The sequence below is a fragment of the Arachis stenosperma genome, chromosome 2 (assembly GCF_014773155.1).
Source record: "Arachis stenosperma cultivar V10309 chromosome 2, arast.V10309.gnm1.PFL2, whole genome shotgun sequence".
Lineage (NCBI taxonomy): Eukaryota > Viridiplantae > Streptophyta > Magnoliopsida > Fabales > Fabaceae > Arachis > Arachis stenosperma.
The window spans coordinates 114992030-115136208 of NC_080378.1; the positions used below are offsets into that span (position 1 = coordinate 114992030).

The 144179-nt window shown below is 32.7% G+C and overlaps 15 protein-coding genes and 1 long non-coding RNA gene across 18 annotated transcripts; 12 read left to right on the forward strand and 4 right to left on the reverse strand.

Moving 5' to 3' along the window:
- The first annotated feature begins 4668 nt into the window (after positions 1-4668).
- On the forward strand, positions 4669-15795 carry LOC130961018 (uncharacterized). 2 transcript variants are annotated; one of them, XM_057886625.1, is made up of 11 exons: positions 4669-5584; positions 13290-13410; positions 13536-13594; positions 13695-13735; positions 13943-13974; positions 14080-14108; positions 14437-14473; positions 14653-14709; positions 15043-15119; positions 15230-15303; positions 15387-15795. In XM_057886625.1, the coding sequence occupies exons 1-11, from the start codon at positions 5526-5528 to the stop codon at positions 15404-15406; spliced, it is 606 nt and encodes a 201-aa protein (XP_057742608.1). In that variant the 5' UTR covers positions 4669-5525; the 3' UTR covers positions 15407-15795. The 2 variants fall into 2 exon arrangements, with proteins under 2 accessions (XP_057742608.1, XP_057742609.1); XM_057886626.1 differs by lacking the exon at positions 4669-5584 and adding an exon at positions 12540-13019.
- Positions 8858-12342, reverse strand: LOC130961019 (uncharacterized). The gene is made up of 3 exons (XR_009079337.1): positions 12005-12342; positions 10180-11183; positions 8858-10030 (listed from the first exon to the last, which is right to left on the reverse strand). It is a non-coding gene; the product is annotated as an uncharacterized LOC130961019 (long non-coding RNA).
- A 319-nt stretch (positions 15796-16114) lies between the features above and the next one.
- On the reverse strand, positions 16115-19465 carry LOC130960578 (transcription initiation factor TFIID subunit 10). Of its 2 annotated transcripts, none has more exons than XM_057886006.1 (8): positions 19344-19465; positions 19038-19172; positions 18881-18945; positions 18047-18109; positions 17470-17527; positions 17337-17387; positions 16722-16818; positions 16115-16503 (listed from the first exon to the last, which is right to left on the reverse strand). In XM_057886006.1, the coding sequence occupies exons 2-7, from the start codon at positions 19137-19139 to the stop codon at positions 16738-16740; spliced, it is 420 nt and encodes a 139-aa protein (XP_057741989.1). In that variant the 5' UTR covers positions 19140-19172; positions 19344-19465; the 3' UTR covers positions 16115-16503; positions 16722-16737. The 2 variants fall into 2 exon arrangements, with proteins under 2 accessions (XP_057741989.1, XP_057741988.1); XM_057886005.1 differs by having other exon boundaries at positions 16699-16818.
- A 172-nt stretch (positions 19466-19637) lies between these two features.
- On the forward strand, positions 19638-22694 carry LOC130958408 (uncharacterized). The gene is made up of 7 exons (XM_057885213.1): positions 19638-19942; positions 20077-20147; positions 20822-20930; positions 21136-21218; positions 21608-21766; positions 21907-22008; positions 22289-22694. The coding sequence occupies exons 1-7, from the start codon at positions 19882-19884 to the stop codon at positions 22442-22444; spliced, it is 741 nt and encodes a 246-aa protein (XP_057741196.1). The 5' UTR covers positions 19638-19881; the 3' UTR covers positions 22445-22694.
- Positions 22695-27509: 4815 nt separating this feature from the next.
- Positions 27510-30332, forward strand: LOC130958392 (uncharacterized). The gene is made up of 6 exons (XM_057885212.1): positions 27510-27591; positions 27668-27877; positions 29063-29362; positions 29813-29974; positions 30064-30147; positions 30225-30332. The coding sequence occupies exons 1-6, from the start codon at positions 27562-27564 to the stop codon at positions 30330-30332; spliced, it is 894 nt and encodes a 297-aa protein (XP_057741195.1). The 5' UTR covers positions 27510-27561.
- Positions 30333-40835: 10503 nt separating this feature from the next.
- Positions 40836-44273, forward strand: LOC130960335 (uncharacterized). The gene is made up of 6 exons (XM_057885716.1): positions 40836-41030; positions 41104-41298; positions 42702-43004; positions 43163-43327; positions 43831-43914; positions 44019-44273. The coding sequence occupies exons 1-6, from the start codon at positions 41001-41003 to the stop codon at positions 44124-44126; spliced, it is 885 nt and encodes a 294-aa protein (XP_057741699.1). The 5' UTR covers positions 40836-41000; the 3' UTR covers positions 44127-44273.
- Positions 44274-46304: 2031 nt separating this feature from the next.
- Positions 46305-48753, forward strand: LOC130962284 (uncharacterized). The gene is made up of 6 exons (XM_057888480.1): positions 46305-46538; positions 46630-46845; positions 47399-47698; positions 47838-47999; positions 48237-48320; positions 48408-48753. The coding sequence occupies exons 1-6, from the start codon at positions 46509-46511 to the stop codon at positions 48513-48515; spliced, it is 900 nt and encodes a 299-aa protein (XP_057744463.1). The 5' UTR covers positions 46305-46508; the 3' UTR covers positions 48516-48753.
- A 3097-nt stretch (positions 48754-51850) lies between these two features.
- Positions 51851-53407, forward strand: LOC130963508 (probable aspartic proteinase GIP1). Its single transcript, XM_057889615.1, has one exon. The coding sequence runs from the start codon at positions 51851-51853 to the stop codon at positions 53219-53221; it is 1371 nt and encodes a 456-aa protein (XP_057745598.1). The 3' UTR covers positions 53222-53407.
- Positions 53408-54286: 879 nt separating this feature from the next.
- LOC130961690 (probable aspartic proteinase GIP1) lies at positions 54287-55817 on the forward strand. Its single transcript, XM_057887674.1, has one exon. The coding sequence runs from the start codon at positions 54342-54344 to the stop codon at positions 55719-55721; it is 1380 nt and encodes a 459-aa protein (XP_057743657.1). The 5' UTR covers positions 54287-54341; the 3' UTR covers positions 55722-55817.
- Positions 55818-56700: 883 nt separating this feature from the next.
- LOC130963509 (probable aspartic proteinase GIP1) lies at positions 56701-58101 on the forward strand. The gene has a single exon (XM_057889616.1). It carries the CDS (start codon positions 56701-56703, stop codon positions 58099-58101), a length of 1401 nt encoding a protein of 466 aa, XP_057745599.1.
- A 12651-nt stretch (positions 58102-70752) lies between these two features.
- On the forward strand, positions 70753-72153 carry LOC130963511 (probable aspartic proteinase GIP1). The gene has a single exon (XM_057889617.1). The coding sequence runs from the start codon at positions 70753-70755 to the stop codon at positions 72151-72153; it is 1401 nt and encodes a 466-aa protein (XP_057745600.1).
- A 4149-nt stretch (positions 72154-76302) lies between these two features.
- Positions 76303-77694, forward strand: LOC130963512 (probable aspartic proteinase GIP1). The gene has a single exon (XM_057889618.1). It carries the CDS (start codon positions 76303-76305, stop codon positions 77692-77694), a length of 1392 nt encoding a protein of 463 aa, XP_057745601.1.
- A 1826-nt stretch (positions 77695-79520) lies between these two features.
- LOC130963513 (probable aspartic proteinase GIP1) lies at positions 79521-80897 on the forward strand. Its single transcript, XM_057889619.1, has one exon. It carries the CDS (start codon positions 79521-79523, stop codon positions 80895-80897), a length of 1377 nt encoding a protein of 458 aa, XP_057745602.1.
- A 10376-nt stretch (positions 80898-91273) lies between these two features.
- LOC130961790 (F-box protein At2g27310-like) lies at positions 91274-94888 on the forward strand. The gene is made up of 2 exons (XM_057887799.1): positions 91274-91554; positions 93723-94888. The coding sequence occupies exon 2, from the start codon at positions 93739-93741 to the stop codon at positions 94861-94863; it is 1125 nt and encodes a 374-aa protein (XP_057743782.1). The 5' UTR covers positions 91274-91554; positions 93723-93738; the 3' UTR covers positions 94864-94888.
- A 598-nt stretch (positions 94889-95486) lies between these two features.
- Positions 95487-95936, reverse strand: LOC130963514 (antifungal protein ginkbilobin-like protein). The gene has a single exon (XM_057889620.1). The coding sequence runs from the start codon at positions 95934-95936 to the stop codon at positions 95487-95489; it is 450 nt and encodes a 149-aa protein (XP_057745603.1).
- Positions 95937-97647: 1711 nt separating this feature from the next.
- LOC130961905 (aluminum-activated malate transporter 14-like) lies at positions 97648-117292 on the reverse strand. Its single transcript, XM_057887942.1, has 6 exons — positions 116920-117292; positions 116214-116354; positions 109917-110192; positions 98869-98981; positions 98618-98761; positions 97648-98171 (listed from the first exon to the last, which is right to left on the reverse strand). Exons 1-6 carry the CDS (start codon positions 117263-117265, stop codon positions 97764-97766), a joined length of 1428 nt encoding a protein of 475 aa, XP_057743925.1. The 5' UTR covers positions 117266-117292; the 3' UTR covers positions 97648-97763.
- Positions 117293-144179: the final 26887 nt, after the last annotated feature.

Here is a 144179-nt window from a genome sequence, read left to right on the forward strand (position 1 = left end):
TCATTTCTTCATGAGTTCTCCAACTTTTCATGCTTCTTTCTTCATTCCCTTGATCCAATCTTTGCCTCCTAAACCTTAAATCACTTAACAAACATATCAAGGCATCTAATGGAATCAAGGAGAATTAGATTTAGCTATTTTAAGACCTAAAAAGCATGTTTTCACTCTTAAGCACAATTAAAGGAGAATATACAAAACCATGCTATTTCAATGGATAAATGTGGGTAAAAGGTTATAAAATCTCCTAAAATCAATACAAGATAAACCGTCAAAACGGGGTTTGTCAAGTAACGAAGACAAATATCTTGGAGGGATATGAAGTAGCAAAGTTCCTTTGGTAGACTTTTAATTTTTTACATAAAATACAAAGTCTTTAGTTTCCTGGATGACATTGAAAATTCCTTCAAGTTTGAACAAAAATTAGCACAGAAATTCTCAAGAGAACATATACCCTATAAGACTTGCGACATAATCTAATTGATTACTTTGTTGACGATGAAATGCTTCATCCTGGAGATGAAATTTCAATCATACTCTTTCGTGCAATTGAGCATTCATACATTTCATTGGTAATTTTTTTGGAACACTATTCTTCTATAAAAAAGTCATTGGAGGAGCTTTTGAAGATTATTGAGTGCATTAATATGTTAGTTGAATTATATCAATGAATGTGGCACAATATATTATATTTTTACGAGGAATTAATACACAACAATATATAATCTCGAATTAGTGCACAACCCGTGCGATACTAGTGCACATCCCGTGCAATACAATAGTTTATATAATGATCACATCCTATATCACTATAATTTGGTGTTCTACCTGGACCATCTTCCATCTCTTAAGTCTATCAATACTAAATGTGAATGAGAGATTTTGGCTGCAAGTGCTGTCATCATCATCACTGTCTTTGTAGCTTTTAATCTTCTTTAATGTGTTCGTTACAAGATGGATAAGTCCAAATTAAAATGTTATCCGAGCTCCACCTTCTTGCACGATAAAAATCGATCACTTTACATAAACATGTGACCTTTTGCACATCTTTAGAGTGGCTGTATCCACGCCTAGTTTTACTAATGTAATCAGGAGGTAACTTGGGAGAAATAACACAGCAAAACATGAAACCCAGTAAATGAGTGTAAGGTTGATCAAGTTCAGCTGTTATTGATGCTTCTTGTGTCTGAAATTTAAATCATTCCGGAACTTTGTGTCCTGGATAACACACACTACCATACTTTTCAATAGTGGAGAATCGATCAGCTGACAACAAGAAGACATTTCTGAATATTGTGAGATGAGCATCTTTTATGATTTCATTCAGTGTCTCCTTCTCCAAGATCATGCAATTCGTAAATGTAAGCTTTCTCCTCTTTAAACTAAACACCCCCTTCAAATTGAATATTTATTTCAGTGATGTGCAATTAGAAGCATCTAACTCTTCAATAGATGGTGGAAGCTCTGGTATAAATTGAAGACTACTACAACCACTTATGTCAAGAATCCTTAACTTTGATAAGATTTTGAGGTTGTGTGGGAGCTCAATTAGCTCTCTGCAGTCATGAAGACAAATATCTTGGAGGGATATGAAGCAGCGAAGTTCCTTTGGTAGACTCTTAACTTTTTACATAGACAAATACAAAGTCTTTAGTTCCCCGGACAACATTGAAAATTCCTTCAAGTTTGAATAAAAATTAGCACAGAAATTTTCAAGAGAACATTGATGTGGTATTTTACAACCACACTAACTAACCGGCAAGTGCACCGGATCGTACCAAGTAATACCTTACGTGAGTAAGGGTCGATCCCACGAGGATTGATGGATCAAGCAACAATAGCGTTGATAGGATTAGTTAGGCAAGTAAAAAATAGTGTTGGAAGTTCAAAAGCATTAAACAGTAATGTTAGAATTTCAGAAAGCAAGCAGCAATGAGTTGGGAATAAAATATGTAGAAGATAGTTAAGGTTTCAGAGTTATCTATTTTTCTGGATTTATTTTTATTATTAATTAATTTAATCATGCAATATTTAAATTCATGGCAACCTATATGTGACTAGACCCTAATTCCTTAGACCTTCTTAGTCTCCTCTAAAATTCATTAATTGCCAATTCCTTAGTCAATTAATTCCAATTAGAAGGTGAAGTTCAATTCTAGTTTATATGCCAAAAGAATCCTAATTATCCACAGATAAAGGGATTATATGTCACGTATCCCGTTAAATATAAACAATTAAAAATTCAGTATAATATGTTTTCAAGCTGTTGTTCAAGTAAAGAGCTTTTCCAAGTTTTACAAGAACTCAATTAGAACATGGGTCATACTTCCGTTCCACCCAATATTCATAAAATAAAGAGCGAAAACAATTATTGAAATATAAATCAAACATGGATTGAATTAGAAAGATCAAACGAATAAATCCATACAAATAAACAAAGCTCCTAACCTTAACAATTGAGGATTAGTTGCTCATGGTTCAGAGTAGAAGATAAGGATTGTGGTAAAAATTGTGTCTTTGTCTAAATGTACAGAGTTACTATTTATAACCAATCCTAATAAATTTAAAATCTAATTATTTAAAATTTAAAAATAATATCTTTTCCTAAAAGATAAGATTTGAATTTAAATTCGAATTAATTAACAGATCTTCAGTTGATGGGTGGGGACCACTTGATTTGTCCATTCTGCAGCTTCTAATCTATGTTTTCTGGGCTGGAAACTGGGCCAAAACAGCCCAGAAATTGCCCCCAGCGTTTTCTGTATTACTGCAGATCGCACATGTGACACGTCTGTGTCGTCCATGCGCTCACGTCATTTGTGCAGATTCCAGTCCACGCGTTCGTGTCAGGCACGCGATCGCGTCATTGCGATTTTTCCATTCCGCGCGGTCGCGTGAGCCATGCGTCCGCGTCGGTCTTCGCTGGTCATCTCTTTGGTTTCTTTTTTTCTCTGCAGAAACTTCATCAAATCCCTCCGAATGCTACCTAAAATAAATAAAATTGCACAAAACTCAAAATAGCATCCATAGTGGCTAAAATATAATTAATTCTTAATTAAACTCAACAAATTAGATGCACTAGGAAAAGATAGATAAGATGCTCACGCATCAAACATATACCCTATAAGATTTGCGACATAATCTAATTGATTACTTTGTTGACGATGAAAAGCTTCATCTTGGAGATGAAATTTCAATCATACTCTTTCGTGCAATTGAGCATTCATACATTTCATTGGTCGTTTTTTTGAAACACTATTCTTCCATGAGAAGATCATTGGAGGAGCTTTTGAAGATTATTGAGTGCATTAATATATTAGTTAAATTATATCAATGAATGTGGCACAATATATTATATTTTTACCAGGAATCAATACACAACAATATATAATCTCGAATTAGTGTACAACCCATGCGATATTAGTGCACATCCCGTGCAATACAATAGTTTATAGAATGATCACATCCTATATCACTATAATTTGGTGTTCTTCCTGGACTATCTTCCATCTCTTAAGTCTTTCAATACTAAATGTGAATGAGAGATTTTGGCTGCAAGTGTTGTCATCATCATTACTGTCTTTGCAACTTTTAATCTTCTTCAATGTGTTCGTTACAAGATGGATAAGTCCAAATTAAAATGTTATCCGAGTTCCACCTTCTTGCACGATAAAAATCGATCACTTTACATACAAATGTGACCTTTTGCACATCTTTAGAGTGACTGTATCCACGCCTAATTTTACTAATGTAATCAGGAGGTAACTTGGGAGAAATAACACTACAAAACATGAAACTCAGTAACTGATTGTAAGGTTGATCAAGTTCAACTGTTATTGATGCTTCTTGTGTCTGAAATTTAAACCATTCCAGAACTTTGTGTCCGGGATAACACACACTACCAAACTTTTCAATAGTGGAGAATCGATCGGCTGACAACAAGAAGACATTTTTGAATATTGTGAGATGAGCATCTTCTATGATATCATTCAGTGTCTCTTTCTCCAAACTCATGCAATTGGTAAATGTGAGCTTTCTCTTCTTTAAACTAAACACCCCCTTCAAATTGAATATTTATTTCAGTGATGTGCAATTAGAAGCATCTAACTCTTCAATAGATGATGGAAGCTCTGGTATAAATTGAAGACCACTACAACCGCTTATGTTAAGAATCCTTAACTTTGATAAGATTTTGAGGTTGTGTGGAGCTCAATTAGCGCTCTGCAGTCACGATGATAAATATCTTGGAGGGATATGAAGCAGCGTAGTTCCTTTGGTAGACTCTTTATTTTTTACATAGACAAATACAAAGTTTTTAGTTCCCCGGACGACATTGAAAATTCCTTCAAGTTTGAACAAAAATTAGCACAGAAATTTTCAAGAGAACATATACCCTATAAGACTTGCGACATAATCTAATTGATTACTTTGTTGACGATGAAATGCTTCATCCTGGAGATGAAATTTCAATCATACTCTTTCGTGTAATTGAGCATTTAAACATTTCATTGGTCATTTTTTTGGAACACTATTCTTCTATAAGAAGGTCATTAGAGAAGCTTTTGAAGATTATTGAGTGCATTAATATGTTAGTTGAATTATATCAATGAATGTGGCACAATATATTAAATTTTTACCAGGAATCAATACACAACAATATATAATCTCGAATTAGTGCACAACTCGTGCGATATTAGTGCACATCCCGTGCAATACAATAGTTTATATAATGATCACATCCTATATCATTATAATTTGGTGTTCTACATGGACCATCTTCTATCTCTTAAGCCTAACAATACTAAATGTGAATGAGAGATTTTGGCTGCAAGTGCTGTTATCATTATCACTGTCTCTGCAGCTTTTAATCTTCTTTAATGTGTTCGTTACCAGATGGATAAGTCCAAATTAAAATGTTATCCGAGTTCCACCCTCTTGCACGATAAAAATCGATCACTTTACATACAAATGTGACCTTTTGCACATCTTTAGAGTGGCTGTATCCACGCCTAATTTTACTAATGTAATCAGGAGGTAACTTGGGAGAAATAACACAGCAAAACATGAAACCCAGTAATTGATTGTAAGGTTGATCGAGTTCAACTGTTATTGATGCTTCTTGTGTCTGAAATTTAAACCATTCCGGAACTTTGTGTCCTGGATAACACATACTACCAAACTTTTCAATAGTGGAGAATCGATCGGCTGACAACAAGAAGACATTTCTGAATATTGTGAGATGAGCATCTTCTATGATATCATTCAGTGTCTCTTTCTCCAAGCTCATGCAATTGGTAAATGTGAGCTTTCTCCTCTTTAAACTAAACACCCCCTTCAAATTGAATATTTATTTCAGTGATGTGCAATTAGAAGCATCTAACTCTTCAATAGATGGTGGAAGTTCTGGTATAAATTGAAGACCACTACAACCACTTATGTCAAGAATCCTTAACTTTGATAAGATTTTGAGGTTGTGTGGATGCTCAATTAGCTCTCTGCAGTAACGAAGACAAATATCTTGGAGGGATATGAAGCAGCAAAGTTCCTTTGGTAGACTTTGTATCTGCCAAATTTGTGGAACAACCAGGTAAGTTTATCCCTCTGCTCACTAATTTTTGTTGCTAAAATTTGTTGAGTGATGGTTGGTGGAAATATTAAAGCAATGAGTTGTTGATTCCATTCATTATTTTCACATATAGTATCCTTTCTTTAGATATTTTTGGCTTAAATTTAAATCTGATATCATCCCCTAAGTAAACAGTATAAGGGAAATTCCGCTTTTTGAAAAAAGTACTCATTGTAAATATATTGGTCTTTCTGCAAATTAGAATATGTATGTTAAATAAGGAATGACTTGCAACAACTGGTGAATACTAATTCAATAATATTGTATATGCACCTTCCTTTTATATCTTCTTTAACCAAAATATTGACCTTTAAACAGATCAAGGTACCAAAGCTGCAGATTTTGGAGCAACACATTCCCAGTAAAAACACCACATTTTAAAATAAATAAGTTTTGAGATCAGTTTGCTTTCAAACTAAGAAACCTATATGATCTGTAATGATTTCCATGCAGAATTGATAACAGAATGCACAAAAGACTATACTTTTTTTTTTTTTAAATGTAATCTCATTTGATGAAAGAGTGATTATATGAGGGTGTAACGACCAAGCAAGCAAGAAGAGATATTTAAAGCTAGGACATGTAATTTAAAGACCAAAATAGCTGAAAGAAAGCTAGTGCATCTAATTTGAGGGAAAAACTTAAAAAAGTATGAAATTACAAGAAAACAGAATCTAAACCAGTGAACTCTCAATCCGCATCCTCCAGGTGATTTCATATAATCATATGCCCCTTAGATCAGCCTTATCAGTTTTCACATAGTACTTTCTTGCATTTTCTCTTTGGTTAATTTTGAAGACTAGCTCTTGTCACATATCACCTTAGTTTCTGCATTATTGATATTTATAGGCCCATGCATTTCTATAATAGTTTACAAATTGCTATTTTTTTTTGCATTATAATTTGCAGTGGTAATTTATGCATATTATACTATACTAAGATGTGATTTCTATTTGTTACTATTTGACAATTTCTCCCTTTATTTTAACTTTCATAACCTTTCATTTTATGAAGAAACACTAGGAAATATTAGTCATGTCAAACTCGGTAATTATTTTTATTCAAAGTCTTATTTGATGCAACTAGGGTTCGTCTTGCTTAATGTCATTCATTATTTATATTTATTACTTCAATGTTATGCGAGTCTATTATTATAAGTTTATAACTAGTGTATTTAGGCTTAGTTTAGTAAAGCTTTTGCTTTTTAAAAGTAGCTTATGAAAGCTGTCTTTTAAAAGACAGCTTTTTAAAAACTGCAGCACTTACGTTTGGTAAAATCAAATTAAAAATGATTTTTAATAAGTACAAGCACCATAATTGTGTTTGGTAAAACAGCTTTTAAAAGTTGAAAAAATTATAATAAATATGTTTATAACAAAAAAATAATTTTTTTTTTCAAATTCTTTAAAATTTTATATAATATTTTAAAATAAAATAATGTTAAAATAAAAAATTCATAATAAACATAAATATAATAAATAAATTCTTCTATTTTTTAACTTTAAAATTTTATATAAGTATCATAAAATTTGTATGTAATCCAATGTTAGTATTGGGTATATCCATTACCCACCTATGTATATTGGCTCACCTTTACAGATCATAAAAAATGGGACACATATCTCAAATAAACTACTCTTATGATTATATATCTATATTTACATATGTATATACATGTTGTTATTATAATTTGGACTAATGCTCATGCAAAAAAAATTTTATGATTGGTTTTCATCAACCTCTTCCCGTTTCAAAGAACAGAAAAAAACAAACAAAGATAATAGATCTACTGAAAAAATACAAAATTAACGCAAAAAAAATAATATAAATAGATAGAAGTTCATACCTAATATGTGATAGAGATGTATTTGTATTGAAATTTGTGAAGATTAGGTTGAAAAATAAAAAATATATGAAGATTGTGTTAGATTTTATGAAGGTTAGGAAGAGAAGTTAGAAATATATGAAGATTTTAATGGCAATATAATAGCGGAAAATATGTGCGGGAAAATGAAAAAAATTTGGTAAGCATAAGCCAGCTTTGAAAAGCTCCCTCCTAGGTGCTTTCAAAAGCACCCCTAACTTTTAAAAGCCGCAAGCACAAGCATTTGAGCTTTTCAATTTACCAAACGCAAAATGACGTGCTTGTGCTTTTTAAAAGCACAAACACCTCCTGAAAAAGCTTTACCAAACCCAGCCTTAATCCACCCTCTTATTTATTTATTCTGTGTAATAATAATAAACACAATATTAGTTTAGATGGTTAGCTCTTTTTATTTTTAACTAAGAGATTTTATATTTAAATTATATATATATATATATATATTGAAAATTCTGTATACCAAACCTCTTTCAATCTTTATATAGTAGATAAGTATATTGTTAGTAATGAAAATCATTAAAATAATAATCTTCCAATATATCATGGCATATCTTTTGTTTGGATATTAATTTTTTCATCCTTGTGTTTCAAACTTTAAAATTTTTTACAACTTAAATGAAATGTTATATAAATTTTGCTATTTAAAATGTATTTTTTAAAACTTGTTGAATTGACAATTTGGCAAGGTTTATAACAGAGGGGGAGTGAGAACTGATCTCCACTAACTTGAAGAATTGAAGCAGGACTATGTTGTGCATAGAATTTTATGTTAAAATGACATGCATGTTTTAATCAGTAAAAATAATTATCTGAATTAACATCTTGTGTTAAAATTAGCACCAAAGTATATTTTGATATACAAGTGCAAACCTAACATGTGTAATTTTTTTTCTGAGGCATTGATAGATAAATTTTCAAAAATAATATGTATGTGGCGACGATTTGTACTTATTAAAAAGCCACGAAATTAAAGAAAGAAAATCAAAATTCTGTTGTTAAGATATTTGAGTTGCATACATGTGACATTAATTTTACAGTTAACTGAACAAAATATATATACAAGATCAATATTTAGGTGAAACAAATCTAAGTAATCAAACACGAATAAAACTTAAAAACAAGGTTGTTTACAACAGATAGTGATTAACCAACCACAAATTAAAAAAGATTGTTAATTACTTTTATACCAAAAATATTAAGATATAGATATGTTTCTTTCTTCTATTATAAATAATTAATTAAACTTGTTATATTTTAGTTTGCCATCTATTAATAAAACAAACAAATATATATATAGTCTTTTTTATTAAAAAAGACACGAAAAACAGAGTAAATATTTTTTATTACTCAAACCAACCAATATCCTTTTCCTTTTAACGTTTACACGTTTTCCTTTATTTTATTCATTTTATCTAAAATAGTTGTTTAGAATCAATCTCAAAGATAACCTAAAGTGTTTGGCAGACTTTCAGTTGCAGAAGGCATTTGTTTGGCAGCATTGGTAATATTAGACTAACAATTGGTTTCCACCAATTTTTTTCTGCTAGTATCTTAAAACAAGCTAGCCTACTACAATTCAATAAATTCCAAAAAGAACAGGCTTTTCTTTCAATAAGGAGCACAAAATTCTTTGAAACATAGTCACCGGTAGCTGAGGTGAAAGGGTAACATATGCCTTTGAAAGCAACCAAAATCCATGACATGTATGTTAGTTATATTGATTGCGGTCTAACCAATTAGCAAATCCAGCAAATGAAACAAGCAATAGTATCTCAACCCAACAAGTACAAATCACAAATCAAACAGAAAATACCAACATCCAAATTTTCTTTTAGATAGTTCATAGATAACTCAACCCAAATTTGGGGAGTAAGACATTACATCATTCAACTCCAGGGACATATAAGTATACTTACTAACCAAAATTTAATTATTCAACTTTAGCATTAACAGGGATTAAAATAGCTTGGACAAACTTTTACTTTAGAGGAGCAAAATCCTAGACTATACATTAATTTGACCCTAATAGTTAACTGAGATCTCTTGCAACCAAGCTCAAATCCTCTTCTAGTTCTCCTTCTCCCAAGTTATTCAAGCTAGCTATCTATTTAACACAGTAAGCTTTGCAATGCAATATACAACATCTGTCGTTGCAGCACAGATATGCATTTCAACTTCAACATAGATAGAACAGACGTTGAGGCCTATAATTATTGTGTTCACAGATTTAATATTTGATAAAGGAATGGGAAAATATTCTAAATTCACCTACAAACAATAACAAATATCAGGAAGCACGAATGAGGCCATGAAGGTACTGAGTAGCGAGTACCAAATCTACCTACAAGACACTGCTGCAAACCAGTGACATCATCCACTACTACATTCACAATTCATAAATTTACCGGAAGAGCCTCAACATTGGTCTTTTAAATATTCTTCCTTCAAGCTTTAATCGTCTATATGCTTCTCTCAAGTGACATGGACGAATTGGTCCTGATTCCTCTCTTGCATGACTATTCTAGCTGCAAAAAAGTAGTAGTTTTTATCAACAGGAACTTTTGGAATCAGAATATTTGCCTTCTTAGGACCAAGAACTGCGATATTTTGACCTTAAAAACATCGTGCACGAACCATCTCATGCTTGTAAGCTATAAATGGAAACTTCCCATACCTGTTTCAACAACTTCACCAACAAACATTTTTGCGATCCCCGGTACTTTCTGCGTCCCAGTGATGCTTGCTAATAATTGTTTGAATATCATCAAAGAGAAGAAAGAAGAGGCAACTTGTAAACAATCTCATCTTACTATAATATAAACTACAGTGCAAATTACAATGCAAAAATAGCAATTTGTAAACTACTATACAAATGCATAAGCCCATAAGTATCAATAATTCAGAACCAAGGTGATATGCAACAAAAACCAATCTTGAAGATTAACCAAGGAGAAAATGCAAACAAGGTTTCAAGTGTCTAAGTATTGGGAAAAAAGAATCCTTTTTAGCAAATCAATTTGGGAAACTATTGTATTTTGCCAAATACACTACGTTTTCCTTTCAGCAGCTGAAAGGAACCCCAGTCAATGAGTCACCCACAGCAAGGTTCTAAAAACCGAATCGGTCATCAAACTACTTGAGTTATTGGTTCATCGGTTTAAAGGTTCAACCGTAATTCAACCGAAATAATCGAATCATAATAAAATAACATATTAAATTTTAAATAAATATACAAAAATATAAATATATTCTGATATAAATCTTAAATATAGACAAATTAAAAGTATAATTCCAATTAAAATCTCATCATAATCACATTTAAATACAATACATGAGTCAAATATAAAAAAATATCAAAAGTCAAATTTTATATACATATAAAATTTATAATATTATATGAAATTTAAGATAATCACAAAAAAAAAAATTATTGAATTAACCAAATCAATCATAAATATTCAATCATCCACTTATTTAGTTAATTCAATTCATCTATTTTTTCGTTAAAAACAAAGACGAAAAAATTATTTTTTCTATAACAAAAGATTGGTCATAATCAAGGTCCATATTCATGTGTGAACTTGTGTACCGCTATCATTTCACTTTATCAAAGCATGCCAAACATCTCTCCTCATTTCACCTTCCAAATCAATGAATTTCAGTATCCAGCTATTTGACCTAAATATGAAATAAAGTAGAAGTATCAATTATTATTAGACAATGATATTAAAAATTTAAAATGTAGCATCCGATGCTCGATGGAACAAAGCATACTTATTGTGAGACAGAAGAAATGGAAACGGCAGAGTCAAAAAGTGCAGACCCTAAAGGCCTAACCGTTGCATTCTCTACCTTTAATCCTTGTTGTGTAAGATCCATTCTCATGACTCTCTTCTCTCCCAATAAGTCAACTACTTGAACGTGTACTTGAAGTTATCAATAGAAAAAGATAATGATCCATTTCTCCTTGCAGAAGAACTATTCTAAACCCCTCCTTCTACTCATAATGAACAAATAGAAATTCTAACAAACTTTTAACAAAATTTTCAACATAATTTCAATAAAGATTAACAAGATTTTCAGCTAATCACAATTTTAGCAAAATTTCAGCACAATTTTAACAAAGATTAAACATCTTTTTTCAAAAATTAACCAAAAGGAAAAAAATACAATAACAATACAATATCACAACAATCCAATAGCCTTAGGTGTTTCTTAGTTGATACTCTCGTCCATACCTAAAAATCACCAGCAATCCAATAATAATACAATCCAATTACAATATCACAGTAACCCACAGTAACTCACTCCAACCCAGTAATCTCAAGTCTCAAAAGTCAAAATTATTCAACAATCATTCAATTCAGTAATAAGTCCACAGATTAACTAACAACAATTATTCAGCAATTATTCAACCTAGTAACAACAGCAAGGTTCACAGACTAACTAACAAGTAACAACAATTATTCAACAATTATAGTTTAAAAAAAAATTAATACCTAGAACTAAATGCTAGAACAGAGCAGAGCAGATCAGTAGCAAGAAAGGAACAGGGCACGACCGAAGGGCTGACGCGATGGAACAGAACTGGCGCCGGCGAGACAGTGGCTGCGTGACGGAGGCAGGAGGCGAGGCCGGTGAAGGTGGGTTTGAAGCTCAAGCGTGGCTGCACGATGGAGGAGAACGACGTTGCGACAGTGGCTTCAAAGCTCCTAGTTGCAACGGCGGCGGTTGCTTGCCGGTGGCGGGACAGAAGTGAAGGAGGAGCTCAATGACGATAAGAGGAAGGTGATGGCCTGATGGGAGTGATGCGCGTGTTTGCCGTTTTGGAGAGACTGGGTTGGGAGTGGGACGTTGGGTAATGGTTAGGGAGTTCCTCAATCCAAACGGCAGCGTTTTGGAGAAATTTAGAAAACCGGCCGGGTCACGGTTCGGTTCGACCGGACGATTTCCGGCCGGTTCGACGGTCCAATAGCGATTTCTCATATCCCCGGTTTTAGCATCTATCCGAACCGCTTTCTCGTATCCCACAGACCCACTCACCCCTCTGGCCCTCTCCCTCTCCCTCTCCCTCTCCCTCTCCTCTCGAGCCTCCAGCGCTCCACTCTCACCTCTTGCTCTCAGTTCTCACGTCTCCAATTTCCACATCGGGCTTTTGGCAGAGAAGAGAACTCGAACGCAGCTTGGAGGAAGCACCCAATCAACCCTCCATCTCGTCACTGTTCTTCAACGTCCAGCCACCGCTGCCGTCCTCATTGCTACAGCTTTTGCACAACGTCGCCCTTGTTCGCCGCGCGGCCGCCTCCTTTTTGTTCAATCTTCTGCCTCTGTTTTTTGGCCAATCCTTGCTCTGCCCTTGCTCTGCCCTTGCTCGAGCTGCTTAACCCTTTCTGTTCAGCCGCCTTTCAGCCACCGTTCCGCCATTGTTCAGCCTCCCTTCAGCCATTTTCGTCGCATTTTAAAGCTCCTCCCTCTCCCTATACTGTTTGAATTTCAGAACTGCTTCATCCTAGGGTGATTTTTTTTCCTTCTTCTTGTTCTTTCTTGTATTAATTATTCAGTTATTGTTTTATTTGATTGTTGTTTCCATGATTAGTATGTTTTTCTAGTTCTTGTTTTGTTGTTGGTTTGCTATAGTTTAAAATTTTAATTATTCTTGTTATTTTGATTTTCAGTTTTAATTGATCTTATCAATTTGTTAATTTGATGAATTATTATTTTGATGTTGTTTTTGACCTTTTGATTGTTATATTGTGTTTTGCTGTTGTTGATTTAATGAATCAGTGAAACTGAAACTGAAATGGAGAACAACAACAACAACAACAATAACAACGCTATGATTCGTGAATGGTTCGACAGAGTTGACTCTCACAAAACTGGAACCATAACTGCTCCCCAACTCAAGGTCCTTTTTTTTATTATTATTTTTTATTATTGTTATTTTTCCATTTAAACTTTGAATTCAATTGATATTGTTTTGTGATTTAATTAAAAAAAACTTTTTTTTCCCCTTGTTGGTTGAATCATCAGAGTGCTTTAGCGGTTGGAAACCTGGAATTTCCACTCTCAGTTGTTGAGCAGATGATCAAGTTCATATATCCAATTTCTGTGTTTCAAATGCTATTATGTTTCAATTTTCTCCATTCATAATCTAATTCCTTTCCTTTTTTTGTTCTCATAATTGTGTAGGATGTATGATTTTGATAGGAATGGTACTATGAGCTTTGAAGGTATATGCCAATCCCATTGCACTCTATGCTTAACCCACTATGCTCTAAAAAGAAGCTGAGATTTACATCAATAATCAAATACTATCTTGAAATTAGGAAAGTAGTGTTCTTTCATATATGGGACTTTATTTGTTGGAGTTTGTTTATAGTAGAATTTTGAAACATGTTCTAGCTCACTCTAACTTACTCGTAAATGGTTTGCTCTAGAATTTGTTGCACTCAACAAGTTCCTTATTAAGGTTAGTGTTTCTCTATTATGCATTTGATATGTGAGGTTAATGTCATTAACCTATATTTGATATTAAGTACGTTGGTTCTAATAACCACTATAAATGGCTCTTCAGGTTCAACATGCATTTTCTGATCTTGAGAGGTGATTGGTTTATTTATATGCTTTTGTTCCATTCTGTTTATTTGTTTTCAGAACTTTATCTTGCATGTAGTTTCGAGTGATATTATTGTAGGCAATTACATTGTGAATGATCTTATAGGAAAGAAACTAATGACATGAAAGGTTTATAATCAATTTGTTCATGCTTATTTTGGATCGATATTACTGTGGCCTATAGCTTATGTCTAAACTCTAGCTTGTCAGTATAATTCTGTGGTCATACCGGAACAAGTTTAGTTTTAAAGATCCACTGCTTGGCTGATCACTTGGTTCTGCAGTATAACACTTCTTGTTCGGTTCATTGATGCAGGGGTCGTGGCTTTCTTGTCCTTGATGACGTTTTTGAGGTATATTTTAAGAATGATTTCAAAGATGTTCTGTTTATCGTGTCACTGGTTTTGCTTAGCCAGACGAGCTTATGGTTCTTATTAGTACTTCCCAAGCTGTATGAACAAAATGTTGAGTTCCTTAATTTATGTGTAATGTTGGATGCAACTCTAAATAACTTTGCCGAATCTGTTTCCAGGCATTGGTAAAGATTGGCTTCACGCTGGATTCTCCTGCATTTTACTCTGCCTGTGCGGTAAGACATCTTCATAGTTTAATTTGTAATAAATCATCCTGGAGAAGTTGCACATCACATTGACGACCTGTGGTTAAGCCAAAACTATCTCAATTCTCAATGTTTGTTTACACTACTATTATCCATGCCTTAATTTCTGTATGCTCCTTTCTTGGGATAATAAGTTGAAAATGCTTTATTAGTCAGATGGAGAAAGAAATAATGCAATGTGTTTAGCATGTAAATTTATTTAGTCCTTGTTTGATTGCTTACAACTGCATAGTAGGCCTCTCATCTATGCAACATTGCCATTTAGAAGGCCATGCTCAAATGTTTCTCTTTGATTATTCTCAGAGCTTTGATCAAAGTAAAAGTGGGAAGTTTAGACTGGATGTCTTCATATCACTTTGTATATTCTTACAATCAGCAAGGTATATATATTCAGAGAAAAGCCAGAAAGCAATATTTTCCACACAATTTTTATTTGACCTAGTGTTGAACTTTCATTTCACTGATAAGGACCTTCTATTATGTCTTTCAGGAATCTGTTTAATTCATTTGATACTGCAAAACAAGGAAGAATTACTCTTGATCTGAACCAGTTTGTATATTGTAGTAAGTACACACTTTGATCGGACGGTGTACTTTATTTTGATTCTGGCTTTCTCGCTCTTAGATATGTTCTACTTCCTTTTCAGCTTCCAATTGTAGAATATGATTCAACTCTGAGAGGACGTATTCAGAAGATGATTCATGTATGCTGCACTTTGTAAAATTTCTCAAATGCATTTCTATAGCCAAGTTAACTTTGTCCTGCATACGCTGAGATAATCATTTTTGAGGTTTAGATATTTCTCCCATTTACATGGAAATTGCTGTAAAATTTTTAATTTTCTTTCTAATGTTATAATCTTAGTTTTACATGATGTCTTGTGAGATGGTCCGGAGGTTGATGACGTAGAATGTACTATACCAAATGCATTTTCAATCAGTTAACTTGTGTTATGAGCTAAAAAGGGAATTGACCCAAGTATATGCTTTCAAATATTTGGTTATGTAATTGATTCTCAGAGTCCCATTTCGGTGAGGTGATGCATTACTTTTCAACCAGATGTATGTAAATAATATTTGATTATATTTACTTTGTTATTTAAGCTTTTAAATAATTGCTACTCTAATTCCATCCTAAACTTCGTCATTTTATTTTTGTACACAAATTAGTTACCAAATCAAATATAGTATTAAATATATATTGGAATACAAAATAGTAAAAAAAAAATACAAAATATATATTAAACGTGTATTAAGCAACGCATGCATTTTTTTATAAGTCGGAGCAGTGTCTTCAGGGTCCAGACAGAATGGTTGTTGCTAAATGGGTGTAAATATAACAATCCAACTTATAATTTACACAATAGTCAAGGACTATGATAAATTGAGATCTTGCATTAGGTGAAATTTTACATACACCGATTATTAGGATGAGCGGTTAATAGTGAACTTAATGAACTCCTGAGATGTTGAACTTGATGAATTTTTAGGTACAACAATTATTAGGAAGAGAAGCATATTCATTTCAGCTGTGACTAAAGATTAATTCCAAGGAAAGAAAAAGGGCAAGGGGAAATGATACAATAAAGTTACTTTTTTTTTCTTAAAAAAAGAGGGTAGGAAAGTTCATTGCTAATCTAGTTCACAATTGATTACATGCACTGTGATGTCAGTAGCGAATAATTGCAGTATTTTTGGTGTTTCCATGGAAATGTTATAGGCTTGTGTTTCATAAAATTCATTCCACCAGCAATTTTGCCATTCCTGCATAATCACACTATCATTAGTTATAACCATGGGATGATACACATGTTCAACAGACAGCAACATTTATCCAATGTAATATTAAACAAAATGGGCTTAATGGAACATGACCTTAGGTATATAATACAAATCTAGAAACCAAGAGCATATAAATGGAATAGACTCAACTCCACAAACTCATATGGAATTACTTACTATGAGAATCTAGAAACCTAAACCTGATTAAACATGGAGTCATTCGTCTCGAGTAGCAGGATCCATTCCAGTAGAAGGGCTGTCAGCAAAATATTCTTGGTGCCTCACATTCACCCCATACTGTTCATACAAGATATCATACCGATTAAATGCAAGGAAATATTACTGTATCTGCATTTAGTAAAATTGATTAAGATGAAAGATGTTTTAATCGTCAAATACCCTAGCTCAGATGTACAGTTTAATATTCCCTGAAGAAGCTTATAAACAATGTTCATATTGTTTAATTTCGAGATCATGCATATATGAGCCAATCTAGCTTGACCTCAACCTGTGTCTTCTCCTCCTCTACCAGTTTTCTAAGCAAATCTCGTTAAGTTTAGACACAAATTATTCCCATCATGTTACTAATACTAATATCTATGAACTTGGACACAAATATGCTCCAATGCATATAACTTGCTACGTCAATTGGAAGACTTAACCTCTCCCATACTCAACATACAACCTGAGTGGATATCCAAAATGACTGAAGATTTGTGTAAAGCTTAAAAAATATGGATAACAGATTGTATGTATTATGACATATTAATGAGGAAAACTTGACAGTCAATTTAAATATACAGAACAATTCTTACATCGTGCAGTGCCTTTGTTAGGTCTTCCATCGTCAAAACAAGGCGCTTATCCTGTTAAAAAAAAATGTAAGTGCTAAAGACAAGACGAGTGTATGTAGAATATAAACAAAACCAGAATAAAAGCTTCCAGAACCTTCTGCTGCCTGTCCCTTTTATCTTTTGGAATTGTTGCTTGTCTTGCTTTGCAGTGCCTACAGTTAAACTCTAGTCACAATGTCATGCCAATATAGTAATGCAAAAGATATGTAGAATAAGAAACTAAAGATGAAGCACATTGTCATATCTCATAACCATTAAACTAAGAAAACCAACAAACATTGACAAAGATACAAGCATTCAAATACAAAGCCACCTACAAGTACACCTAGAAGTGAGGACCAGCAGAGTTCTAGAGAGTAATAGTCAACAACATAATTTATATTGAATTTCGGATTTACATTCTTCTTATCATGATGTGCCCTCATTCTAGTGTGTATATATCTATGGACCACAACAGAAAAGGAGATGAAAGCACAGGCTCTTTTCCCATGTGTTATCCTATAAACTACCTTGAATACACATTTATTAAGAGAGAAAAATAGTATCCATCATGTACTGACCAACATCACTCACATGCATGAACAACTTATATCCAATGGTTTATGGGTAATTATAAACAGATTATGACAAAAAAAAAAAAAAACAAGAAAAAAGAAAAAGAAGAAACATACTGAAGTGCATCACCCGCAACTTCTGCAACAAACTTCTGAGTGGCAACAGCAACCAATCTAGTCCTGAAATAGTGATCCACATTTGCAATCAAACAACAAATACAGGGGGCTAAGAATCCAGCTTTTGTAGGAATAAATATCAACAATAATTTAAAAAGAAAAAAAAAGGAAGAAAATGTTGAATCCACTACGGATTCGGAAGGATAAATTTAGCTATATTATAAGTTCACAACAAACCAATAAAGATTTCTGCAAGCATGGCATGGTTTGGGATACTGCATACAAGTTGAGGACAAGCGAAGCAACGCAATCTGCTATTGCCCATTCCTTATATATTCTGACACAGGCTTCTACTAACTCATATAATTAACATTGGTGCTGAAAATACTTACTACAAGTATTATATGCTTATGCGTGGTCACTATCATCTCGAACGAAGCCTAGTCCATAAGTATTGAAAATAAAGGATAATTAAGTAAAAGACTTCAATTTTAATGGTCACAACCAAATATGGTTGATTCTTATGCTTATCACTTGAATGATCATACAAATATATGACTTTAAACCATTTATATTTTAATCTCCTCTAAAATTTCCTCTAACCTTTTCTTAGGCCTACCTCTACCTCTAGCTATAGGACAATCCTACATCTGATTCACTATCCTAACTTGAGCCTATAACCAAAGATTAAATTGGACCATTATTCTCTATAATCAGCTCTAATATGGCGATTCCTAATCCTATATAGATTAGTTGACAATGTCAAAACATCAAAGCTAAACTCACACATAAACAAAAAAGGAACAAATCTGTAACAAGGGAGGAGGCACTAACAGTCGAAGATCGGGAGACTGAAATCCGCTCTTGGCTAAGTAATGCTCCACCAACTCATCAGGTATCTGAGAAGAAGACGAAACGGTTGGTTCAAATGTTCAATCAAATTTATGAAACAATTCCAATGAAAGAGCTCAAGCATAGATATGAAACAAACCGTAGGAGTATAATCCATTAACGAAGCAAGAAACTCGGTGAGTGCAGCATCGTCATCATGCCTCCCTCCATCGCTTGATTGTGGATTATGGTTAGGGTTCATCTCCTCCTCACTCTATCTATACAATAACCTACCCTGCGAATTTATCAATTTTCTTAGAATTTACTTCAAACTCATATACACGAGTCATTCGAATTATGCAAAGTTTGTAAATTAAGAATTAAAAGGATCAAGAGCAAAATTTTTTGTTCGCAAAAATATCAATTTTTTCGAGGAAACAAAAAGTTTTTTTGTTGCGCCCCGTACCTTGCTGGTGGTTGCCGGAGAAAAGGAGAGACTGGTTGCTGCCGTGAAATCCCCGCCGTACACCGCTGTCGTAGGAGAACGGAGAATGAAACTTGAAACTTTTTTCAGGTGCCTCTGCCGATAGTGTTTGTTTTGTAGTGTAGCCACTGAAACTTTCTTATTACTGGCCCAATAATCTGTACAGTAGGCCCAATAAAGCCCAATAATATTATTAATGGGCTTGGATCGGCCCATTACTCACCCTTGAAGAAGAGAACACCCGACACCGTCGTCACTGAGGAAAAGAATTAAGAATCTAAGAAGAAAAGACACAAATCCAAAAGAATATTCTTTCCCTTTTTCATATCAACACAATTTGTATCTCTGATTTGTGATCTTTCTTCTTCTTCTTCTTCTTCTTCTTCTTGTGTGTTGTTGAAAGTTTCAATTTTTACAATTAGTATTTAAATACTTATCCTTCTCCCAAAAAAGTTCACACAATCCAATCCAATTCAATTGCTTCCAAAAATTTGATTAATTAGATCTTCTAGTTCTAGCCATGGTTCTTCACCGAGAACAAGAGCTTCTTCTCTCTTCTCCTTTCATTGACCCTTCTAAAGGTACCCCTTTTATCCTTTTTCATTTAATTCAGCTCAAGCTTATCCTCAAAGTTTTAAGCTTTTTCTAAAAGAGGAAAAAGATTGATTTTTTTTTTCAGATGGATTTTGAATTTGTTCTATTTTGTTATGAACAGGAGATGGTGGAAAATCTGGTGGGATGTCAATTGAGAAGAAGATTGAGTTCCTTGAGAGCTTGACCGGAAAGGTTGTTCGTTTATGCACAGAACTCATTGATGATTATAATTTGAGTGTTGTTACTGCTTTTACAACTCTAATGCTTATTATGTTTGTGAAAATACAATTCTTAATTTTCTTAAATGGCCTTATTTCTTTTAAACAAATATTGTTATATTACTTATACTGTATGGTGTGAAACAAGATGCATTGGTGTTTCAATTTCATTGGTATTTTTCTATGCAATGCATTTTATGAATGCAGCTGAGAAGCTTATTAATGCTATCCACTTTTTGTCTATGTTTATGGTTGGACTGAAGAAAATTCATCACCCCCGTTTGAATATAAATTTGCAATATGGTGTTTTCTATGACTGAGTGGTTTAAATGAAAAAAGTCGGTATTACAGATTGGTTTATAAATTGAATTTGTCACTTAGAATGTGTCTTGGTATCATTTGTTTTAACTGATTCTTCTAAGACTTTAGGTACTTCAACAATTTCCCTTTTTTAGATATATTGGTGCAATGTGCATTTGCTATGTTTACAATTGTTGATATGAATTTTGCAAACTTGGTTATGTCATTATGTGAACTGAATACTTTTGGCTGTTATAACTAATAACAATTACAAGCAGCAAGTTCTCTATTCTATTAATTAGATTTTTAATCAACCTGAGAGGCTGAGACTAGTCTTACCTGTTTCAGGTTACAAATCGAAGATCCCGTAGGTGGTTAAACGATCGTCTCCTGATGGAACTGGTTCCACGATTAAATGCGGAGGAAATCAGAGGCTTGTTTGCTCCACCACCATGGGGTAAATTATCTGAGGCATCTTTTATTCCTGAAACTTTGGTTGCTTAGTTTTGTTGCATGCTTCCTGTGATACCCCAAACCCGCCCAAAAAGAAAAAGTCATTACCTAAGAGCGTTTTAATTTTTGAACTTTCAATCTTTCTTTAGTATAAGTAATGACTGGATTAATTTTCATTTTAAAAAATGACGATCGGGTTCATTTCACAGGTGAAGAAGTTCCACCTTCAACATTTTCCATGACTAATGTGGAAGAGTGGGACAGATTCAGGAATATAGACATGGATAAAGAGGTTATATTTGCTTCTCTTATTTTTAAACTCCTTGAAACGTTTTTACTGTTTAAGAAGATAATTCCATGCACCTATAATTGAATTCAAGAAGCTTTACAGTGAATTATTGCTTTTGATACTAAATATATCCTTTTAGAAGTTATTCTGTGATCTAGGTATCTTTTACAATTTTTAGTATCGTAGAGTTTATATCTGCAACAAATGTGCTTACATGGTGTGTTTTAGTGTTTATGTTCTGCTATGTGTGCGCATGAGCCATGAGAATTGAAGTTAGTTTAGAGTGCCAATTGCTAACTATTGGTTGGCGCTTGAGTTTGTTTAGTTATGTTGGAATGTAATGTAGAGACAGCCAACAAACATCTCACTATAGGTTTCATTTGTTTCGGTAGGTCAATATGATCCATGCTTTCGAAAACTCTCTAGAAAAGAGGAAAGGCTGTGTTGATTCTGACAAGTTGGCAGTATTGAATGGTTGGCATAGAGTTGATTGTCGAACAAGAGAGGCACTTCGACGCAGCTCTGTTTCCGAACTCATAGAGGGTTATGAGGTACATATTTGATTATTAATTACCCCCTTCTAACCTGTAAATCACCATTGTGCACAAGAAAAGGGATGAACTTTTATATAAAAAATATATCTTGCAATTTACATAGAAACATATTTTTTATTCTTTTCTATCTTCTTAAGGAATGTATACGGACGTTTATAACGAAAAGCTCGGATGGAGATGTTCTTGAGCTGCAAATTCAGGATCCTTTTAGGAGATTGTTACTGCATGGTGTTTGTGAGGTAATATCAGATATGCTGCTCTCCATGTTATTGTTGAAATTTCAATTCGCCTTCTGTGCTTGAAAATTTGGGAAGTGTTTCATAAAAATGACAAAAGAAGCATTAGTGATACTAATCATGGTTTTTTGCATCCTTATTATATTGTTATCTAAATCTTTTTCTCATTATATATATGCATTATATTTGCTGCCGTTTCTAAAATTTTTTGGATCTGTCGCTGCTCGTGAAACCATTTGTACTCTTGTAAGTGGCTTATAATCTTAATTTTTGTTGGTGGTAGTTCTACAACTTGGCCTCAGATACAGTGACAGATATGAATGGTGGTGTGGAGTCATCAAAGATGACAAAGATAAAGAAGAAGAAAAGGGGTTCTCCTCAGCTTGCAAATATCACTCTCTGCCACTTTCTGAAGATGTCCAAGGAAGGAAGTTGGTAATTTGATTCAGGCAGAAATGTTGTAATTCCTTATTATTATGATAAAAGACCTGTCTTTAGTCAATTATGTACAATGTAAAATTAATTTAGTTGTTTATTATTGCACAATAATTTCACTGTAAATTAGTCTTTAGAACTGTCTATTCAATTGGTTGATACTTGATACCATTAGTCAACATAACAAGTTGATTGCTGGCTTAATTTACAATGTTATGGTTGTTTAATTCAAGAATAAACACTTAATTTGGTTCCATAATGTGATTTTTTTTTTTAAAAAATAGAATATGATTTCTGATTTTATTATTTTTATTTTTGGTTCTCTGTTAAAGCGTTCATCAAATATAAACAAAAATTAATTTAGTAGTAGTTTTATTTGTAATTCGTAGAAGTTTCAAATCGGGCACAATTAATTTTAGATTTTTTTTTTAGTACAATACACAGAGTTTGTTTTTTTTTGTGACTTACACAGGGATTGTTTGGATGTTATTAAATTATTAAAAAATATTTTTTGATTTGTTTAATATGTTTGATAAAATTTTAATAATAAAAATAAAATTATTAAAAAATAAAAAATATTTTTTTTAAAAAATTATAATTTAAATTTTTGAAAATAATTTTTTATTTAAAAAAATATTTTTAACATAATAAATAAATAAAAAATATTTTTATTTTATTGTATTTAAATATATTGTTAGATAAAAAAATATTTTTATATAAAATATTTAAATATAATTTTTTTTAAAAAAATTATTTGATAAAAAAGATCATTTCATAAAAATTTACTTAAACAAGCTCAAAAACTCTTTGAGTTTTTTTACTTTTTGTTATATATTCTACGTTTTTTTAATTAATTTTAGTATAGAAGTAATTTTTCATATAATTGAGATATAATTAGCTTATTTTAAAATTAATTTTAAACTGGAGTATATACTATATAATAAAAAAAACCCGATTGTGTTTAGGGATTTAGTTTTACTAAACACATCTTTACTTTAATAAATATGATACTCGTGTGATTTTTTTTGTTAACGGAAAAATAACAAAAGAACAAATAAAAAAAGAAAATAAATAATAAACAACTGCTTAAGAATAGGACAATCCTATTAAATGTTATTCCTGAATTCTTTTCAGGATAATGAAAGATTTATTTGATGAGTATGAGTTATTATCGTCATTTTTGTCATGATATTTATTACGATGTTTATATTTTTTAAAATCAACTGAAGATCAACACATCAATTTTAAAATATAATGTTTTGAATTTTCAGCACTAAAAGATCAATAAAATTAGAATTATCCTAAAAATTATTGATAAGAGTAAAAGTATTCACACAATCTGTTATATAAATAATATCTCTTTATCGGTTTATCTCAAGTCTCAAACTAGTAGATATATCTTTTAAATAATAAACAACTCTTCTTAAAGAATATTACAACTCTCAATCGTTTCCAAACAATCTTGTTGTCAATTTCTATTCCAATCTCTGATAATATAGACAAAACTAACACGATTATCAGTATCAGGATAACTTGCATCATAGTTAATCTTAAAAATATCCACCGAGAGAAAAATCTATGAGCCACTAATTATAGAGAGTAAAAACTCATTACAACTCAAAAACATTCAAAATTCTTTTTAAGGACAAAGCCATACTAATCACTTTATTTAAGGACCAAGATTCATGCAGATGAAAGATCTTATTATTCCTGAAATGGCAAATCTACCATAGACCAGAAAAGAATATTAAAAAATTCTCTTTACTATGAAGCAAGAACTAATTCATCAAATCCAAAGGTTGATTAGAAATCTTCAAAATTTGCCAAATTAGTTTGACTTTCAGACAATTTTGAATACAATAAACAATCAATTTCTGGTCAGAAAATATCATGAACAGTTGTCTATTGGTAAAATACCCCTCCAAAATTAAAAAGCAGTCATGGATAGAATTTTCTTAAGACAAAGTCAGTTCAAGAATTTATATTTTTTCGGAATAAGTTGACAACAAAGGCAAAACCAATTCTCCTTGTCATCCTAACTAAACTTTTTCTTGAGCCACAAGTAACCACTACGAAAATTATAAATCTTTGACATCGTATCAAACTAAAACCATCCTATCACTAAACCTGCTTGCATATTCAAATTATAGAAAAGAATGTTACTTAAAACAAAAAGTTGGTTTTGTGTACTAAAACAAATGAAAATCACTAGACATTTATAGAAATTATTTTTAATATGAAAATAAAAATAATATTTTAATTAAATATTGATATTTAAAGTGTATTACAGTATTGTAGATATACAAAAAATATGTTCAATACATATTTTGTGTGTTAATCAAAATATTGACACGTGTACAATACACATCTTACGTGTTACCAGAATGATAACATGTATCTAATATGCATTCTGTATATTGACATTCTATCTTTAAAATTCACCCACGTACTTATAATTACACCAAATAATTCTATTTTCAAAAAAAAATACAAATAATTTTTTCGTATAAAAAAAAAATTAGCCAAACATTTACATCTACCTTTTCCTTTGTTGTTTGTCTCCATTGACCATTCATTTACTTGTTTCTTACTTGCTTTAATTAGACACCTCATCATGCCACTAATATAACTTCTTTCTAGGAAAAAGTACAATCACGATTGAGTACAGCTGGAACGTGATCAACGTGTTAGATTTTTCAAAAAAAAATTAAAATTATTCTCATTTTCTTTTTCAATTATGCTTAATTATTAAGATAATTAATTTTATTGAAACTGTAATATTTTTGTACCTAAACATGTACTATATATTTAAATTATTTATTCTAGTCACACCTTTAAAGTTGGAGAAAATTATTTTATTTTTCAAGTAAGTATCTAAAATAATTCCAAAAAATTTTAAATCGAATATTTTATTTTCAAACAAATTTTTTCTCGAAGATTTTAAAATAATAAAAATTTATGAAAAAAATATATATATATATTTAGATATTGTTTTAATAATTTATAATAGCTGTGTTTAATATGATTCAACATATCATTTATTTATAGGTGATTAATAAATCAGAAAATAATCAAATAATAAATAAATAATATCTTATTATTAATAAAAATATCAATTATTATCAATCTAATTAATAGACAAATAATATAATATTCTATAATAACATCCAATTTAAAATTTATTAAAATTTTATTTAACTATTTTTTTTTTACCTTAAATGTGCTTAGAGGGCTATTGCCTTTAACGTGGGAACTTCCGATTAGGATGGCATTAACTTTAAGATCAATTTTTTTAAATCAATTTCTTTTTATTGTAAATTTATTAATTATTGTATGTTGGCTTTAATTATAAATTATTCAAAGTTTAAAACTGTATCATTTTAATACTCAGTTCTATACTTCTGGTAACAGATAGGTCAACTGGGTCAACAGACTCGTTTCTAGATTATTGATTTCTAGAAGTTTCTCTGATTTAGACATTACTTTTGCACTTCAAGGAATGCTAGTGGCCTCGCCCTCCTGAGTAACAACACAAACATGGCGATGAGAAATTATTTATGCTACTTATTAAGTGACTTATAATTTATTTTTTATTTAATATAGGAAAATTTTAAAAAATATTTTTAAAATATTAAATCTTACTCATGGAATAAAAAGTTTGAAAAAATTTATGTGCATTTATTTTTATATAAATTATTAATTTAAAACTATTAAATAAATTAATTATATTTAATTAAATTATTAAATAACAATTTTTAACTAATAACTTTATATAAAAATAACTGTAAATAAATTTCTATCAAAAAGCTTTGCTGACATTGAAAAAAGAAAACCATGATAAAGAACTGGTTTAACTGCCAGGGGAAATTAAATTGATTAAATATTATATTTTGATAATTGATTAATAAAAATGTGTTGTTACAAGAATAAAAAAGCTTTGATCTGGCACAGGAGAAGGTGACCCATTAATACAATTGGCATTATTATACTATGCACAACGTGTAACATATTTCATGCAATCTAGCTTCAATTATTTTAGGGACTATTATAAATTTTAGAGAGTAATTTTAGAAATAAATTTAAGTAATTATTAATTTTAAAAATTATTTTAAAATTTAAGTATAAGTTCAGAAACTATTTTAAAATTTAATTCTATAAAAATCAATGCTAATTGACATTTAATATAAATTATAAAGTTAAATAATAAGAGTTTGAGTGTTAATTGAAAACCACATTAAAAAATAAAAGCTATAATGTAAATATCGATGCAGTACAAAATTACAACGAATATATAAATTTTTATATAAATGTTTTTTGGAAATTTGTTTTTTAAAAATATTATGTGCACTTAAAACTAGTTATCAGATTAGTCAGTATTTTTATATACAAATATATATTATTTTATTATAATAATATTATATGACCAATAAATATTATTATTATATTTAGTCTATACTTAATTAGTAATAATTTATAATAATATTTATTAAAATTTTATACATAAAAAATATATAATTTATATTTATATTTATCAAAATTTATAACATAAACTAATACAGTTTGTATTCATATTTTTTAAAATTTGTACACATAAATTAATAAAATTTATTTATTAAAAATAATTTAATATTTATATTAGTTAAATTATGACTAAAAATAGTAAAATTATTAATTTCTAAAAGTTTTTTGTTTATTATTTATAATTTATATTTTATTATGTATTTATAAAATATAATAATTAATTTAATAAATAACTTTTTTTTTGTTTATTTTACAAGTAACGTAGTTATTGTTTTTTATTTCCATCATGCCATTCCTCAAACAAATACGTTGGTAATTGTGTCCATAGTGGTAACTCCACTCAAGAAAATTTAGTAAATTCAATAGAATCTATGGCTCTGTCAAGAACATTAGCTAATAGAAAAAGGCTGCCCCAACTACTATAAAGTATAAAGTACTCAGATAACAGTAAAGTCTTGTAATAAGAAGTAATTATAATAATAGAAAAAAAAGTGTGGACTAGTTACATTGCAATATATAGAACAATATATATTTCATAGTTGAGTTCAGATAACTAAAAGTTAAAGAAAGTGTTCTTTATCTTTGTTGTTGTGTGTGTCTATGGCAAAGAAACCTGTCAAATATTCAGTGGTAAGTTGTTATTCTATGATGAAATGTGTCAAACATTTTAATGTATGTTTTTTCTTAGGGTGTGTTTGGTATGCAGGTGAATGCATTCACTGATTCAGCATTCAAAGGGAACCCTGCAGCTGTGTGTTTCTTAGAAGAAGAGAAGGAACAAAAGTGGTTGCAATCTGTGGCTGCTGAGTTCAATGTCCCTGTCACATGTTACTTAACAAGAATTTTTTCACATTCCAACGGAACCTTTCATCACTTTCCTCGTTTTAATCTCAGATGGTTCACTCATGTTACTGAGGTAAGAATTTCTGTAACAATGCTGCATGGTTTGATTTATAGTGATTTTTTGGTAAGCAGTGAAATTGATTCTTCAAATTTTATCTGTTAGTTAAATCAATATTTTATATATTTATTCAATCCAATAAGTACATTATGTTTTTCAACATCATCAATCATGTTTGTTTCTACTCGATTTTCCTTCTCCATTAGTTCTACAAACTAGGAAGAGGTTTTTTTCTAAGTTGTGACGGTTTTAAACACCCACTAAATATTTTTGTAGTTTAAAATTTTGATTTATTTGTTGGTATTTGTTTGTTTCTTCGTTACTCTTCTTGTTATCATTTTTCCCACCATTCATACTCGCTTTAGAAGAGACTGAACAACCTATTTTTTTTTTCTTATTACATGGCATTGATTTATTTTTTCATTTTTATTTTTGTTTGATTAGAGTGTGGTGGTTTTAAAAACTACATTTTGAAAAATTGAAGCAATGTAATTTTGTGAGGGTTTTAAATTTCTTCTAAAATCGAATTGCAGATTTGTGGGAGTTTAAAATCCAAGAATAGATTTTTAAGATATAACCTTATCAGGTAAGGATAGACGTGATTCACATTGAAAAATTTAGAAAATTAAATTTGAAAAACTAATTTGATTAATGTTAATACTTATGTAATGTTGAATTTATATGAAGTTAATAACTAATCGTTATTAGATAATAATTTAATTAAATATATTAAATTATTACTAATAATTTTTAACTATTAATTTTATATAAAAATAATTACACGGTTTTTATTTTTAACTAAATAGTAAAATTTGAAGGACTATTTTGGGTTTTCATCTATTTGTCTGACTCCCATAAATTAATTAGCAGTAAGTAGATGGAGCTGAGTTCGGACAGGACAGTGTTACGTTTCATAAGTGTCAGGGTACTATTATATACTAGTTTATATTAAAAATAATTTAATTATAAAATTAAAAATAGTATAAAGATCTAATTTAAAAAAAAATATAAAAATTTAATTATAAATTTGATAAAATTATAAAAATTAATAAAATAATTAAATTAAATAAAAAATAATATATTCTAAATTTATAAAAAACTGTTTAAATTGGATTCTAATAATCATTCCACAACAGTATTGTGTGTGTGTGTTTTTTTTTCACCAAATTTGTAATATGGAGTTTATATAACTAAATGCAGGTTAATATTTGTGCCCATGCAACATTAGCAGCAGCACACACACTATTTTCATCTGGTTTGGTTGATTGCAATAATGTCATTGAATTTGTTACACACTCTGGAATATTAAGTGCCAAAAGGATCCAAGCCACGTTGCAAAATAGTTCAAAGAAAGACAATGGATTTTTTATTGAATTGGATTTTCCTGCTTACCCTATTACAGAGCCAAACCTTGACGAGACTTCACAGATTTATGAAGCATTGAATTATTGTGCCTCCATAATTGATATAAAGAGGACACAAATTACTGATGACTTACTTGTAAGTTGTAATTATTCCTCAATATAATGTTGGTTTAATTATTCTATTAGTTTTTTTTAGTTTTATTAAATTTTTTAATTAGGTCTCTATATTTTTTTTAGTTGGATCTCTAAATTATTTTTAATTTTATAATTAGGTTCTTTTCATATAAAAAAACATTAAAATTAACAGAATATTTTTTAAAAAATACAGATTTTCAATTATGAATACCTTCAATTTGCAAAAAAAATATTCAGAACTCTAATATTTTTTACACTAAAAATACCCTAATTATAAAATTAAAAACAATATAAATACTCAATTAAAAGAAAAAAATATAAAAACCTAATTAAAAATTTAAAAAACTATAGAAATCAACAGAATAATTAAACCTACAATGTTATAATTTGTCTATTAAACATAAGACACCATATTGAAGGAAACTTGTAGCTTATGATTTGTTTGTGTTAGGTTGTAGTGTCATCAGGAGAAGCTGTAAGAAAAGTTGAACCGAAATTCGATGCAATATCCAAAATTCCTGGAAGGGGAGTAATTGTTTCAGGGATAGCTCCTCCAAGTTCCGGATTCGATTTTTACAGTCGATTTTTCTGTCCGAAAGATGGAGTCAATGAGGTAAAGATACTATGACTGCATTGTTTGTCTAATTCAGAAACATAACATAATAGTAAATGATTATTAGTAGTATTTGGTATTTAATTAAGGATCCTGTATGTGGAACTGCACATTGTGGGTTGGCATCATATTGGAGCAAGAAGCTAGGCAAGTGTGATTTCAATGCTTATCAGGTACTACTATTCTCTAATTTGATCTTATTAATTGTTAGAACAATAGAAGATGCTTTTGAAAGTGTTGATTTGAGCAGGCATCAGAAAGAGGAGGAATTCTCAACATTCATATTGATGCCAAGAATCAAAGAGTGCTTTTGCGTGGAAAAGCTGTCACTGTTATGGAAGGCTGTCTTCTTGTCTAGTCTTGTTCCTACTTCCTAGCTGCAACTGCTTCATGTTTTGTATCAATATATATATATCCATGAAAAAATGGTTACAATTAATTTTAAATTAGGTTTAGAATTTTATTTATCATTTTATTATGGTTGAGTTGTCTTTTTATGACTTTAAAGTCACAGGTTCTAGCTACTGATGTAATTATCAAGTTAAGTTGCGTATATTATATTCCTTGGATGCAGTCCTTTCTTGAATCCTATTTTAACGCGGAATATTTGTGTACTAGACTGCTTCATCCTTTTTATTATGTAATCATGATGAAATTTGAGGGATGAGAGTGAGTAGTGTTTGAGAAGAAGAATAACACAATATAGCTATAGCAAGTTTAACTTTAAGTTAGTGCTCTACTCAGCTAATTCCTTTTCAACATTGGCCTCACTTGTAAATTTCATACTCATTCTATTGAAATCAGTTATAATTATTACAAGTAAATGTTTAAAATGGCCTCTGAATTTTAAATTATTATCCAATTTAATCTCCCATTTTAATAAATAACCAATCAAATTCTTAAAATTTCAAAAAATATATCTTCACTGGTCCTTTAGAAAAGTATCTTCTAAAAGTTGATGACATGAAACGTGAAATGCCAAGTGAACATTGGATGAAACGACAGTTGTTGAGGAAGGAACACCCTAAACATGTGAAGACGAAGTCATTTTAAGATCTTCTCCTTTTCGAATAAATTATTCGTATTGGTCTTTCCCATTATCAACGTTTTTCTACCTTCTTCCGCTACAACGCCAAGGTGGAGGATCTGCCATAGTAGTGTGCCAGTAAAGTTGGCTGGTATAGGTAAAAACCTTCAAGATTTTACTCTGGTGAATTTTAGCCCGTGCCTGTCCCATTGAGACTAATGGAACACCTCGTACAATCTGACACACTCTAACTTGGGTTTTCAGGTTTATTAGAATTGTATTTGACTCCTAAAAGATTCAGGTTTTGAAAAAGGCATACCATAGGATTTAATAAATTGCTGGACTCTACCCCAGACATATGCAACCCGAATTGTTTTATTGAGCTGAATACGTATATTTTACATGAGGGCAGGCCCAATTCGTGGTTTGGCAAGAATGTTTCTTAAACTTTTTTTTTAATTCATGACCATACAAAAAACAAAAAAAGAGAACTCCATGAATGAGAAAAAATGAAAAAAAACAAGTGAAAAATGGAAAATAAAAATATCTAATGGATGGTAATCTTTAAGAAAATTTCATCGGTAAGAAAAGAAGGGAAAATGAAAAAGAAAAATCTTTAATAATATGTAAAATAAAAAAGAGAAAATGAAAAACGAAATTCATTCATAGTTCATACTATTGATTAAAAAAAAAAGCCGGCAAGAGGGATTTTTAATATGCCAACATCTTAAGGTCAGATTCAGAAAGAGCTGTAGTTATGCATTCAGTCTGGGATGCTGGTGACAGCCATAGAAACATAGACAAGCGAACCTACACTTTGAAGCATAAACATTTTGAAGACTTTCAACACATCTGTATTCTTTAAGATCAAGTGTTGATGGTAGGTACATTTTATTTCTGTTCTGCATTCTTTGCTATTTTGTTATGTTTGTAGAATTACTAGTACATAAATTTGTAAAAAAAAATTATACATATATAATAAAGTAATGTGATTCTAGTCATTTTACAAACATTTCATGATGAGTAAAAATTTCTAAGAGTAAAACTAAAAAAAATATTTAGAATCAAAGTAATGTAATTAAGTGTAATTTACTTAAATGTGATTAAAAAATAATTGAATAACTATATACAGTAAAAGATTGATATTAGTGAAGGATAAAATTAAAATTTATTTTTATGTATTGTTTTTGTCTTCAACGTTTTCGTCCTATTTAAGTCCCGAACGTTTCAAAATCGTCTCAATTTTATCCTGTCGTCAATTCCGTTAACATATTCCTAACGGCAAAATAACATTGAGTCAATTTTAAAACGTTGGAAACTTAAATAGAACGATTCAAACGTTAGGGATAATTTTAAAACTTATTATAAATGTTGAGGACAAAAACAATACTTTACTCTTATATTATATATACTATGTACATTATTTTACTAATAATATAAATCAATTTATAGGAAAAAAGAAATGTTTACAAACGTCCAAAATAAGGTCCCCTGCTAAAGACCTAAAACTTTAGGTTTTGTTCTAATTTAGTGAACTTTTTTTAAAACAAACCCCACATTAGACTTCAATTTTACGGATTTGGATCTTCTAATGTTTGAATTTCACTTTAGAGAGTAGAGTGTGATCTTCTATCTTTGAATAGTTTCTCTTTCATATTTAGAGGATCCGAATCCCAATTTTACTTGCCCCAGATCTGTTAGTGTTTTTGTTCGTTCATTTGCCAAAACAAAAATTATTCTCACATGCAGCAAACAAAGAAAATATTTCTCCTGGCCCAACTTAGAGGCCCACAGTATATCCACAAAATTATTTTAAAAGGTACTCTATCCTATGAGAGTAGATCCTCTCCAGTAAAAAAAAAAATTGGATGGTGTCCAGTGGAGATCTCACCTTTCATTATTCTCTCTCTCCTATTTAATTTTGATCCCACTTATAAAATTAAAAGTGAAAGATCACACTTTATTCTCTCAAATATTAAAAAAATGGAGAAGATCCATTTCCAACATATGTATATTATATATTCATCCCACTGGAAATAGGCCAAAATGAAAATTCGAAAAGAACATCTTCTACCGGATTTCAGGTTAAAAGCAAATCCTCGATGACTGAGCCACTGAATTTTAGAAACACATTTCTAAATTTTTCATTGTCACGATGGTAGGACAGTATAGGCGTCTCAAACACCTCATTTAATGAGGCGCTTCCTAAATTTAAGACTCACCTTTTATTCTCTCTATATTTTTTTCCACACTTATTCATCTGATTAGTCTTACATAATTGTACCCGCAACCAAACAATAAAAGCTAACAACTAAAAAATTAATTATTAATCATCAATCATGATATATAAAAATATGTATTTAGAATTTCAAAAGATTATTTTATTATATCATTGTAAATAAATTAAATCAATTATTTAATTTAAAAATATAATCAAGATATAAATAATTAATTTAATGTCGAATTTTTAATATTAAAAATATTTTTATATTTGATTATAACATCTAAATATCTCTCTCAATTTATGCGTAAAGATATGTGTCCTTTCCTGTCGGCTACGATCTCTTTTTTGATTGCCTCACTGGCTCGCTCCCAATCCTCTATGTCATGCCATTCATGTTGTCACTTGACCTCTAAGTTTGATAATAAATAGCTAGAGTAATATAAGTTAGGAGCTGATATGTGCAGGATTAGTTAGTCGTGTTGATAATTATAGTAGATGACACCTCAGCATTGGTTATTAGTTTGTTAAAAGGGTGCTGATCTAGTGCAGCTAAGGTGTAGTGAAGGTGCTATATATATATATTTGCAACTCACCTGTAAGGTGTGATTCACCATTTTATGCTATCAGGTATTTTGCAATTGTGCCTTTCTCTCTTTTTTCTCTCACTGAAAGTGCAGCTACTCACACTTGCAACACCTTTAACACGGTGCGGTGAGCGTGGAGTGTGGCAAGCACTGAGGTTCAGATTGAGGAAGGTGCAGCTTGATCTAAAATCTTGCTAATTTTGCAAGAGCTCAGTTATGCGAATGGTGATCCAAATCCCTTTCTTCTTGATCCAGATTCTGTAATCGTTCTAAACTGAAATTTCTTTGAGTTTCTTTTCAATTCAGTGTGTAATTCATCTAATTTCAATTTGTGCTTAATCCGTTGGATTTCTTTCTATCTCCATCTAATTTCTCAAGTCAAATTCATTCTCTCCTTCTGTCTTTCTTCACTTCCTACGAACTTATACGATAGAGCTTGATGAGAGTGCGCCGCCTCACACTTTCTGTAACTGTGAGAAGGTGACTCCAATCAACGAGATTGTAGGAAGAAGATTAATCATTGAGGCTTCTGTCAATCGACGTTGCTGGAAGGTGCGATGGAAGGTGTAAATGCAGAAGCGTTAATGAATTTTCTAAATCAGCTCACAACATTTCAAGCGAGCATTAGCAAGAAGAGTACCAAACCGAATCAGGATCCAGAGAGCATCTATTATCTTCATCCCTCTGAGAGCATTGGTATTCCTCTTACTACTGTTATTCTCGATGGTAAAAACTATGGTAATTGGAGTAGATCTGTGCTGTGGGGACTGAAAGGGAAGAACAAGATGAAGTTTATTGATGGTAGTTTGCCTAAGCCTAATAAGGATGATGAAACCTTTGAGGCATGGGATAGGTGTAACACTTACGTCGTAGCTTGGATAAGCCTTTTCCTTAGTCCAGACATAGCTAGAAGTGTTGTTTTGGAACAATGTGGCCAACAATCTGTGGAGTGAATTGAAGCACAAATACTATCAAGGAGACAGATTTAGAGTGGCAGAGTTACAAGAAAAGTTGTTTTCCATCAAACAAGGGGACCTAGATGTGACGGCATATTTCACAAAGTTAAAATCCATTTGGGAAGATCTTGACAGTTTTAAAGTTGTACCCGATTGTGAATGTTCAAACAAGTGTAATTGTGGCTTAAGTGTGATGCGACAATATCGAGTAGAGGATCATGTAACACGATTCTTAAGAGGACTAAATGAGCAATACTCCACCGTTAGATCTCAAATTATGTTGTTGGATCCTCTCCCTGATGTGACCACTGTGGTATCCATGTTGACACATCAGGAATGACAATTTCAGAATCCAGATGTCGCTTCAGACATCAAAATTGCCTATGCTGCCATTCCCTCGAACACTGCAGGATCATTTCAAGGCAGAGGGAGAATGAGGGACAGAGGTGGACGATCCCAAGGTGGTAGAAGTTAGGGAGAGAAAGGCAGACCACAATGCTCTTATTGCAGAAAGCTAGGCCACAGTGTTGACGTATGTTACAAGAAACACGGATTTCCACCACATTTAAGAGGTAAAAATGCTGCAGATGAAAATGGAAGCTTCACAGCAGCAACGAACACTGAGGGTGAATCAAGAAAACTCAGTTAGCACGACAACTCATCGCATTCCTCCCATTTAGAGAGAGTTTGAAGTGACACACTGGAATTCACCCTTGAGCAAAAGCAGGCATTGCTCACTCTTCTCAACAAGATTCATGGAGAGTAGCCTCGTAGCATCAACGTGACAGCATCAAAGGTTTCAACCGAGTTATCTCATCAAGGTAATTCAGTGCATACACCAATCCTTCATCTAGGGAAGTTGGTAACAGTCATGCATTTTAAAATAAGCATCAATGCATTGAATATTTCTTCAAACAGGTTCTTCTCCTGGGTAATCGATACTGGTGCAATTGACCATGTATCATATTGCCTTAATGATTTTTTCACATATAAAGAAATAGCTCCTGTGATAATTAAGTTGCCCAATGGGGCCTGGAATACAAGTAGAATCATGGGAATTATTGTTTTCTCAAACAATCTATTACTGCACAATGCCCTTTACATCCCATCTTTCAATTTCAAGCTCATTTCTGTTTCAAAACTCACCTCGGCATTGCATTGCCAAATGAATTTTACTGACACAAAGTGTGAGATACAGGATCGGAGCTCGATGAGAATAATTGGAACAGCTAGAGAAAATGGTGGTCTCTACATATTAAATAAAGAGGCTTTAAAACTCCCCAAGCCAAGTACACAAGTATGTTCGGTTGTAAGCAATAATCACAGGAAAGACTGCTGTATTTGGCATTACAAGTTGGGTCACTTGCCAAATGATAGACTAATAAAGATGAAGAGAGACTTCTCCTTCATCTCATTTGATAAGGCAACAACACCATGTGATGCTTGCCATCTAGCTAAACAGAAAAGACGTCTTTTTCCTGTAAGTAGTTTTGACCCAACTCAATTGTTTGAGCTTGTACACATAGACATTTGGGGGCCACTTAGAGTGCCATCCACCAGTGGATATCGTTACTTTCTAACCATGGTAGAAAATAAATCAAGATATACTTAGGTGTACTTGATGAAATTGAAGTCTGAAGTATGCAATTTGGTTCAACATTTCATCACTTTTATACAAACTTAATTCGATAAATCTATCAAAATCATTTGAACTAACAATGGTCCAGAATTTCTCATGGAATCCTTTTTTGCTAAAACTGAAATTTTGCATCAAACTTCATGTGTTGAGACTCCTCAACAAAATGGGATAGTAGAAAGAAAACACCAACATATTCTTAACATCACCAGAGCTATACTATTTCAATCTCACGTCCCACATTGTTTTTGGAATTTTGCTATTAAGCATGCTGTTTTCTTAATGAACATGATTTCTTCTACTTTTCTCAAGGACAAGTCTCCTTTTCAAATTTTGCATCAATCTCTTCCTGATCTAATGACCCTAAAGGTCTTTGGTTGCTTGGCCTATGCCATCACCATCAATGCTCACAGGTCCAAGCTGGATCCTCGAGCTAGGAAATGTGCCTTCCTTAGATTTAGGGAGGGGACAAAAGGATATGTTTTAATTAACTTAAAATCCAAAGAAATTTTTGTTTCTAGAAATGTGGAATTTTACGAAAACCATTTTCCTTTTGCACAAGATAAAAACAATCATGCATCAACACTAGAATTAGAAATAAATAAAACCATTGCACCACCTACACTTAGACCTGAAACATTGGAATTGGATCATGGTTCTTCTTCATACGAGCACACGAGTGACTCGTCGAGAGTCACTGAAGGTGACTCAACAAGTCAAAGGGAAAATACTCAAGAACTAGTCAGGAAAGACTCACAACTAAGATATTCGGAACATAATATACAAAGAAAATCCACAAGGGAGAGAAAGCCACCAGCTTATCTAAAGGATTTTGTTTGTATGAGCACCACCATTGACAGAGCTAATCCAAATCAAACCATCAATGATAAAGTCAGGTATCTAATGTCAAACTTTGTGTCTTATGAAGCTCTTTCTGCATTACATAAAGCATATTCACTTGCACTAACCAATTATATCGAGCCGAAGTGTTATGAGGAGGTGGTGTTACAACCCTGTTGGCAAGACGCGATCAATGCTGAGCTTAAGGCTCTAAAAATGAACAAAACATGGAGGCTTACAACTCTATCTCATGGGAAGAAAGCGATTAGAAGTAAGTGGATCTTTAAGATAAAACACAACCTGGATGGTTCGATAGAAAGGTACAAGGCATGGTTAGTGACAAAAGGGTACACACAAGTGGCTGGTATTGATTATCTAGACACATTTAGCCCAGTGATAAAACTAAAAACACTAAGAATTGTGCTAGCCTTGGCTGCCATGAAAGGTTGGATGCTTAAAAAAGTTGATGTAAATACTGCGCTCTTGCATGGCGTACTCAAGGAGGAGGTTTACATGAGGCCACCACAAGGTTTAGAAGTTGAAGATGGGAAGGTGTGCAAGCAAATCATTGTATGGACTCAAGCAGGCTAGTAGGCAATGGAACCACATGCTATATTCTGTCTTGGTAGAAGCTGGATACACCAGGTCAGCATCAGACCATTGCTTGTTCACGAAAGGGACAGAATCTGGTTTTACAGCGCTGCTGGTCTATGTGGATGACTTAGTGATAGCCGGAAATGATGAAAAGGAAATCGATCGAATTAAGAGGATCTTGGATGAGAAATTCAAGATCAAGGATATAGGAGATTTGAAGTTTTTTCTAGGGATAGAAGTTGCAAGATCAAAGAAAGGTATTACTCTCTATAAAAAAAATATGTGATGGACTTGTTAAAGGATACAAGATTTGAAGGTTGCAAACCAGCAAGAACACCATTAGACTATACTGTGAAGCTGTCCAGAGAAAGAGGAGAACCACTAAAGGACCATTCAGCTTATAGGAAGCTAGTTGGGAGGCTCTTGTACTTAGCTAACACTAGACCTTATATAAGTTACGCAGTTGGAAAGGTCAGTCAGTTTTTGGACTGCCCAACCACGCAGCACATGCAGGCAGCACATCATGTGCTTAGGTGCTTGAAAGGAGCTCCATCAGCAGGCCTGTTTTTCACATCAGAACCAGATTTCAACTTGACTGGGTTCTCAGATTCGGACTGGGCAGCATGCTCAGACACTAGGAAATCAATTTCAGCCTATTGTTTCTACCTGAAAAACTCACTCATAACATGAAAGAGTAAAAAGCAATTGACAGTGGCTTCATCATCCTCCGAGGCAGAGTATCGAGCATTAGCGAGTGCGACTAGAGAGGCACAATGGATTAGTTACATCTTGAAGGATCTGCATATCTCTCTTACCAAGGCTATCAACATCTTCTGTGATAGTCAGTCAGCAATATACATAGCATCTAACCCTTATTCCATAAAAGGACGAAACACATAGAGGTGAATTGTCATGTGGTGAGGAATAAAGTTCAAGAGGGACTCATTCATTTACTACCCATCTCAACCCATGAGCAAGTGGCTGATTTGCTCACCAGAGCACTTGCACCAACTGTTAGTGTTGCAAGTGTGAGGAGTGTTGAAGTTAGTCCCACATCAAAGAAAGCAAGGAAGAGTGAGGAGTTTATAAGATGAGAGACCCATTAACTTGACACCATAAGGTTTTGAGTTAGATGTGGTGTCTTCTCATCTTATGTTCTCTCACTTGATTCCTCCCCGAAGTCTCTCCGATGGTCGAGAGCTCCCCACAGTTGGCCCACAAAGTGGTATCAGAGCCGATGGTTTAATCGGTCTGGTTTTAAGGAGTATTCAAGGTGAAGCATCGAAAGTCTTCCTGGCAAAGGTGGTTCGGGCAGCGTGTCCCGCGGTGTTTTGCGGCGGTGTGATGGACGAATACTCGTGGTGGCGGAGGAGCTAGAAAGAGGGAGAGTTGATGCTTGATGTGGAGACTCACACTTGAGGGAAAGATTGTTAGTGTTGCAAGTGTGAGGAGTGTTGAAGTTAGTCCCACATCAAAGAAAGCAAGAAAGAGTGAGGAGTTTATAAGATGAGAGACCTATTAACTTGACACCTTAAGGTTTTGAGTTGGATGTGGTGTCTTCTCATCTTATGTTCTCTCACTTAATTCCTCCCCAAAGTCTCCCCGATGGTCGAGAGCTCCCCACGGTTGGCCTAACACCAACTGTGTTTATTAGTGGGCTCCGAGATAAACTAGGCATGCTAAACATATACGCTCCTAATTTAAGGGAGGGTGTCACTTGACCTCTAAGTTTGATAATAAATAGCTAGAGTAAGGTAAGTTAGGAGCTGATATGTGCAGGATTAGTTAGTCGTGTTGATAATTATAATAGATGACACCTAATTTAAGGGAGGGTGTCACTTGACCTCTAAGTTTGATAATAAATAGCTAGAGTAATGTAAGTTAGGAGCTGATATGTGCAGGATTAGTTAGTCGTGTTGATAATTATAATAGATGACACCTCAGCATTGGTTATTAGTTTGTTAGAAGGGTGCTGATCTAGTGCAGCTAAGGTGTAGTGATATATATGTATTTGTAACTCACCTGTAAGGTGTGATTCACCATTTTATGCTATCAGGTATTTTGCAATTGTGCCTTTCTCTCTGTTTTCTCTCACGAAAAGTGCAGCTACTCACACTTGCAACACCTTTAACATATGTCTCACGAGGAATCAAATCACAACTCTCTCTCTCTCATTGCACTGAGCTTGTCACATGTTGTGGAATTTTTGCTACATTTGACTCTCTCTCTCTTTCTCTTTCCTCCTACATAGTTAAGTCTTTGCATTTCCATAATTTTTTCCTATACAACTTATTTACATATGCAATAAGTCCTTGATTATTAACCGACTCTTAAATGAAGTTTTGACACAAAATAAATTAGTTTTTAATTTATTGAATTAAAAATTATTGTAAAAAAACTAAAAAACAAATAAATGAATAAAAAAATGCATTAATATCTAATTTTATTTAAAATTTAGCTAGTTTGAGCTGACTCAACATAACTTGAATAAACTTTTTAATAATTTTTAGTCCTACCATTATAACTTAAACCTTGAATCTTTGATTAAATAACATACTAAAGTAGCATTATATATAAATATTTTCAAATGAACTACATGTATCTTTAAATAAAGTAAAACAAAAAATAAAAAAAAATGTATCATTTTATTTATTACCTCCAATAATAGATCATTTTGTAAAAATGGTTACACACACTACTTACTTGAAGCACATTAGTATTGGAACAACATATTGCTATTAACAGGAATATCAAAAGGGAGTAATAACAAAAGCCAGCTTAAATAATAGAATAATTATTTAAATTAGTCTTTAAAATTTTTAAAAATAAAATATTTTAGTTTTTATTGATTTCAAAATAAATAAAATAATTTTCAATGTTTATTTCTATTAAATAATACAATTTTTCATTAACTGTTGTAATTAGTCAATAACTTGAATTACTCTTAAGTGTGCATGTGTAAGATGAATAATTGTTTAACAAAACTACATTGTCTTAAACCCAATTCCAAGATGAAAACAAATAAATAATAATAAAGATGAGAAAAAGCCAAGTGGAACACGTAATATGCAAAATAGTATTGGGGACCCGTGACAATTGGTAGGCTTTCAAGTTTCAACACCAGATTCCACACTCCCTTCTTCTTCTTCTTCTTCTTCTTCATCCATGGCAAAGAAACCTGTCAAGTACACTATAGTAAGTTCATCTTTGATCCCTATACTCTGTTTGTTTTTGTTATGAGAGGAATTACCATTTTGTTGGTTTATAGGTTGACGCATTCACAGAGTCAGCGTTCAAGGGGAACCCTGCAGCTGTGTGTTTGTTAGATCAAGAGAGGGAACAACAATGGCTGCAATCTGTAGCTGCTGAGTTCAATCTCTCAGAAACTGCTTTCTTGATTACAATTCATAATCAAAACTCTAATCCTCGTTTTGCTCTCAGGTGGTTCACTCCTGTTGCTGAGGTCAATATTCTCCCATCCCACTCCTACAAATAATATTTTTTTGAATAATACTATTCAAAATAACTTTGATTATTTGTCTGTTGTAAATTTAGTTATTCTATTATCACAAATTTAATTACTATTATGTAATTAGAAAAATATGCGAAGTATAAATATACAATGACTCATTTAATGAAAGTGGGGACAAGTGACTGCAATTTTTGGGACGGAGATTAAAGTTTTGATAACATTTTTGTTAAAAAATATTTTTATTTAATTTTTCAAATGCTAAATTTATTTTTCAATTTTTATATTAATTGAACATAATACTAAGACATAATTCAATTCAGCATTACCAAACACAATACAAAGACTAACTGTCTCTGTTTCCAGTCTTAATTTTAATCTCTCTATCTCTGTCTCGGTCTCTCTCTTTAGTGATGTCATGATGTCATGTTTGATTATTTTAGTAGCTAAAGTAGGTTTGAAAGAGAATTTGAGATTGAGAGATAGAGATTGAGAAATAGAGACTGAAATAAATTTAAGTATTACATTTGGTATAAAGTGAAAGACAAAAATCAAAATAAGAATAAAATTCTAATTTAATTTACATAAAAGATAAAGTTGGAATTACTTAATTGAAATAGAGGTATTTTAAATATAAAATGTTATTAAAATTTCAGTTTTCGTCTCAAAAAATTTCAATCTCCTGAATTTTTACTTTTTGAAAATACTGAAATACTGAAATTTTAGGTAGCGTTTGGTGGAGAGACAGAGACAGAAAGACTGAGACTGAGAGACAGAGACTGAGAGACAGGGATTGAAACAAATCTCAGTATTCTGTTTGGTGCAAAATAGGAGACATGAATTGAAATAAGAATGAAACTCTAATTTAATTTGCACAAAGGGTAAAATTGGAATTAATTAATTGAAATGAAAGTATTTAAGGTATAAAATGTTATTAAAGTTTTAGTCTCCATATCTAAAAATTTCAGTCCCCTGTGTCCCTACTTTTTGGAGGTACTGAAATACTGAAATTTTAGAGACAGAGACAGAAATTTTAGTACCAGTCTCTGAACTAACAAACACAATACTGAGTCTCAGTCTCTCAGTCTCTGTCTCAGTACCTGAAAACAAACGCTAGACAGTGATTGAAGTTTTAATACCAATCTCTAGATCAACAAACATAATATTGAATTCCAATCTCTCACTCTTCTCCCGATACCTCAAAACAAACAAACCTTACCTTATTATTGTTTAGTTAAAAAAACATATATAAACCAATATATAAATATACAAATACATAGAGATTAATGGAACATTTTCTTTTATTCTTTTTAAAGTACCTAAAATGAAAATCAATAGGCACTTTGTGATTAACATAAAGAGTAGCCTTTAATAATACATGGATGATTCTTATGCAGGTTAAACTATGTGGGCATGCAACATTAGCATCAGCACACACACTATTTTCATCTGGTTTGGTTGATGCCAATAGTATTATTGAATTTGTTACTCTCTCTGGAATACTAACTGCCAAAAGAATCCCAGCAATCAATGAAGAAGAAACCAAGGATGGATTGTTCTATGTTGAATTGGATTTTCCTGTTGACCCTATAAAGGAAGAAGAATCCAACTTTGCTGAGATTTCTTCTCAAATCTCTGAGGCATTGAGTGGTGCTAACATAATTGATTTAAAGAGGACACAAGATTCAGAAGACTCACTCGTAATTACTAACTCTACTATCTACAAATAGTTTATTTATTACTGTCAATAATGTACGTACAAAAATTGACAGAAATAAATAAAAAGACAGAAGATTAATAAACAAGTTTTTTCTGATCAAGATTACATAATTAAGGTTATTATTTTTTCTTTTCATAGGTTGTACTAGAATCTGGAGAAGCTTTGTTAGAAGTGGAGCCAAAAATTGATGCAATAGTTAAACTTGAATGTGCTAGAGGTTTGCTTGTTACAGCAATTGCTCCTCCAGGATCAGGATTTGATTTCTACAGTAGATGTTTTTTCCCCAAATATGGAATCAATGAGGTATGTATACTACTACGGTAACAGGGAAAAAATGTAATTTACCATTATTCTAACATTTTGACTAGTGAAATTTACTCTTCAAACTTTTAAAATGTACAATTTGTCTCCCTAGAGTTATGAAAAGTTAATAAATTACTAGAAGAGTTTAATTTTGATGTACTGACAGTGTAAAATGTCGTGCAATTACATCCGTTTTTTTAGATGACTATTCAGGTGGTCAATATGAGAGGTAGTTATTTTTGCTGATATGACAATATATAATTGGATGCAAGTGTAAAACAGTGCATCAAAATTAAATATTTAGTAGAAGAGTTTAATTTTGATGCACTTGCATTGTCTTTTTTTATTTATGCATTTGAAAAATTTAAGAGATAAATTGAATATACGAACTGAATTTCAAGGTGGTAAATTGTTCTTACATGCTAATGTCTTAACTCTTAAGTCTTAAGGCAGTAATTGAATGAAGACTCGATCTAAGGTAAAGTTGTTACAATTAATTTTAGGATCCTGTGACTGGGAGTGCACATTGTGCATTAGCATCATACTGGTGCAAGAAACTAGGCAAGTGTGATTTCAATGCATTTCAGGTATACTATTCTATCTTTGATTCTTTGCAATGATCTTAACTTATATAATTTATGAGCCTAAATTATTAAATTTATCCAATAAGCACATACTGTAATTTGAGCAGGCATCAAAAAGAGGGGGAGTTCTGAATATTCATATTGATGAGAAGAGTCAGAGAGTGCTTTTGCGTGGAAAGGCTGTTACAATTATGGAAGGCTGTGTTTTGGTTTAGTAGGGTTTACATCAATTCAGTTCTTGACTTCTTGTTGGTCCTTTAATCAATTTTTATCAGCACTTAATTCAAAATACTCATGTTAGACAAAACAAATTTGTCTTCGTTTTATGGGGTAATGAATTTTCATAATGCTTTTATCTTTAATTTGAATAATAACCTTTAAATATTGTGCAATTAATAAATAGTCAAAATAGTCTTTTAAATTTCATTCGTCAATCTAAGACCTTCTCCAGTAGGAACTCATTTCAATTCTTATTTATGGCCCACCTGTCATAAAAAATAACTCTACATCAGATTTTGCGTCATAACCAATAGATAGAAACTCAAATAATCTCTCTCTTCTCCATTAGAAGGAACTAACTTTAATCCCTATTGTGGTCTCACTTAATTAATTAATTAAAATAATTAAAATTAATATAATAATTATTTTTATAATAATATTATTTAAATTTATAAATTCAAAATAATTCAATATTATAAAATATTAAAATAAATAACTTAAATTTGATTAGTATTTTAAATTTTATAAATAAAAATAAATAATCCAACTAAAAATTATTTTATAATATATAAAAATTAAATTTATTTTTTATGTAAAATAAATTTAATTAATTATAATTTAATATAACAATATAAATAATATTTGATATTGATTTAACATAATTCTTTATATTAATTATAATTTAATATAACTAATTATTGTTTTAATTAATATAAATAATTAATTAAATATATATATAAGTATTTAATATATATATTTAATATATTTTTTATTTTTTATTAACTTACCACATGACATGATTTTATTGGTTGTTGCAAGTCTCTGTTTAGAGGGACTCTCAACCTTGATTCCCGTGAAGAGCTCTCTTTTCCTTTTCACTCCAATGATAATTGAGTCCCATATGTCAGAAAAGAAACTTTATTTCTTAGCATTGGAATTGCTCTAATTGATCTTTTAATTTTTTATTAAATCAGACTAATCCATCAAATTCATTGAAATTTTGTAACAATAACAAAGAATTTAATTTTAATGTTTTGACAGTATACATGTTCTTTTAATTACATTCATGTTTTAAATAAAATAATGTAAAAATTAGTTATTTTTTATTGATAATTTTATGGGATTAGATGTATCTATAAAAATATCAAAAATTAAATTCAATAACAGAAACATTAATTTAGATTATTAAATGGTAAGCATCTTGAATTCTATCTAAAAAAGCCTTGTTGGCTAATTCTGAATTCTTTTGAATGCTTGCCCTCCAAGTTTGTCGTATCAATTGTTCTCATGAAAATCTTCAAGCCACTTGCTATAATTTCTACTTAATTATTCATTTTTTTTTATATCATGATTTTAAATGAGACATTTAATTTGAAAAATCTTTACAAACTTAAACAATTTTATAATTTAAATTTATATGATTATATATTTTACGTCTTTAATTTAATTATAATTCTTGGTTTTTGCTATCTTGTTTCATGCAAGAGCAATTTAGAGCATTCTAATAAATTATTTTTAGAATATTATTTTTGATAGTTTCAAAAAGTGAATTGCTTTAGAATTAAAATTTGCATTGGAGTTTATTTATAAAATGAAATTGGTGTTATATTAGAAATACAGTAATTTGATAAAAAACCAATAAAATTTTATTATTCATATAATTATATTGATAAAATAATATAAACTTTTAATTAAATTAATATTAAGCATTAGAAAAACAAATTTTACTTTTAATTTTAAATTATTATTTATTATGATATATAATCTTACAAATATTGATATAAGACTCAAAATAAAATAAAATTAAAACTAAATATTAAAGATGCTCTCAGATTTAAATATATATTAAGAAAAAAGAAAAACCTATAAAAAATTAAAAAAAAGCGCATCATCAAGATTGAGGTGCACAAAAATCATCAAAATTTCACATAAAATTTTATAATTTTAACATGTGTACTAAAAATACAAAATAAATAAATTTTTTAACTAATTATACTAAATATATATTAAAATTACTAACAAAATATATATTAAAAACAAATTAAATTATATATATTTACGTATAAATATATAATAATTAATTTTAATATATACTTAATATTTGTATATATTAATATATATTTTATATGAATAGATATGAAGTATTATTTTTTTTTTTTCTTTTCATCTCCTTGTTGCTCCCCACTTTTTTCAGCAAAGACTGCTCAATACCCCAGCTTGTTGAATAGTAGTAATTGTCAACAATTTCCCAAAATAATAATAATAATAGAAATAAAAAGGAAAGACTAACAGAAAGCGTTGACAGTTGACACTTACATTTACAAGGTTCTTACATCTTAGGAGTTTGGTTCATCAGAATAAACCTGTGTTCTTCTTCTATGGCAAACAAATCTGTCAAGTACACTCTGGTATTCTTGAATTATTACTCTTCCTGCAAATGATTATTTATTCATATACAACAATTAAGATTTAATATTGTGAATTTATGATGATGAATAGGTTGATGCGTTCACAGAGTCAGCATTCAAGGGGAACCCTGCAGCTGTGTGTTTGTTAGATGAAGAAGAAAGAGAAGACAAATGGTTGCAATCTGTGGCTGCAGAGTTCAATATTTCACAAACTGCTTTCTTGACTCAAATACATAGTAATAATCATCATAATGGATCATATTCTATTCCTCGTTTTGCTCTCAGATGGTTCACTCCTCTCATTGAGGTTCAACTTAATTTACTTTTCTTTTCTTAATTTTCATCCTGTTTAAGTTAAACCTTTTTCTAACAACTCTATTGTTAATGCTAAGGGTAATTTCGTAATTTTCCTTATATATTAGGTGATATTCTTGAAACCATGTTTGGAATAGATATAAAGAGATAGAGGAGAGGAGACAGATAAATATTTTGTATCCATATTTCAGAAATTTTTTTTTACATAGAATCAATTTTTAATTAGCAAGTTAACTTTTTTTATTGTAAAAATATTTTACTTTTATTTTTTCAGAAGGTTAAGAGTTAGGATTTAGGATTTAAAATGTAGATTTTAAAAAGTTGTAACTAAAAAAATTGACTTTTCAGTTGAACTAGAAAGATATTGTGTTAGACAGTAAATTAATATATTTTGTGTCTTCTTAACAGAAAGAACACAAAAACACCAATAAGAGACAACTTAAATTTTGTGTCTTGTTCTATTATCAGAACCAAATGCAGCCAAAGATTACAATCTTGTGTGAAGACAGTGTAATAATATCTTAGCTTCATTGCTTATTGATCAGGTCAAACTATGTGGGCATGCAACATTAGCAGCAGCACATACACTATTTTCATCTGGTTTGGTTGATGGCAATAATAATGTCATTGAATTTGTTACACTCTCTGGAATAGTAACTGCCAAAAGAATCCCGGCAACCAATGATGAACAAGAAGAAAGCAAGGATAGTTTCTATGTTGAATTGGATTTCCCTGCTGACCCTATCAAAGAATCCAACTTTAATGAGACTTCTCAAATCTCTGAGGCATTGAGTGGTGCTGAGATCATTGATCTAAAGGGGACACAAAACTCAGATGACCTGTTTGTAATCTCCTAACTTTACTATCATTGTTAAGATCTACTAAAAAGTGACTGTTATAAATATTTGTAAAGAGAAGTGATCAATTTATACCTATGAAGACTATATTTTCAGCAAACATTTGAAGTTTATGGTTTCTTGATAGGTTGTAGTGAAATCTGGAGAAGCAGTGACAGAAGTAGAACCAAAACTTGATGAAATTGTAAAATTTCCAGGAAGGGGACTAATTGTTACAGCTGCTGCTCCTTCAGGCTCAGGATTTGACTGCTACAGTCGTTTCTTCTGCCCGAAATTCGGAATCAATGAGGTAAACTAATGTTTCTTCAGTTGCATTATTAATATGATGATGAATTGTTGAAGCAGACATAAGATCTTAGTAAGATAAACTTAAGAGAAGTTGTTCATTTAGTACAATTAATAAAAGGGTGTTGTATCATATGTATATAAGGTTGAAATAGAATCTTAAATTAAAATCAAATAGGTCAAATTAGAACTAGTGATGAGATGAGATCATATGGTAAATTTAACTTGCAATTTTTTTTAGGATCCTGTTTGTGTTACTGCACATTGTGCCATAGCATCATATTGGAGCAAGAAGCTAGGCAAGTGTGATTTAAATGCTTATCAGGTACTATTCTTTAATTAACTTATTGTGTGATTAATTATCTTTTTAGCCTAAACTAAATTTTATTCAAACTCACTATTATTTGATTAGGCATCAAGCAGAGGGGGTGTTTTAAATATTCATTTTGATGAGAAGAAGCAAAGAGTGCTTTTGCGTGGAAAGGCTGTTATAGTGATGGAAGGCTGTATTCTGGTGTAACATAATTGCATGCATTTGGAGGAAGAATGATGTTATTTGAAACTTAATATTTATGTTGCATCTTAAAAGATCTTAAGGGAAAAAAAATAAGTGGAGTTAGCCTGAAAGGCAGAGACCACATCAAAATTTAAATAAAGGTGATAAAATGGATGTTGACATGATGTTCCAAAAAAAATGTACACCTCTTTTAATTGTTTTTTTGGAATAATGATTTTTAATGATATCTAGAACTTCTGAATTGCTAATCTCTCAGTGGATTATGTATATGATTCAAAATTTTACCGAAAACTTAGTATGATTATGCTCATCTAGTCATAACTTAGTATGATTATGCTCTTCCAGTCATCTTTGTTGAGCTGAATAAATTGTTCCGATCAATCATATAAGTTAAGAACGGAATGAATTTACATCAATTTTGTTTATATTTAGATGATATTACACATGATGTTCTTGTTTTTTTTTTTAAAAGATCTTTTTCTATAAAAATATTTGTATGCGCATAACAACTAAACATAACTTGATCTTATAAAAGTTATATTCTCCAATAATGCATTGCTCCAATTATGCTCCCAAGGTAACAACATTTTCACCACTTATTATGAATTTCTCCTAATTCTCAACAAATTACCCAACCTTCTAATTTTAATTTATTTATCTATTTTTGTAGAGTTATTATACCTTTAAGAAAAACTGCACCATGTGTCAAAAGGAGGCACAAAATTTGCTATCAACCGCAGATGGTAATGTGGTCATTTAATTTATCCACTTCTTTACTTATCTGATTTGAAAAAAACTCCTTATGCTAATTTTCATATTAATTAACATTCACATGATTTCCTAGGTGAATACATCATATATGCGGATAGAGGAAGAGTCACAAATCTCAGAAAAAATAATGAATATGAACATTAAAGTGAACCAACCAAAAAGTCAACACCAACTGGTCAAAGACTACTCAAAGGTTATGAATTAGTAGACCTAATGGAATTGGAAAAGATCAATAAAATGATGGGGAGTGATAGGGGAACAATGAAAATTTTGAGCAACATGAACAACCACCAATCAAATGAAAATACACTACACCCTAATTTAATGCTATTAATCAAATTTACTCTTTTAACCTTATTAATTCACATTGTTTACACATTGTTCAAAAATCTTGTTTGTTACCTATACTTTTCCTAAAATGATATAGAAGAAATTGGATTTCACCAAAAGTAGAAGTGTGAGAATGACTTTTAAGGAGGAAAAGAAAGATGGGCTTCTCCAAAATTGATCCAACAAGGGCCCAACAAAAATAATAACCCAAATCATGTTGGGCAATGTTGTTGCAAAAACACTAGCCCAATTTATGTAGGGCATGGTCCTTACCCAAATGAGTCAAATGCAAGGAATGGCACAAGTGCTTGTGGTGCTTCCCAAAATGCATAAAAGGAAGATGCGAACTCAACTAATTTATGGTATAGTCCCTGCTCAAATAGATCCAATTCAGATAGTTACACAAGTGTTACCAATAGTGCTCTCCAAGATGGACCAAAGTCAACTATTATTGAGTATAATAGTGATGATGCTTGTAGTACTATTTTCCTTCAATGGACTTGTCCTTCAACTCAAGGAGGGGGGGGGGGGGGGGGGGGTACTTCTAATGCTGACTATAACCATCATAATTACCTCATAGATCCATATGGTTATATATGGCAACCATTACACTCCACACATGGGAACGGGGGCAAGGTTGGAATCCGATAATTGCATAATAATGTTAGCACCAAGATGTGCACTCAATAACTCTCCCACCACAATAAGTTGATGATGTCCCTTATATCACGTAGTGTTATTTCTTTTAGTTATTTATTTTTTATTTTATATATATATATTTTTTCATTTTCACTATGTGTCGGGTTTTAACTTTTAATACGGTTGTTAGTCTCTATGTCAAGATTATTTGTCATAGAGTTATGTCCATTTAGAATCATTGCATGCAGCAATATCATAATAAAAGAGTGGAATTATATGGAGTAAAATGTTTGAACTTGTTTTATATGCTGATCTTCGTATATATAAATGAAAATGCATGTCTAATAGTTGATGGTACTATGGTATAAATTATCGACCCTAATCCTATATATATATATATAATCTAGTTAGATAAAAACACAATAGAGTAGTACAATAATAATTAGAAGCTGAATTTTAATATGACTATATTATAGTCGTTGATTATATAAATATTGTTAAAATTAAAGTTATTTTTTATATTTTTATAATATTTTTTAATAAAATAACACTTTTAAAACAATATTATTTAACAAAAAAAATGTTACTTTAATTTTAATAATATCTTTTAAAATATTATTATTACTATAATTTATATAACATAATCATCTTAAAATGACCCTAACTAAAGCTGATGATAGAGAGAACGCTCCTCAAAATAAAACACGAAGCCTTATATAGTTGACAAAGCAAGAGGGTATGATTATCATATGGAATCATGGCTGAAATGAAAAGAATGGCGATTTTAAATAATCTAGTTAGAAAGAATAATATACAAAAGGTTTAATTATTTAGTTGGTTGCCTTGGTTCTATAGTTTCGCAAAATTTTCAATTAGATCTTTATACTTTTTTCTTTTTAATTGAGTTCTTGTACTAACATTTTTTTAATTGAATCTCTATAATTTTTTTTCTTTTATTTGATTTCTGTACCAATTTTTTTTGTTAGTTGAATCCCTATAAATTTGAGCCAATTACTACTAAAAGGGATCTAATTGAAAAAAAAATAGTGTAAAAATTCAAATAAAAATAAAAAATATAAAAATTTAATTAAAAATTTTATAAAACTATAGAGATTAATAAAATAATTAAACCTATACAAAATAAATTAGAACATTGTACTACTAGACAAGTGAATCCATATAACACTTGATTTGTTTAGAAGAATCGACAATATTATCACATGTTGAAATTTGAATAAGATAATCCTTGCACATTTATTAGAAGCAACAAATCATGAGATCCAAGAAATACTATATGATAGGATTTTTAAGAGAAATCAGATTCGATAGATCATGGCATGCTGTTATTCCATAGGATCCATACGCTATATTATATTCCACCGCTACATCGATCAATGTATTACAATCAATTATTATAGATGCAATTAGAAAACCCTAATAATTTTACAGTTTTATATTTCTAACGTGATACACACTGGAATATCTGATCATCATTATCATAATATAATAATTGATCCTTGCTCATCTATATAAATTAAACTAATCTATTGCAATTATATCCCACTTAGTTTTGTCTCCATTGATAATAGTTCCAAAAAATGCCACATTCTCTTTCACTATGGAGCTTCACCTTCTTCTTACTTCCCATTCCAACCCTACAGACAACTCTATTCTCACCAGTTTCAAAGGACAAATCCACCAACCTCTTCACTCTTTCTGTGTACCTCAAAACCCCACTTCGCCCCACGAAGCTCTTCCTTGACCTCGCTTTCTTGTTCCCATGGACACTTTGTGATGCTAACTACAACTCCTCCTCTTTTCGCTATGTCGATTGCGATCGCACCTTTTGTTTTTACCTCGGCTTCGGTGGAGCTTCTTGCACCAACTGCACCGAAGCCGGTCTCTCCGACCCTAACTGCATTCCAGAAAATCCTATATGCGGTGCATATCCCGAAAACTTAGTCGTTAGAGACTACGATTTTGATGCCACGCTTATTGACACGCTGGCACTTCCTAGTGCTGACGTGTCAACTAAAACCCACCTTATTTCTCTTCCAAATTACACGTTTTCTTGTGCACACTCTTCTCTTCTTAAAGGTTTACCAAAAGATGTAACCGGTTTAGTTTCATTGAGCCGTTACAATCTCTCTCTTCCGAACCAAATTAGTTCGGCTCTCTCGGTTCCCAACACTTTTGCGGTTTGTTTTCCTGGTTCATTTAAATCAACAGGAGTTGCTTTCTTTGGATCCAAAGGACCCTACTACGCTTTTTTTGAAAATTCCAAAATTGACCTTTCGAAATCACTTATTTACACTCCACTCATTGTGAATCCAGATGGCATTGGCGATACTGTGATTTCTTATTCCGATAACCCACCTTCCTATGAGTATTTCGTTAACCTAACTTCCATTAGAATCAACGGTCAAAATGTCCCGATCAATGTTTCTCTATTGAATATTGATCATGAGAACTTTTTGGGTATTGGTGGCACCAAGTTTAGTAGTAACACTCCGTACACTCTTCTAGAAAGTTCTATCTACAAAGCATTTACGAAATTGTTCATAAAAGAGGCAAGTTCGTCTAGGTTTAACCTCACGAAAACTAGTCCAGAAAAACCTTTTAGCGTGTGCTATGCCGCGAGATTGGTCAAAGTGACAAGTATAGGTCCGGATGTGCCGACCGTTGATCTTGAGTTGGGAGGGAAGAAGGGTGTGGTGTGGAGGATTGTGGGTGCAAACTCAATGGTGAGGGTTAAGAATAAGAAAAATAATTTGGATTTGTGGTGTTTGGGTTTTGTTGATAATGGAGTGAATAAGAAGACATCCATTGTGATTGGTGCCAAGCAACTTGAAGAGAACCTTATGCAGTTTGATATTGAATCTAACAAATTAGGGTTCACCTCTTTGCTTACGTCTCACTCACTCAAATGTAGTAATTTTAATGTCACTGATTTTGCAAAAAATAATTAGAAGTTTAGAACAAGCAACGAAGTTGATGTCCTAATAATGTTGATGTCCTTTTGCTTTGTATGTTCAATAAGCTAATCACTCGAGTGCCTAGCTAGTTATTTAGTTAAGTTCTTGTAGTAGTAGTACTACTACTACTGTATTATATTGTTTTCATAATGCTTGTAATAATTCTAAAGAAATGTCTTGGAATTGAAGCAACTCTTGTTTTATTTCAGTTCGGGCGTTATTGAATATATTTTGAAGTGTGTTTATTAGTCACAAAAAAACAGCTAGAACTTGCTTTATTTAACCAAACATTTTCAATTGTTAAATGACTAAATGTTGTTGATTGACAAAAATAATTTCCTCATGCAGTAGAACGTAATTAAGGCGTATGTCAATAATGAATAATTTAGTTATTAAAGCTAGGAATTCTATGATGCCCTATCATTGAAGCTAATTAGTGGTCGATGCACAGACAAGGACACGAGAGATATTTACAACAACTGAACTAAATAAGAAAAAAAAGTTGACAAGTTATAAAGTATAAACCTATAATGACCATATTAAGTTGTCAAATCACAATCCGTGATAATTAAGAATGCATTGTATATACATTTCGTTTTCATATCAAATCCACAACAACAACAATATATAAAATAATCAGCAAATTGCTCTAGACAAAGTGAATCCCTATTAGTAATTGTTGACTACATATACAGACAATGTTTAGAACATGGCAGTGATGGCACCCGAATCAATTATGAAATATTGCACATTAAAAAAGCTATTCGACAATTCATCATCAACAGATCCAAGAACCAAAGCAGAATAGTGGTCAACCTTTACATGCTCACAGATCATATATAATTAATTAATTTATAAAAAGAAACAAGATGCTATATTATTGATGTGCAACTGTTACATATAATATATTAATTGATATTATATTATTAGTATATGAGCGAAATAAGGCACGTGAAAGCGTGTTTTTCCATAATGCATGGTTTTGGTCCCAAGTAGGCAGAAACTATAGTATATATATATATAAGTTATAGTAACAAAAATGAGTATCATCTATTTCACTCAATTTTTCTTTTTTTGAGTAATTCCAATTTCCACCATACACTACCTTCCCAAAATGTGTTCTCTACATTCTCTATTGAGGTTCAGCTACTTCCTCATATTCTTCACACTCCTTTCTTCCAATCCAACCCTGCAAACAACTCTAATCTCCCCAGTTTCAAAGGACAAACACACAAACCTCTTCACTCTCTCTGTGTACCTCAAAACCCCACTTCGCCCTACAAAGCTCTTCCTTGACCTCTCCTTCCTATTTCCATGGACAGTTTGCAATGCCTCCACCTACAACTCCTCCTCCTACCGCTACATCGATTGCGGCACCGATTTCTGCGAAACCCTTGGCTTCGGCGGCCACGCATGCGGTAATTGCATCGATACAAGCTTGCCGGATAAAAACTGCATACCAGTAGACAACCACATGGTATGCGGTTCTTTTCCGGAAAACCCAGTAACAAGAGACTCGTACGCAAATGATGTATTAATTGACACGCTGGCACTTCCTAAAGCTGACGTGTCAACTCAAACTCAACTCTTTTCTCTCTCTAACTATACCTTCTCTTGCGCTCCCTCTAGTATAGTCAAAGGTCTACCAAAAGGTGTTACGGGATTAGCATCATTGGGCCGGTCCAAACTCTCGATTCAGGCCCAAATAAGTGCGGCTTTTTCTACACCAAATTCTCTCGCGATTTGCTTTCCCGGTTCATCCAAATCTACCGGGGTCGCTTTCTTCGGGTCGCGTGGGCCATACTACGCATTTTCTCATTCCAATAAAATCGATATCGCAAAATTCCTTCTTTATACTCCTCTCATTGAGAATCCAGTCAGTTTAGGAGATACGGAAATTAACTACGAAACCCCATCTAATCAGTATTTCATTGGTTTGACTTCTATCAGAGTCAACGGAAAGCAAGTCCCAATCAATAGCTCTCTACTAACTATCAACAAAGAAAACGGTTTTGGTGGAACCAAGATTAGTAGTGATGTTCCATATGGTGTTCTAGAATCTTCCATTTACAAGGCCTTCACGAAGTTGTTTGTAAAGGAAGCAAGCTCTTCTAGATTTAACCTCACAACAATATCTACTCTTGTAAAGCCGTTTAGTGTATGCTACTCTGCGGAAAGGGTCATGGTAGCAAACGGTGGTCCTCTGGTGCCTACCGTTGATCTTGTATTGCACAGGGATGATGTGGTTTGGAAGATTGGTGGGTCAAATTCAATGGTGAGAGTTACGGATAAGAAGAAAAAATTGGATGCGTGGTGTTTGGGTTTTGTGGATGGTGGAGTGAATAATAAAACTTCAATTGTGATTGGAGGGAAGCAACTTGAAGAGAATTTTGTGCAGTTTGATCTTGAGGCTAATAGATTTGGATTTAGCTCTTCACTTGCGTCTCGTTCTCTTTCATGTGCTGACTTTAAGGTCGTTGACTTTGCCAAGTAATGTGTTACAATGTAAATTTTTTTTTTCCAAAGCAATATTCTAATGTTGTCGTGGTTTTGTTTTTGTTTGGAAAGAAGATATGTGTTATTTCGTTCACTCATCTGGCTACGAGCAACTTTAGAGCTTTCAAAATGTGCAAAGTCAATTATTAATTCTCCCACTTTATCTTTTGGACTATAATTATAACAGTACTCAATAGTTCTAACATACACCCTTTTACATTAAAAAAAATATTAAAATAAACTAAATTTATTGTATTTGGACTAGTATTTTTAATTATTAGTTTATTTTTTTAGTCTACAATTTAATAACATATTTTAATTTATACTTTAAATATTATTAATTACTGATTAAAAACAATAAATTTTATTGATCTTTTCTAAGATTTTTCTTCATATTATTTAAAAGATGATATTAAAATTTATATAATATTTTCAAATTTGATTATATTTTTAATTTTAAAATTAAACAAAATGATCAAATAATAATTAAAAAAATATGATCTTAATTTTAACTACATTACATTTTTTTATGAATTGTCGAAATTTTACTACTAGAACTACTATAATGATATTCAGTTATTCACCATAAAGTACATCTTATTTTTTTACACAATTTTTTACTTGGTCCTCTCCTAGTTTTACAAAATTAAAAGCTTGTCCATCGAGATACATTTATTCGTTTCGTGTAATTCTAGAACAATAATATATATAAAATCATCAAATTACATTAGATAAGTGCATCCCCAGAAGTACCTGATTCGTTTAGAACATCACCACCCAAATTATAAATAAAAAAATTGAACACCAAAAATTAAGCCATAATCATCCACAGATCAAAGAATAATGAAGAAGCCAAATTGGTCAACAATGACAGGCGCATGTTGAAATGAGCCACGTGAAATCCTATCTTCCATCAATCTCTATCTATATATCCACTTGCTTACCTTTTAGGTTCTCACTACTACTACCTTTCCAAAATGCATTCCCCACTTTCACTATTCTTGATAAGGTTCTGCTTCTTCTTCATTTTCTTCATCTTGCTTTTTTCAAATCAAACTCAACAAACAACCCTAATCTCACCGGTTTCAAAGGACAAACACACAAACCTCTTCACTCTCTCCGTCTACCTCAAAACTCCACTTCGCCCCACAAAGCTTTTTCTTGACCTCTCTTTCTTGTTTCCATGGTTAGATTGTGATGGCAACTACAACTCCTCCTCCTTCCGCCAAGTCCCCTGTGACGCTACTTTCTGCGACTCCCTCGGCTTCGGTGCACTCTCTTGTGCCAACTGCACCGACTTCACCCCATCACCTAATCCCAACTGCGTACACATCCCCACCGAAATGGTTTGCGGCGCATTCCCAGAAAATCCAGTAACAAAAGATGTCAATTCACAAACTGTTCTTGTTGATACGTTAGCACTCCCAAACGCCAATGTGTCAACTCAAGAACAACTTGTTTCTTTTTCTAATTATACTTTCTCTTGTGCACATACTACTCTTCTTAAACGATTACCAAAAGGTGTCACCGGTTTAGCTTCGTTAGGCCGGTCCAAAGTCTCCATCCAAGCCCAAATTAGTTCGACTTTTTCCACTCCTAATTGCCTTGCAATTTGCTTTCCCGGTTTACCAAAATCAACCGGGGTCGCTTTCTTTGGTTCACGTGGACCATACTATGCTTTTCCTCAATCCGGTAAAATTGACCTTGCAAAATTTCTTATTTACACTCCACTTATTGAAAATCCAATCGGTTCAGGAGATACTGTGATTACCTACGTAAATAAACCATCCAATGAGTATTTCATTGGGTTGACTTCTATCAGAGTCAACGGTAACATGCAAGTTCCAATCAATAGTTCTCTGCTAACTATCAATAAGGAAAACGGTTTTGGTGGAACCAAGATTAGTAGTCATGTTCCATACACTCTTTTAGAGTCTTCTATTTACAAGGCCTTCACAGAATTGTTTGTAAGAGAAGCAAGTTCCTCTAGTTTCAACCTTACAATAATATCTAATCCTGTAAAACCATTTAGTGTGTGCTACTCTGCGGAAAGGGTCACGGTAACAAACGGAACTCCGGTGGTGCCTGCCATTGATCTTGTATTGGATAGAGATGATGTGGTTTGGAAGATTGATGGGTCGAATTCAATGGTGAGGGTTGTGAACAAGAAAAAAGAGTTGGATTTGTGGTGTTTGGGATTTGTTGACGGTGGAGTGAATAATAAAACTTCGATTGTGATTGGAGGGAAGCAACTTGAAGAGAATCTTGTGCAGTTCGATCTTGAGTCAAACAGATTGGGATTTAGTTCTTCACTTGCATCTCGTTCTCTTTCATGTGCTGACTTTAAGGTCGTTGACTTTGTCAATGCAAGCACATAGAGTAGTAATGGTTTTGTGCAAATAATAGTAAGACACCATAGTGATTAAAAGTAATCACATGATGGATTTGTCAACTTTTTTTTCTTTCAATTTATCATCAATAAATCTTAGAACGAGAAAATGACTATATTTATATTGATGATTGAATGAAACTAAGGAATATTATATACAGTTCAATTAGGTATTTTTAAATATTTTTTATTTAATTTTTCATTATATTAATTTAAAAAAATAAAATACACATATCTAAATACATTTAATTTTTTTAATTTAAATACACATATAAAAATAATTTAAGTAAAATTAATTTTAAGTCTCCAACTCGGTTTTAAACCTTCTAATCACTAACACAATCTAAATAAAACCTTAAAAAATCAGGTTTCAACAATCTTAATACATAAAATCTAGAGCTGCACCTCATACACCTTCGTCGTCACGCCTCGTCGTCACCGCGCTTCTCCATCTAGCCATCTTCTCCTTGTTGCCGCTTCTTCTGCACCACATTTTGTGTTGGGACTAGGGAAATTGGAAGAGAATGACCTCTTTCTCTACGCTAGCATCTTCTTTTTCATCTACTAGATGTAAGAGGCATCTTCGTTCTCTTCCCTAGAGCACGCAACAACTTCATTCGTTCGAGATTTGTGGTTCAACAAGTCGTCTATTAGATCATGGTTGGATGCATTTTCTGCACACAAGCACATAGGTGATGTTGTTAGTAGAGCGCCTATCAAACTTGTGTCGATACGATTTCAATTTAGCTGACCGCTCAAGGGTTCTTTTACTTCGTCGAACGGCGACAATAATTTTAGTTGTTTTAGTATCCTGTAACCTTAAGACAAAGCCAAATATCTTATGATTTGTATGACTCTCAATATTGCAGGAACTGTGTCAATTTGAAGCAAAATACCGAAAGAAATTTGGGTTCGAATTCTTAACAACTACAGATAGGGGACATTTGCATAAAATACTGGAAGAGATGAAGGTAAAAAACGGGTTTAAACATAAATTATACAATTTATCCAGATGAAAGCACTTATATTAATGGAAAAACTACCAAAAGTACCCATGAAGTTTACGAACGCTGACAAAAGTACCTATAAACTAAGGAAATTAACGCTGTACCCATGAAAGATGGATTCTGTATGACAAAAGTATCCAAATCTTAAATTTTTGTTGATTTTTTAATAAAATTTCTAAACTACCCTACACTCAACCTTAACTCACTTTTTCAACCTTTCATAACCCAATCAGTACCAACTCTTGCCATGGAGTCCGAAACTACTCCTACAACAAACCAGACCGAAATCAATGGTAGTGGTGGTGGTGGTGAAGGATCGGACCTCAACTGATTCACTCATAAGTTTACAATTCATACCCAAACCAAATCTATCAAACACAAAAAAATACTCAACATATAAAAATTTTCAAATTCATTCATCCAATTTTAATTCACTTTAGCAAAACTAGAAATAGAAACAACCATCAACTATAAAAAAACCAACAAATTCATTCATCAAATTTAAAATTTATTTCAGCAAAAATCAGAAGTAGAAGTAGCCATAAACCTGATCTTCTGTAAATCAATCTCAGCCTTCCTAAAAAATAGAAGCAGATTTAAAAAAATAGAGCAATATCATTTTAGTAGTAACTAAATCAATTTCTGAAAAGAAGAAAAATGAAATAAAAAATGTTTAAAAAAAGAAATACCTTTTCTTCGCCAGCTGTAACATCATCAATGGCAGAACCTCCATCTACGGCGCCACCTCCCTTTCTTCTTTGATTTCTCTTTACCGAACCCTCTTCCTGCATGCAAAAGCACCACGACCCCTCTCTCTTCTCAGGCGTGCGACGTTGGTATTCTCCTCTGCTAGGTCAGGCGCACCACGATGACGTTCTCCTCGGCTGCAACAGGTGCGCCACGGCGATATTCTCCTCAGGTTGGGTCATAGGCGCGCGATGAAGGTGTTGTAGTCACCTTAAGAGTGAAAGGGAGAAAACTCTGTGAGGATTTTTGAGAGAGGGATAAGTGAGGAGATAAGAAGAAGTGAAAAGAGAGGGAGTGACGATAGAATGAGGTGAGGGTGGGTAGTTTGGGAATTTTATTAAAAAATCAATAAAAATTTAGGATTTGGATGCTTTTGTCATACGGAATCCATCTTTCATGGGTACAGCGTTAATTTCCTTAGTTTATGGGTACTTTTGTCAGTGTTCATAAACTTCATGGATACTTTTGGTAGTTTTTCCTATATTAATACTTACTTAGCAACACTATTTTTTGTGGATAAATAACTTAGGCATTACTTAAATATGCATTTTTTTTAATATTCGCATGGATTATTATCTAAAAAATATGACAACACAAGTAATTTATTTGCTGGTGTGTATTGTGATGCTATGAATGAACTCTTTTTCAATGTCTTATTTTTAAAACAATATTTTTTCTAAAAATATAACACTCTTAGACACTGCTATACTCCTACTATTCAATTCATATACCACAAAGCTTTTGGTTCCAGTTTTGTATCTTATATACTGTCTTTCTAGCTCTTAGGATTAAATTTTGTTTTTATCATAGACTAGGGTGGATACAAAATATTGGCAGCCAAAGGTCCTGAGGTATGTGACATTTGGTGAATTCTCAAACTAAAAGCATGGTACATTGCCACGATTCCCAAACTAACAAGTTTATGAGTTCAAATTTATGATTCAAGTTAACCTAATCGCCACGAGTCTAGTTGAAGTGTTGAGTTTGATTACCCTGATCCTTAAATAATTTATAGTGAACTTTTTGGTTATACCTACTGAGTTGCTTTTTTGATCAATTCGTCAAGCTGTGGAGTAGCCATGGCATTGAACCCTGCTCTACCAACAGCACAATCAGAAAATTTACTTAGCCACAGTACTTGAAGTAAGAAGTTTTCTGTTCTTTTCTACCATTCTGCTACTCCTATCTGAAAGGAATTATGATCACATCAAATTCTAAAAACATGTATAATGATAATAAAAAGAGAGTTTAAAACATAAGAGAGAACATTATAAGGCCATATTCCTCAGCATGCCAATTGCATAATATCATTGTTCTTCTAGGCTTCTACCCTTATTTTTGAAGCTTTCCAAATCTTTTAGTAATCTGAAATTTCAAAAGACATGTTCCAATAGTTCCTCAATGGTCGCCAAAATCACAAAAGCATAAGTGCAAAAGCAAAGTCATATTTACCTCAAGTAATGCTACAGTGCCACTATTTGGATCAATAGCTCCAAATGCCCATGCATCCCTATAGTTTTCTAGAATGACATATCTACAAACAGTTGCAATATTCTCCTGCCCCTGAAACCAATATCCAAAATTGCACTTATCAATTCAGGGAGCTTTTTGTATCTGAATATTTTCACATTTATCTATATATTATCTGTCTAGCTCTTGGATTTTTCAATTGTTCTGATGATCATTCTTTTCTGTTTTAGGTCCAATGCGAGAACAATCTTATGGTTGAACTGGATATTGCATCTCGGGAGGATTCCATTTTCATAGAAAGAGGACTTATTACTAAGCTATGGGAACATAAGTCCAACAAGCCTTTTAGAATGTAGAAGCCTGACCATATTTTTTATAAAATGTGTAATAGATTTCAATTTGTTTTGCTACTTTGTAACTTTCAGGACTATCTTAAGAGAAGATTCAAGAGGAAACAGAAGAGATAGGGGAGGTAGTTCAAGACTCAATGGAAGAAGAAGTCATGCCCAACAACAGTTCCGATGAGGTTGTTTCGACCGGACCCAAGGCTTCCATGATAAATTATGACCTCAATAAAACACCAGAAGAGAATGAGAGATTTTTATTCATGTCTAGTTTGATTTCTGAGATGGCGTTTAGAGACTAATTGTTTGGGCTGAAATTAGATCTTGTTAATAGAGACTAATTGGTTATATATTATCGAACAAGATGTTTAGCTTCATTTTCTCAATCAATGTACATGAAAGTGTTTTCCTTTTGAGGAGTTGCACAACAACCTCAATTCACTTCCAAAAATCTTGTAGCATCGTTGATCGATACCCTTTAGCTAAGACCACCTGAATCAATTGTGTTTAGACAGAGAAAAATTTGTTTTGACTTGTTTATTTTGCTCGTGTGAATTAATAATGATTTCTTAAGTCACAGTGATATATATACTCAAGGCCGCCAACACATGAGATATCATGTGAATCACCAATTTAGTAAAATTTAATAATTTTACTATAGTAAATCAACTTCGACTGATTGAATGATCAGTTTATTTGTTCATTTAAACAAATACAATGGGGTTGAATTTTTGCTTTGTACATAAAATACATAGTTTGCTTACAAAAAAGCCTATAATAAAATTTTTATTTGCAATAAGTTAATCTGTAGTTTGATGAGTTGGAAAATATACATGTTAAGTTTTGATTTACAAATCATTCACTCCCAAGATTCAATTAAATAAATCAAATATGCATGTTAAGGGGTCTCATCCCACATTATTTTTAAATGTATTTGCATTGTGATATTAAAAAATATAATAAAATTAACACAAATTATTTTAGTATGCATTAAGTTTTTTATTTTTGTAATTTTTAATATTTTGGTAGAATATATAATATTATAAATTTAAATTTAATTAGGATCAGATTAGTAAACAAATTTGACCATTTAAGTATTTTTTATTTGTAATTATAAAAACGCTGAATTATTAGTATTATTATTAGTTTAATCCACTTCAGGTTATGATATTTTTTAAAGGCCCACACCACTAACTAACTAATTAAGTAATTATACTTCCTAACTTCTCTCAATTCGCACGTTGTAACAGCCCAGGCCATCCGCTAGCACGATATTGTTCGCTTTGGTACACAAGGCCTCACGGTTTTGCCTTTGACGATAGGGATGATAGCCAAAGCCCCCTACACTCACTCGTCAAAACGCGTCATGCTAGGGAGAGGTATCCACACCCTTATAAGGCATGCTTCGTTTCCCTCCCCAACTGATGTGGGCCTTACAATCCACCCCCTAAGGGAGCCCAGCGCTCTCGCTGGTACATCGATCCGGGCTCTGGCTCTGATACCATCTGTAACAGCTCAGGCCACCCGCTAGCACGATATTGTCCGCTTTGGCACACAAGGCCTCACGGTTTTACCTTTGACGATAGGGATGCTAGCCGAAGCCCTCCACACTCACTCATCAAAACGCGTCATGCTAGGGAGAGGTATCCACACCCTTATAAGGCATGCTTCGTTCCCCTCTCCAACCGATGTGGGCCTTACAATCCACCCCCCTAAGGGAGCCCAGCGCCCTCGCTGGCACATCGATTCGGGCTCTGCCTCTAATACCATCTGTAACAGTCCAGGCCACCCGCTAGCACGATATTGTCCGCTTTGGTACACAAGGCCTCACGGTTTTGCCTTTGACGATAGGGATGATAGCCAAAGCCCCCCACACTTACTCGTCAAAACGCGTCATGCTAGGGAGAGGTATCCACACCCTTATAAGACATGCTTCGTTCCCCTCCCCAACCGATGTGGGCCTTACACACGTACACCCCCACTCTTCTCCAGTTGAATCCTTATTTTCGTTACACACATTGTCTTGTCATGGAAATTCGTCTTCCCCCTTGTCGCCGCTGAGCATCGTAGTCAGAATTGTGCGGCCTTGGTTCCCACACCTTCATCAGTCAAGTTCTCTTCCACACTTTCGTCGTGCTCGTTGAGGTAACAAGTTCCCATCTTCATGTTAATCCTTATCTTCCCCCTATTGCTTCAGTTTCTTGTGTTTTTGAATTGCTGACCATATATAATCACATGCATTCCTTCCTGTGTTTTTAATTTATTCACCTTATCCCGTTAAAAAATTATATGGGAGTATGAACAATCACAACTAAGATTTGATGGGTTTGGGGTTTTGCATGTTTATATTTTCATTATAGCTAGGAAAAAAAATTAAAGAATATGGCCTCTAATTCATTGAATTATTTTCTGATTTAAAAAGGTTCCATTTATGTAATTAATATACGCACATATATCTAATGTTATTTTCTATACATAGCTAGCATGGTGCGTCAATTATTGCCGGTACTTGTCTATTAGTTAAACTCAGTCAATTTAAAGGGAGAATAATATTTACCTACTTCACAAATGCAAATTAGAAGAACTAATTAATCACCTTAGGTTATTAATGAGTGACATTTAAATTTAGCGCTCTAGAAGATTAAGGCTAAGTATTCAACTTTTGATGCTGTGAGTAAATAGTTCCTCCAATGCGAAATGTATTTTTGTGTTCAATTCATATAGTTGGGACAAATTCTATTAATTCATATGTCTGGTTGAATTGTAAAGATGAGCAACTGAAATTATTAAATATTTCCTGTATAAGCTTCGATATATGTTACAACATTTGGCCAAAGCCAATGACATTAAAATATAATCAATATAGTTAGAAAATATCGTACAAAAAATTAATAAATATAGCAAAAAATTAACCTTAGTTGGCCAAAGCTAACGACATTAAAATATATATGAGATTTAGGAAAATCAATCACTCCTAAGATTCAATTAAATAAATTAAATATGCATGTTAAACCGAGTTTCATCCCACATTATTTTTAGATATATTTAAAAGATATTAAAAAATATTATAAAATTAACACAAATAATTTTAGTATGTATTAGGTTTTTTATTTTGTAATTTTTTTAAACTTATTTTGGGGTATGATTTAACAAAATGTAACAAAACCGGACATATAATATTAAAACCCAAAAAGAATTATTATTATTGGACTGGAAATGCTTGGGTCTTGTTGCTGTTGTTTCTGTTGCTGTTGTTGTTATTCTTGTTGCTGTTGTTGATGTTACTGTTATTTGCTGTTATTGTTGCTGTTGTTTACTGTTGCTGTTGCTGGTACTGTTGTTGTTGCCATTGTTGCTGTTACTGCTGTTGCTGTTGTTGCTGTTGCTGCTGTTGTTGCTGTTGTTGTTGCTGTTGTTATTGTTGTTACTGTTGTTGTTGCTACTGTTGCTGTTGCTGTTGTTGTTGTTATTGTTGTTGTTGTTGTTGCTGTTGTTGCTGTTGCTGCTGCTGTTGTTGCTATTGCTACTGTTGTTGCTGCTATTGTTGTTGTTGCTGTTGTTGCTGCTGTTGCTGTTGTTCTTGGTGCTGTTGTTGTTGTTGTTGCTGTTGTTATTACTGTTGCTGTTGCTGTTTCTGTTGCTGCTGTTGCTGTTGTTATTGTTGCTGCTGCTGTTGCTGTTGCTGCTGCTGATGCTGTTACTGTTGCTGTTGTTGCTGATGCTCTTGCTGTTGTTGCTATTGCTGCTGTTATTGATGTTGTTGTTGTTGCTGTTGGTACTGTTGTTATTGTTGCTGCTGTTGTTATTATTGCTGCTATTGCTGTTGTTGTTATTGTTGTTATTGCTGTTGTTATTATTGTTGCTGTTGCTACTACTGTTGTTGTTGCTGCTGCTGTTGTTGTTGTTGTTGTTGTTGTTGTTGTTGCTGTTGTTGTTACTGTTGTTGCTGTTGTTGTTACTGTTGCTATTATTGTTGTTGCTATTGTTGTCATTCTTGTTGCTGTAGCTATTGTTGCTGCTCTTGTTGCTGTTGCTGTTGTTGCGATTGCTGTTGTTGCTGTTGTTGCTATTGCTGTTACTGTTGTTGCTGTTGCTGTTATTGTTGTTCTTGTTACTGTTGTAGTTGTTGTTACTGTTGCTGTTGATGTTCTGTTGTTGCTGTTGTTGTTGCTGCTGCTGTTGTTGTTGCTATTGTTGTCGCTATTGTTGTTGTTGTTAGTGCTATTATTGTTGTTGTTGTTGTTGTGTCTGTTGCTGTTGTTGTTGCTATCCCTGTTGCTATTACTGTAGCCATTGCTGTTGCTGTTGTTGCTGCTGCTATTGTGGTTTTGCTATTGTTGTTGCTGCTGCTGTTACTATTGTTATTGTTGTTGTTGCTACTGTTGCTGTTGTTGCTGTTGTTGTTGTTGCTATTGCTGTTGCTGTTGCGGCTGCTGTTGTTGCTGTTGCTATTGTTGTTGTTGTTGTTGCTGCTGTTACTGCTGTTGCTGTTGTTGTTGCTGTTGTTGCTGCTGCTGTTGTTGTTGCTGTTGCTTCTGTTGTTGTTGCTGCTGTTGTTGCTACTATTATTGTTGTTGCTGCTACTGTTGTGGTTTTGTTGTTGTTGTTGTGGATGTTGTTGTTGCTGATGCTGTTATTGTTGTTGTTGCTGTTGCTGTTGTTGTTGCTGTTGCTGTTGCTGCTGCTGTGAATGTTGCTGTTGTTGTTGCTGTTGTTGTTGCTATTGTTGTTGTTGTTGTTGTTGTTGCTACTGCTGCTATTGTTGTTACTATTTTTGCTGTTGTTGTTGTTTTTGTTGCTGTTGTTGTTGCTGTTGCTGTTGCTATTGCTGTTGTTGTTACTGTTGCTGTTGTTGTTACTGCTGTTGTTATTGCTACTGCTATTATGGTTTTGCCATTGTTATTGCTGCTGTTGTTATTGTTGTTGCTGCTGTTGCTGTTGTTGTTGCTATTGCTGTTGGTGTTGTTGCTGTTGTTGTTGCTGTTATTGTTGCTGTTGCTGTTGCTGGTGCTGTTGTTGTTGTAGCTGTTGTTGTTGTTGTTGCTGGTGTTGTTGCTGCTGCTGTTGTTATTGCTGCTGTGCCTATCCTACCTCTACCTCACCCGCGACCGCGTCCACGAGTCGATATCTGGTTAATTAACTTCTTTTTATCAAAATTATGCTTTTACTATTATTTTTAGTCTAATTTTAAAAATGTAATAAAATATGCTAAGGGCTTGTGTTTTGGATCAGCCGGCGAGTTGGGATCGGTATATGCCATTAGTAGAGTTTGCTTATAATAATAGCTATCATGCGAACATCGGAATGGCTCCATATGAGACTCTATATGGCAGGAAAAGTCAATCTCTGTTGTGTTGGTATGAAACTGGAGAAAGGAGTTTATTAGGGCCTGAGATGATAGCTGAAACTACTGAACAGATAAAGAAGATTCGTAGTCGAATGCTTATATGGCCTAGAGCCACCAGAAAAGTTATGCTGATCAGAGGCGAAAGCCTTTGAAATTTGAGGAAGAAGAGCATGTTTTTCTGAAAGTTATACCAACCACTGGAGTGGGAAGAGCTATTGAGACTAAGAAACTAAATCTCCGTTATATTGGACCATTTGAGATCCTGAAGAGAATTGGACCAGTGGCTTATAGAATTGCCTTACCGCCGTTTCTTTCGAATTTGCACGATGTGTTTCATATGTCATAGCTTCGGAAGTATATTCCTGACGCAAGTCAAGTTCTGGAACCGGAGCCAATCCAAGTAAGAGAAGATCGAACACTTTCAGTAATTCCAGTAAGAATTGATGATACTAGTATTAAACGATTATGCTGGAAGGAAGTATCATTGGTAAAAGTAGCTTGGAGTAGAGCAGGTATCGAGGAACATACCTGAGACCTCGAATCAAATATGCGAAAGGACTATCCACAACTCTTTTCAGGTAACTAGATCTGTTGTTGCTGCTGTTGTTGCTGTTGCTGTTGTTGCTGTTTCTACTGTTGTTCTTGTTGTTGTTGTCATTGTTGTTGTTGTTGCTGTTGCAGTTGTTGCTGCTGTTGTTGTTGCTATTACAGTTACTGTTGCTGTTGCTGTTATTGTTGCTGTTGTTGTTGTTGTTGCTATTGTTGTTGTTGCTGCTGTTGTTGCTGTTGTTGCTGTTGCTGTTGCTGTTGCTGTTGTTGTTGTTGTTGTTGTTGTTGTTGCTGATGTTGCTGTTGTTGTTGCTATTGTTGTTGTTGTTGTTGTTGTTGTTGTTGTCATTGTCATTGTTGTTGCTGCTGTTGTTGTTGTTGTTGTTGTTGTTTCTATTGCTATTGTTGTTGTTGTTGCTGCTGTTGTTGCTATTGTTATTACTGTTACTGTTGCTGTTGTTGCTGCTATTGTTGTTGTTGTTGTTGCTGTTGCTGCTGCTGTTGTTGTTGCTGTTGCTGCTGTTGTTACTGTTGCTGTTGTTGCTGCTGTTGTTGTTGCTATTGTTGTTGCTGTTGTTGTTGTTGTTACTGCTGTTGTTGTTGTTGTTGTTGTTGTTGCTGTTGTTGTTTCTGTTGTTGCTGTTACTATTGCTGTTGTTGCTGTTGTTGTTGTTGTTGTTGCTGCTGTTGTTGTTGTTATTGTTGTTACTGTTGCTGTTGTTGTTGTTGTTGCTGTTGTTGTTGTTGTTGTTGTTGTTGTTGTTGTTGCTGTTGTTGTTGTTGCTGTTGCTATTACTGTTGTTGTTGTTGCTGTTGTTGTTGTTGCTATTGCTGTTGCTGCTGCTCTTGTTGTTGCTATTGCTGCTGCTGCTGTTGCTATTGCTGTTGCTATTGCTGCTGTTGCTGTTGCTATTGCTGTTGCTATTGCTGCTGTTGCTGTTGCTGCTCCTGTTGTTGTTGCTGTTGTTGTTGTTGCTGCTGTTGATGTTGTTGTTGTTGTTACTGTCCTTGTTGTTACTGTTGCTGTTGCTGCTACTGTTGTTGTTGCTGCTTTTGTTGTTGTTGTTGCTTTTGTTGCTGTTGTAGCTGTTGTTGCTGTTGCTGTTGTTGCTGTTGCTGCTGTTGCTATTGTTGTTGCTGTTGCTGTTGTTGTTGCTGTTGCTGTTGCTGTGGTCTGACGAAAAATTTTAAATTACAGACGAATTTTCTGTTTGTAACCATTTCTCATGAAAAAAATTTAATTTTTCCGACAGAATTATTGACGGATCTTTTTTCCGTCTATAATTTATGCTAATTCATTTTTTTTTATTTTCCGACAAAAAATTCCTCTCAAATTCCGTTCGTATTTTCTTGGGATAAAATCCGTCAGAAATCTCCAACTGTAATAACTAATTTTCTAGTAGTGACTTACTCATTTTGTAATTAGTGTAGAGAAAGTGGATGCTGAACTTGGAAACAAAAAAATTACTAATTGCAAAACTTAAAAATTACACAAATATCAATATAAATGACTCACATGCATAATGATAATGCTAAAACTAATCAATATATTGGATAAATTACTTCCTATACTAATCAATATGTAGCTATCAAATCTTTGATTAAAAAGGAAAAACTCCCTAAAAAAAATCAAGAATGTTCCTTTTAAAATGAAACATCAGTGTCATCTGCAATAAATAATGAGAAATAAGGATGCAAGGTGATAGAAGAAATGACAAAAAGTTCAGTTTGTGATTTGTATGGATCACAAGTTCTCCCATTTCTAAAGGATACTTCAAACAATGACATCAAAATAACAGATTTGCATTTAGCTCTTCACTTGCGTTTCGTTCTCTTTCATGTGTTGACTTTACGGTAGTTGACTTTGCCAAGTAATGTGTTACAAAATTTAAAGATACTATGGTCAAAGCAATGTAATTTGTTTTTCAAAGCAATATTGTGATGTTGTCATGCTTTTGTTTTGTTTGGAAAGAAGAGATGTGTTATTTCGTTCACTTATTTGACTATGAGCAAGTTTAGAGCTTCGAAAATGTCTAAAAAGTCAATTATTAATTCTCCCACTTTATCTTTTGGACTATAATTATCAGTAGTCAATAGTTCTAACATACATCTTTTACATTGGAGAAAATATTAAAGGTTAACAAAATTTATGGTATTTGACCAGTATTTTTAATTATTAATCTATTTTTTGTTTAGTTTGTAATCTAAGAATATTTTTTTAATCTACACTTCTAAACATTATCAAAAACAATAAATTTTACTTTTTTGTTTACATTATTTAAAAAATAATATTAAATTTAGATAATATTTTTTAATTTAATCACATTTTTTAATTGTAAATTAAAAATATTATTAAATAATAATTAAAAAATATAATCTTAATTTTTACTACACTTTTTATGTATTGTCAAAATTTTATAACTACTACAGCTACTATATTCATATTCACCATAATATAAATTTTCTAACACAATTTTTTACTTGGTCCTCTCTTGCTACAAGAAACATCGTTAAAATCAACAGCCAAATCGACAGTTAAGCCGTCGATAATATTAAAATTCAACGGAAAAATAGACGGCGAAGGTGGTCATTATTAAACTTGTCGATTTTTTAAAATTCTAATAAAATCGACGACTTGCTCAGCCGTCGATAATAATTTAATGAAATTAATAGTATTTTTGTCTATAATATGAATGTGAAAATTTTATATTCTTACTAAAATCGACAACATTACCGTCGATATTATTATATAAAATTGATGTCTTTTATGTCGATATTTGATTCAATAAAATGGACAACATTATCCCTAAATAGAATACACAAAATTTGACAAATTAAAAGCTTGTCCATCGCGATATATTTATTCGTTTCGTGTAATTTTAGAACAATAATATATATAAAATCATCAAATTACACTAGATAAGTGCATCCCTAGAAATACCTGATTGGTTTAGAAGTTAGAACATCACGACCCAAATTATAAATAAAAAAATTGAAGACCAAGAATAAAATCATAATCCATCCACAGATCAAAGAATAATGAAGAAGCCAAATTGGTCAACAATGACAGGCGCATGTTGAAATGAGCCACGCGAAATCCTATCTTTCATCAATTTCTATCTATATATCCACTTGCTTAGCTTTTAGGTTTCTACTAGTACTACTATCTTTCCAAAATGCATTCTCCACTTTCACTACTCTTGATAAGGTTCAGCTTCTTTCTCATTTTCTTCATCTTGCTTTTTCCAAATCAAACTCAACAAACAACCCTAATCTCACCGGTTTCAAAGGACAAACACACAAACCTCTTCACTCTCTCCGTCTACCTCAAAACTCCACTTCGCCCCACAAAACTATTTCTTGACCTCTCTTTCTTCTTTCCATGGTTAGATTGTGATGGCAACTACAACTCCTCCTCCTTCCGCCAAGTCCCCTGTGACGGTATTTTGTGCGACTCCCTCGGCTTCGGTGCACTCTCTTGTGCCAACTGCACCGCCTTCAACCCATCACCTAATCCCAACTGCGTACACATCCCCACCGAAATGGTTTGCGGAGCATTCCCAGAAAATCCAGTAACAAAAGATGTCAACTCACAAGCTGTTCTTGTTGATACGTTAGCGCTTCTAAAAGCTAACGTGTCAACACAAGAACAACTTGTTTCTTTTTCTAATTATACTTTCTCTTGTGCACATGCTACTCTTCTTAAACGCTTACCAAAAGGCGTCACCGGTTTAGCTTCGTTAGGCCGGTCCAAAGTCTCCATCCAAGCCCAAATTAGTTCGACTTTTTCCACTCCTAATTGCCTTGCAATTTGCTTTCCCGATTCACCAAAATCAACCGGGGTTGCTTTCTTTGGATCACGTGGACCATACTATGCTTTTCCTCAATCGGGTAAAACTGACATTGCAAAATTTCTTATTTACACTCCACTTATTGAGAATCCAGTCGGTTCAGGAGATACTGTAATTAACTACGTAAACGATTCATCCAATGAGTATTTCATTGGGTTGACTTCTATCAGAGTCAACGGTAACAAGCAAGTTCCAATCAATAGTTCTCTACTAACTATCAACAAGAAAAACGGTTTTGGTGGAACTAAGATTAGTAGTCATGTTCCATACACTCTTCTAGAGTCTTCTATTTACAGAGCCTTCACAGAATTGTTTGTAAAAGAAGCAAGTTCTTCTAGTTTCAACCTTACAATAATATTTGATCCTGAAAAACCATTTAGTGTGTGCTACTCTGCGGAAAGGGTCACGGTAACAAACGGAACTCCGGTGGTGCCTGCCGTTGATCTTGTATTGGATAGGGATGATGTGGTTTGGAAGATTGATGGGGCGAATTCAATGGTGAGGGTTATGAACAAGAAAAAAGAGTTGGATTTGTGGTGTTTGGGTTTCGTTGACGGTGGAGTGAATAATAAAGCTTCGATTGTGATTGGAGGGAAGCAACTTGAAGAGAATCTTGTGCAGTTCGATCTTGAATCAAACAGATTTGGATTTAGTTCCTCACTTGCATCTCGTTCTCTTTCATGTGCTGACTTTAAGGTCGTTGACTTTGTCAACACAAGCACATAGAGTAATGTTTAGTGCAAATAATAATAAGACAATATAGTGATTAAAAGTAATCACATGAGGTTTTCGTCAATTAAGTAATTTGTCAACTTTTTTTTTCCTTTCAATCTATCACTTAGTCTTGGAGTGAGAAAACGAATACATTGGTAATTGATGATCGAATGGAACGAAGGAATATTATATGGGAAAGTATTAGGAGCCAATGGCTTAAGCGTACAATACGTACAATGGAGGATTAGAAAATATTAGAAATATAATTATTAGTGTTACATTGTCCTATATGTTTTTGGGATGAGTGGTTTCATGATATGATATTAGAGTTATATATTCGGAAGGTCAAGAGTTCGATTCTTGGTGAACTCCAAAATTAGCTTAAGTTTTTGAGATGAGTGATTTTATGACATGAGATGTTTATTTATCCTGGTATCCGGATGGTTATTATGGATAATATGGGTGATGTTCATTTTATTCATGAACCAAAGATTTAGTCCATTGTACACATTGTACACTTAGGTCATTGGCTCCCTACCACTACCCATATTATATTTATGAAAAAGTACGAGGAGCCAATTGATTTTTTATACAATATGTACAATGGAGATTTAGGAAATATTAGAGATATAATCATTAGTAGAGAATTAATTATTATTAGAGATATAATCATAACATGGTATTAGAGCTCTAGATTCGAAAGGTCAAGAATTCGATCCTTAGTGAACCCCAAAATCAATTTAAGTTTTTGGGAAGATGTTTATTATCCCCAATACTCGAATGGTTATTCTAGATAGTACGAGAAATGTTTATTTTGTAACTCAATAACCCATTATACACATTATACAAATAATCCATTAACTCTTTAACGGGATCCTATATTTATATATATGCCACTTGTGCAAATGTAAAAACTCTAAATGAGCTAACATGAAAACTCTATACAAGGAGGATCTAGTAAAGCTTGGTGCACTTTTTTAAAATATTAAGTATCATATATGATTTATAAAACAACCATGTTACGTATATATTAAAGTCATTTAGATTAGTTATTAGTATAAAATATATATTAAAATATAAATATATATTAAAAATAAATTAAATTATATATATTTATATATAAATATATTAATAGTTAATTTTAGTGACTGATTTTGATGTACAAATAATATTTTTATTTATAAAATTATATTTTACTATTTTTAAAATTTAAAATTCAAAAATATTTTAAAATTTAATTTTAATACAGTATCAATAAAAACTAATTTTACATATACATCTAATTACATAAAATTTTTATATTAATAAAAATATTTTTTTATATTGACAATATAAATAATTATTAAAAAAATATAATTAAATGATTATGTAAAATATTTTACATTATTATTAGTATATCAAAATTAAGCTATTTTTAAATTAGTATAAAGTATTTATCATTTAAATTAATTTTTATATTTTAATTATACACATTTAATAAATAGACGGTTGGATTAATAAATATGTATGTTAATGTTAATTTAAAATTGTTATTTGTACATTAAAATTAATCATTAAAATTAGTCATTATATATTTGTATATATGTGTAATTTAATTTATTTTTAATATATATTTTATATTTTAATATATATTTTATTTTAATAAATAATTTTAATAATTAATTTTAATATATACTTAATATGATTGATATCAATTAATACACTAATATCTATCATTTTAAAATGATTTAAGAAAAACATATTTTTAAAACAAAAAGAGTAATGAGTCTAAAATCGAATTTCTAGAACCCGTAACAATCCCCAAACTAAATAACTAAAAAGTAAATAGTAATTATCACCCAAATTACCATTAGTTGACCAGATTAATTAATATAATAAAGAAAGAATCCTGCTAGTGATAAAGGTGAAAATAGAACAGAGTTGTCATGTATTTAATTAGTATCAGTCTGACATGTAATCTGTTATAAATTTTATTTTAAGTACCAAGTCTAACTTGGTTTGAAATTTGCTAAAAAGTCTTTTATATATATATATATCCTTTTTTACCAAAATAAAATATAAAAAATATTTAAAAAATTAATTTTTTAAAAAAATATTTATATACAATATATTAAATTTAATTCTTATAATAATATCTAAATTTTTAAAATATTTAAAATATAAAAAAATATTTACAATAAAGTATAACAAATTTAATATTTTGAACAACTATTTTAATTATAAAAATAATTTTTGTATTTATTTATATTTTAACAAATTCAAACAGGTCTGACAGATCTATTAAACTATTTTTGTAAGTCTGGACTTGATCTATTAATAAAATTAAATTTTTAAATTTGTTTGGGCATAAAACTATTTTATGACAAATCATGTCAAGTCAAATACAAACAAGGTTGCAGACGGTCTTGTTAATGTTGCAAGTGTGAGAAGTGTTGAAGTTAATCTCATATCAAAGAAAGCAAGGAAGAGTGAGGAGTTTATAAGATGAGAAACCCATTAACTTGCACCTTAAGGTTTTGAGTTGGATGTGGTGTCTTCTCATTTTATGTTCTCTCACTTGGTTTCTCCCCAAAATCTCTTCGGTGGTCAAGAGCTCTCCACAGTTGGCCCAACAAGTGATATCAAAGCCGATGGGGGGAGATTGTTAACGTTGCAAGTGTGAGAAGTGTTGAAATTATTAGTCTCACGTTAAAGAAAACAAGAAAGAGTGGGAAGTTTATAAGATAAAAGACCCATTAACTTGACACCTTAAAATTTTGAATTAAATATGGTATTTTCTCATTTTATATTTTCTCACTTGGTTCCTTCACAAAACCTCTCTGTTAACCCAACACGTCTAACCTATTTCCACTCCTATTAACTTCAACTAACAAACAACCACTCCATTTTTTTTTCTTCAAAATTTCCGTTTATCCCTTATGGATTACTTCTTCTTTCTTCCAGCATCACAATGTAATCCAATTTTTAGTTGATTAGACTTCATTTTTTATACTTTTTTAATTTATTTATAAATTATTTTTAATATATATATTTATTATTTAAATTATTTAAAAAAATTAATCTGTTTATTCAAATTGGCCGTGCATGTAGTATTCAATATAATGATCTCACAACTTTGCATAGAAAGCGACGGGAACATGTAGTGTTCAGTATGATTTTGGGAGCTCGACCTGGCAACTGACGCTTTTAGTTTACAAATTTTTTTTAATATCACATTTTTGTAACCTAATTTAGAATATCACGCACATTCTTGAATGAAAGTTTTATTTTCTATATATTGATGAAAAAATTTGTGATTAATAAGTGGATTCAATTATAATTAAAATCACAAGTGTGAGAATGGGAAGAATATATAAAAGTGAAGATAATGATTATTTTGATAAAATATACTTTGTAGTGTGTTTATTCACACCTGTGTTCAATGTTGTTCAATGCATTAATATATATATCATCATGATTCCCAAAATAATTTCCACATGGCATGTAGATCCCTCCCTATCAATAATTTATTTAAACCAGGGAATTCTATGATGCACCATCTTTCAATCTGATTAGTTATTACAAGGTTTGACAAATTAAAGTATAAATAAATTAAACCTGTATGACTATAAAAGTTGACAAATTAAATTACAATAATCCCTGAAAAGACTTATATAACTATATAAGTCCACAACAACAACAATAACGAACAAAATGAAATCAGCAAATTATTCTACGTGAATAATCCCTATTAGTATGTACTTGATATGTTTATTAGAACATTACCACTATAAACTATATATATAATATTGAAACAAATCAGAGATCCAAGAATCAAGCAGCTAATTGGTCAAAAAATACAAGCGCTGTGATCATATAATATATAATATTGAAACAAATCAGATACTTGACAGGGTTACAATATACTATATGATATCTATGCATATATATTGCTATAAATAATGTTTCTAACTTATTATATGCACAGTACATTAATTAATTATTAATGATATAGTATTATTATATGAGCAAAATATGGCACGTGAATTCGTGAAAGCGCGTTTTTCATATGGTTTGTGTCCATAAATACTTAAATAGGTAGCAAAGCAATCATAGTAATCAAATTCTTGTGTCATCAATAATTTCTATATCCACTTGCTAGTTGCCAGCTACCTTTCCAAAATGCACTCTTTACTTCAACTCTTTCAAAGGTTAAGCTTCTTTTTCATTTTCTTCATCTTGTTTTTTCCAAATCAAACTCAACAAACAACCCTAATCTCACCGGTTTCAAAGGACAAACACACAAACCTCTTCACTCTCTCTGTCTACCTCAAAACCCCACTTCGCCCTACAAAGCTTCTTCTTGACCTCTCCTTCTTGTTCCCATGGACAGTTTGCGGCGACACCGCCACCTACAACTCCTCCTCCTATCACTATATAGATTGCGACGAAACCTTTTGTGAATACCTCGGCTTTGGAAACCCTAGCCTCTTGTGTCAAGATTGCTACAACTCTAACCTAACCTCCTCACATTGCTCATCACCAGCCACCATGGTTTGTGCTAGCTACCCTGCAAATCCGGTTACCAACGCCGGCGATGTAGGTTATGTACTCGTTGACACGCTAGCACTTCCCGGTCTGAGTCGGTCAACTCACTATGGTCAACTCATTTCCCTCTCTAATTATACCTTCTCTTGCGCTCCTTCATATCTTGTCAAAGGGTTACCAAAAGGTGTAACCGGTTTAGCTGCATTGGGTCGGTCCAAACTCTCGGTCCAAGCTCAATTTGGTTCAGCTTTGTCTACTTCCCATTCTCTTGCAATTTGTTTTCCCGGTTCATCCAAGTCAACCGGAGTTGCTTTTTTCGGAACCCACGGTCCGTATTTCGTGTTTTCTAAATCCAATAAAATTAATCTTTCGAAAAACCTTACTTACACTCCTCTCATTCACAACCCAATTGGAATAACATATGATTTTCTCATTTCTCCACCTTACAATGAATACTACATTGGTTTGACTTCTATTAGAGTCAACGGTCAACATGTTCCCATCAATGCTTCCTTGTTGACCATTAACAAACAAAACGGCTTTGGTGGAACTAAGATTGCCACTCGTACCCCATACACTCTTCTAGAACCTTCTATTTACAAGGCATTCACCGAGTTGTTTATAAAGGAAGCTAGTTCATCTAGGTTTAACCTTACAGTTACCAATCCTGTGAAGCCATTTAAGGTATGTTACTCAGCAAAAGGGTTAATGGTGACAAATAAGGGTCCCAAAGTGCCCATCATTGATTTTGTGCTTGATAGGGAGAGTGTGGTGTGGAGAATCATGGGGGCAAATTCAATGGTTAGGGTTAAGAATAAGAAGGTTGACTTGTGGTGTTTAGGGTTTATGGATGGTGGGGTGAAGGAGAAAACTTCAATTGTGATGGGAGGGAAGCAACTTGAAGAGAATCTTGTGCAATTTGATGTTGAGTCTAATAGATTAGGGTTCTTCTCTTTACTCACATCTCATCACTCACTTTCATGTGCTGATTTTAAGGTCACTGATTTTGCCAAGCACATTAAATAACTTGTTAATTACTTACATACAATCATGTTCATTCATCAGGTGCTAATTACAATTTTTTATATTTGTTTCTTCTTTTTTCTTTTTGTTAAAATAAGGAGACATTGAAGATGTCGGTCACCTTTATTTAATTTTTTAATGTTCACTAAAGAATTGAAGTGGGTCTAGGTATATATATACGCACTAAAGTTCTTGGTGTATTTTTAAATGTGTAATAAGAAGGTATGGTTGAAATAATGTTGTTTAGTTTTTCAGCACTACTGTTAACAAAAAGTTTTATTATTATTATTATTATTATTATTATTATAAGAGATATAATTATTTATATTTTTCTTTTTATTAATATAAACTTTTTAAAAAATAATATCATGATAACCATCATTTCCAAAATAATTTTTATATGGTAAAAACCTTATAATGAATTATAAAATATTTAAAGAACTATCATCACAAAATTCAAATATTATAGTAAAAGAGTTTAAAATCTTGAAAGACTATTTTTAAGATGATAATTCTCTAATATATTTTTTTTAGATATTATAATCCTTTGATAACTCATCCTTATCAATAATTTTAAGATGCTTACTGTAATGCATATTAAAAATGAGAGTGACTTAGATAAAGATGTTTAAAACGTCTTTTTTAAAGATATTTTTAATAATTAAAATTATATATATATAATTAATTAAATCGTATTATTTTTGTCAAAATTAGATCAGACAAATTAATTTGATCGAAAAATTGATAAACAAAACCTTGAATGAATTTAAATTAATATTTTTTTATGAAAAATAACTACAATATGATTCTATTATAGAAATAACTAAAATATTCTTATTTTATATATATATATATATATATATATATATATATATATATTTTTAAATTTTGAAAATCATAAATCTTAATTCTATGACGGGATAGAGAGAAGAAAAGGGTTAGGATTTAGAATTTTTAAAATTTATATATAATAATAATATATAATATTTTAGTCATTTTTTATAATTTATTAATTTTGTAGTCAAATCAATTTATTTGATTTAATTTTGACAAAAATAACATAGTTTAATTAATTATATGTATTAAATTTTAATTATTAAAAAATATTTTTAAAAAAAGATATTTTAAATGTTTTTATTTAAGTAGCTCCTATTAAAAAAATATAAAAACAGCTTTTTTGAGTTTTTCTTTTAACTATGTTTATTCTATATAGAATGTAATTTCTGATTGTGTAACTAAATGCCTAGCTTTATTTAAACCTAGAAATTCTAGATGCGCCATCTTCCAATCTAGTTGATTATTACCATAGTTGACAAATTGCAATGATCCACGAAAATACTGCAGCATGTATTTACGTTTAGTTTTCATATATAATCCACATGCAACAAAAACAATTAACAACATGAAATCAGCAAACTACTCTAGACAAATGAATAATAGTCCCCATTAGTACTTGATTTTTGTTTATTAGAACATTACCATTTACCACTACAAATTATACTTTGCTGATTAAGAAAGCAACAATCATTCACAGATCCAAGAATCAAGCAGCTGACTGGTCAATAATAAATACAAGCGCGTTGACCATATAATATATAATACTGAAATAAATCAGATACTTACAGGGTTAACATGCTATGATATTAGTATATATGCATATTGCTATAAATTATTAGTATGTCACGTGAAAGCGCGTTTTCTCTATGGTTTGTGTCCATAAATAGGTAGCAAGCATAGTAACCCAAATCGTGTGTCATCATCATCAATAATTTCTATATCCACATGTTACCTTAACTTTCCGATCCAAAATGCACTCTCCACTTCAATTCATGATAACATTCAGCTACTTTCTCATCTTCTTCACACTTCTTTCATCCAATCTAACCCAACAAACAACTCTGATCTCACCGGTTTTAAAGGACAAACACAAAAACCTCTTCACTCTCTCTGTGTACCTCAAAACCCCACTTCGCCCCACAAAGCTCCTCCTTGACCTCTCCTTCTTGTTCCCATGGACAGTGTGCGCCGACGCCGCCTCCTACAACTCCTCCTCCGACCACTATATCGAGTGCGACGAAACCTTTTGCGATTACCTCGGCTTTGGAAAACCTAGCCTCTTATGCGAAGATTGCTACTATTCCAACCTAACCACCTCTCACTCTCAATGTCCAACACCATCCACTATGATTTGTGCTAGCTGGCCTGCAAATCCAATTACCAATGTCGTCGATGCAGGTTATGTACTCGTTGACACGTTAGCACTTCCCACTCTCAACCAGTCAACTCACCATGGTCAACTCATTTCTCTCTCTAATTATACCTTCTCTTGCGCTCCCTCATATTTCGTCAAAGGCTTACCAACGGGTGTGACCGGTTTAGCTGCATTAGGCCGGTCCAAACTCTCGGTCCAATCCCAATTCGGTTCAGCTTTGACCACTTCCCATTCTCTTGCAATTTGTTTTCCCGGTTCAACCGAATCAACCGGGGTTGCTTTCTTCGGAACCCACGGTCCGTATTTCGTGTTTTCTAAATCCAATAAAATTGATCTTTCGAAAAACCTTACTTACACTCCTCTCATTCACAACCCAATTGGAATAACAGATGATTTTCCGATTTCTCCACCTCACAATGAGTATTACATTGGTTTGACTTCTATTAGAGTCAACGATCAACATGTTCCCATCAATGCTTCTTTGTTGACTATTAACAAAGAATACGGCATTGGTGGAACTAAGATTACCACTCGTATTCCATACACTCTTCTAGAACCTTCTATTTACAAGGCATTCACCGAGTTGTTTATAAAAGAAGCTAGTTCATCTAGGTTTAACCTTACCGTTACTAATCCTGTGAAGCCATTTAAGGTGTGTTACTCGGCAAAAGGGTTAATGGTGACAAATAAGGGTCCCAAAGTGCCCATCATTGATTTTGTGCTTGATAAGGAGAATGTGGTTTGGAGAATCATGGGGACAAATTCAATGGTTAGGGTTAAGAATAAGAAGGTTGACTTGTGGTGTTTAGGGTTTATGGATGGTGGGGTGAAGGAGAAAACTTCAATTGTGATGGGAGGGAAGCAACTTGAAGAGAATCTTGTGCAATTTGATGTTGAGTCTAATAGATTAGGGTTTTTCTCTTTACTCACATCTCATCACTCACTTTCATGTGCTGATTTTAAGGTCACTGATTTTGCCAAGCACATCAAATAACTTGTTAGTTACAATCATGTTCTTCATCAGGTGCTAATTACAATTTTTTTATATTTTTGTTTTGCTTTTTTCTTTTGTTAAAAAAAGGAGACATTGAAGTTGTCGGTGCTCTTTTATAATGTTCACTAAAGAAATGGATCTAGCTCGGTATATATATGCACTAAAGTTCTTGGTGTATTTTTGAAAGTGTAATTAATATCAAGGTATGGCTGAAAGGTAATGTTGTTTAATTAGTTTTCAACTGAAATTTAATTATAGTTAATAAGAGAGGGCACTGGAATGAGAAACAAGATTTAAATATGAAAAAGTATTGGAGACCATCCAACTCATAATCTGCCAAGTTAACAATAATTATAATTAATTTTTTAATAAAATAATTTGATAATGATCAATATTAATTACAAATTTGAAAAATAAGAATGACTTAAAATAGCAACTCCATATTCATATAGCATGAATTTGGTGAAACCAACCCCACCTCCACCTCCACTCCGAACGCGAACCCCCCACCCCACCCAAATCTCACTCGGCCCAGATTGTTGCGCCAAATGCTAATATCTATCTCGCCCGCATCCCCAACCGTTTTACCAACCAGAAGCCACCCCCAACTCCCATCATAATGCATTCGGAAGAAGCACCCGATGTCTTCCATAACGCCATCGACACTTTCATCAGCCAGCGACAAAAGTTTGCGCACAATGGATTGTCATCGTGTTCGTATGCACCTTTACCTCACAAGTTCGGCCGTATCCCAAAGTCACGAACAAAAATTCTGTGTCCCTAAAACACCTCCATATTAGAGGACATATGCATAAAAAGACACTTTCTAAAGACACTTCCATTAAAAGACACACGCATAGGAAGACACATCCGACATATTAGGGAGACACATCCAGAGACGAATTAAGTGGTAGTAGAGTAGCAGCATGCGACGGATATAGAGGACACAGGTCAGCACGTCCTAGCGACAGCGATGCCTTTCACACCAACGTGATGAATGCTGAAGGAGGCGGAGCTTCGACTGACCCACTGGAGAAGACGAATCCGCGGCATTGTCTTTGATTAGGGTCCAAAGCAGAGGCGGCAGCAAGTGCCGTCACGATCGACGTGGATGGCTTTCTCGCACGTGACGGCAGTGTCTTCTCCGCCGGAGTACTGGACGGTGCTAATTGGGATTAGTTGTGGAAGAGAAGACGACTACGGAGAGAGATGCTGAAATTGCTGCCATGCAGAGAAAGCTCGCCAACAATCGGTATGAAACTGGAGAAGTGAAACGCGATGGTAAAAACTGAACATTAGGTGAAGTGGTGATTTTTTGAATTGATCAGGATAATTAAGATATAAGTTGGTTAATTAGGTAGATGAATTTTTGGTAATTTGGGCTTTTAAATTCAATCTATTAAGAGTTAGAAGAAGTTGGTCGAACCCTAGTTAATTACTTAACCAAATTCTAGTTAATTACTTAACGAAATTCTTTATATATTGCTAGACAAATTGTTCAGGATTGTTACTAGCAAAACGTGGTTTATATAATGTATTTTTCTAGTAACATTTTTTTCATTGAGAATACCAAAATATTTGTCACAAAAAATACTGATAGTTATATAGGTTATTTTATGTTTAAGGGGTCGGTAAATGTGACATAATTATTTTTATATCATATATTTTCCTTTTTATTGCATCATTAAGAAACAAGACATAAACAAACAGATACACAATACTAGTTCTTTTCCAAAAAAAAAAAAAAAATAATAATAAGTAAAGAAATATAACTAGATAATTAATATACGTCAACCATTATTCATCAGCCATTATTTATAGGAGTTCAGCTAAATAATTGCAAGAAATATATTCAGATTTTATTTACTAATCACTTCATAATTTTATAGTGTGAACTTTCCGTTATATCATCCATTAAACACAATAAGTTTTCCGCCATAGGTGCACGAGTGCACAGGCTACTCCGTCCTGAGTTATATATAATATTTAGAATAAACACGCAAATTAATTTTTAAAAGAATTTAGATCGAACACTTTGGTTTTTAATAAATTTTTATTTTTTAAAAATTTTCAAAAATTAATTAATCTCGTTGGACAAACTGATCGAGTAATTTATTATGTAGTAATATATTTTAGAATATGATTGTCTTATAATAAAATTTATTAAGAACTTGCTTTTTTTAATTTACATATTAAATTTTTAATTAAAAATGATAGAAAGATTAATTTATTCGAGGATTAATTTTTAAAAACTTCTAAAGAATAAAAATTTTTTAAGAACCAAAATATTTGATCTAAAGTTTTTTAGGACTAATTTAAATATTTATTCTAATATTTATGAAGTGCCATCTAAGTATAGAGATGGAAACATGTAACTAATTAATAAAATTATTATGTCCCAATAATTGATGATAGGATGATATTGGCTTCATTAGTTAAAATTAATATAATTTATATCTAAAACTCTAAGAACCAATGTTCTGAAAATTGAATTGGATCGACCAATTTAACTGAAAATTAGTTATTTAATCGATTTGGTCTATTTCTAAAACCGTGCTGCAAAAGAGTTGGTGAAAAAATTGGTTAAATCGGTAGTTAACTGCTAAACCAATTAAATCGACCAAATTTTTAAAAGTACCGATTTTCAAAATCCACCAAAAGGCGTCACTTTGATGCTTTAAAAAAAAAATTTTAATAGCTGAAACGTGAAGCCTAAAACCCCTCCTCTTCCCTTTCTTCTCTCTCTCTCTCAAAAAACCCTAATTTGTCCCCTGATCCCCTCAGCCCTCACTCCCTCTCTTCTCTTCAAAGTTTCAACAACCACCAGCCCACCACCCACTAGCCACCATCTGGAACCTATCACTCACACTCGTCGCCAAACCCTTTTTTCGCTGCTGGTGTCATCGTCGCCGATGAAAAAATCTGCTCAGCCATCTTCTCGACGTTCCTCCTCTCCTGGCGTCGCCATCGCGAAAGATTGCTGGGTCTGTAGGTCATTGTTTGTCGGAGCTCACTTCCTTGTTCAAGCTCTCTCTCTAGCTCTCTCTGTTTGAGCTCACTTCCCTTCTCGTCGCTGTCATTTTTGATTCCGTCGTCGCTGTCACTTCCTTTCTCCCTCGCTGCTGGTACTTCAATTTATTTTCGCTTGTTTTCAAATTTTTTAATAATACTGATTCTGTGATTCTGAGTGGTTAGGTTTACTATTTTGAGCTACTGAGATAGAATAATACTGATTTTGTGATTTTGAGTTGCTGGGATTAATATTTTGAATTACTGCTGCTTGTTTGAGTTAATTTTGTTGATGATTAATTTTGTTAGTTTCTGATTTTCTGATTTAGAAGATGCAATCACAAAATAATTTTTTGAATTAAATTCGTTTCATACAATAAAAATATATGTTAATGTTGGTTTTTTTTAGTAGAACATTATGTTTGTTATTTTTATGCATTTTGATTTTGTTTAGTGATAAATTTTGTTAATATATGTTTGTTATTTTTTGAGTTTGGGTAATTTTGTGTTGTGTACTGTTGTGAGAATTGAGACTAGTTGATTATGGAGGGTGATTTGTTTGAATTTGTGTAAATTATTTTGTTTTGTTTTATTTGGATGGTGCAGGCTGAAATTGCGGAAACATATGCAGTACTACATTAATTACCCTGAGAAGATAAGCAAGCTTGTCAAGATTTTAGAATCAGACTTTAAAAAATTAACATAGTACTTAAACATTATAAATGAGGTTGCTATATTAGTTTAGTCAGCAAACTTTTTTAAACTTCTCACTCATGCTGTTATAGTGTTGATATTTTAACTAGTTCTGATTAAACATGTCAGATTTGGATCCGAAGTATTATCAGTTATATATTTTTGTTCTTTTTGGATTTCAAGTCACTATAAAAATGTGAGAATTTTGTTTTAATTAGATATGCAGTTTTCTTTTTTTCATAGTATTTGTTGATCTGATTTTGAAACTTTAATTAAAATAAAACAGAAAATTTTAGTGGTGTATGTAGTTTAATCAATTAATTTAGTAAAAAGAAAGTTTTTAGAGGAACAAAGCCAGGGGAGCAAGAGAAATTTGGTATATTTAAAATTATATATTAAATTTTATATAATTTAATTAATTTTAATATATATTTAATTATACTGGTTCAACTGTAATTCAATCTCGATTAGACCATTAAATTACTAAATCAGTCACTTGATTAGTTTAATAACCGGTCTAATTTTCACAACCTTACTTGAGAACTAAACAAAAAGAGAAAAAAAAGATTAATTTTTAAAACTAAGCATCTATTTAATCTAAATATCTGTCTATACTCATACAAGCAACGTTATGATTATTAAAACAAACTGTACTGATTGGTTAAGTGATTAGTAGTGATTAGTTTACTTATTTATTTAATTAAAAATTGGAATTTAAATTTTATTTTATACATAAATTAATTTATTGACTAACAATCAAATTTTGATCCACAAAATTTAAAAATTAATATTTAATCTATCATACTAAAAAAATATGTTAAAAAAACATGCAATGATGAGGGGTTTGGCTGTCCACAAATATTATCACAGGTACGGCCATTGACAGCTCAAGAGCTAGCGTTTGCTCATAAATATTATTCAATTGGCTACTTCGCTTCTCATTTATGTCACTCTTCCCACATGATTTTGGATTAGTGTACTACTCATCATCATACACTTTCGCATACTACTACCACATACACCACTAATAATATACTCTCATTATTTTTGTTGGTTTGGTTTTTTTAGGAATGGAATTTATTATTCTTTTTGGTGATAAGAGAATAAGACAATTTTTTTAATACTAGTATTAAAATATGTAACAACTAAGAACTAGGAATCTAGATTGATCCATATTTGGGACCTACAACCTTTCTGTATTGTTTGTTAGATGTTAATTCATCCTCAACAATTGTTGTTACATACTTTGAAGTTGAAATGCATAATCCTTAGTATATGATTATATATAATTTATTAATTTCATAGATAATAATAATGCTAATAAAACAAAATTTTGTACACAAATTAGAACAAAACATATGTTTAGTTAACCCATGGAACCTAATGGACCTTAGGCTTAGACCACTAATTATGATTCTTATTTATTAAATAAAGTAGTTCAAAACTTGTTCAACTAGATTTACCTATGTTGAAGATTAGTATTAGTATTTTTCCTTTCGAAGTTTAAAATCTGGAAAAGAAAACTAAAAAAGGAAAATAAAACTTTTATCAAGTTTTCTACAAAAAAAAAAAAAAAAACGAAGAATGGGTATGATCAGTAGGTTGAAAATCTACCATTTAAAACTCTTAATCATATATATGTAATGAAATTTTAATTTTCAGTTAGGAGAACCAATAAAAGTACAGTAATTATAATAACAAGGACATAAATTAATTACACATACCCCACTAAATATAATTCATATATAGTTCTATCAGAGTGTCTTTCTCATTCTATTAAATTTGGTGAATATACATCTATCTAAATATGGTAGTAGTTGCATATTAGATTGTTTGTTTACTCTACTCGACATTCATTTTCTATTAAAATTAAAAGGTTTTGATGTGGATATTTTGTACGTGGAAATGTTTAACTTGTGTATGGTGAATAATGATGTAGATTGCTTTGACGATAATTCTTATAACAGCCGTCCCGATTAATTTTTTAGTTTAGTTTACCTAAACTTAACTTACATGTTATTAATTAAAACTTTAGGTATTAAGTTTTTTTTATCTTTAATATTTAGGGTGAAAATTAAAATCCCCTTTAATTTTTTTTAAAGTAATCTTTAACATTAAATTTAATATTAAAATCATTCTTTCGAACATAATAATTATTTAAATAATATAAATACCACTTTTCTATTTTGCTAACCCACTCACTACCCTCAACCATAATCTTTTCCACCTAAAGCAGAAATAAAAGAAAAGGAGCAGACAATTAAAAAAAAAAACACAGAAAAAAAAAGAGAGAAACAAAAAAAGAATAAAAATAAAGAAGAGAAAGATGATAGCCGGGAAGAGTGCAGGAAAGGAAAGGAAGACAAAGAAAGGTGATAGCAAAACAGAGTCAAGAGTGTGTTTATTATTGTCACATCGTGAAAGAGAATTGATAATGTAAAAGAGTGCAGCTGCTGCTGTCGTGTTGTAATTAGAGGTGGCAAACGGATCGAGATCTACTATGTCGATCCGAGTAACCCAACAAAAAAGGTGAGCTGAGTTAAATATTTGAAATCGTCAAACTTAAAAAGTCCGCCTAACTCGTATTGTCTAATCTGTGGGATTTTGCAGGCTTTAGCAGGGCAGGATAAGCTTTCCCGACGGGCCAGACGTTTTGTTGGTTAGGGTCGATTTTCTTTTTTACAAATGTTTATGATGTTATTGATCTACAAGATGATGAAGATGATAATTGAATATGTTTTAAGTTATATTTTGGATTATGTTTTATGTTTGATTGATTATAAACTTAAAGATGTTTAATTATATGTTTTGGACAATATTAGTTTTATTATTTTATTTCAAAAAAACTTATTTATGATTATTATGTTTGTTACATATTTATAGTTATAAAGACTTTAATATTTATGAATTTAAAAATTATAATTTTTTTGTCTTTAGAAATTATAAATTTATTGAAATGGTTGTGAAATTATATATATTATTTAATATTTAATAATTTTTTTAAAAAAGAGAGATTTTAGCGGGATTGGCTCGCCAGCCTGCCGTTAGACGGGGCGGGGGAGAAATTTAGGACCGCCTCATTAGACGGAGAGGGGCGGGATGGGATAGGCTTCCCCGTTTGCCACTTCTAGTCGTAACTGAGATGGTAGCAGCTTCTGTCGGCATCAAGCTCCATCACTGTTGTTGAGTTTCTAATGATGAGGGCTCTGCTCTTCCTCCTCTCTCTCTGTGGCCTATTTCTCTCCTCAACCACAACTACTACGACGACGGCAACAATGACTTTCCGCGTCGTTGTTTTTTCCTTCTCTTCCTTTTTCACAGTCTCTATTTCTCACCCTCTCTTTTTCTATCTCTACTTCTCTCTCAGCCGAACTCACGTTTTTTTCTTTCCTTCAACCGCGATGGCAACGGACGACAGCAACACCATCTCTCTCCATTGTTGCTTCCCTATTCTCTTTTTTCTTTCTCTCATTTCTTTTTATGAGTTTTTTTTCTTTTTTCTGTTTTTCTTTCTTCCTTCGTGTATGTATGTGTATTGGGTGTGAATTTAAGAAATTAGAGTTATGACAATGTAGATGTGTAGTGGTAATGGTGAAATGAGAAGTGTGTCAGTGGGTACATGGTAGAAGATTATGGTAATAGTGAGAACAGTTTGAGTGAATAATAAAGAAAAGAGATGATGATAAAAGGGTATTTTTGTTTAAAAATAAAAAAAGATAATTTTAAAACAAAATTTAACGTTAGAAATTATTTTAAATACAAAAAAAATTTAGAAATAATTTCAATTTTTATCCCAAATCTAAAAGACGAAAAAAAGTATATAACCCTTAAAATTGAGTATGCATGTAATTGTTTTTAATAAAATCACTTAAAAGTACTAAGATATTTAAATAAAGAGCTTGATTTAATAAAAAAGAAAAAAATAAAGGAAAAGTCTAGAAGGCCAGCAATTTTATTGAATTTTGACCAGCATGTAACCAGCAGAGGAAGGTGAGCCATTGGATGAAATTTCATACCAATCTCACACCATCAAATCATCATTGATGGCTAGTTGATGGCTAACAATCACAAAAATTGCTGGCCCCCTAGCATTGCTCAAAAATAAAAGCCAAAAGAAACTAAAAGTTTGCACAAAGCACGCCCAGTTGTTTTGATGTTTGCTCTTCACCAAAAAATTAGCATTTTAACCATTTTAACTGAATGAAACAATATTAATTAGTTAAATTTATGTATGTATACATTAAAGCTCAAGTTTTAAGGAGGATTATAATTCGTATAAATTCTTTAAATTTATCCATATAGTGAAAATTTAGAATTATCCTTTAAATTAGTTAAATTTATCCATATTGTTGATTTTGACTGCTACTTAATAAATTGTTCAGGGACGGATTTATTTATAAGCTAGTGGGGGCAACTGCCCCAGTGAGATTTGAAAAAATAAGTAGTAATTCTGAGTGAAATACCATAATTGCCCCCACTATATAATTAATTTTGCCCCCACTAGTCCAAAGTTTCAAATCCCTGATGCTGCTTCTTTCCCCTTTCTCTTCAAATCTGAAATTTCTAATTGCTCCAAGCCTCCAGCCTCCAGGCTCTAGAGTTACTGTCGCCAGCCCGCCACTCTGCGTCTCCGCCAGTCCATCGACCGTCGGTTTCTCCTTGCATCGCCGCTGCACCGTATCTGGTAGTTTTCAAGTTCTGCCTTCTTTTGCGTCACTACTTGACTGCTTGTGATTTGTGTGGTTCTGCCGCTGTTCTTCTTCTGCATTCTTTCCTTCCGCCTTCGGCACTCGGCAGTTCGGCATCTAGTTCTGCTTCTGCGGTTCTACCTTCTTCTTCAGCAAACATCAATCTCTTTTGGACTTCTGGTTCTTCTTTCTTAGGGTACGATCCTCTTCTCTATTGCTGCTAGCGTCGCACCGCTACTGGGTCGTTCTTCTGGTCTTGGAGTTTAGTCTTGAACTTTGCCTCTTGCTCTTGGTATATAATTAGGATTTGAAGACCCAAATCAACCTTTCAACTTTTAAGAGTGGTAAATACCAAATAATTTTAAGTTTACCTGTAGGCTGTAACCAAATAATTATAGATTTATAGCATATGTATATTATAAATAAATAAGATTTTGGGGTGGGGTCGTGGAGATTCAGAATAAAGGAAATAAGGAATGGTTTGTGTCTTGCTTCATTCAGGTTTTTGCTCATTTGCTTCATGGTTTGATAATTGATAATTTGATATAGTTGGTTTAGGAACTGTGAATTTGTGATTAAATTTGTTGTAATGATGTAATTGATACTTTAATTTTATTTATTTATTTGTTAATTATTTTTGTATATTGAGATGTTTTTGTAAATTTGTGTAAAATTGTGAATTAATTTTATTAATTAATTAATTTAGGTTTATAATTTTATTTTATTAGTAATGGAGAAATATTTCAAAAGAACTTTATCATTGGAGATTGGATCCCAAAATAATTCATCGACCTCTTCTAATAAGAGGAGTTTTTAGAATTCGAAGTAGAAAGTCTCATAGTAGATCCAGGACAACGACCAAAGATTTCATGTTATCATTCGAATGACAGAGACAAAGTTAGATGTGCATATTTGCAAAAAGGTCCTTGTCAACCAAGGACTCGTGATTTTTCTCAAACTGCTTGTGGTTCTTCTTTTCGAAGATTTAATCCTGATTGGTTTGATGATTATGGCAATCGGTTAGAGTATAGTATATCAAAAGATGCTATTTTTTGTCTTTGTTGTTATCTTATGAAACCTGAGACTGAAGGTGGCAATGCTTTTGTAACCAATGACTTTTTAAATTGGAAAAAAAAAGGAGAGATTACAAACTCATCTTGGGATTCATGATAGTGCTTATAATCAAGTTTGGAGAAAATGTGAAACACTTATAAAACCAAAACAACACATTAATACTACTATAGTATAATTATAAAAATTATTATTATATTATATATATTTTTTGCTCCCACTGATAAAATTTTTTAGATCCGTCACTGAAATTGTTGTTTCATAATTTAATTAGTTTTTTAGTAATAATTAGAATAACCATTATAAAATGGTCAATTAATTTGAGCGATTTGCAATATCGTTATTTTTTGGATTTGAGTTTAAAAGGTAAAGTTGCGGCAGTTTATTACCTTCATTTTCTTTTTAAAATTTGTGACGGTTTAAAACCATCGTAATTATTTCATACATGATATTAAAAAAATCATAAAAGATTAGGCTGAAAAATATTTAAAAAAAAGAAGAAAAACTAAAGTAAACCTATATAAAATTTTATAATGTAAATTAATTTCTTTTTCCATCATATTTGTCCACTCTTCATATTTTTTATTTTTGTTTTTTATTAAAATTTCTTGAAGTAAATGGATACAATTATAAATTTATAACATAAAGCACAAAATTTTACTTCGAGTATAAAATAATCTCTCTTTTAATTTGTCTTTAATTGAATTTAGGTGTTTAGACATTTTGTTCATAAAAATATAGGAAGAATTTTTTATTAAAATGGTTTTATAACAAAAAAGATAGAAAATAAATAAATATATTGACAATCAAATAAAATTGTTGTCTGCTTTTCTTCTAGTACCCATAAAAAATAAGTAAATAAATAAATGAAAAAAAATGTTGTCACAATAAATGGAAAGCATAGTTTGCACGGCATTCACTGTAAATCGTTGACCTCAGAAAAACAATCTCATGTGGAAAGAAAAGAAGGGTTTAGAACAAGAACGTGAACTCACAGCATTCTACCTTCAAAATCGATTGTGACCCTTCAACCGATCCTTCAAACTACTCGTCAACTTAGCTCAAATCCCCTCTTTTCCCATCTGGGTTCCCTTCAAAATTTGATTTTTCCAATTCAATTCACCTCCTCCTCCTCCTATTCTTCCTGCTCTGTTTCCCCTGTTTCTGTTTGATTCACAGCATGTTTTGATATTTAGGTAAGTAAACACTTCTTTCTCTTTCTCTTGTGCTCTTGATTGTGCTGAATTTGGCATTGTTTTTGTTCACTGTCTCATTTTTTAGTTGCATTTCTCAAGTTTGTTCCTTTATATTTATTCCTTTTTGTTTCTATTTTCGGTTTTATTTTGGATTAGTGGCAATTTGTTCATTGATTTATGGTTGTTTCTGTGAAAGGGTTTAACTTTCTTCTGTAATAATCGTAGTAAAGGGTTGCAAAATGTTTATGAAGATTCTATTTTATGAACTAATGTATGTTGAGTTGTGAGCTGTGTTTGTGACCCACACATTTCATTAGTAGTTTTGATGCTTTTTTTGATTGGCTTCTCTGAACAATAGTACAATACTATTGGAATTTTTGAGTTAGAGTTTGTTAGATGAAATTGGGAATTCCAGGAATGAAAATCAATACTACTGAATTTTTGCTCCAATAAGAATTTACTATTTAACGCTTGAAATTCATTTCATTTTTTACATGTTTCACACTTAAAGAAACCTAGATCATTTTAAGCGCCGAATTTTGCTTCAAGTAGGCCCTAGGATTCTTGGAACGTTAATAGGATATCTAAATCGATAGATCATAGATGATTGTTATGGAACTTTCCTAGTTTGTCTACTATGCTTCATAAGTTCATATGTTCTTGCTACTTGCTAGTACAGTCATGGTTAGGAACATCGTGCATTGAGCGCCTAAATTAGTTATTATAATCACTCATTCTATGCAATAATTTTCTGTTTCATCTTAAACCCTGGTGTATGTGATACCAAATATTGTTACCAATTTAGTTTGTAGTGAAAACACACTTCCTATCTTAACTGTATTACTTAGCTTATTCCTTAGATGCATAAGAACAAGTTCTGATAGAGCTTCATGTCTTTGTTACTCGGTAATAGTAAACATGTTGCAAGTTTCCCATGCAGATTTTTTGTAATTACAGTATCTGTTACTGCTGGTTTCCATTCATTTGATTCACAGTGAAGACCCCTTTTTGAATAATATTGTTATTTGGGATTGGCAATACCCCTATTTTGGTTTCTTGGGATGCTATAGCCTATAGGCCATGTGCTGCTTTTCCCAAAGGCCTGTTTGGTAATCGTCATGAGACAATAATACCGAGACACAACACATGTTTGGAGAAGGATATAGATACAAAAGTAGGCAAAATGTTTCCGGACAAAATTTGTCAAATTTCTGTCAACTCAAACCGGGGATAGTAGAGATAGGGACAGGGACCTTTTCTTTTTCCGTCCTGTCTCTGTCTCTATTGTCTCAATGTTTCTGAATATTTTGTCCTAAGACACTTATCAAACACAATTTAGAATTTACATTACCCCTTTTGCCATCCCAATCTTTAGAAAGAACTCATTTGTCTTGGCTGTGAATTGTAATATATACTTTAGGGAGTGAGTGGAAATTACATATATGAGATGAGCACTACTTCCTGATTTTTTTTTTCTCATAAATTTTCTATATGTTGAGAAACCTAAGTTTATAGGAACATAAGATTAGATTTGGAGTATCTCTGAAGAAGTTATTTTGATATTCTAAGTTCTAAGATGTTAACTTTGGATTTGCGGATATTCACTTGATCTCCCCTGTGTTGTATAGGTATATATGCATGTTTTAGGAAACTTTCTTTCATAATTTGGCCATGGCATGTGTTAGAAATGCTTGGAAAATGGTGTAAATCTCTTGGTCTGATTGATGTTTCTATTTCAAACTCTTAAGTTCCAATGACAGTATTAAGCTATGTTCATGCTATTATAATGCTATGATGTTGAGGTCTTATGATTACTAGGTATAATTACAAGATGGGGAGAACTATAGACTATAGTTCTAAAAATTTTCGCTTAAATTTTTTGGAGCTGATTTTAGTGCAGTTCTGAAACACATATATAGTAAAGTAAGCATAATTTTACAGGCATATACATTCCTGAAGTCATTGTCAAAATCTGGATTGAGAATTTGAGATAGTTGTATGCTTGTTTTTTATCAGATAAACTAAGTCCTGATAGTCCTACCTTTATATGCCTGATTATCAACTAATAAATTTTTAGTTAATTTTTTTTTATTATTCAAGAGAATGCAGGTTCCTTCATTTTTCTATTATTATTATTATTATGCAATTTGATTGTGTTCCTTTGACAGGCTGCGGATTATAGCAATGTCAGTCGTGCCGGTTGATAGCATCCCTTCGTTGAATAGTGATCTCTTCTACGACATATTACGACGTCTTGATGGCCCAACCCTGGCTAGTGCAGCATGTACCTGTGCAGCGTTTTGTTCCATTTCAAAAGAAGAAAGTTTGTGGGAAAATGTGTGTTCATCTGTGTGGCCTGCAACCAACAGGGAAGATATCAAAAGCTTAATATCATCCATGGGGGGATTCAGAAAGTTTTATGCGGATTGTTTCCCACTTATAGTAAACAAGGAAGTCGCGGATTATCAAGAGAAGAACTTTCTTGAGTACCCGGATGATTGGACCGAGGCAGAATACTATGGTGATATGAATGAGTTCGAAAGCCTCTCTCCATCGGATTTCGTCTCTATAGTCGATATCAGATTTAAGGATAAGGCAATCTGCTCGAAAGTTCAATGGGGTGTTGGAGTTCCAAATGCTAATGGATATGATGGTTGGTTCTACAACTGCCCCTTTAGGATTGATCTCCTCACATATAGAGACGACGATAACAATGATGGTGTGGTTACCCTCTCGGTATCCGATGGTTTGCCACCGATTACATCAATGGAACGAGAAAGGAAAGATGGGAAACTTTGGCAAGAGCTTTTCGACGGTCTCCAATTAAGTTGGATCATGGTGAACCGTAAAATGAAGCAAGCTGCCAATCTTGCTAGCTGGAGACCTCTTGGCGGCCAAAGGCATTGGCCGACAGATAATGATTTCGTGATCAGATTTGGCTCCGTTCTCCCTGCAACAGACATTCTTCCTTCACAAGTAGTAGAATGCATCCTTATAATGAAGTTTAGAGTGGTTAACACCGAAGAAGATGGTGTTGGAACAAAAGTTAAGCTAACCGAGTTAAGCATGCAATTGGAAGACATGGAAGGTGCTCATGTTAATGGAAGGAACAGTTTGCTTATTCTGAAGGAAGCACTTAGCTGTAGAAGGAGCAAGAATTATAGTGAAGTTCTTGAGTCTTGTCATTTGTACTCAAAAGTGCAGAGTGAGTTGAAGGAAGAGAAGATGAGGAATGAGAGTAGGTTGGATAGGCTTTGTATTCTAAGTGGCATTGCTGCTTTTATGACATTTTGGTACTGTGTTTTGTGAAATTATTATTATTATTATTTTGCCACTCTTCCATTTATACTATAATGAGCTAATAATATTGCTCATCAAGATGATCAATTTTAGCATATGCTCTGTTTTTTTTTTTTGTGGTAAGGTATATATGATATTCACAATTTTATAAATCAAATGGACAAATTTTTTCTTATCCATAATTCAATCCACATTTAAAAATATTTTGGACTGATCATTTTATATACCATGTGAAATGTGATCAACTCACCGTTGGGAGAAGTTCTATTAATTAGTCATCAGAGTTGTCACATTTAGTAAGAAAGTTACCCACAATTTTTTAAGATATGAGTTCATAATGTGAGACTGTGTACATTCAAACTTGAAAAAAATATATAAAGATTGTTAAGCCATTAAGCCCAAACTAGATAAACAAATAGAAATCAGAATGAGACTCAAGTCACTCAAGAAATGAAGAGGGCAAAATAATAATTTGACTTCATATGGTCAACAAAGTAATCATTTAATTTATTATTATTTGTGGTACACATTACACAACCTCCTTATCCTTACAAAAAAAAAAGCCTTAGCTTCTTCTATAGTTGTAGGAAAAGTTGTAAACCAAATCAAAGTTCTAACACTTGCACAATCAATTAATCATCAAATGGGTATTGTTCATACCTAATTGTACAATCATGAAGAACAGAACGAGCCCCTATTCTTTTCTCACATGAACTCAACATAGTAGTTTTTGCAACACCAAGACATGCTTTGCAATCAGAGGATGTTAGATTCTTCTTCTTCTTCAAGTTGTTGTTGTTGTTGCAAGCAGCATGTCCATATGCAAATGCATTAGGATAAGGTGAAATATTGTAGTAATCATAGTTTTTTTGTGTTGGTGTTACTTCCTCTAATTCTTCAAGAACATAGGATAAACTAATTGCAAAAGGGTCCCCAGAAGTGTATACACCAGAGTTGCAGAGAATAGTGGTGATGTTTGTGTTTGGAACACAGTCACAAACACTGCTACTCCATAATAATATTAAGCACAATATCAAACTAATTGTTATTGATGCTGCAAAGTTTGAAGCATTATTGATCATTTTTGCTATGATCTTTGATGACTTTTTTTTTGTTGCGGTTGTGTGTGTATAGGTTCTGTGAGTCTTATTATTTATCTATATTGGATATTTAATAGCCCCTAGCTTTTTTTTTAGCTTAATTTTTTTTGTTGTTCACGATATTTTTTAGTTTGACAGGCTGTTGCGAATTTAGGTTCTATTTAAGGGTGTCGTTAGCTAACGAGTTGCTGCATACACAAATAGAAATTCGAATTCCCAACACTTATTTAAGTGGACGAGTTAATTGATCATTCCACCAACCCAATTTGATTTTGTTAGCTTAATTAATAGTGGATTCTTCCATTAACTTTTATTTAAATATATGAAGGCCGGCCTTAATTTCCGGATGCATACAAAAGACATATGCTATACGCCTAAAGAAAATTATTAGTTTAATTTTGCATAATGTCCATTCATCTATACACACAAGAAAATATTTCAGTTAATAATTTATCCATATATCATTGTTTAAGGTAATTTTATAAATGAATGATAATAATTCATAATTTTTCAATTTTCCTGAGTAGCATTTCCTTTCTACCCAATAAAAATCAGATAAAAATCCACTTCAAATCTATTTAAGATATGTCACTTGCTTGTATCACTTTATTTTAAACGTACAAAAGTTAGTTGTAACGAATACTAAAGTTGTTTCGGAATAAACAATTTACAATGAAAACTCAAGTGCAGTTAACTTTATGTAAAGTTGATAGTTGAGAGTTGTTAAATAATTTGAATAATTTGACTAAATTTTTATTTCACAACTCTCAATTATCAACTTCACGTGAAGTTGACTGTATCTGAGTTTCTACCAAAATTTATATGAGTGCCTTTGACTTGTATTTTTATTTTCTGTTTTTTTATTTTTAGTAGTTTTTATTTTTAATTTTTTGTAAAAAAAATTAAAATAAGAGTAAAATCTAAAAACAAAAATAAAATTTTAATATTTTTATTTTTTTCATAAAATTCTAAACACAAAAAATATTAAAAATAAAAACACAAATTAAACGCACTCTAAAATTTTTATCATTACATCTTTCTAGAATTCCTTTTTTTTTAATATCTTCTATTTTTATATCCTTAAAGCAATAACAAATTAAAGCTCTAAATAATTTGAAGGAATTATATATAACTCAACGATCGTACTTTAGGGATATAACAAGTAACAACTAAATTCATATATATTTAGATTTAAGGACAGTAGTTTACTTGGCTCATTTCATCTTATAAAAGTGACTATTCACTTAGATGAAATTCATTTAGATTACCCCTCAAGGATAATGAAAAACACATTGGTTCCAATTTCATATGCCAAAAATAATGGCAAATTAAAAAGCTAATATAGCATATTATTATGTGCATAGTACTTTTTTCAATTTAATCTAACATATATAGTAAAGTTGCGTTTAGAAGGGAGACTGAGATTGAGAGATAGAGATTAGGAGATAGAGATTAGGAGACAGAGACTGAAAGATAATTAAAGACTAAATTAAGTTTTTGTATTGTATTGATATAAAATATACTGAACTAAATTATGTCTAAATATCATATTTGGTTTAAGATAAATATAAAAGTTAAGGGGTAGATTGAAATTTAAAAAGTTAATTGAGAGTAATTTTAAAAAGAAATATTATTAAAGTTTCAATATTCAATTTCATAAATTTCAGTCCTATCTGTCTTCATTTTCTGAAAATATACATATTGAAATTTTGTATCTCAAAACTGAAATTTTAATTTCAATTTCTTGACCACCAAACATAATATTAAATTTCAATCTCTCAATTTCAGCAGTATCTGAAAACACACCAACTAAGTAACTAGAGTTGAATGTGCAATAAAGCCAGCAATATCTCCAAGTTGTTCCACCACTTTGGTCAACTCCTCTACCTTGTTCACAACCTCCTTGAGCAAGAACAAGAAGCTAGCAATTGCAAGTGATACATCATCATCATCATCATAACAATTATTATTCTCATCATTATTATTAAGCATTATTGTTGATATCTTCTTGGATGTGGAAATAGTAATCTTAACCACCATGCTTATGTCTGCTCTTGATGCCTTTAACTTAGTTGAGATTTGAGAAGCATGAATCTTCCTCATTTGTTTCATGCTTTCTCCAAGTTCCTTTAGAGTCCACACAATATTTGACCCAATTGCTTCAAAACATGGTTCAATGACTTGGATTGTTTCACTCCATGATTGCAATTCCATGGGCTACAAATTAAACACCATTCAACTCAAAATATATAATAAGCTTATTACATCTAATAAGTCTATTATATCGTTTTTTTATAATATTACTATAGAAGACTTATATTATTATAATATTTTTATTAAATGTTAATAAAATTTAAAAAAATATATTACTAAAATTCTTTAATAATATAGAATATATTTAATATTTATTAAAATATTATTAATATAAATAAATAATATTTTAATATAATTTAGTATTATTTTTTAATATTAACAAAAGTCAAGTATATAATAATGATATATATGTGTGTTATCATATCTTTAAATTTAAAAGTCATATAAGTATATGAATTTAATTAAATAATTATGTAAAATTGTATAATATGTGATTTTATCGGTGAATCAAAATTAAATTATATATATTACTACATACATGTGCATGCAAATTTAATTTGTTAACCTACCTTTTTTGAGGTTTGGAGGCACCTTCCAAGAACAAGAATAATTGCAGCCAATTCCCGATTAACCTCTCCAATCTTTAGGTAATTTTGCCAAGGGTACGAGTATCCAAATTTTCCATGCAAGGGCTCCCACTTTGCATAATTTGCCTAAAAACAGAAGTATTTTTTGTATTATTATTACACTTAATAATTAAGAGAATAATGGATAATATAATAGAAACACATGATGATTCCATAAGTATATATATATGTACCAATAACTCATCCTTTGACTTGGAGTTCAACAAAGTCTTGCAAAAAGTGAAGTTGGTATTGGTGGCCTCATTTTCTTTTTCGTCAGCAAATCTCATATAATCCTCCAAACACCCTACAATAAAATATATGAAAGCTAAGATCAAAACTTTGTGTTTAATGGCTAGCTTGGCTATTTGTTTTTCTTGTTTTTATATTAAGACATATTATATAGTATATTTAACGGTAAAGTTTTGTCCCTAATTATGTTTGTAATTTTATTCAAAAATCTTTTTAATATTTAATTTTATTTAAATTTGTTTTTACATTTTTGACTTGTGTCAAAATTATTTTTGGACGTTAATTTCATCTAAAATATTAGAGACAACATTAAAAATATTTAAAAATAATTTTAATATAAATACAAAATATTAGACACAAAATTGAATAAATTAAAAATATTAATACAAAATTAAGTTAAAAATATTTTACAGAACAAACAACAACAATAACAAAGTCTTGTCCCACTAAGTGGGGTCGGCTACGTAAATCAAATGATGTCATTGAGCTCTGTCATGTATCACGTCTACAGCGAAATCGTTTATATGTAGATCTCGTTTGACCACCTTATGGATAGTTTTCTTAGGTCTTCTTCTGCCTTTCACCCCTTATCCATCCTCCATCTCATCCACCCTCCTGACTGAGTGTCCTGTCGGCCTTCTTCTCACATGTCCAAACCACCTGAGATGCGATTCTCTACCATCTTTTTCACAGTGGATGCTACTCCAACTCTCTCCCTTAAATCTTCGCTCCTTATTTTATCCAATCGCGTATAATCGCTCATCCATCTCAACATCTTCATCTCTGCCACACTTAACTTATGTTCGTGTTCTTCTTTAGCTGTCCAACACTCTGTACCATAAAAGCATAGACGGTCTTATAACAGCGTGATAGAATTTACCTTTAAGTTTTAAAGGCACTTTTTTGTCACATATAAAATCAGATGCACTCCGCCATTTTGACTAACATGCTTGAATCCTATGATTTACATCCTGTTCAATCTCTCAATTATCTTGTATGATGCACCCAAGATACTTAATCGTAGGATGTTTTTCCAATCTTCACTTCTATATTAGGGTTTTCCTTCGCAGACCGAACTTACATTCCATATATTCCGTCTTACTACGGCTTATGCGCAGACCATACACTTTTCAGAGCTTCTCTCCATAAGTCCAACTTCTTATTTAGGTCTTCTTTTGACTCTCCCATAAGAACAATATCATCGGCAAAAAGCATGCACCTTGACACAGGCTCTTGGATATGCTCTGTGAGTACTTCCAAGACTAATGTAAATGAAAAGGTATGGACTTAAAGAAGATCCTTGGTATAATCCTATACCAATAAAAAATTTCTCTGTCACACCACCTTGAATCTTCACACATGTTGTGGCTCCATCATACATATCTTTAATTGTACCCGATCCTTACTCTCTTCTTTTCTAAAAGCTTCTATCAGACCTCTCTTAACACCCTATCATATGTTTTTTCTAAATTAATAAACATATGTAGATCCTTTTATCATTAATTATTTGTACTCTATATCATCCTTCTTAATTAACTAGTATGAACTCATTTTTAATATCAAAGAGGATCATGGGCCACATCCACTTATATAAGTTCCCTTAAAAGCTAGCATATATTATTAGGTAATTTTAGTATGTTTATATTCATAATGTTTATACTGATTATGGAAGTATTATTAAAATTAAAGCCCTTATTTATTTTATATTTTAAAAACATTTTTTAGTTACACTTTTTTAAAAAGTATTGCTAAATTGATATTGTTGTATTTTTGTTACGGTCCGGCCCAAAGTCAGCGCGGGTCGACCCGACCCAAGCAATACCCGACCCGGGCACGCGCCCTCTAACCGACCCGATGACACGCGTCCTGTACGGCTCACACACGGCTGCGGGACAGCGTCCTTGGGAATATGGGCCTGTCCCATAGGGGGCCCACTACTGACATATATATATAAGGGGAAGATTGGCTCTTCCCCCGAGGTATGTCATAACTTTTCAACCCTTTACTCTACTCGCCTGCACATTGCTGACTTGAGCGTCGGAGTGTCTTTGCAGGTGGCACCCCCCCATCATTTCTCCAAGACAAGTGCTCGGCTACTCGACTACCCGTAAGACAGTGCGACCCAAGTTAAGGCGTCCTCACCCTTGCATCCTCCGTCCACCCGATCTGTTCGGAACCCGACCAACGAACATTGGCGCCGTCTGTGGGGATCGTCTAAATGGAAGTTGTACTGGGTCCCGGCGACCAAGGCCGGGCTGCCGGAGCGGAGGGGGCAGCCTCCGTCGCCTCGCAAGGGGGGCGGCGGAGGTCCCCCCATCGACACACGAGGACACGACCATTCGGAGGAACGGGCGGCGATAGCGCCATAATAATGCAAGAGCTACGCCACAGAGTCCAGAATCTGGAGCGGCAGCTTGCCGACCGGGAGCGGGACGGACGGTCGACCGATCCGAGCTATACCCCGTCTCCCGGGAGCGAGGAGGAAGACTCTCACCGAAGCCGCCCGCGGACGGAAGCGGAGAGCTCGCGGGAGGAGTCACCCATAATGAGGAGACGAAATGACACGATCATCTACTCTCGCGGCAGACCGACCCATCGAGCGACAAGAGGTCGCGAAGACAGAAGAACACGACAACCTGTGATAATGGGCGCCACCCCGTTCCACCGATCTATCCTCGAGGTCCGACTGCCGAAACACTTCGACAAGCCAACGGACATGAGGTACGACGGAACTCAAGACCCTCTAGAACACCTCACGGCCTTCGAGGCCAGGATGAATCTAGAGGGAGTGGGCGACGAAGTAAGATGCCGCGCCTTCCCGGTAACCCTAGCAGGACCAGCAATCAGATGGTTTAACGGCCTCCCTCAAGGTTCCATCTACAATTTCTCAGACATCAGTCGCGCATTCCTGGCTCAATTTACAACGCGAATAGCAAAAGCCAAGCATCCTATCAACCTTCTCGGGGTAACCCAGAGACAGGGAGAGCCGACCAGGAGGTACTTAGATCGGTTCAACGACGAATGCTTGGAAATCGACGGCTTAACCGATTCGGTGGCCAGTCTCTGCCTGACGAACGGCCTCCTCAACGAGAACTTCCGGAAACACCTTACCACAAAGCCGGTTTGGACAATGCATGAAATCCAAACGGTGGCCAAGGAGTACATAAACGACGAGGAAGTCAGCCGAGTCGTGGCTGCCAATAAGCGGCAGTCCGGTCATGGCCAGGCTCGGCAGTCCGGTGGAGACGGTGAGAGAGCAAAAGAAAAGGCCAGGGAGGAGGCATCAAACAAAGCACCTAGGCCATTCCCTCGAGTCGAAAAATTTACTAACTACACTCCACTCACCCTCCCCATCGTGGAAGTGTATCAACAAATAGCTGAGAAGGAAATTCTTCCGAAGCCTCGACCACTTAAGGACCGTACGGGTGGAAACAAGAACCTTTATTGTGATTACCATAAGGGGTATGGCCATCAAACACAGGACTATTTCGACCTGAAGGATGCATTAGAACAGGCGATAAGGGAAGGAAAGCTAGCATCGTTCTCCCATCTCATCAGGGAGCCGAGAAGGCGTTATCGTGATCAAGACGAGGAAGGAAAGACGCGCTCGGCCAAGCGGCGACAGGAGCCCGAAGACAGAGACCACGGCCTCACTGTGATAAACGTGGTAACGGCAAAAAACGCTGCACCAAAATCCCGGTCGGCACACAAGAAAGACGCCAAGGTTCTGGCGATCTCGTCCTCACCGGTGCAAAGTACCAAAAAACCTCCATCCATTTCTTTCGGCCCAGAAGACCAATGGTTCAACGACGCCCCGGAAAACCCCCCCATGGTCATAACGGCCAGAGTGGGAACCGGCCTCGTCAAACGGATCCTTGTCGACACGGGAGCCGATTCAAACATCATGTTCCGCAACGTATTCGGCGCATTAGGGCTAAAGGATGCCGACCTGACGACTCACCAGCACGGGGTTATTGGGTTAGGCGACCACTTCATAAAACCGGACGGAGTCATTTCCCTACCAATCTCGGTGGGACAGATGCAAGGCCGAAGATCGGCGATGGCCGAGTTCGTAATTCTCCGAGATTCCACAACCTACAACATCATCTTGGGAAGAAAAACAATCAATGATCTTGAAGCCATAATCAACACCAAGCTGCTAGTTATGAAGTTCGTCACCGATGATGGATCCATAGGAACCGTAAGAGGAGACCTCGAGACGGCGGTCGCTTGTGACAACGCCAGCCTTTCCCTCAGGAAGAAGTCCAAGGAAGCATCCGGCGTGTTCCTAGCCGACCTTGATGCTAGAGTAGAGGACAAGCCGAGGCCAGAACCAGAAGGGGACCTCGAGAAGTTTAGAATCGGTGACGAGGAGGAAAAGTTTACATTCGTTAACAAGAACCTCCCACAGGAGCTGAAAGAGCCTTTGATTGAAATGATAAGGGCCAACAGGGACTTGTTCGCATGGACACCAGCCGACATGCCGGGCATAGATCCAAAAATCATTTCACATCACCTAGCCGTCAAGCCGGAGGCACACCCAGTGGCTCAACGGAGGAGAAAGATGTCAGCGGAAAGAGCAGAGGAGGTAGCCAAGCAAACGGCCGGCCTCCTAGAAGCAGGCTTCATACGGGAAGTGGACTACACGACGTGGCTCTCAAATGTAGTATTGGTAAAAAAACACAATGGCAGGTGGAGAATGTGCGTGGACTACTCTGACCTTAACAAAGCATGCCCCAAAGATTGCTTCCCCCTCCCCAACATAGATGCACTCGTCGACGCCGCGGCGGGATACCGGTATCTAAGTTTCATGGACGCCTACTCTGGTTACAATCAGATACCAATGCACCGACCAGACGAAGACAAAACGGCGTTCATAACGCCAGGAGGAACTTTCTGCTATAAGGTAATGCCATTTGGCTTAAAAAATGCGGGGGCGACATATCAAAGGCTGATGAACAGGATATTCCACGACCTCATAGGGAAAACGGTTGAAGTTTACGTGGACGACATCCTGGCAAAAACAGCACGACCTGACGACCTCCTAAACGACCTGGCAAGTGTATTCGCGTCCCTCCGTCAACACGATATGAGGCTGAACCCCCTCAAGTGCGCCTTCGCCATGGAAGCCGGCAAGTTCCTGGGATTTATGATAACTCAGAGAGGGGTAGAAGCTAACCCGGAGAAATGCCAGGCAATACTTCAGATGAAGAGCCCGGGCTGTATCAAGGACGTCCAGAGGTTGGCAGGACGACTGACATCACTTTCCCGATTTCTCGGAGCCTCGGCGACGAAGGCCCTGCCATTTTTTAACCTCATGAAGAAAGGGATGGCGTTTGAGTGGACACCCGCGTGCGAAGAAGCCTTTCAACACTTCAAGGAAATCCTGGCGGCACCTCCCGTTCTCGGGAAGCCAAGGGACGGGGAACCACTATACCTATACCTCGCTATAACAAGCGAAGCCCTGGCCGCAGTACTGATACGGGAGGACGGGAAAAACCAACAACCAGTCTACTTCATAAGCAGGGCCCTACAAGGAGCAGAATTAAGATATAGCAAGTTGGAAAAGCTAGCCTTGGCACTCCTAACTTCCTCGAGAAGGTTAAAACAATACTTCCAAAGTCACCAAGTGGTCGTCAGAACGGACCAGGGGATCCGACAAGTTCTCCAAAAACCCGACCTAGCGGGAAGAATGATGACTTGGTCCATTGAACTCTCTCAATATGACATACGGTACGAGCCCCGGCAAGCCATCAAGGCGCAGGCCATGGCGGATTTCTTGGTTGAAGTAACGGGAGATCCAGGCGAAGACATGGGTACACGGTGGAAGCTCCATGTGGACGGAGCCTCCAACCAGACCTTCGGAGGTGCCGGGATCATCCTGGAAAGCCCGATTGGGGTTGTATACGAACAGTCGGTTAGATTCGAATTTCCCATCTCAAACAACCAAGCGGAATACGAAGCCCTCATAGGAGGCTTGACCCTAGTGGCGGAAGTCGGCGCAAGAAGACTGCAAGTATGCAGCGATTCCCAAGTCGTCACTTCCCAAGTAAACGGCAGCTACCAAGCCAAGGACCCCTTGTTGCAGAAGTACTTAGAAAAGGTTAAAAGCTTGAGCCAAAAGTTCGAAGAGGTCACGGTCCAGCATGTACCCAGAGAAAGGAACACACGGGCAGACCTCCTATCAAAATTGGCCAGCACGAAGCCAGGGGAGGGGAACCGGTCTCTCATCCAAGGCATGACAAGGGAACCAGCAATTGCACTACACATAACCACCCTAAGTTCTTCATGGCTGGACCCCATCACCAACTTCCTAGAACACGGCCAAGTCCCTGGTGATGAAAAGGATGCGGCAAAACTTAGAAGAGAAGCGGCAAAATACGCCGTCATCCAAGGACAGCTGTTCAGAAAAGGGCTTAGCCAACCCCTACTGAAGTGCCTACACCCCGACCAGACGGACTATGTCCTCAAGGAAGTCCATGAGGGCTGCTGTGGGCACCACATCGGAGGCAAAGCTCTAGCAAGGAAGTTAATCCGAGCCGGGTACTAGTGGCCGTCGATGATGGCAGATTCCAAAGAGTTTGTCAAAAAATGCATAAAGTGCCAACAGAACGCCAACTTTGCCAAGGCACCGGCCTCCGAGTTAAGCTTGCTAACGACCTCCCGGCCGTTCGCTCAGTGGGGAGTCGACCTCTTAGGGCCCTTCCCAGTCGGCCCTGGGCAGGTCAAATATCTCATAGTAGCGATTGATTACTACACCAAATGGATTGAGGCCGAACCACTGGCTAGCATATCCTCGGCCAATTGCAGAAGATTCATGTGGAGGCAGGTGATAACACGATTCGGGATACCAGAAGTCGTCATCTCGGACAATGGCACGCAGTTTACTGACAAGAAGTTCACAGAATTTCTCAGCGGCCTGGGTATAAGGCAAAGGTTCTCTTCGGTAGAACACCCCCAGACGAACGGACAAGTGGAGTCCGCCAACAAGGTTATCCTTTCAGGATTGAAGAAGAGGTTGGACAATAAGAAGGGTGCTTGGGCCGACGAGCTAGCGTCGGTCCTCTGGTCTTACCGAACAACCGAGGAGTCCTCCACCAAGGAAACTCCTTTCCGATTAACGTACGGGGTGGATGCGGTAATACCCGTAGAGATCGGTGAGCCGAGTCCGCGATTGCTTTTGAAAGGTGTGGAGGAAACTGTAGAAAAGGACCTGATAGATGAAGCCCGGGAAATGGCCCATTTGACAGAAACGGCGCTAAAACAAAGAGTGGCGCTGCGCTACAACACCAAAGTGCTCAAGAGGGAATTCGAGCCAAACGATCTCGTCCTGAGGCGAAATGATATCGGCCTGCCGACCCCTGGAGAAGGCAAGCTAGCGGCCAACTGGGAAGGCCCATATAGAATCAAGAAAGTGATGGGAAAAGGAGCATTCAAGCTAGAAAGGCTCGATGGCAAGGAGGTCCCGAGGACATGGAACGCGGACAACCTTAGAAGATTCTACTCCTAGAGGACAGAGCGATATGCCGGCTAATCTAGCTAAGTAGTAAATTTGTCATTTAAAGTAACTTTCGAGTCCTTCATGTGGTTACCGAATAAGATATACTTGTGCAAATTCTCCACCCTGTTCTATCTTCGTTTTTCAGATAAACCATCCCGTCATGACTAACGACGACATCTGACCCGGGACTGATCACCCCGGGAGATCATCAACTACCATTCTAACGAATAACTACACGAGAGGCCACGGGCCACCGGAGTAAACGACTATAAACCAAAAAACGGTTAATAGAAACGATAACGCAATCAGACGAGTAAGAAAAACTTTATCGCGACAACACGAGCAAGCGACCAAAAAGTCATTGTTCACAAGCCAAAATAAAAACGGCTAAGATTAAATTGTTCATAAGCCAAAACGGCCAAAATCAACTGTTCACAAGCCAAAACAAAACGGCTTAACAAAAGACGATGAAACAAAGAGTTCATTTCTTGGGGGCATCGACAACTTGGCCATCCTTAATAATCTTAAAAACACCGATTGCCGACGTATCGAACTCAGGGGCAACGATTTTAAGTTGAGCTTTCAGGGCTTCCTCGGTGCCCAAAATCGCGCCTTTTCCCTGTTTGACGACATCTTTATACTTAGCTTTCCATGTTGCCAGTTCGGCCTCCACGGCCTGCTTCTCCTTCTCGACTTCGGCCGCACGCTTCTGCGCTGCGCCGACTTGTCTCTCCAAAGCCATCTCGCGCTCGACTAAACGTGCAACCGTCGCGTCCGATTCCTTTTGTTTTGCCTCAGCAGTTGTGGCCTTCTGTTCGGCGGCAGCGGCTTTCTTTTCGGCAGCGGTGGCCTTCTTCTCAGCGGCATCCAATTTTTCTGAAGATTGAGTCAGCTGCTCCCGAAGGGTCTCAACTTCACTTTTTAACTCATTATTGGCCTTCCCAGCGGAATCCAACCTCCGGCGGAGAGACTCCATCCTGGACAGTTCGAACTCGGCCTTCCGAGCTATGACCGCACCGCGCAGAAGAGTGCGGTACATCCACCTCGCCTGCCCGGCAAGGGATGACTCATGGAAATGCTCCTCGGTACCGGGGATCAGCTGGGTGTCTATAAAATTTGAAGCGTCGAAATTCCTTTCCATAACGGTAAGGACACCCTCAGGACTAGACGACGCCGTGGATGTCTTCTTCCTCTTTCTCTTCAGGCTGGAGACTTCTACCACCTCCTCCTCATCATCCGGATTGGGCACCGAACCCCCAATCCCGGTCACCTCACGGATAGGGGAAACGTGGACCACCTTGCCACCTTCTACCATGGCGCCCTGAGCCGAGGTCCCGATCTCGTCGGTTGCGGCCCTCTGCTCGGGAGCATCCTGGCCCTCCGGAGGAGCATCAGGCCCCTCGGGGGTAGGCTGCTCGTCACCCTCCTCGTCATCACCACCGGCAAGGAAGGTTTGAAACAAGTCGGCAAGGCCCGTCACCGACGCAGACATATCCACTGCAGGAAAACAAAGAAGGTCGGTTACTCGCCACACAATATCAATAAAAGGAAAAAAGACAAAGGGCAAAGTGAAAAGCTCCTCACAAATATAATTACGGCCGGACTCCCTGTCACCCATGAGGAGATGGGGATTTGCCGGGTTCTTCCCAAAAACTGCGTTTAGCACCTCGGCAATCTGCTTATCTACTGCCGACATGCTTTTATAATTTACCTTAATAAAACTATTGGCCCTTGCCCCGAAGCTCCAATAAGTCGGGATGAGCCGTACCCCCTCCAAAGACAACCAAAAGGGGTGACGATCTTTGGCCGGGCGGACCTTAAAATACTTGTCCTTAAACCCATGGTAAGAATCTTCGAACAAACCGAAAATCTTCCGACCCTGGGCAGCCCGGAAGGACATGAACCCTTTTCTATGTTTCCCCTCCATGGAAGGGTCCGTGAGGGTGAAGAAAAAGAGGAAAACATCCACAGACACCAGCAGTTCGAGATATTCACAGACCATCTCGAAACAGCGGATCGAAGCCCAACTGTTCGGATGCAACTGCGACGGTGACACGAAAATTCGGTTTAAGAGCGCCATTTGAAAGGCTGAGAACGGAATGCGAACTCCGACTTGAGTGAACATGGCTTTGTAGAACCAAATCCAGTCGGCGACCTGGCGGGGTTGGAAGTTGATTTCGTACAATCGCTCGTGAGGAGCCGGGACGAAAACGTCGTAATTGGCCTCCTCGTCGGTCCCGCCGCACAAATACCCGGCTTGTCGGAACTCGGTGAGCTCCTCCTCGCCCATTTGATTGGGTGAATCCCTTACATCAGAGACGACCCAAGCATATTGGTCGTACGCCGCAGGGTTAACGGATGCCCGGGAGACCGTGCGAGCCATACCTACATGGGGGTACCATCCAGTTAGTCTAAGAGATCGGTTGCTCAGGCCGAACACAAGCACTACCCCCACGACTTCCCGACTAAGGCCAATCAAGACTAAATGACAAAAAAGAACGAGAAAAAACCTACCCTGGAATGGTACTTTTCCCCCTAACGCGTCTACTCGCAACTAAAAGGCTACACAGTAACTTCAAAGAACCAAGCAACAAGCATACAAAAATAATGCATAAAAGGGGGAGTGATTCGAAAGATACCTGAATTGATTAAAAGAGGAAGAAGTTGCGAATCTGGGAAAAAGCAAGAAGGATGAACAGAGGCACCACAGCAACACCTTGAAATCTTGCAGCAGGGAGGAAGAAAGGAAAAAATGGGGAGTGTGAAAAGGTACAAAAGCACCGAAACCAACCGTTTAAAAACTGCTCCCAAAGCGCGAAACGCCTGGGGGCAGAATGCTCTTTTCAAACGGGGTTTTTCACCCCATTATGAGCATTCAATGCTCGGCGCAGGAAACAAAGCGATGAAACGGTTGCTTAAGCAACCAAGAGACGCGCGTTGGGGACACACCCTTCCCACGAACGGCCGGCCAGACGAGATGCGACACGACACGCCATTGGTAGCTCCCACGACTACCATTGGCGCGTGGGGGCACTGTTACGGTCCGGCCCAAAGTCAGCGCGGGTCGACCCGACCCAAGCAATACCCGACCCGGGCACGCGCCCTCTAACCGACCCGATGACACGCGTCCTGTACGGCTCACACACGGCTGCGGGACAGCGTCCTTGGGAATATGGGCCTGTCCCATAGGGGGCCCACTACTGACATATATATATAAGGGGAAGATTGGCTCTTCCCCCGAGGTATGTCATAACTTTTCAACCCTTTACTCTACTCGCCTGCACATTGCTGACTTGAGCGTCGGAGTGTCTTTGCAGGTGGCACCCCCCCCATCATTTCTCCAAGACAAGTGCTCGGCTACTCGACTACCCGTAAGACAGTGCGACCCAAGTTAAGGCGTCCTCACCCTTGCATCCTCCGTCCACCCGATCTGTTTGGAACCCGACCAACGAACAATTTTAAATTGTCAAAGTCGATCTATATATGTACCTTGGATTGCATTGGCGAGATGTTGAAAGCTTGAGTGAGTGGAATCATGAAATTCATTGCTGGCCCAAAGAGGAAACAAGAAGAAACTCACAGAAATGTAAATGATGAAACCAATCACAATTGTTAAGAGACGATCACGTGCTATTTCCCAAACTTGTTGTTCGTCACGCACCACAGACACCAATACAAGGTTTAATGTCAGAATGAATATCATCACCCCATATTCATATCTTCTCTTTATCCTTGGAATCATTCTAAAATATGTTGCAATTGCTCCTGAAATTAATAATTACTTTTCAGTGGTTTCTCTAATCATTAATTAGCAACAAAAATATTTATGATCAAAGTAGTATAATTGAAAAAAATTGAGTGTTTGGTGAAACTTAAATTTATAATTGAACTGGAAATAACTGAAATAAGTTTGTCTAAAGGAAAAGTATGAGGAAACAATAGATTTATTGTACAATGCATACAATGGGGGTTTAAATGAAATTTAAATTAAATAATGGGTTATCAATTAATTTTGTATTATTTCTAATTTGAAATTTGAAACTATTTAGTATTACTATTAATTATAGATTCTAATCAATTAATTAGGTTAAAACGCTGCGTCATCTCATCAAGGATTACATGGCTACCCCATGCAGCATCTTTCCAACGCAGCTGCCCTCTCATCTACGATCGACAGCGCCGCCCTCTCATCTGCACACAACGCAGCACGACTGCCCCATGCAGGATCTTTCCAACGCAGCCGCCCTCTCATCTACGATCGACAGTGCCGCCCTCTCATCTGCACACAACGCAGCCGGTGTTCACTCCTTCAGAATGGCAGAATTGCAAGAAGAACGTGCTGCAAGCGAGGGTCCTCTTTTATGCACATCACCTAGCCGAAATTCACTAATGGAGGTTGATATAGTTGAACCGTTAGTTTGTGTTGCCGCTGAATTTTCTGAAAATTTATCAAACGAACAAGAAAACTTAGCCGCCGATGTCGCAGAGCACGGTCACAAGTCAAACAAGGTGAGCAATTAGAATCCTCAAATTCTGCCATGGATGTTTATTTCGCGTTTAATTCTGCCATAAATGAGTTTTTTGATTATATGCTTATTGAAACATGCAATTATAATCGATGAGTTGAGATGTAATTAAAGTTATGTTTGTTTTATTTTTAATAGTATGATTATATGCATTGAGGATTAGCTGAAATTAAGTAATCATTTTATGGTTATATGATTATATTCAGGAAGTATATTTTCTTACGTGTTTTTTGTATGTGAATTTATGCTGTCATCATGTTAAATGGCATATTCATTTGCTAATCATCCTATTATGTACTTATGTGCCTATATGCATGATGGGATAGCATAATTTAATTTTTTGGTATGCTCATATGAATTTATTTTTATCTACAGTGTGTGTATATTATATCTACATGATGATCATGCAAGTATGTAAAATAGATAACTATAGTGTGATGTAGTGGCTGAACTTGTTTACTGAATTGAAGGAAATACTATCTGTATTTGCAACATGCTAACCATGATATGCTTATATGAGTGTTTTAATCATGTAATGGTATGCTTATATGCTCACTGCATATTTGTAACGTTATATGCTCATATGCTTCATGCATATTATTTTAATATTTTTCATGCTTATAGGAATAAATAATGTTAAAATTTTAATATTTTTCTTCCTGCACCTGAAAAAAAGGGTGTGTGTATCTAAATATACAGGAAAAGAATTTTCTTTATGGAGTGAAAAAAGAAGCCACTAAAGATAGATTAAGGCACTTAAATAATAGCCAAAATAAAAGAAATAATTTTAAATAATTTTCATTGAATGAAAAAAAAACAACTAAAGAGTTGAATTTAATTAAATAATACATGAAATAAAAAAAATAATTCTCATGGTTTGATTTGTAGCTGTTGATGTGTTTTCGGTGATTGTTTTAGAGATTTTATTTAAATGAGTTTTGATAAGGATCTTCCTCCTTTTAGTTACTATGTTTGTTTTGGAATTATCGGCTATGCAGTTGTCGGATGTTATGGATGTTGGAAGTGAAGAGATGGAGCCTGGTGATGAGGTAGTGCAGTCTAGCTTACTTTTGTTTAGTCATAATGTTCATGTTTGATTTGATAACTAATGGTAATTAATTTTTCTTTTGGATTAATAAAAAATACAGTTACCAGATCATGGTAACCTACAAGAAGATGAGATACTAAGAGTTGGAATGCGATTTGCTCAGTTACAGATGGCGCATGAATTTTATGTTTCCTATGCAAAAAAAGCTGGATTTGCAACTAAGATAAGGACGACAACATTTGACAAGATCACGAAGGCTCCCATTAATCAAGCTATACACTGTAATCGCGACGGGATCCGCGAGTCTCGTGTTAAAGCACCAACGCGGAAGAATACGATTTCAGCTGCTGGGTGCAAGGCAAGGATATATGTAAAGTTTGATAAAGGTGTGCAAGACTGGGTTTTGTTCAAGGTTGACTTGACGCACTCACACCCCTGTTCACCGAGAAAGGCAGTGCACTACCATGAGTATAGGAAGCTGACCATGCATGCGAAGTGCGTGATCGAGGATAATGATGAGGCTGGAATTCGTCCAAATAAGACATTCCTTGCTTTGTCAAATGAGGCTGGTGGCCCCTCTAACCTGGGATTCTCAGAGAAGGATTTAAGAAACTATATAACAGCAAGGCTCCGCAATAGCAACGTGAATGCGGATGTCAGGGAGATGATGAGCTACTTCATGAGAATGAAGGACATCAATCCAAACTTCTTTTACGCGGTGAAGTTGGACGAGGAGTGTAAATTTAAGAGTGCAGTATGGGTTGATGCAAGGTGTAGGGCGTCGTATGAATACTATGGAGACGTCGTGTCAGTTGATAGCACATATAGTACAAATAGGTACGTAGTAGTTAATTTATTTTTTTCATCTCTTGATAAAACGCTATTCGATCATGATTGACATTTTTTACTTCTGTTTGGATTTTCTGGCAGGCACGGATTACCGTTTGTGTCGTTTGTTGGGGTTAACCACCATGGTAAGTCGACCCTCCTCGGATGTGCTTTGTTGGGCAATGAGGAAATCGGTAGTTATGAGTGGGTTTTTAGCCAATGGGTGAAGTGCATGGGAACTACTCCAAAGTGTATCATAACCGATCAATGTCGATCCCTTTACCGTGCGATCAAAAATACTTTACCCGACACACGCCACCGGTGGTGCATTTGGCATATTATGAATAAGCTACCTTCCAAGCTTGGGGGTTACCGCCGGTACGGAGCTTTGTATGGTGACCTAAACGACATTGTGTGGAACTCTCGGACGGAGGAGTCGTTTGAAGATGATTGGGCTGATTTTATAGATGAGTACAACTTACATAACAACACATGGCTGTCAGGTTTGTTACTGTATGATTACTTCTCAGGCTTTAATTGCAATTGGTCGGCATCTGAATGTTTAATTTATTAGTCATTTGGATGATAATTAGTTGGATGTTCATTATAGTAAACATTTGGATGTTTAATATATCAGTGATTTTGGATGGTCATTTCTCAGGTATAGTAATATATTTGGTGTAAGCCCTCTATGCTTAAGTTGGTATTATTTATTTCTTGTAGATCTGTATGATGACCGATGCATGTGGATCCCAATATATTTCAAGGGTGAATTTTGGGCAGGAATGCGGAGTACGCAAAGGAGTGAGAGCATGCACGCATTCTACGGTGGATACTTACACAGTAAAACTAGCTTGGTCCAATTTGTTCATGAATATGACAATGTGCTTGGAGTCAAGGAGCAGAGGGAACTGGAGGATGATGCTGCAGACTCGAGGGGGGTTATCCCTTGTGCAACGACCTCGCCTATAGAGAAACAGTTTCAGCAAGAGTATACCACGTCCATCTTTAGGGATGTTCAAATTGAGTTTGTGAGGAAGGCTAACTGCAGAGTTTCTGCAGTTGATGAACAGGGTTCATTGGTCTGCGTGAAGGTAGAAGAGGAGAAACTACTCAACGATACTATTCTATGCATTCCGTACGATGTTCACTTTGACCGTTCCACAAAGGAGCTTTGTTGTGAGTGCAATCTTTTTGAGAGTTCTGGTGTGTTGTGCTGTCACTGCCTTGAAGTTTTCCATTCGTATAAAGTGTACAAAGTACCTTCCTGTTATGTTCTTCCTCGATGGAGCAAGAAGATAAAGCACAAGCATACGTATGTCAAAAGTAGCCATGATGTCAGTCGGTCGGATGAGAGTCATGTTGCATTCAAGGGACTGTGTGCACACTTCTACAATGTTGCTCAAGAGTTCGTCGGTGACGATGAAGAAACAGCATTGCTGCATCGTGCTTTGGAAGAAACAAGGGCCAAGTTGGCTACGCACCGTGCCAAAAAGAGGGCAGAGAGCGTGGCAGAGACTCAGACGAACATTTGCTCACAGAGTTCGAACGATGTCGGTGTTGCTGATATCCAAGGCCCATCGAAGGTAACCACAAAGGGTAGGCCAAAGAGTAAGAGGCTCGGCTCTGCCCTTGAGAAGTCCATCAAGAATTCAAGACAGAGAAAACAAAAGAATTCACCCCCGGTATATGTTTGGCTTAATCTCAACTTTTTATGTTTATTTGGTATAGTAGTATCATAGAACATAACTATTGGACTTTTTCTTCTTTTTTTTTTTGGCAGGTGGTTCGTCCGCACACATTTCAAGATATAAACCATTGTGCTGTTTCTGGCTTGAATGTTCCCGAACAAGCCGGTAGTTTCATGTCTTTGTTAAGCTCCTTCAACAAAAAGTAGGATTAGTTGGACGAGGTTGTGATAGTGTATATTTTCTCATCTCTATGTTTATAGGATTGATGTTAGTTTAAAGGTTCTAAGCCAGTTGTTGCAAAGGTCCATATGTTATTAATTGCAAGAACCCTTTTTCCATTAGCTAGAACGAACCCTTTTTCTTTTTTTATTTCGTGTAAACTTAATGCATAACGAGTATATTGGGTGGTTATTCTATAATCCACGAGATAGTTTAATAAAGTTGTACCCAATTTCTACATGCCTCACTGTATAGTTTTCCGGTACGTAGCTGTTCAATATAGACACTGTTTACACAAAAAAAAAAATTTTCGCAAAACTAACCATCCAACTTCCTAATAAAGTAACCATCCAACAAATATCAACCAATTTTCAATGAAGGTCAGCCATTATACGTCACGTTGCATGCACATGGTCCACACGAAAAAAGACAAAAAAGTTTCAAACTTAATTCATATTTAAACACGATCCCAAACTTTTCTGACCTTTCCCGCGCTAAAATAAAATCATGAAGAACTTCAACAAAATAAACTAACTACAAAAATGGCTCCTACCGCTATTCCAGCATGGCTAATCACGCATTTCATCAACAAAATCCATCTACTATCTAACATGCAACTGCGAATACTAATCAGAAACTGAACAACCTCACCCACTTACCTTGGATGGTTAGGATCCTTCCGGTCAAGATGTTGGATGTCTTTCCAGTGACCTGTTCAGTAGCAGGAGGCTATTTCTCGAAGGTGGGCTGCTTCTATGCTCAGAGAGAACGGGTCCCGGTCGTGGAGTACTGGGAAGATGTTTACTTCGGCGGTGAGATCTCCGACGCGGCTGTTCTGATAGACGGCTTCTCGCCCATTAGCTAGGTTGCTTGCTTCTCGCCCGGCAGCTATTCTAATCTTCGACGCGAATGCCGGATCTTCAGTGACGGCGCCGTGCTGGAGGGTAGCGAACAGGTCGCTTGCTTGCAGATTGCGGCGCTCAGGTTTCTAGCGCCGTCACGGCTCTCTGCTAACAATTGGAAGGGTTTGACTGGGTGAAGAGAAAGGGCGAAACAAAGGGGATTGGGGTTTGGGGAAAAATTAGAAATAACAAAAGTATAGTGGTGTGCTAAAGTAAACAGCCATGTTAGGATTAGGGTTAATTTTCTGTTTTAAATTCAATTCGGCCCAATTAAAAAGCCCATTGTAGGCATTGTATAGATATTTCATTGTTTCCCTAGCGGGATCCTTGTCTAAATAGTAGTACAATTGCAATTTTAGTGTTTTGTCAAATTTAGCTTTAATCGAATGAAAATTAAAATCAGTCACCAATTATAGGTTATTGAATTTTTAAATATATAATTGTTGGTTTATTATAAATTAGATTATTTTAGTGTCTAATTATTTAATTAAAAAATATATAAATCAATACTATAAATAATAAATATAGATAATAATAAAATAAATCATATAATATATTAATCTAAAACTTACCAAAGATGAATATACAAATTCCAATAATAATGGAGTTGCCAACCCCACCGAGCTTTTGAGCCAAAATTGCTGCTATGCAACCTAGTCCACCTCCTACTATAGTTCCCATTCCACGGTTTAAACCCTTACCAAGTGTAGCTCCTGCATGAATATCAATTCAATAATCAAAATACAAAGTATAATTTGTTTGCTCCAAAATCATATATAAGTAAAAAGGTTAAGCAGGAAAGTGAACTATAATTGCAAGAGTCAATGAGTTGCTGTATATCTATCTAAAATATATTTTTTGTCTCTAATGTTTACTATATTTTTTAAAATTATTTCTAATATTTAGTTTTATTCAATTTTATTTCTAATATTTTTAATTTATTTAATTTTGTTTTTAACATTTTTTTATATATTTAAAATTATCTCTAAAACTTTTAAATTGTGTCTCTAATATTTTACATAAAGTTAACGTCCAGGATAATTTTGATAAAAATCGAAAATATTAAAAAAAATTGAATGCAATTAAAGATTAAAAAATATTTTAAAAGAAATTGTAAATATTAGAGATAAAAAATAAATTTTTTAATTTAATTTTTAAAATAATATTTAAATTTCTGACATTTATAAGCAAATGAATAAGCTGATTATTCAATTAATTTAAATTAGTTTAATATATAATGATAATTAACTTATTGTGTTAGACTAATTAATTAAGTACCTGCAGAGAATTCAAAGATGACAACAACAGTCATGATAGCCCACATTGCATTTTCTCCAACTTGTTCATAGAGAGGATCCAAGAGGTAAAGAAGTGAAACCAAAACAAGCGAGATTCCAACTTTGATGCTATGAATTATGTTCTTAGTTTCTTGCTCACTAAGATGGGAGAATGAAGGAAAGATTGGAACAAAAGACATGTTGAATTTCTTTTCTTTAACATGGGAAATAATGGTTGGAAATGATGGAGAAAATGGGAATGTTTTATTGTTGTTGTTCTTCTCTTTGTTATGAGCAACATTTTCTTCTTCATTGTTGGTAATGGATATAACATGAGTTGATTCCATTTTTTGGATTTCTCCTTTTTTTTTAATTTTTTTTCTTGTGTACTTTGATGAATTAATAACAAGCTAAGCTCTTGCTAACTCTTGGAGAGAGGGTCTATTTATAATATGCAAAGAGTAGACACTCTAGTGATGCCTCAAACTATTGATGTGCATATAAAAAATGAAGATTTTTAAGTGTACCGTCGTATCGGTATATCAGTAATTTTTAACCGTCGATCTTAATTATATATATTATATATATTTTTTATAATTAAGATTAACGGTTAAAAATTACTGAAACACCGGTATGACGGTACATTTAAAAATTTTCCTATAAAAAAAAGTGGATACTACGCAAGAGAATTATATATTAATAAAAGGATAACATCAAATGATGAAGTAGGAAAAATTGATGAAGTTTAGGTATAAAAGGTTTATTGTTAAGGTTCTAAAAGGATTTTAACAATATATATATATATATATATATATATATATATATTCGTGTATTTTCTCTTAGATATAATTATTTATATATTTTTTTATTAATTGATTTTAAAAAAAAATAATTTCATTATATGTCGTGAGCCAGTCATATTATTATTAAAGTCTCAATGGGTTAATCAATTATTGCACTCATCATCTTATCTGTGCCATTTCTTCAATTTTGAAAAAATATAAAATAAACTTTATCAACACAAAATAAAATATGTATACATATTATTTGAATAAATATAAAGAATTAATTTTTTAATTAATTAATATTAATAAATATTTTTATTATATAATTATTTTTTAACTCTTATTTTTAAAAAGGTTTATGACTTATAATTTAAAATTTAAAATTTGAGTTCTCAAATTTTAAAATAAAAAATAATTTCAAAATATTGGCAAATATATATTGGCCGAAACAGATTAATAACTATCCAATCAAACTCATATTATTTACTCCTAAATTTAAAATGGACTATCGTATTAAAGTGCTAAAATATGAAGTTGTTCATAAATATATTTACACACAAAATTTTTTTACGGTACCTTCTAGTCTAATAAATTAATGACTAATATATCGTAAATTAAAATTTTATTTCAAAATTTGCACACAAAATAAAATTTAAACACTCGATACTTGTTAAAGCGAACAAAATCGCTACTATTAATTATTACAATAATAATAAGGTTTAATTACTCTGTTAATCTTTATAGTTTCGTGAAATTTTTTAATTAGATCTTTATACTTTTTTCTTTTTAATTGAGTTCCTGCACTAAATTTTTTTTTTCAATTAAGTCCTTCTTAGTAGTAATTAGCTTAATTTTATAAGGACCCAACTAAATAAAAAAGAATTGGTAGAGGGACCTAAATAAAAGGAAAAAAAAGTATAGGAACCCAATTAAAAAAAATTTGGTACAAGGACTCAATTAAAAGAAAAAAAATATAAGAACCTAATTGAAAATTTCGCGAAACTATAGAGATCAACAGAGTAATTAAACCTAATAATAAATAGTGACCTAAGTGGAATTCATATGCACTAGCACAAAGTAATGGTACGGATTTCGGTATGGTGCATATAATTACTTTATTATCAATATATATTTTGACGTGTCCCTCACAATAACACAAATTCTTTATTTTTATTCTTAGCTATATATGTCTGTCTGTTATTCACAAATTTAATGTTTAAATTGTGTGTGTAATTTAGTGTAAATATAATACATTACCATTACTCTTGATTTATCCAATTGGTTTATTGCTAATAATAACATACATGCGTGCCTAAGTTTTCAGTAGAGCGATTTCTATTTTCTTTTATTTTTAATAATTTCTTCCATTCGTTAATTTACATTACTCATTAATCATTTTTGGGGATTTTAATTATATTCTTACATTAATTATGCCTATTAAAAGAGTACATAACCACATATACAAAATAAAATATAGAAGATTTTTTTTTATATAATTTTAATATATAAAGATATATAATTTTTTAAAAGTAACGCACCAAGTTCCGCGTATGCTTCTCTTTTTCATTTATGTAAAAAAGTGGGTAAGTAGCTTCAACATTTTGCTTCTTCCTTCCAACTTCGCATCCATTGCTTTTGAGAGTAATAATAATTTATAGTCCTAGAATGATGAAGACCTCATGATCAACATAGCTAGTCAAGGCACTACAAATGAATGTGATATTATAATATTATTATAGGAGAAGTGGTAGAGAAAATTGATTTGTACTACTGTGCAGTGTTTATTACGAGTATTAATTCGTTAACATTAATCATTCTAAGTCTTGTTTAACTTAAAATATTTTAACTCAATCACCAATAACCTAAAATCTTTTTCCCTCTTTTTCTTTTCTGCTCGAACTTAAAGTCTTATTATAGATGTTTTTACGAGAAGAAAACTTTAAAGTAATAGTTGAGTTATTTATGTGTAATTGTAAAATTATATATGTTACAGTGGTAGAAATAATTAATTACTGATATAATTTATTAGATTAGGCTATATACATTATATTTTTGGGTATATTTTTTTTTTAATTCTGAATTAATACAGAATGTTTGCTTTTCATATTTTTTGTTATGGAAAAGTCTAGGGGACGAGCATTTTTGTTGAATTTTGGCCAACATGTAACCAATAGAGAAGGATGAGTCATTGGATGAAATCTCACACTAATCTCACACCATTAAATCATCATTGATGGCTATTTGCTGGCTACCAATCACAAAAATTGCTGGCCCCTATCATTGCTCTTTTGTTATAAATGTCTTTATGAATATTTCTTCATGAATAATATCATGATATCATTCTTTTTAAAAGTTTAAATTAATAGTCGAAAATAATATAAATAATGGTTATATTTTTAACATTAATACGAATATCTTTTGGATTGCTAATGAGTTATAATTTAAATGGCATAGTTTTTTCATACTTAATTAAGAGGTTGTGGGTTCGGGTTTCCGTATTTTTGATAAAAAAATTTGGATTTGTTTAATTTTTTTTAGTATAGACTTTTTTCTCTTTTTATTTGTTTTATTCTATTTTTTTCTCTTTTAGAATTTATGATTATCAATGATCAAACTCTATATTTTTTAAACATAAAATTTTAATATTATATTATTATATCACTTTTTTTTTAAATTTATATAAATAAAAAAGATAACATAAATAATTATATCTCTAATAAATAATTATGCACAAAAGCTACGGCAAACATAATTGATTGAGCATGTGCATAAGCGAGAAGCACATTAATGTTGTGTGCACGTTTAAATTAGTCTTTATCTAAGTGTATGTCTAAAACGAGCTTAATAATTATGTGTTTATTGAATGAGCCACATTTATATAGGTCATTAGATTTTATTAGATGAAAATCAAAGGCTAATATAAAAGAAGAGCATTCATGAACTCTAATAAATATAGAATATCGTAATACATAAATAAATACTTTAAATGGTAATACTTTAATACACAATATTTTAAACGGCAACAAAATATTTTATTTTTAAATAATTAAATATAAAATATATGAGTATTTTTTATTTATTAAAATTAATTATTATGTAAAATTTTTTTATAATATTAAAAAATTATATTAAAATAATATTTTAAATTATAACTAACATAAAAATATAAAATAATTAAAATTTTATTTTATATTCCTTGACAAATAATTAGATTACTATATTTAAAATTTATTAACTAACTACGTTTATTAAAGATATTATTATATAATATAATTTTTTATAAAAATATAATTTATTTAAAATATTATATATAATACATAAAAATATCAACTTTTTATTTTTTTAATTATTTTAGAAAAATATAATAAATAATATAATTTTAAATACATACCTAAATAAAAAAGTTAATATTTTCATGTATTATATATAATTTTTTAAATAAATTTTACTTTTACAAATATTTTGATAAAAAATTATATAATATAATAATATATTTAACAAAATAATTAATTAATAAATTTTAAATATAATAATCTAATTATTTGTCAAGTAATATAAAATAAATTTTAATTATTTTATATTTTTATATTGTAGTTTAAAATATTATTTTAATATATATTATAAAAAAGATTTTGCATAATAATCAATTTTAATGAATAAAAAAATTTATATTTTTTGTATTTATTTAATTTATACTTTTTAGAAAAAAAATTTCTACCTTTATATAGTAAAATATGTGATAATTTTCTTAATATATATATATATATATATATATATATATATATATATATATATATATATAATATATATTAGGGATGGCAAAACGGGTAGAGTCCGTCGGGCCAACCTGCTGAACTCGCTAAAAAAGGTGGGTTGGACTAGGATTTGAAACCTGTCATATTAAAAAAATTTGCTAAACCCACAAAATTTTTATGCAAAATTTTTTTTATAATATTAAAAGATTATATTAAAATGATATTTTAAATAGTTATACTATAACAGATTTAATATGTTTTCTGATTTCAATGTTATTATATTATTATAATTATTTAATATATAAAAAAATTACTAGATAGTATATAATAGTGGCAATGTGGGACGGCCCGCCCCGCCAAGTAAAGTGGGTACAAAATGTTAGCCGTTTAACTTTGTTTTTTTTAAATAAAACTAATTAAAATTAACAAAAAAATAATAATTAAATAATTAAATACAAATAAAAAATAGTCAAATTATAATATAATTTTTTATTATCTTTTTTTTTAATTTTTAACTTCAATAAAATTGTTCAAAATAATATTTGTCAATAGAACCATTTTATTTTAAAAAATAAATCACATAATTTGAACATATATACGAAATTATAAAATAAAATAAATAAAATCACATAATTAAAACATATATACATAATTTGGTGAATTTTTTTAATTTGACAATTCTCAAATTCTAGCCCGACCCACTTTTTTTAGCGGGTTTGGCAGGTCGGCCCGACGGATTCGACCCGTTTTACCACCCCTAATATATATATATATATATATATATATATATATATATATATATATATATATAAGATTATCACATATTTTATTATATAAAGATAGAAATTTTTTCTTCTAAAAAATATAAAATACAAAATTACAAAAAATATAAATTTTTTTATTCATTAAGATTAATTATTATACAAAATTTTTTATAATATTAAAATAATTTTTTAAACTACAATATAAAAATATAAAATAAATAAAATTTATTTTATATTACTTGATAAATAATTAGTTTATTATATTTAAAATTTTATTAACTAATTACTTTGTTAAATCTATTATTATATAATATAATTTTTTATTAAAATATTTGTAAAAGTAAAATTTATTTAAAACATTATATATAATACATGAAAATATTAATTTTTTTATTTAGGTATATATTTAAAATTATATTATTTATTCTGCTTTTTTAAATAAAAAAACAAAAAAAATTAATATTAACATGTATTATAAATAATATTTTAAATAAATTATTTTTTAAAATATTTTTATGAAAAATTATATTATATAATAATATTTTTAATAAAAATAATTAGTTAATAAATTTTGAATATAATAATCTAATTATTTATTAAATAATATAAAATAAAATTTTAATAATTTTATATTTTTATATTACAGTTTAAAATATTATTTTAATATAATTTTTTAATATTATAAAAAAGTTTTGCATAATAATTAATTTTATTAAATAAAAAAACTCATATATTTTATTTTTATATATTTTATATTTAATTATTTAAGAATCAAAGATTTTGTTGCCGTTTAAAGTATTGTGTATTAAAGTATTGTCATTTAAAGTATTTATTTATGTACTACGATATTCTATATTTATTAGAGTCCATCAATGCTCTTTTTTTATATTAGCCTTTGATTTTCATCTAATAAAATCTAATAACCTATATAAATGTGGCTCATTTAATAAGCACATAACTGTTGAGCTCGTTTTAGACATACCCTTTATCTAATAAAGAAAATTGAGTTTTCTTTTTTAAGCACAATATGAATAATGGGTTCCACTACTTTAGATCTATTAAAATAAAAAACATTTAATTTTATTTATTTACTATAATTTTAGTCTCTCACTTTTTATTTTTTTCTCTTTTTATCGCAATCATTTCACTTCTTTTTTTTCTATTGCACCATCACCAATGTACCTCATCGTCGTTGCCATTATATGAAGAAGCAACACGTCGCGCCATCTCTGTACTCCCTGCAATCGATGCCGCCGCTGCACCTTCTTCTTTTTTGCGTCGTGCCACCTGTTCTCGACACTACCACTGCACCTTTTTCTCCCATGGAATTGGAGTATGGTACCCATTGGGTGCAGGAGCCAATCAATTTAAGCCACGAACTTTTTCGAGGCAATAGCGCTGGAACCTCTCTCCTTTCTCAGTGGAATGAAACTTTTTTACTTCGTCGTTATCCAAACACGCTATATACTCGCTCATATTTCATGGGCTGCCACTGTGCGCCTTCTTCTCTCCTCCGTGATGTCGCACCATCGCCGAATTAGAGATCTTGTTTCGTCGCTGCACCTCTACGCTTGTTTTCACGCTGTTGCGTCGTATCTTTGCTACTTTCATTGCGTGCCATTTTATTTCGTTCATCCAAATGGTATGATCCAAATAAACATCCACATCTTAATGAGAATAACTAACCTTCCACATATATAATAAAATGAATATCTATCCAACTTAGTTTATAAAAAATAAGTAACGAAACAGCAGCTGCAGAAACACCAAAATTACGATATAGTAGTGTCGACAGTAGCACAGAATTGTGAGAGAGCGATTACGATAAAAAAAATCAAAATTATAATTAAATCTAATTAATTTAAAATTTAATTTTTTAAATTAAAATTAAATTTTCTATTTTAAGTTATTATTTACGTTATTAAAAAAAACATTATCCCCCCTGTACTTTTTCTATTATGAATTACAGTGTTAATTCAATAGGCATCAATAGCTCCTTAATTGTATACATAAAGAAGAGTCATGTACAACTTGTAGTAACTACTTTCCTAATTTTCTATGTGATGATATACTTGAATAATTATAATTCTAACATTTCTCTTCTAATATAAACATGTTCTCTCTCCTATCCTCAATAAATAACTCAAAGTTTGTTGGAGGTATAATTCTGACATTCTGTTAGTACTATTAACTTTGAGACACTTGATCAATAACATAAGAAATGAATAATTAGGAAAATTCTTTTTTATTAACCTTTTACCTTGCATTCTATCGTGATATTACTATTTTTTTCAAAAACTTAAACGGAGACAATATAGAACACTCATTTAAATAAGAATCTCTCTTAGATTTACTTAATTTTTGCATATCTTTTTTTATTTATCTTATACTATTTTTTTTGAATTTATCAAAGATCAAATTTTAAATTATTTTTTGATATAAAACTCTGATATCATATTATAAAATTATTTTTTTAAATATTTAAATTGATAAAAAAATACAATATATAAATAATTATATCTATAATACATTATCAATAGTGTTCTATAATCAAATACGCGTTGAAGAATAAGCACAACCTCTTTTGATTTAAAATCTATTTGTCATTTATTTTGAAATCATAATTTCTTTTCATCTTGTTTGAATATAAATTTTTAATAAATATATTTTCTAATAAAATTTAATTTGAATGCGTTTTACGATAAGTTGCCTTTTAATAGAGCTTATTTATGCGAGTAATCAAAGTGAAAGGTGGCTGGTTTAATTTGTTTTCTTAAAACTCTTGCTCTAGTAGTAAGCTAAGATGCTCCAAAGATGGCCATATAAAAAAGTGGAGAGATTATTTTTAGTTGTAACAATAATGGTAGATTAGCCTGACTTATTTGAAATTTATAGGTACATTTTGGTTTTCTAGTGTTTATTTTATTAATATAAAATCTTATTTTAGTCATCAAGATTAAAAGATGAAAGTTGATGAAAATTAGTCATATTTAAATTATATTAGTTTGTGTCATATAGAATTTGAGTGAATGATTATATTAGTCATCATAACTTATGGTTTTCTATTCATGAAAAGGGTTATCTTTATTAAAAATGTTTAGAAAATAATATAAAATCAATCCAAAATGGCTTAAGATTATTTTATTTTGAATTTTTAATTATTATAGGAATAATTAAATAATACAACAACAATAAAATCTTATCTCATTATTAGGTAGAGTCGGTTATATAGATCAAATGATATTATTGTGTCCTATCATGTATTATGTCCGCAGTGAATCTGTTTATACATAGATTTTCTTTGACCACTTCATGCATGTATATAGTCTTTTTAGGTCTTTTTCTACCATTCGTTCTTTGTCTATCTTTCATTTCATATGCATCCACTCTCTTAACTGGATGTTATGTCAATCTTCTTTTCACATGTCCAAACCACTTGAGGCAAAATTCTACTATCTTCTCAACAATAGAAACTACTATAATTTTCTCTCTTATATTTGTTCTTTATCATCTTAATTATATTACTATGGTGTTCATTGGTCCCTATTATTTCTAATATCTTATACACTCTTTGATATTGTGTAACAAGCATATCTTTGAGAGCGACAATACATTAGATGAAAGCAAGATTTATGATTTAGTAATGCACTTAGCTAAAGAGAATAATTCAGTGTACGAGAAGATAGTTCGGGTGAAGAAAAAGGTGATTTTAGGCAGTTGCTGCAACAGTTTAATTCCTCAGCCACCATATCATTTGATTTATGGCAGATTTGGAACAAAATGACGAAATTAACATCTATCCTATTATCCTATTATATTAGATAAAAGGAAAAAAAAACCCCAATCTTCATTTTCATTTTCTTTGTTACATCTAGCGAAAATCTTCATTCTTCTTCTTCTCTATCTCAGTCGAGAGATACCTAGGCTCCTTTTCCCCCTTTTTCCGAATGGCGTCATCACGGCTTCCTCCGTCGAAGGGAGATCCGCCATCGAAGGAAGAAGAAGAGAAAGATGGAGAAGGTGACAATAGAGAGAGAAGTCGCCACCGCCGCTTCTTGTACCTCTAGAGCTATCTTTACCTTGCGCTGCTGCTAGATCTGTTGTTTCTATCTTGCGCTGCCGGATCCGCCACTGCTGTAATCCCTCTTCTCTGCCTTGCGCTGCCTGAGCCGTCTCTGGTCGTCGTCGGCTCGTCAATGCCTCACATCCTCGCTGCTCTACTTGAGCCGTCTCTGCTGTAATCCTCACTACTCGTTGCAATCATGTCTCAGGTTAGGATTTTTTCTCCTCCATAATCTTAGGAAGCTAATTCTATTCTCAGATTGGGGAAATTGAGGAATGTGTTTAGGATATATATATGTTCTTTGAGAGGGTCAACTGTATGTGCTTATTGAATATGCTTTTTCGAGTCGCTAGCATATAATGCTATGCTTTGAGGTTCGAGGCCTAAACATGTTCAGAAACAACTGTATGTACTGTGTATTTTTCCTTTTCTTTCTATTTTCACTTTCATCATCATGATGTGCATCTTTTCTGAGTTTCTTGTGCTGAATTTTAAGTGTTTTTCCTAGCTTGTGATTAGTACGGACAACTGCAGAAGCTTTCAGAGTTGCTGATGCTCCTGCCAAGGTTTTCTTTCTTCTGATGGAAAACAAGGAGATTCTTCCATTTTGCACAGAGATTCTCCAGTTCCAGGCTCAGTAGTATTAATTTTTTAAATTCAAGCTAACTGATATATATAATAGTCTAATTTTTTTTGCAAATAACTTAATTGAACATAACTTGCATAAAAAATGTATTGCTTTTGTAATGCCTAATTAGAATCTCCTGAATAGATTTCCAACTGGCCATGTGGTGTGCAATACTTAAATCCTTCAAATAAATTTGTCCCCCCCAAAACATCAGCAAGAGTCATTAGACCTCGCTGAAATTAATCATAATCTGTTAGAAAATACTATCTAATGTAGTAGAAGAAAATGTGAAGAAGCTTAATATAATCATAAAATTAATTGAAGATATCCAGCAAAAACCATGTTGATAAGAAAATTATGAAAATCCATTCTTAGAATTGGTGTACTGTCACACTCAGAATCCCTTAACATTCCTGAGGCGCCACTGCACCCTTGGCTTCTAACTACACTGTGTGCACCACACTTGTATTATATATTTGCTCTCTTTTTTATTATTAATGTTAAGCATATAGAAAATCCATTCTTTTCCATGTTAATGTTTTTATGCCATTTTCACTTCAGGTACTTTGCTTTTTGGTTTGTAAGTTTGGAATGAGCATAGTTTTAGATTGCTTTGCAGTTGCAGTTACATTGTGATTACTCTCATAGTTGAAAAATATATTTACAATTTCTATGATGATGTGGTTGCCTTGATTGCCACATCTATTTCAGGTCATTGTTTAAAACCATGGTTATGAGAAGTTTTGCTTTGTAGCTACTCTCAACCCTTTGTCTCTTATATGCACTTTCCATGATCTGATGTGCATGATCGTTACTGTGTTTGGCAGGAGGCTGAGCTTAATGATAGAAAAATTGGAAAGCTATGCGAGTATGCTTCTAAGAATCCATTAAGAATTCCTAAGGTAATTATTCTTTGTCACTGCCATGTTGAATTGTATAATGTAATCATGACGAATTATGCATGGCAGTTTAGCTAGCTATTCTCTTTAGTCTTTAATAGTTGTTAATCTTGATATTTAATATGCTATTGTGGTAGAACGATATCTTAGATCATTGACCAAGTCTGAAGTTATTATTTTGGGGTCAGAATATTGTACTTGCTTCAATTTAAATTTCTCTGTTATATCTTTGCAGATAAATGAGAATATGGAGCAAAGATGTTATAAGAATTTGCGTAATGAAATGTTTGGTTTAGTTAAAGTTGTCTTGTGCATATATAAGAGATTCTTATCGTCATGTAAGGAATTATTGATATGGCATTTGTTATGTATTACATGTGTATCAAATAATAAGATATGCCTGGTTGACTAATGTTAACTCTCTTTTTTCAAGGTATATCAGAATGGAGGTTTGCAAATTGGTAAGTTTGTGTCTTTCTTACTCTTTATTACATTGAGTTATACAACATGTTTAGTTAAGCTTTTTGGAATGCCTCAAGCCATGGTTTTGTGGTTCCAGAAAACTAAATCAAACATATTAAAATACTATTTGGTTTATGCTTAAAATTAGTTGTCGTATCCATTTAGTTTTCCTTTTGTGCTTGAATTTCAGGCGGTTCTCAAGTTTTTGCGCAATTGAAAAGCTTAAAAGTTTGCATTGGGGAAGTTATTAAGATAAAACACCTTGAACATGTGAGGTACTAGATACTCTGCCTCTGAATTATATGCTTTTGATATTTATGTATTTAATCAACAAGTTCACTTTATCCACATTATGTGTAGAATTCAACTTCAACTCTTATATTTACAGGTTGAATAAATATTTCCTAAAATACTTGGTGAGAGCAACCCTTCTAAGTTTACTTTCTTTTATTTTTCTAGTTACAGTCTTAGGATTGTAACGCTTGTAATCTATTAGGTTCAAAGCAACAGCAGAGAAGAAAAAGAGTGTTCTGAGATATCTATTTCAACAGCAGGGTGAGAAACTGCCAGCAGACATCGCGCAGAGATGAATTCTGTGAAAGGATAGAGTGAAAAATAGAATTTTAGGATTGGACTTATTTTAGTTTTGAAGCAAACATATTTTTAAATTTGACTATGCAATTTTTAGCAAGAGATTTGTTATGTTGATATTTTTATAAATATATTATTTTATTTTCCAGTTAATTTTGTTATTTTTGTCACAAGTTTAGATTCAACAAATGAAAAATATTAAGATTTATAGCATTAAAAACATTCAAAAAAGGCCAAAAAATGTATCTTTAAAATTAAATAGAAAAATCAACGTTTTTTAAAAGGAAAATTTTATTTTTTTTTAAATTTGTATTGAAATTAGTGGCGGTTTTAAAACCGCCGCCAAATAGTCGCAAACTTTAAAAAACGTGTTAAATAGCGGCGGTCCGTAACTGCCGGTAAACATGCGTGAAATCGTTGCACTCTCATTTAGCGGCGGTTTTTTAACTGAATGCCGCAAAATACTGATTTAGTGGCTGTTATGCCAGCGGTTGCTGGAAACCGCCGCGAAACCCAATCCCGGCATCTATATCCATGGCTGTCCGGTTAGCCGCCGGCATTTGATTTTGCGGCAACCGCCGCTAATCATAAAAAAAACCGCCGCAAACCCGCGCTTCTCTTGTAGTGTTAACTGAATGTTATGTCAATTTTCTTTTCACATGTCCAAACCATTTGAGACGAAATTCTACTATCTTCTCAACAATAGGCACTACTATAATTTTTTCTCTTATATTTGTTCTTTATCATCTCAATTCTATTACCATGGTGTTCATTGGCTCCTGTTGTTTCTGTTGGGAATAATACACCATTCCCCCTTGAGAAAACACCTTTGACAGAGAAATAAAATAGACACAATCACAACACAAGAATTTAACGTGGAAACTCCAATTACCGGAGAAAAACCACGACCGTTGTCAAATGACAACCAGAGAATATCACTATGTGAAAATTGTTACAACACATAGACTTCTTTCTCTCACCGGCACCCCAGTACACCCACACTCTCTCAAAGCAAATATCTAACTACACCTCACAACACTCTCTAATCAAAGAGTACAGAGGAAAAGAAAAATTAGATACAAGCTTAAAGTGTTTCTGACTGGTGCAAAAACAAATGGAGAACTTAGCCTCATATTTATAGCCTAAGCCACCCACTCCATTTGCTATCCTAAGCAATGTGGGACTAATTCAACCAAATCCTAACAATCTCCACCTTGATTGAAATAGTCACACATCTTCAGCTTCCATAGTCAACACCGACTATTCTTTGTTGCCATTGTCTATACCGACAATCATAGTTCAGAGAACTATCATACTCCACCATGAAAGTATACTCACTTGGAATTAGACCACTCCAAGCATTTCGCCTTGGTACAGATCGAAACCTTGCTGAAAATTCATGGTGCAACTTCCAAATTGGCTTTTCCTGGAAGTTCTTCAGCCATCGACCTAACTCCGCCACACACCTTGCATCTCAACGCCAACCAATGCCCGTGTGCAATTGTGGACCCAATTGCCACAACTTATCCTTATCCATGGCAGTGCGGTAATACCATGAGGATACTTCTTGTCTTCTAGAGAACATCATCTTCTCTCATAGAGAGAGCAACCAGAGATCTTCTCCTTCAACGCCTTGTGCAAACCTGATTGTATCAACACATCCTTGACTTGTACTTGCCACAAGCCAAAATTGATTCTTCCATCAAATTTCTCTATTTCAAGCTTCACAGCACTTGAATATCCTGACATTGTTGCAACCGTATACTGGAATAGTATAACTCAACTGTAGACCGTGCACTAAGAAGAGTCCCCAGGAAAGAGAGGTGGGTCACAATGGACACACTTAAATACCAGGTCTTTCCTTAGCCATAACCTTTCCAAACTGTACTCTCACAGAGTCACACTGCCTTTCAGCAACAACAACAGCAACCAAAGATCAACCTCAAGCCACAGGACAAAATTCTTTTATGATGTGGAAGGTCAGACTAGGCTGCAACCACAGAGCATACTAAGAATAAATCCTACCGAACCGAAGCTCTGATACCACTTGTTGGGAATAATACACCATTCCCCCTTGAGAAAACACCTTTGACAGAGAAATAAAATAGACACAATCACAACACAAGAATTTAACGTGGAAACTCCAATTACCGGAGAAAAACCACGACCGTTGTCAAATGACAACCAGAGAATATCACTATGTGAAAATTGTTACAACACATAGACTTCTTTCTCTCACCGGCACCCCAGTACACCCACACTCTCTCAAAGCAAATATCTAACTACACCTCACAACACTCTCTAATCAAAGAGTACAGAGGAAAAGAAAAATTAGATACAAGCTTAAAGTGTTTCTGACTGGTGCAAAAACAAATGGAGAACTTAGCCTCATATTTATAGCCTAAGCCACCCACTCCATTTGCTATCCTAAGCAATGTGGGACTAATTCAACCAAATCCTAACAGTTTCTAATATCTTATACACTCTTTGGTATTGTGTAACAAGCATATCTTTGAGAGCGACAATACATTAGATGAAAGCAAGATTTATGATTTAGTAATGCACTTAGCTAAAGAGAATAATTCAGTGTACGAGAAGATAGTTCGGGTGAAGAAAAAGATTCAATACTTTGCTGAGAAACGAATCTGTTAGATATCCGTAAATTCTTTTTTCGTTAAGCTTAATTCTAGTAATTCTGTTACAAAAGATGGTTAAACGACTTGCGGAAGCATTTAAAAAAAAACATAAAGGTAAATTTTTGGCTTGTTATAATGCAAGTTTGGGTGGTTGTACAATGACGATTTTGACAAATAAACCTGAAATATTCTATTAGGTTTGGACTTGATTCTAAATGTTGAGTATGTGAATGTTTACATGGAAGTTAATTTTAAATAGTAGCTAAGTTAACTTCTGTCTTTAAAAAATTATCGATTTATACTCTATAAAAATATTAGTTTTTGGCTATAAAAAAATGCTACAATAGACTAAATAACTGAAATATTCATCATGAGTTTTGGAAAGCAAATACTTGTACAAATCGCATGACAAAAACTTAAACTTAAGTTGAAATAATGTTATTTTATCTTTTTTATTTCTCTATATTTTTTATGTTTCATGTAGATTATATTAAAACTGCATTTTTTAAAATACTTTAATTTATGTCTAGGTCTTTTGTTCTTGGACATTTTGTCCTGTTATCTATAAAAAATATTATTATTATATACAAAAACTATAGATATTAAATCATTAAAAAAATAATTTTAAATTATTGTCGACTTTCTATATTAATAGTGTGTCGTAGAGTCAAAATGCAATTTGCACATCTTTGTAGTGGAAGCAAGAAGTTATAGATTAATAATATTTGTACTATTTTTTATATATTTTATTTTCATTCTTTTATGATATAATTTATTTTTTATTAATAATTTTTATAAAAAGAATAAAAGATGTAAAAAAAATGATGATGCTATATATATGATTAAGTCATTTTGGTAATTAAATTCGATTAAATTAGTCTAATAGTTTATTAATACAATAAAAATTAGTTAAAAAAAAGAACGTTATAAGGAAAAAAAAAGACTTAGTTAAATTTAATTATAAAAAAATTGTTTATCTAATAAATTTTTTAAAAATATAAAAACAATGCATATATGACATTTTTTATAATAAACTTTATTTCGACAACATAAAATAGGAAATTTTTTTAACAACGTTCTTTTATTCTATCTCAAAACTCAAATTCAAAATTGCTAATTAAAAAAAAAATACTTACTACATTGAACTCAATCATGAGAAATTTTTGATAATTTATTTATAAGCTAAATAATTTAGTTTAATATGAAAACATTCACACTTAGCTAGTCCCTTATATTTATTTACAATTTCTAAGTAAAGGTACCTTAATAATGAAAGGGAAAAGTAGTTGAGTATTCCGTGATACGGAAATAATCCTCCGTACCCGCTGACTTAATAAGAGATTTTATTTGTTTATATTTTTTAATTATTATTATTATTATCATTTATCATATATTATGAATAAAGAGAATTATATGGTACAGATCTAAATCTGTACAGATTTAAAGATATAATGATGTGGCAAAATCTAAACCACACATTCTAAAGCTACACTTTTCACTCAAAACCGTAACTCTTCACAAAGAAAAGCGTCACCTAATGGAAAAAAGTAAATTAGAAGATTTAAAAGAAGAAATAATTAAGTTATCAAAATTAATAGATCAAAAATTAATGATTTTAACTAATGTTAATTGTAATGACACCGAATTCTTAAAATCAATACAAAATGATTTTTCTCAAAATTTTTATTTTACTATAAGTTTTATTGAAGGACTTCAAAAACCTGAAAAAACTTATGTTTCACACGGAATTTTTAAAAAATGTTACCATGAAAATGATTCTCCACATCTTTATCATACCTTCAACCCACAATTAAATTCTATAGTAGATATGTTTGAAGAAATATTAGTATCCATAAAATTTCAAAGGGATAAGGAAAAAGAGAATCTCAAAGAAGAAAAATTTCAAAATATAATCAACATAACAGATCTAAAAGTAAAACCACCATTGAAATTATGAATATTGAAGAAAAATTAGAAGAAATTACAATGCTTTTTAAACAGTTAAAAATGGCTCAAGAAAATAATATTATGGAACATGGTTCTCAAATAGAAGAAGAGTTAGTTAACTCTGAAAATATAGAAAATGAAGAACACATTCTAGATTATTCAAGTGACGAAGAACCAGCAATTCCAATACAAGTAAAAAATGAAGCTGGAACATCTAAGGATAATCAATCTCAATTTAAATGGGAAACAGGTTTTGATAATTATGCTTTCAAAAAAGGGTTTATAAATAAAGATTCAAAATATACAAAAATACCATCAAAATACGTTCCTAAAATCCAGAAAATGGAAGGAGAAAGAATGCTTGACTTAGACTGTAAAAAGAATGAAAAGGAAATTTTCGAAAATTGGTTGAATTCCTTTTTATTAGAAGCCTTTACTAATCCAAAACTTAGTGAATTGTCTGGAAGAGATATTTGGAATTACATAGGGTTTCATACTAAAGGAGCTATAAGAGATTATATGACATCAATAGAGAACCAAATAATAGAAGAATTAGCAACAAAAACAACAGCTTATGATAAAATATTATATATAATGATGATTCTATATAAAGAATTTTTTTGGAAAAAATATTATAGATCATAGACAAGAAGTCTATAATAAAGAATATCAAGAAGAAAAAAACCATCTAGCTAATATTCAGATATATGATCTATGTAATGTAGAGTCTTATATATGTGAATATAGAATACATTATTACAAATTAAAAGAAGAAGATAAAAATCATTATCTTAGTATGTATATAACAAAACTTCCATATCCTGCTAATGAATTTATAATGGGAAGATTTATAAGAGAAATAAATAGAGGGACAATTGAAAATAATTTTGGTGGAGCAACCTCTGCAATAAGAGAGGAAATAAAAGAACGTTGTATGCAAGAAGCGACTCAAAAAAGATTTGCAAATATAATTAGAATTTGTTATCAGGATAACGAAGAAATATCCCAAAAATATGGCCTTAATAAAAATTTTCAAAGAAAAAGAAAATATCAATTTAGAAAAAGAAAATACTATCCAAACTGGAGAAAAAAGAGGTACTTTAGAAAAAGAGATAACAATAAAAATAAAAGACAAAAAAATGACTATTGCCCGAGTAAAAAAGAAAATTGCAAGTGTTGGTATTGCCAAGAAGAAGGACACTATGCGAATGAATGTCCCAAAAAGAAGGATAAAAAAGATCTTACTAAGCAAATAGAAATTGCTAAGTCTTGTTTCATGGAACCATTAGAGGAATCTGATGATAACTTAGACTATATTTTTGAATATGTCTTAGAAACAGACTCAGAGATTGAGTAATAATACTACATTTATTACTATAAAAATAACAGAAAAGTTTATAAATGCTTTTATAGATTCTGGAGCAACACAATGCTTTGCTAGTTCAAGTATAAAACTTGATTGGAAAAAATTAAAGAAACCATTAAGAGTTAGAATAGCTGACAAATCAATACATAAAATTGATCAAAAAGCAGAGATGGTTGAAATTTTTATTCAAAATTATAGGTTCATTGTTCCATCAATATATATGTTAGATTTTGGAATGGATTTTATCATAGGAAATAACTTTTTAAAACTATATCATCCATTCGTTCAAGAATTAACATATATAGTTTTAAAAGCTCCACACGATTCTTCAATAAATCAAAAATCAAAACGTATAAAAATACCAACTACTACTATAGATAAGATCTTAAAATTTAAAATATTCTCTATATTAGAGACATGTTATTTAAATCTATACTTTCAGATAAATATCCCAAAAAATAATCTTGAAATAAAGATAGAAGAACTTTTGGATGAAATTTGTTCTGAAAATCCTTTAGATATTAAAAATACAAATAATGAATTAGTAAGTATTAAATTAAAAGATCCTACAAAAGAGATAAATGTTCCAAATAAAATTTCTTATTCCGCAAGAGATAGAGAAGAATTTTCATTAGAATGTAGAGATCTTTTGGAAAAAGGAATTATAAGATTAAGTAAAAGTCCTCATGCGGCTCCAGCCTTTTATGTCGAAAACAATAATGAAATTAAAAGGGGAAAACGAAGAATGGTTATTAACTATAAGAAGATGAATGAAGCAACTATTGGTGATGCTCATAAACTTCCAAGAAAAGATTCTATTTTAGAAAAAATAAAATGAGCAACTTGGTTTTCATCTCTTGATGCAAAATCAGGGTATTGGCAACTTCGTTTAGACGAAGAAACAAAGAAATTAACTGCTTTTACTTGCCCAACAAAAGAATCAACAAGTGTGTTGCTCTATGAATGGAATGTATTACCATTCGGATTAAAACAAGCCCCAGGTATTTATCAAAAATTTATGGAAGAAAATCTAAAAGAACTAAATGAATTTGTTTTAGTGTACATTGATGATATACTAATTTTTACAAAACAGGATAAAGAAGATCATCTTCAAAAATTATTAATAGTTTTAGAAAGATGTAAAAAAAAAAGGATTAGTTCTTAGCAAAAAGAAAGCAAGAATAGCAAAACAAGAAATAGAGTTTCTTGGATTAATTCTATCTACTCAAGGTAAGCTAAAACTTCAACCAAATATTCTAGAAAAGGTAAATTTATTTCCTAATAAAATAGAAGATAGAAAACAATTACAAAGATTTTTAGGGTGTATAAATTATATTTCCGATCAAGGATTTTTAAAGAATATAACAGAATACACTAAAAGCTTATTTCCAAAAATAAGTACTAAAAAAGAATGGAAATGGGATGAAAAAGATAGTATGCAAATTCAAAGAATTAAAGAACTTTGTGAAAAACTTCCAGAACTTTATATTCCAGAAGAAAATGACTACTTAATAGTAGAAACAGATGCTTCAGACATAACCTGGTCAGGATGTCTAAAAGCTAAGAAAGCTATAAAAAGGTTGGAACAAGAAAAAGAATCATTAGATTCTAAATATTTCCCAAAGGAATTACTTTGCAGGTATATTTCAGGGACTTTTACTCCAATAGAACAGAGATATACCACTTATGAAAAGGAAACTCTAGCTGCAATTAAATCTCTTAAGAAATGGAAAATTGATTTACTACCCAGAGATTTTACATTAAGAACGGATTCAAGTTACCTAACAGGTTTCATACGATATAATTTAAAAGTTGATTATAATCATGGACGATTGATACATTAACAAGAGAATGGAGTTCATCTACAACGCATTAGATCAAGAAATTCAGAAATACGAACAAGAACTCGAAAAATGCAAGCATTGTCAGCAAATAAGGACACAGATCCAATCCCTCAAGAAGGCCATCGAAGCAATGAAATCAACACAACAACCAAAACCATCAGAATTCAGCCAGCTAAGCGTGGTGGACAAATCAGGTGAAGAAAAAATTCCAGAAAATAAAATAATTGCTGAAATTATCAAAAAATCCACCCAAGATAAAAAATATTATGTAATTTATAATGGCCCCATGAAAGGAGTATATGATGCTTGGGAAAAAGCAGCACCATTTACACATCAATCAAGGATAATTCATAAAGGAGGGTTTTTAACACTAGAAGAAGCAAAGGAATCTTTCAGGGAATATGAAGCTCTTCATCCAGAGCAAACCCTAAAAAGAGCAGATAAAGCTCCAATTCAAACCCAGAGAACAGGAATAATAAGAAACATTCCTACAAGAGCTGAAATCAAGGAAAAGAAAAGGGTCTGTAAATCAAATCTCAGAGAAACCCTTAACATAGTCCAACTAAATTGGACTGAAAAAAAAAGGGCAATATTGGGATATTATCCTATTGCCAAAGAACAGCTAACAAAGCTGGTTATATTTCCAGATACCTCCCCATCTGACACCTATCAGTTTTTCCAGTATGGATTAATTGATACAATTTTAATTTTTAATAATTTAAAAATTATTATTGAGTTTCCTGCAGGATTCATTGATGCAGTAAAGAGATTTAAAAATATGATTGACAACGTAAATCCAAGGGATATATCCCTAAAATTTACGAATAGTCAACCTATTTTTAATGAAGAAGAAGAATGCTTGGTTCCAGCACATCAAGTAATCTTCATGTTCGTCTTACCAGGAAATTTTCAACCAATTGATCAAGTTCAAGATTTAACAATCTACAGTCATGAAGAAAGACTAGCCAGCACACTAGTAAGAGTCTTCGAAAGAACTCAAAAGATAACAAGGGAATCTCACACAAGAATCAATTATAAAAGCAGAAATACTTTGCTTGTGTCCAGTAAGAAGAATAAAATTGAAGAAAGAGAGATGAGACTCTTAGTGGAATTTGAATCAGCATTCTACAACTTATCTGGACTCTTAGAAAAGCTCCCCGAAGGGATAAAGAGGAATCTCTGCTATTTGATAAAAGACTGAGAAGACCACAAGTGCCAGCTATGTGTCTCAGAGTTATCTGAAGAAAGCAATAATGAAACGGAATCAACCCACATGATAAAGGAAGAAGACAACGCATCTGAAGGTCACATAATGAAAGAAGAGGACAGCACATCTGAAGCATCTCTCAACATTATTGCATAGTGACGTAAGCGCTTAGGTCATAGAGCACCAACAATGTAGCTGGTGCAAGATAATAAACAATGACGTAAGCAATGACGTCATAAGAAGGGTAAGGATGGGAATTGTCCATCAGACCCAACCATTATAAATAGGTTGCTTAGGCAATTGTAGAAGGCATCAGACAATAGAAAGCAGGAGGCTAAGAGTACTCATATGCTAGGAGAGCAAGGAGGAAGCTGTCGAGGCAATTCTATAATCTGAAGAAGAAGAATTCCCTTAGGAAAAACCAATTCTAAACTCCCCTCTGGAGTTAGTATCTACAATCTCCCCTCTGGAGACAAAAAACATCTTATGTAAAATATTCTAAATAAAGGAAGTTTTTCTCCAAAAAGGTACGCCTTTATCCTGATCTCTTAGTTATGAATTATTTAGAAAGTTTAGAATTAACGGAAGAATCTGATTATTATAGATTATCTGCCTTATTAGATAATGAAAAACAGGCTGTTCTAAAAACAGAATTAAATCTCAAATCAAATGAAAATTTTAATAAACAAAATCTTTTAAAAGAAGTTTTTAATAGAAAAAATATAATATACTAAGGAAAAATTCAACTTGAAGCACCTATAAAGATAAAATCCGCCAATGGAGAACTTGAAATAGCTTTGATAAATGATGAAGAATTGAGTAAACAGATTGAGAAAATTAAGGATCAACAAAAAAGATCTAAAATTGGATGGATCCATATTAGTACTATACAAGTCATAATCAAATCTACATATATGAAAGGAATTAATTCACCAATAAGCTTAGCAATCTGCGATAAAAGAATTACTGATGACCCAATAGATCAAATAATTGGAATTGTTCATGGAAACTTGGCAAACGTAAATGTTAAATTCAATGCCCATCTTGGATACGCTATACCTTTATCAACTGAAAATCTTGGAAGATCTATAAGCTTAGCTTATAAATTTCACAGAAAGAATCTAATGGAACAAGATGATGAACCATTTTCAATTACATATGCAATAAATTATGCTTTAACAAATAGCCATCATAGTATAATATTTAAAAACAGAGAAAGAATTTATGTTGATGAATTATTTCAGAAAATCGTAAAAAACAGAAATACCAAAATATAAAGCTATTGAAAACCCAGTTCTATTATTAAAAGAACCATCAGGAAAATTAGTTTCATCGAATTTTCAAATAGGAGAATCTAAAATTAATAGCCCTTTAAGTTTATCTAAGTTAAAGATTAAAGAAGAAAATTCTGAAATAAAAGAATTAACAAAAAAGGTCGAAAAATTAAATGAAACCCTAAACACTAAGTTATGACAATAAATAAAGAAAAAAATATATGTAACCTATCAAGACAAGAAACAAGAGCTCTTTGAAAGAGAAAATCGGTTGAATTATTTACAGTTTTCTGAAATAAATCAAAGAGCATTTGAAGCTCTAAAAGTAATCTATGACAAATTGAAAGGAGAAGTTGAAGAATTAGAAAAATTAATAGAATCTCTAGAAAATAGTGATGAATCAATGATAGAATTTGCAGAAATTCTAAGATAAATAATGAAGTATACAAAGATTGAAAGACCATAAAACAAAATAAAAAGAAAAAGGGCAAAAAAATTAAAAAGTAAAATAAAGAAATATAAAAGGGAGTTAAATAACCTTCAGTTCGAATGACCTTATAATAAAAAGAATAGAAATAAGAACAAATATAAACAAGTTGGAGCTAAACTTAAAAAATTTATAAATGCCTGTAAAACCATATTATGACTTAAAAGAATTAAAGCTGTTGAAAGAAAAAATGGAGAATGAAGTTGAAAAATTAAAAAGATATTTAGAAACAACAGAAAGTGTAGAAATAAAAAAAGTTTTTGAGGATTTGAAAAATTATATTAAAGAAAAAGACAAATAGATAAAAGATTTTATATACAATAATCCATGCAAAAAAGAATATTATAAACTAAAACAAGATTTAAAAAACTATAAAAATGAAATCAGAATTAGTAATAGTAGAAATGGTCAATACTTTTGATTATAAAATTGCAAATTATAAAATACCACCAACCAAATTTATATAAATCATAAACTTATTCGAAACAAAATATGAAGAGTTAATAGAAATTTACAGAATCAAGTTAACGATTAAGGATAACACTTTTTCTTTAAGTAATACTTTTAGTGATACACTTTTAAATCAATAAACAACTAAATAAAAACAAAAATTTGTAAATCTGTACCAAAACACATCTGTACACTAGATGAACCCTACGAATAAAGTTATGATTCCACTATCTTCGTAGTGCTTTTTTCTTTTTCAAATTCTGTCAGAACAAACATATAAATATAATATATATTTTTCATGTTTTTTAAAGGGAAAATGGCAGTTTGGGGCTCCACTAATTTGCACTATTGGGTTGGTGGCCACTTATTTTTGCTTCACGGCAATTTCGAACATACACACCACTTAATATAAGTGGAAACTGATATTAAGGAAAAATAAGGGATATATAATATTTTAATAAATTTATTATTGGAGTACGAACTTCTATTATATTGAAATTTAGATCACGTCTACAAATATGAAATATAATCACTATAATAAAAAAAAGCTATTTTAACATAATTTTTTTTAATAGTTATAGTTAATTGTAAAAATTAATATGTATTTTTGATAAATATCACAAATGTCAAATTTTTTATGTTTTTTTATAAATAATTTGATTATAGAAAATTACTTCTCAATTTTGACATTCATTTGTTTTCAACTTACTCCATTATTCCTTTTTTTCGTTGAGCTCCGTTAATTTTGGCATCACACTGTTCTCAGTTTGGGATCATACTACTCATTCTTATTTTCAAAATCTCAGTTTATTCTTCAATTTCAAGATCTCATCTCATTCTTTGTTAAAAATTTTTGTTGAAAATTTTTTATGGTCAATAAGTGTAAAAATAAATAGTATTTTTGACGGTTAATAAGTATCACAAAAAATATATTCTCAAATTTTTTTAATAAATTATTTTTTATGGTCAATATTTATCAAAATAAAATTTAAACTTTTTTTTACAATTACTTATATATTAAAAATACTATTTTTGACAAAACTTTTATTAACATATTTTTATAGTTAAAATAGTGTTAAAATTTATTTTTTTTTACGAATTTTAATTTTTTTGACATATAATAATCCTAAAAAATATTATTGTAGTGAATTTAGAATAGAAGTTTTTACTTTTGGTAATCGTATAACGGAAAATAGTTCTTTTTTCCTAAGAAAAACAATGAACTCATAATTAATTTCTTAGTTATATTACTCTTACAATTTCAAATTATTACATCTTATTAAAAAATAAGTAACTATTGGTGTACAATCCAAGGCTTACATCTATCACTTCAATATAATGATGAGGTGGTGAAATTCAAGATATCAAAGTTTGCAAATTAAAATATATATGAAGATTAAAGTTCGCGCGAAAAAAAGAAAATGAGAATATATAATATAAAGATGAGCGTCTTAAATACATATATCAAATAAATTAATTTACAGTAATTCATATCTAAACTGTCGTTATCTTGATCAGTTTTATAACAAAAGCCCAACTGTAGTCTAGAACCACTGCAATTTTGGTACTTTCATGCGGTTTCAAAAACGTCACTAATTTTCTGTCGATAAAATTTTAAAATTATATTTCAAACTCATCCTAAATGAGGAAATGCAACATGGAACTTTAAAATGTTAATTATATACTATTTCATTTTTGCTTTGAAAAAGAAATTGATCCCTTCAATATAAAATTCTTATATCTCTGATCCCCTCCAAATAATAAATAGAAATATATACATATAGCACATGCTAACAACAATAATCATGAATATTCATTGAGCTATGTGTATAGGTTAGTGCCTTTAGTGGTGATATTAGGTACAAATATATGTCAAGATAGGTATATGAGGTATCGACATAAAACAAAACTAAACAAAATGGAACATGATTTTGGCAAGTATACTTAAAAAGCTACATAGCTAACCACCCTAATAAGCTAGTTTATTTGGAAAAATTATTAGTGGAGAGGGCACTAGTTAGTTTTATAATTAAAATATGTTCCAATTAAATGTACATCCAGTTGTAGAACAATCCTTCTCATCACTATAATATGATCTCATTCAACATCAATAATACACACCTCTGACCTCTCTCTCAAATTTAGCTCTTCTAAATGTAATAAGAAATAAAAGTATTCACTATATGTTAATCACTTGAAAGAAAATTTGAAAGATGAATTAGTATAAATATTTATGGTTTATCATATTTTTTGGTGACCTTATGGTTTATCATGTGTTTGTATTATATTTGTTTTCATGAATAAATTAATTTGAAATTTACTAAATAATAATTTGTCCAAATTGAAAAATACGGGAGTAGATCCTCTCCAGTGAAAAAAATTTGGATGGTGTCAAGTGCTTAATCTAACCATTCATTATTCTCTCTTATTTATTTCTAGTCCCACTTATAGAATTAAAGGTGAGAAATCACACTTTATTCTCTCAAGTATTAAAAAAACTGGAGAGGATTTATTTCCGAAAAACACAAGTAATTCTTTTAAAAAAATTGTTGATTTAGTTTATTTAATTTGTTGGATGGATAAATTTTAATTGGGTCAAGAGTAACCATCACGGCCTTATTGTAGTTTTATGGGCCAGTCACAATAAGGAAGCTTCGAAGATTGTCGCCACCCCACAAAATTGATTTTGGCCCAAACAAAAAAAATGGAGAGAGAGAGAGAGATGAACATGCTTGTATATAATATTGGAAAATATTATTCAACAAAAAAAAAATTAAGAGATAAAAATTAAATTAAATTTTTATATTATATTTAGTGTAAGTATATAATACTAAAATATGTCTCAATATCTTATTTAATTTAAGATAAATATAAAAACTGAAATAAACAGATTACTTAAATATATTTATTAATTAAAAAAATAAAAATAAAATAAAACCTAACCTCCTTCCCCTTTCTTCTTTTCTCTTTTTCTTTTTTCGATCTTCCTACCTCCCTTCATCGGTGCTACTGTGTAGTTTGGTATCGATTTCGCCCCCGAAGATGAAGCTGCTCCACTATTTTGTCACTTTGGATTCTTCTAGTCCATTCTACTTTGTCGCTTGATTTCGCCACCATCCATTTTACCACTATTTTGCAATTATCAGGTGCGTCGACTTCTTTCTACAGCTTGTTAATCTTTTTTTTTATTTTAGTTTTTCCACCATCGATTTCATGCTCATTTACATAGCGATGCCAATGACAAGCTAGAGCAGGTCCTGGCGATGGCAACGATATCACGAGCTTGAGCAAGGAGCATCGTTGGGTGCAAGAGAGTTCGATAGGATTAGAAGCGTTAGATTTAGAATTTCAAAAATTAAATAAGATAAGTGCATTTTAGAAAAATATATTATTAAAGTTTCAGTGTCTATTTTAAAAAATTTTAATTTATTGTATTTTTATTTTTTGGAGGTATTAAAAGAATTGAAATTTTATATTTCTAAACTGAAATTTTATTTCCAAATTCTAATTACCAAACACAATAATAAATCTCAAACTCCCAACCTTTTTCAGTCTCCAATAATAAACGCTTGGTAAAGGACATAATCTAGATTATATTTATGTAGAATTTTGCATATATTCCACACGAAGCTATTTATATATTTTTCAAATTTTTCTTCTAAACACTATAAATAAAAGACTTAATACATACTTTAATATATGTACATACAAGAAATGTACTTAATACCATCGGATTTAGCGACAGACATTATCGACAAATTTAGCGGTAGATTTTTTGACAGTTACGAGTGAAAATTCGTCCCTTGAATAAGTTACTGTTAAATTTAAAATTTCACTACTAAATCCGACGATAAATAAAGACACAAAAATTAATTTTGTTAGCGTCGAGTTTATCGTCAGGTCGAAAAATTCTAATAGTAACAGGATTTAGTGAAATGCGTCACTTAGGTAACGACGAACACTTTACCGTTGAATTTTCCTCCGATAAATTCGACGATAAATTTGGGATAAAATTCAAACGCAAAATCTTTCTCCCTCATCTCTCTCCCTCTTGTCCATTGAGGAAGGTTGCGCCGCCACCACCTGGATATGCCGTCGCCATC

Coding starts and splice junctions, on each gene's coding strand:
- LOC130961905 (XM_057887942.1), bottom strand. CDS start 117,265: ATGGAATCAACTCATGTTATATCCATTACCAACAATGAAGAAGAAAAT. Junction 98,982..109,916: donor TCTCGCCAATGCAATCCAAG/GTACATATATAG, acceptor ATTTTATTGTAG/GGTGTTTGGAGGATTATATG. Junction 98,762..98,868: donor AGTCAAAGGATGAGTTATTG/GTACATATATAT, acceptor TTCTGTTTTTAG/GCAAATTATGCAAAGTGGGA.
- LOC130958392 (XM_057885212.1), top strand. CDS start 27,562: ATGGCAAAGAAACCTGTCAAATATTCAGTG. Junction 27,878..29,062: donor GGTTCACTCATGTTACTGAG/GTAAGAATTTCT, acceptor AACTAAATGCAG/GTTAATATTTGTGCCCATGC. Junction 29,363..29,812: donor AAATTACTGATGACTTACTT/GTAAGTTGTAAT, acceptor TGTTTGTGTTAG/GTTGTAGTGTCATCAGGAGA.
- LOC130963512 (XM_057889618.1), top strand. CDS start 76,303: ATGCACTCTTTACTTCAACTCTTTCAAAGGTTAAGCTTCTTTTTCATT.
- LOC130960578 (XM_057886006.1), bottom strand. CDS start 19,139: ATGAACCCTAACCATAATCCACAATCAAGCGATGGAGGGAGGCATGAT. Junction 18,946..19,037: donor TAATGGATTATACTCCTACG/GTTTGTTTCATA, acceptor TCTTCTTCTCAG/ATACCTGATGAGTTGGTGGA. Junction 16,819..17,336: donor TAACAAAGGCACTGCACGAT/GTAAGAATTGTT, acceptor TTGTATGAACAG/TATGGGGTGAATGTGAGGCA.
- LOC130963511 (XM_057889617.1), top strand. CDS start 70,753: ATGCATTCTCCACTTTCACTACTCTTGATAAGGTTCAGCTTCTTTCTC.
- LOC130961690 (XM_057887674.1), top strand. CDS start 54,342: ATGTGTTCTCTACATTCTCTATTGAGGTTCAGCTACTTCCTCATATTC.
- LOC130963513 (XM_057889619.1), top strand. CDS start 79,521: ATGATAACATTCAGCTACTTTCTCATCTTCTTCACACTTCTTTCATCC.
- LOC130963509 (XM_057889616.1), top strand. CDS start 56,701: ATGCATTCCCCACTTTCACTATTCTTGATAAGGTTCTGCTTCTTCTTC.
- LOC130961790 (XM_057887799.1), top strand. CDS start 93,739: ATGTCAGTCGTGCCGGTTGATAGCATCCCTTCGTTGAATAGTGATCTC.
- LOC130963508 (XM_057889615.1), top strand. CDS start 51,851: ATGCCACATTCTCTTTCACTATGGAGCTTCACCTTCTTCTTACTTCCC.
- LOC130958408 (XM_057885213.1), top strand. CDS start 19,882: ATGGTTCTTCACCGAGAACAAGAGCTTCTTCTCTCTTCTCCTTTCATT. Junction 19,943..20,076: donor TTTCATTGACCCTTCTAAAG/GTACCCCTTTTA, acceptor TGTTATGAACAG/GAGATGGTGGAAAATCTGGT. Junction 20,148..20,821: donor TTGAGAGCTTGACCGGAAAG/GTTGTTCGTTTA, acceptor TACCTGTTTCAG/GTTACAAATCGAAGATCCCG.
- LOC130962284 (XM_057888480.1), top strand. CDS start 46,509: ATGGCAAACAAATCTGTCAAGTACACTCTG. Junction 46,846..47,398: donor GGTTCACTCCTCTCATTGAG/GTTCAACTTAAT, acceptor CTTATTGATCAG/GTCAAACTATGTGGGCATGC. Junction 48,000..48,236: donor CGAAATTCGGAATCAATGAG/GTAAACTAATGT, acceptor AATTTTTTTTAG/GATCCTGTTTGTGTTACTGC.
- LOC130963514 (XM_057889620.1), bottom strand. CDS start 95,936: ATGATCAATAATGCTTCAAACTTTGCAGCATCAATAACAATTAGTTTG.
- LOC130960335 (XM_057885716.1), top strand. CDS start 41,001: ATGGCAAAGAAACCTGTCAAGTACACTATA. Junction 41,031..41,103: donor AACCTGTCAAGTACACTATA/GTAAGTTCATCT, acceptor GTTGGTTTATAG/GTTGACGCATTCACAGAGTC. Junction 43,328..43,830: donor CCAAATATGGAATCAATGAG/GTATGTATACTA, acceptor AATTAATTTTAG/GATCCTGTGACTGGGAGTGC.
- LOC130961018 (XM_057886625.1), top strand. CDS start 5,526: ATGAAGCAGCAAAGTTCCTTTGGTAGACTTTGTATCTGCCAAATTTGT. Junction 5,585..13,289: donor CAAATTTGTGGAACAACCAG/GTAAGTTTATCC, acceptor TTAATGAATCAG/TGAAACTGAAACTGAAATGG. Junction 13,736..13,942: donor TGGTACTATGAGCTTTGAAG/GTATATGCCAAT, acceptor GGTTTGCTCTAG/AATTTGTTGCACTCAACAAG.